This window comes from Camellia sinensis, chromosome 3 (assembly GCF_055761805.1).
Source record: "Camellia sinensis isolate YWXY chromosome 3, ASM5576180v1, whole genome shotgun sequence".
NCBI classification, from domain to species: Eukaryota; Viridiplantae; Streptophyta; class Magnoliopsida; order Ericales; family Theaceae; genus Camellia; species Camellia sinensis.
The window spans coordinates 143,786,968-143,931,146 of record NC_138963.1 but is presented as its reverse complement, the minus strand read 5'-3'; the positions used below and the strand labels follow the sequence as shown (position 1 = coordinate 143,931,146).

Sequence of the window (144,179 nt, the reverse complement as noted above, 5' to 3'; positions counted from 1 at the left end):
AAAAAATCAGAAGTAAACCCTCTCAAGCCATCCTTGTCCACAAAAATTGGTTGTAAAGCAAAGGTACGAGCAAGTCTACAAAAAGATGGGAGATTTATGTTAACCACAATTATACTTGAACATAATCATGACTTGTTTCCTACTGACTTTCGACATTTTAAAAGTAATAAGAGGCTTCATACTTCTATGAAGAGAAGATTGGAAGTAAATGATCAAGCAGGGATTGGGGTGTCTAGCGATTTTCATTCACTAGTTGATGAAGTTGAGGGATATGAACAATTGACATTTGATGAACGAGATTGCGACGATTACATTAAGAGAGCAAAAAGATTGAGGAGGCTTGGGGTAGGGGGTGCCAATTTAATACAAGATTATTTTTTAAGGATGAAAAAAAAATTCAAACTTCTTTTATGTGATGAACTTTGGTGATGATGGGTACATTAGGAATTTCTTTTGGGCGGATGCAAGGAGTAGGGTGACTTATGAAGCGTTTGGGGATGTTGTCACATTTGACACAACCTATCTTACGAACAAATATGATTTGCCGCTTGCTCTATTTGTAGGAGTTAATCACCACGGGCAATCCATTTTGTTTGGGTGTGGGTTGTTATCTAGTGAGGACACTAATACATATGTTTGGTTGTTCAAATCATGGTTAAGTTGCATGTTAGGGCATCCTCCAAAAGCTATAATAACTGACCAGTGTAGCGCTATGCAAAATGCTATATAGATTGTCTTTCCAGAAGCTCGGCATCGATGGTGCTTATGGCATGTAATGAAGAAACTTCTAGAGAAATTGAGAGGGTATTCTCAATATGAACCCATAAAGTTGGCTTTGCAAAGTGTAGTTTACGACTCTTTCACAAAAGATGAATTTGAGCATAAATGGAAAGTATGATTTCAAAATTCAATCTTTATGATAATGAGTGGCTGAGGGTATTATATGATGAGAGGCATCGATGGGTTCTAGTCTATGTCAAAGACATGTTTTGGGCTAGCATGTCAACCATGGAACAAAGTGAGAGCATGAATGTATTTTTTGATGGATATGTCAATTCAAAGACTACTTTAAAGCAATTTGTTGAACAATGTGACAATGCTTTGACAAGTAAGGTTGAGAAAGAAAAGAAAGCAGGCTTTGAATCTCGACACAAATTGTATGATTGCCTAACTATGTATGGTATCGAGAAGCAATTTCAGGAAGCCTACACCAATGCAAAATTCAAAGAAGTTTAAGGGGAATTTAAGAGACTAATTTATTGTCATCCCTCTTTTGTCAAAGATGATAGATCAATTTGTATATATAATGTGAAGGAAGATGTCATGCTTGGTGAGAAGTGGATGCATGTGGACTTTCTTGTTTACTTTAATTCAACTAAATGTGAAGTCCAATGTACTTGTCATTTGTTTGAGTTTAGGGGCATTATGTGTGCTCACTCACTCTCAGTGCTCATTACAAGACAAATGAACAAGGTTCCAGATAACTACATTCTACCACGATGGAGAAAGGATTTGAATCGGGGGTACAATGACCTGGGGGTTGCTTCCAATACACAGTTTATTGATAGGATGCATAACATATTGGATGAAATTTTAGAAATTGCTTCTGACTGTGGAGAAAAAAGGAAAATTATATTACATGAGTTGGATGAAATAAAGGATAGAGTGTTAAAAGATGATTCAGGTTGCAAGAGTAATGTATCACATTCTACTACTTCCTCAAAAAGTGCGAATGACAGCAATTCCATCGAAGCTTTACAGAGGTATTTCTCTATGCATCTCTATATTCATGTTTATGTATTTTGTCTCAGTCTGTATATTAAAAATATCTGCATATATATCATAAATATGAATTACTATCTGTATATTATAGCTGATTATTCATGTTCGTTTCAGTAATGCCAGATGATGCTAGTCTTCTCATGATCTTACTTGACACAAACCCTTTCTTCTGGAGCACATCAAATGCCATTTCCCTCTCATTTCCTAGATTTCTTTTGTACGTAACTCTATTTTTTTTCTCTCTAGAAACACCCTGATATACCAATTCATGGATTGTCATCTTCAGTGTTCTATGCAGGTTCTGTCTTTCTTGAATTCTGTTACCAGCTCAACCAAGTCGTGGTGATCACCATTGGCTTCAACATCTGTGACTACGTCTATGTGCAGTGCTGAATTAGAGGGCAGAGAGTTTGTTGCTGAAATTGGAGGAGTTTGTGGTTAAAGACCAGCAACTGAACAAAGACAACTTGGTTGATGGGATTGGGTCATCACTGCTATCTGGGTCTTTATCAATGATCCTTTGTTTTATCCTTGATAGTGATTAACGTTGATTTATGTAAAATTATTGTTCAATTTAATTTGGTGAAATAGATATACAGTGGGTGTTCTGTTCAGGGCCACTTCATCCACAGCCTCGAGTGAGTGTTTAATACTTTTTGCATGGTTAAACAAGTATGCTGGCTGAAGTTAGTTGCCTGATTGATCCATGATCCATCAATGTCTACTCATGTTTTGTTGGGAATTAACATATTGTGATATGCTTCCATTTGGATCTTGTGGTGATATCCTGGCACTGCATATATTTTCCTGCCTCTTTTTTTCCTTCCCTAACATGGACTCTAATCATGCAATTATCTATAATTTACCTTGTTTGATTGAGTTCTCTAACTGGCCTGTGGCTGTCAAATTCTACCTTGTCCATCAGAATACGGAGTGAATTACTCATATTTTTTTAATATGAAATATAAGCGTGGGGATGGATTTAGTTAGAACATGTTTTATATACCCCTAATGAATAATTGTCAGTCTCAAGTATGTTATTGCTCTCAACAAATTTCTTATGTGGTGAAGAACAACCACTTATTGTGTTTGTGTATATCAAGTAGCAATCTTTTTCAATCCAAGCCTCTATGTTTGAAAGTTTTGATAGGAAAATTTTCGTATATTGATTTCATGACTGTATTGGGGAAATGTAGCATCTTTATATTGGAAGAGAAAATTTAACCATGGCAACAGCAGCCCCAATGCATATAGCTATGTAAGTAAGATTTGATTGATTCATTTCTCTTTGTATGTGTTATTTTTGTAGATGTTACAACATTGTATTCATTATTGGCTCTGTTACCTCAGATATATTCTCTAATGAAGTTTCTGATATGATGGCAGATACTGTGTTTGCATGGATCCATTGATGGACCTGGATAGTATGTTTTATGCTCTTCTTTCTACAATAACTACAGTTTCTTCTTGATGATGTTTTGCTCTTACATGTTTTCTTCCTCACAGATATGTCGCAATCATGAATGCAATATTCTCCGCTCAATGTCAATGGTATAGCGCGATGTGGACTTCTAGTATTTTTATTCCCCATATTATACACTTCAAATTTTATTTTTAGAAAGTGGATTAGAAACTCAATTGTTTTTATTGTTTTGCTTTTAATTAATATTTATGTTAGTGTCGGTACTGTACTTGGTTTTTGATTGTACTTTATGGGGTTTCTCTTGCCAAGTTCTAGGTACAAAAACTCTTTTAGATGAACACGAAAGCATAGAATTGTCTATAGTTTTCTTTTGTTGTTATCATTGCTACTGTCTGCTTCTGTTCCCACAATTATTCCATTGGGCTCATGAAATACACTCCTATTCATCAATAATGTGTGAAAACAAAGATCTCTGTTCTTTAATTCAGTAACACAGCTTTTAGTGTTACCAGGCCTTAATTTTGTATTTTCTAAATTTATGTTACGAACCTTCTGTTTATTGGTGATTTGATTTGGGAATTTTGATAGGAATTGATGTTAGCCACTGCTATTGGTTGGGATACCAATTTAGTTCAGAAGAGTTGATGCTTTTATACCATACTTTATGTTTAATTTTGAAATGACTTTTCAATGTTCTTCATAATTGTAAAATGATAGTGAAGGATAAAGGGGATTTGGTAATTTAAAATATTTAGCATTATGTCGGACATTAAGAACCTGGTATGGTGTTAAACTAATAAGTTTTCCGTTTAATAGGATTAGTTTGTTTGTTGCCTTCAAGTATTAGGTATATTTGGGGTCATTTTTAAAGCAATTTAATGGGAAAAAAAATACAAAATTCTCTACAATAGTGTTCCAGATGTAAAACAATTAACAGTCTTATTATTACTAAACATTTGCAATAGAAATCTGTATGTCTAAATGCTAAGCATTAAGGCGGAACTTCCCTCTATCATATAGTTGCATCTTCCCAAAATCTTGCAATATATAAGTTTCCATCTAATAATAGGCTACAGAATACGAGCAAATTCTATGGTACAAATTTTTTTTGACTAATGCTATATGCACCAATTAGTGCACTAACTAATATACCAATTGATAATGTAGCAGAATTTAAGATGTTTTTGGTATTTGTAATTTGTATAATGAGTAAGGTTAATAATAATGTCATAACTAGTGTTGGTACACTAGTTAGTATATTAATTGATGCATGTCGCACCACTCAATTTTTTTAGTTATTATTATTGCTCCCCTTTGTAGCTTAATATTAACCTTCAAAATGAATTTCAGTAAACTAAAATTAGGTATTGGTGACCATACCATAGTTGTTCTGAATGCCATGCTATAGCAACAAAAGTGTCTAAAAGTTACTGCTTCTCATCTTTGAAACTTGCATTCTGTAATAGAATTATTCTAGAATTATATGTTCAATATGCAACGTAATAGTCTGTTTCATTGGCGTTACGATGCAGCCAATACTCATTTGTTCCGAAAATAATAACCTATGTAGTAGCTTTTTTTGTTTTTGGTTTTTTTGTTTTGAACAAGAACCTATATGTCAAAGAAATAAGGAACACTTGAGAAGGTTTTTGGGTTTAGGGTTGATGCTCTAATTTTTGTTAGTCATGGGATCTTCTTTCCCCGATTATAATTCTTCTAGTCCTCTTAATTTTGTTAGGGCTTTAAAAAAAAAAAATTATATCCGTTACATTTGAATAAAATATAGGGTAAATTGCAATCACCCCCCTCTTGCAGTTCTTGACAATTACACTAGCCTTTCCTCATTTTTTTTAAAATTATATTGACTTCCCTAGTGACTAATGGCATTAATGGAAGGATTAGTTTAATAATTTTAATATTAGAGAATATTATTTTGGTCATATCTTATATGTTATTTGGTCATGACTAAAAAAAAATTAATTTTGACATTTGTGATAATCAATACCATAAATGTTATTACTTGAATATGATATACATAAAATGGTGTGTACTTTAGAATAATCTATTATTATGACAAAAGTGATGATGAAACAAATTAAAAAATTAAGGGAAAATTACAAAAAAAATTCAAGATTTGACCCTTATAACAAAATAAATTATGAATTCTTAATTTTGTCAATTTAAATCATAATTTTTTTTTAATATTTATTTTCATTTTAAATTATTTACCTATTTTCTTAAGTAAAACGATTAAAAATAGGTAATGTAGTCATAAATTCAATGAGAAATGGTATTTTAGACATTTTATGTATATCTATATTGAGTTTAATAATTAAATTATTTTTTCCATTGATTTTACTTAACAAAAATTGGTGATAGTTTAGATTGAAAACAAATCAAAATATTAAGATTTAAATTGATAAAATTAAAAACTTGGAGTTTATTTTGTTAAATAGTTCAAACTTTGTTTGTTTGTTTATTTGTTTGTTGTTGTTGTTGTTGTAATTGTTCCAAAGATTAATTACATAAATATAAAATAAGTTATTTGGTAATTTTTAATAAATACTTGACGTTATACAGTTTAGTTGTTTTCCAAAAAATAAGATAAAATTGACAAGTCACACTATTTAAACTAATAAAAAGAAAATTGTGACACCACATGTATTTATTTGAGCAATATTAAATAATATTTCTAAATACTCTCTCTCTCTCTCTCACTCTCTCTCTCTCTCACACACACACACATATATAATTTATTACTTTACATACATACAAGGTCTTCTATTTTTCATTTAGCTTCAATGCGGGTAGAACATTTCATTGATCCCTCAACTTTTTCGTGGAGGCTGGATTTGTTAAATGTGTTTTTTCCTGCCCATGTTATCCCTCACATCTTATCAATTCACATCCCACATGAGGCGCTTGAGGATAAACTTGTTTGGAGCCCTTTGAAAAATGGCCAATATTCGGTTAAATCAGGCTACAAGCAGGCCTTAATGCGACAGTTCCCGGACTTTTGTTGGCCTGATCCGAATTGGTCACTCTGGAAAAAATTATGGCAGTTAAAGATCCCTCCCAAATGGACCTTGTTTTTGTGGAAATGTCTACACAATATACTCCCGGTTAAGCACGAACTCAAGAAACGAGGGCTCAATGTTGATCCTCTCTGCTCCCGTTGCGCCGAATCTGAGGAAACTATTGAACATCTATTTTTTGACTGTCCCTTTTCTCGCCGGGTTTGGCGTGGGTCTGTATTAGGCTTAGATTTTGGGGTGGGAATCCCATTATCCTTCTCATCCTGGTTCAAGAATTGGGTGGAACAAATTACAAATGTTGAGATTTTAGTTCACTCCATTGCCTTATTATGGGCCATATGGTTGCAACGTAATTCGGTTGAATTTCGATCTGAAGTTGTGTCCATTGCGCATACATTAGCCACAGCTCGGGAATTGTTACTCACCTTTCTGTCACCATACTCTTATGCTCCTCATAATATGTCATCTGCTACTTCTGTTGCTCTAAGGCCTACTGATACACAAATTGTTCTGCACAATGCTGCCTTTTCTATTGCAGATTTTCCGCAACAACGGATTGTTGTCGATGGGTCTTGGATCTCGGCTACGGACAGAACTGGGTTGGCTTGGGTTTGGCTGGATGCCGATAACCACATGTCAAGCATGAAGCCATTTTGGGGCCCCCTATGCTCTCTCCTCAACAAACAGAGGCTGCTTCGGTTCTCCATGCAATGCGTTGGGCATCCCAGCAAGGTATCCAGTGCCTCCTCTTGCAAACTGATTGCTTGGTTTTGGTACAACTCTTGCATACCTTCAAGCAACATAGTGATTGGCAGCTTCACTCTCTTTTGAATGATATTTTGTTATGCTCTAAAAATTTTGTATATGTTGTCCTAGAAAAAGTAGATAGAGCCGAGGTACACTCTGCTCACTCTCTTGCAACTTCTGTAAGAAAGGCTTCTGATAATTAATGCAATTTCTATGCTGCTTTTGTCCTCAAAAAAAAAAAAAAAGTCATACTATTTTTTTAACCTAAAAAATGATTATTTCTTTTATTCTTAATCAACATATAATCATTTCAAATGCTGTACAAGCCAAACAAGAATCCTTTATGTGCTAATCTAACAACTAATCACTAACTTTTATAAAACAAAAATAAAAATAGAACCGTTAATTAAACTAACGGTCAACTAACAGATTGGAAGAATATGGAAATCAAAAGTAAATTTCAAAGGCAGTCAACGTAATTTTAGAAAAAGAAGAAAAGACCATTATAATTATTAGAAATCTCAAAAGAGGTAAGTGTAATTTATCATAAAATATATGACATATATAATAAACACATAAAAATATAAATTTTGAGCTTGTGCTTTGAGTGTTGTCTTCTATTTTTTGAAGGACTTTTCTCATGTGTGCCTTGCATATGGTATGCAAGGCACTTACACCCTTCCATTTTGCATTTACACATTTATATGTATTGGGTTATATCAAAATATTTGGAAACTTACACATTGGTGACCTGCTAAGCAGGTCACTTTCCAGGTAAATTAATAAAATAATATATTATATGACTAAAGGTGTAAATGGTCACAGGAAAAGTATAAGTTTTCAAGAAAGGCGTAAGGAATTTCAGAAAAGGCGTAACTGATTACTGAAAAGTATAAAGAAAGTATAAATCATTTACACCTTTTATGAACACTTACTCCTTTTGTGTAAGAATTTTTGGCATAAGATTTATACTCTTTGCTTCGAACATACACCTTTTGTGGAAGCCCAAGTTAAAGCTTTTCGGAAGTCACTTATACCTTTTGTGAAAAAATAAATTCATCAAATTTACACCTTTTGCTTCAGCTTATACCTTTTCGTGGAACTGCTTATCTTTTTTTTGAAAAGTTACTCCTTTTGTGAAATAATTTTTCTCATAAGATTTATACTTTCTTTTTCTTCAAACTTACTCCTGTTGTGAAAGAGTATATAACCACAAAAGTATAAGTGTTATGCCAAAAATTCTTACACAAAAGGAGTAACTTTTCAAAATATATATAAGCACTTCCACGAAAAGGTATAAGGTTAAGAAAAAGGTGTAAATTTGATGAATTTTTTTTTCCACAAAAGGTATAAGTGACATCCGAAATAGGTTTAAATTGGCCTTTCACAAAAGGTGTAAGTTCGAAGAAAAAGTATAAATCTCATGCCAACAATTCTTACACAAAAGCAGTAACTTTTCAAAAATGGTGTAAATATTTTCACGAAAAGTATGACGGAGTAACATTTCAAAGCGTTGATAACCAGAAAAGGAGTAACAAGGGGTTCATTTCAAAATGTTCGTAAACACATAAGGAGTAACATATGTTCATCTGAAAGTAGTAAACACAGAAGGAGTAACATTTCGAAGTGTTCATAAACCCAATTGAGACAACCACTGAACAAATCAAAGGGTCGTGACCCCCGCTGACCACCCAAGCGTCGGTGGGCTCCGGTGCTCACAGCCTTCTGAGATCGGCACCTCCACCGCAAATCAAAGGTTTTTTGAAAGATTGGCTATCGATCTTGGTCTCTCTGTGTCGATGTCGGTCTCTCTCTGTCGATCCCTGTTTATCTCGGTCTGTCTCCAGCGATCTTGGTATGTCGGTGTCCATGTGGGTCTCTTCTCTGTCGATCTCTGTCGATTTCGGTCCCTCTGTCGATCAGTGTCCATCTAGGTCTCTATGTCTGTGGATCTCAGTCTATCTCTCTCTCTCTCTATCTCTCTGTCCGTTGCTCTATACTAAAAACGGTATCTATATCTGTCGATAACAGTCTGTCGATCAGTTATACCTTTTGTGGAAAAATAAATTCATCCAATTTACACCTTTTCCCTAAGCTTATACCTTTTTGTGGAAGTGCTTATATTTTTTTGAAAAGTTACTCCTTTTGTGTAAGAATTTTGGCATAAGATTATACCTTTTCTTCGAACTTACACCGTTTGTGGAAGGATAACTTAAAGCTTTTTCGCAAGTCAGTTATACCTTTTGTGAAAAGATAAATTCATTAACTTACACCTTTTGCTTAAGCTTATACCTTTTCGTGGAAGTGGTTATATTTTTTTTGAAAAGTTACTCCTTTTGTGTAAGAATTTTTGGCATAAGATTTATACCTTTTCTTCGAACTTACACCGTTTGTGGAAAGCCAACTTAAACCTTTTTCGGAAGTCACTTATACCTTTTGTGAAAAGATAAATTCATCAAATTTACACCTTATGCTTAAGCTTATACCTTTCCTGGAAGTGCTTATATTGTTTTCGAAAAGTTACTCCTTTTGTGTAAGAATTTTTGGCATAAGATTTATACCTTTTCTCCGAACTTACACCTTTTGTGGATGCCCAACTTAAAGCTTTTTCGCAAGTCAGTTATACCTTTTGTGAAAAAATAAATTCATCAAATTTACACCTTTTGCTTCGGCTTATACCTTTTCGTGAAACTGCTTATATTTTTCTTGAAAGTTACTCCTTTTGTGAAATAATTTTTCTCATAAGATTTATACTTTTTCTTCAAACTTACACCTTCTGTGAAAGAGTATATAAGCACAAAAGTATAAATGTTATGCCAAAAATTCTTACACAAAAGGAGTAACTTTTAAAAAATGGTGTAAGTATTTTCAGTAAAAAGTGTAAGCTTAATCAAAAGGTGCAAAATTAATGATTTTTTTTTCCCCAAAAGGTATAAGTGACTTCCGAAATAGGTTTAAGTTGGGCTTTCACAAAAGGTGTCAGTTCGAAGAAAAAGTCCAAAGTATAAATCTTATGCCAACAATTCTTACACAAAAGGAGTAACTTTTCCAAAATGTTGTAAATATTTTAATGAAGGAGTAACATTTGAAAGCGTTGATAACCAGAAAAGGAGTAAGAAAGGGTTCATTTGAAAATGTTCGTAAACACAGGAGTAACATATGCTCATCTCAAAGTAGTAAACACAAAAGGAGTAACATTTCGAAGTGTTCATAAACCAATTGAGACAACCACTGAACAAATCAAAGGGTTCGTGACCCCCGCTGACCACCCAAGCGCGGTGGGCTCCGGTGCTCACAGCCTTCTAAGATCGGCAACTCCACTTGCACCGACGCCGCAAATCAAAGAATTTTTGAAAGATTGGCTATCGATCTTGGACTCTCTGTGTCGATGTCGGTCTGTCTCTGTCGATCCCTGTTTATCTCGGTCTGTCTCCAGCGATCTTGGTCTGTCGGTGTCCATGTGGGTCTCTTCTCTGTCGATCTCTGTCGATCTCGGTCCCTCTATCGATCAGTGGCCATCTAGGTCTCTATGTCTGTCGATCTCAGTCTATCTCTCTCTCTCTCTCTCTCTCTGTCCGTTGCTCTATATTAAAAATGGTTCTCTTTTACATTGACATACTTGGTTGGATTTGGGGTCGGAGTCGCTATTCCAAGCCCTCACAGACTCGTCTTCTCTGAAACGGAGTTCTACTGGGACAAAGGCCAAGCCCTCCGAAACGCCCTTGTCTCTCACATTGCCATTATCCGAACAAGAAAAATACAGTGTGATTGGATTTTAGGAACTTACAAAAAAAACGGAACTTGGACGTTTTGCGAAGTTACTTACATCTCTTTGTGGCATAGATCTATATGTTTTCTCCGAACTTACACCTTTTCTGAAAGTCCAACTTAAAGCTTTTTTGGAAGTCAGTTATACCATTTGTGAAAAAATAAATTCATCAAATTTACACCTTTTGCTTAAGCTTATACCTTTTCGTGGAAGAGCTTATATTTTTTTGGAAAAGTTACTCCTTTTGTGTAAGATTTTTTGGCATAAGATTTATACCTTTTCTTCGAACTTACACCGTTTGTGGAAGGCCAACTTAAACCCTTTTCGGAAGTCACTTATACCTTTTGTGAAAAGATAAATTCATCAAATTTACACCTTTTGCTTAAGCTTACACCTTTCGTGGAAGTGGTTATATATTTTTCGAAAAGTTACTCCTTTTGTGTAAGAATTTTTGGCATAAGATTTATACATTTTCTTCGAACTTACACCTTTTGTGGAAGCCCAACTTAAAGGTTTTTCGGAATTCAGTTATACCCTTTGTGGAAAAATAAATTCATCAAATTTACACCTTTTGCCTAAGCATATACCTTTTCGTGGAAGTGCTTATATTTTTTTTGAAAAGTTACTCCTTTTGTGTAAGAATTTTTGGCATAAGATTTATACCTTTTCTTCGAACTTACACCGTTTGTGGAAGGCCAACTTAAACCTTTTTCGGAAGTCAATTATACCTTTTCTGAAAAGATAAATTCATCAAATTTACACCTTTTGCTTAAGCTTATACCTTTTCGTGGAAGTGCTTATATTTTTTTTGAAAAGTTACTCCTTTTGTGTAACAATTTTTGGCATAACTTTTATACCTTTTCTTCGAACTTACACCGTTTGTGGAAGGCCAACTTAAAGCTTTGTCGGAAGTCACTTATACCTTTTGTGAAAAGATAAATTCATCAAATTTACACATTTTGACCCTCTCGTGGAAGTGCTTATATTTTTTTTGAAAAGTTACTCCTTTTGTGAAATAATTTTTGTCATAAGATTTAAACTTTTTCTTCAAACTTACACCTCTTGTGAAAGAGTATATAACCACAAAAGTATAAACTTGATGCCACAAATTCTTACACAAAAGGAGTAACTTTTAAAAAAAAATATAAGCACTACCACGAAAAGGAATAAGGTTAAGAAAAAGGTGTAAATTTGATGATTTTTTTTTTCCACAAAAGGTATAAGTGACTTCCGAAATAGGTTTAAGTTGGCCTTTCACAAAAGGTGTAAGTTCGAAGAAAAAGTATAAATCTCATGCCAACAATTCTTACACAAAAACAGTAACTTTTCAAAAATGGTGTAAACATTTTCACGAAAAGTATGAAGGAGTACATTTCAAAGCGTTGATAACCAGAAAAGGAGTAACAAAGGGTTCATTTCAAAATGTTCGTAAACACAGAAGGAGTAACATATGTTCATCTCAGAGTAGTAAACACAGAAGGAGTAACATTTCGAAGTGTTCATAAACCCAATTGAGACAACCACTAAACAAATCAAAGGGTCGTGACCACCGCTGACCACCCAAGCGTCGGTGGGCTCCGGTGCTCACAGCCTTCTGAGATCGGCACCTCCACTGGCACCGCCGCCGCAAATCAAAGGTTTTTTGAAAGATTGGCTATCGATCTTGGTCTCTCTGTGTCGACGTCGGTCTCTCTCTGTCGATCCCTGTTTATCTCGGTCTGTCTCCAGCGATCTTGGTCTGTCGGTGTCCATGTGGGTCTCTTCTCTGTCGATCTCTGTCGATCTCGGTCCCTCTGTCGATCAGTGGCCATCTAGGTCTCTATGTCTGTCGATCTCAGTCTATCTCTCTCTCTCTCTCTCTCTGTCCGTTGCTCTATATTAAAAACGGTTCTCTTTTACATTGACATACTTGGTTGGATTTGGGGTCGGAGTAGCTATTCCAAGCCCTCACAGACTCGTCTTCTCTGAAACGGAGTTCTACTGGGACAAAGGCCAAGCCCTCCGAAACGCCCTTGTCTCTCACATTGCCATTATCCGAACAAGAAAAATACAGTGTGATTGGATTTTAGGAACTTACAAAAAAAACGGAACTTGGACGTTTTGCGAAGTTACTTACATCTCTTTGTGGCATAGATCTATATGTTTTCTCCGAACTTACACCTTTTCTGAAAGTCCAACTTAAAGCTTTTTTGGAAGTCAGTTATACCATTTGTGAAAAAATAAATTCATCAAATTTACACCTTTTGCTTAAGCTTATACCTTTTCGTGGAAGTGCTTATATTTTTTTGGAAAAGTTACTCCTTTTGTGTAAGATTTTTTGGCATAAGATTTATACCTTTTCTTCGAACTTACACCGTTTGTGGAAGGCCAACTTAAACCCTTTTCGGAAGTCACTTATACCTTTTGTGAAAAGATAAATTCATCAAATTTACACCTTTTGCTTAAGCTTACACCTTTCGTGGAAGTGCTTATATTTTTTTCGAAAAGTTACTCCTTTCGTGTAAGAATTTTTGGCATAAGATTTATACCTTTTCTTCGAACTTACACCTTTTGTGGAAGCCCAACTTAAAGGTTTTTCGGAATTCAGTTATACCTTTTGTGGAAAAATAAATTCATCAAATTTACACCTTTTGCCTAAGCTTATACCTTTTCGTGGAAGTGCTTATAATTTTTTTTGAAAAGTTACTCCTTTTGTGTAAGAATTTTTGGCATAAGATTTATACCTTTTTTTCGAACTTACACCGTTTGTGGAAGGCCAACTTAAACCTTTTTCGCAAGTCACTTATACCTTTTCGTGGAAGTGCATATATTTATTTTAAAAAGTTACTCCTTTTCTGTAAAAATATTTGGCATAACTTTTATAGCTTTTCTTCGAACTTACACCGTTTGTGGATGCCCAACTTAAAGCTTTTTCGCAAGTCAGTTATACCTTTTGTGAAAAAATAAATTCTTCAAATTTACACCTTTTGCATCGGCTTATACCTTTTCGTGAAACTGCTTATATTTTTCTGAAAAGTTACTCCTTTTATGAAATAATTTTTCTCATAAGATTTATACTTTTTCTTCAAACTTACACCTTCTGTGAAAGAGTATATAAGCCCAAAAGTATAAATGTTATGCCAAAAATTTTTACACAAAAGGAGTAACTTTTCAAAAATTGTGTAAGTATTTTCACGAAAAGTGTAAGCATAAGCAAAAGGTGCAAAATTAATGAATTTTTTTTTTCACAAAAGGTATAAGTGACTTCCGAAATAGGTTTAAGTTCGGTTTCACAAAAACTGTCAGTTCGAAGAAAAAGTATAAATCTTATGCCAACAATTCTTACACAAAAGGAGTAACTTTTCCAAAATGGTGTAAATATATTAACGAAGGAGTAACATTTCAAAGTGTTGATAACCAGAAAAGGAGTAACAAAGGGTTCATTTCAAAATGTTCGTAAACACAGAAGGAGTAACATATGTTCATCTCAAAGTAGTAAACACAAAAGGAGTAACATTTCGAAGTGTTCATAAACCAATTGACACAACCACTGAACAAATCAAAGGGTTCGTGACCCCCGCTGACCACCCAAGCGTCGGTGGGCTCCGGTCCTCACAGCCTTCTGAGATCGGCAACTCCACTTGCACCGCCGCCGCAAAGCAAAGATTTTTTGAAAGATTGCCTATCGATCTTGGACTCTCTGTGTCGATGTCGGTCTGTCTCTGTCGATCCCTGTTTATCTCGGTCTGTCTCCAGCGTGGGTCTCTTCTCTGTCGATCTCTGTCGATTTCGGTCCCTCTGTCGATAAGTGTCCATCTAGGTCTCTATGTCTGTTGACCTCAGTCTATCAACGGTTCTCTTTTACATTGACATACTTGGTTGGATTTGGACTCGGAGTCGCTATTGGAAGCCTTCCCAGACTCGTCTTGTATGAAACGGAGTTCTACTGGGAGAAAGGCCAAGCCCTCCGAAACGCCCTTCTCTCTCACATTGCCATTATCTGAACAAGACAAATACAGTGTGATTGGATTTTAGGAACTTACAGGTTTTCGGGGGAAAAAACCGAACTTAGACGTTTTGCGATGTTACTGACATTTCTTTGTGGCATAAGATTTATACTTTTTCTTCGAACTTACACCGTTTGTGAAAGCCCAACTTAAACCTTTTGTGTAACAATTTTTTTCATAAGATTTATACTTTTGCTCCGAAGTTACACCTTTTGTGGAAAAAAAAATTCATCAAATTTACACATTTTCCTTAAGCTTACACCTTTTCGTGGAAGTGCTTACACCATTTTTCAAAAGTTACTCCTTTGGTGTAAGAACTTTTGGCATAACATTTATACTTTGTCTTCGAACTTACACCATATGGGAAAGCCCAACTTAAAGCTTCGTCGGAAGTCACTTATACCATTTGTGAAAAAAAAAATTCATAAAATTTAGACATTTTGCTTAAGCTTACACCTTTTTGGGAACATATTTACACCATTTTTGAAAAGGTACTCCTTTTGTGTAAGAATTTTTGGCACAACACTTATACTTTTTCTTCCAACTTACACCTTTTGTGAAAGACCAAGTTAAAGCATCTTCGGAAGTCACTTATACCTTTTGTGAAAAACAAAATTAATGAAATTTACACATTTTTCTTAAGCTTACACCTTTTTGGGAACATATTTACACCATTTTTGAAAATGTACTCCTTTTGTGTAAGAATTTTTGTCATAACATTTACTCCTTCTGTTCTTATACACTCTTTCACAGAAGGTGTAAGTTGGAAGAAAAAGTATAAATGTTATGCCAAAAATTCTTACACAAAAGGAGTACGTTTTCAAAAATGGTGTAAGTATTTTCTCGAAAAGGTGTAAGCTTAAGAAAAAGGTGTAAATTTGATGATTTTTTTTTTCCCAAAAGGTGTAAGTGACTTCCGAATAAAGCTTTAAGTTGGGGTTTCACAAAGGTGTAAGTTGGAAGTTAAAGTATAAATGTTATGAAAAAAATTCTTACACAAAAGGAGTAACTTTTCAAAAATGGTGTAAGCCCTGCCACGAAAAGGTGTAAGCTTAAGCTAAATGTGTAAATATTTTGTTTTTTTTATCACAAATGCTATAAGTGACTTCCGACGAAGCTTTAAGTTGCCGCTCACAAACGGTACAATTTCTTGAACAAAAGGAGTAACTTTTCAAAAATGGTGTAAGTATTTTCACGAAAAGTATGAAGGAGTAACATTTCAAAGTGTTCAAAACCACAAATGGAGTAACAAAGCGTTCATTTCAAAATGTTCGTAAACACAGAAGGAGTAACATCAAGTGTTCATTTCAAAGTATTCGTAGTAAACACAAAAGGAGTAACATCAAGTGTTCATTTCGAAGTGTTCATAAACAAATTGGGACAACCACTGAACAAATCAAAGGGTTCGTGACCCCCGCTGACCACCCAAGCGTCGGTGGCCTCCGGTGCTGACAGCCTTCTCAGATCGGCACCTCCATTGGGACCGCCGCCGCAAATCAAAGGTTTTTTTCTCTCTGGCTATCAATCTTGGTCTCTCTGTGTCGATGTCGGCCTATTCTCCGTCGATGTCGGTCTCTCTCTGTCGATCCCTGTTTATCTCGGTCTGTCTCCAGCGATCTTGGTCTGTCTGTGTCCATGTGGGTCTCTTCTCCGTCGATCTCAGTCTATCTCTCTCTCTCTCGCTCTCTCTGTCTGTCCGTTGCTCTATATTAAAAACGGTTCTCTTTTACATTGACATACTTGGTTGGATTTGGACTTGGAGTCGCTATTCGAAGCCCTCCCAGACTCGTCGTCTCTGAAACGGAGTTGTACTCAGAGAAAGGCCAAGCCCTCCGAAACGCCCTTCTCTCTCACATTGCCATTATTTGAACAAGACAAATACAGTGTGATTGGATTTTAGGAACTTCCAGGTTTTGGGGGGAAAAAACGGAACTTACACGTTTTGTGAAGTTACTCACATCCCTTGTGAAAAAACTTACACTATTTGTGAAAGGTTACACATTTGTGAAATAATTTATTTTATAAAATTTAGACCTTTTCGTTGAAATACTTAAACCTTTTGTGAGATGTATTAGTAAAAATCATGTCTATTAAAAAATTTACACGTTTTATTGGAACTTACACTTTTTATGAGAACAGAACTAAACCTTTTTTGAAATAAGTTACATCTTTTGTGAACATGCTTACACCTTTTATGGAAATCTGAATTATATTTCCCTAAATTTTAAACCTTCAATGGGAAGTTACACCATTGTGACATATCTTTCATGTTTTGTGAAAATTACATACATGTTTTTGAAAATATACACCTTGCATGGAAGGAGTATTTGAATAAAATTTATACCTTTTGTTAAAAACATAAACCTTTTCTGAATGATTACACCTTTTGTGGGAATGCTTACACCGTTTCTGAATGGTTACTGTGAATAACTTTTTCATAAAATTTAGACTTTTTATGGGATATTACAACTTTTCTGCCAGCAAAACTTACACCTTTTTAAAAAATTTACACCTTCTATGGAAAATATGTTTTCAGCAAGTTTACACCTTATTTTAAAAGCTTACACCTCTTCTAAAAAGGTACTCCTTCTGTGATGCAAACATGTTTAAAAAATTGTACACCTTTTAAATAGGAGTTACATCTTTGGTGAAGACAGTTAGACCTTTTTTGAAAATTTACACGTTGTATGGAAAATAAGCTTTTGATAAAGTTTGTTACGGCCGTTTGGTAACACTTACGTTTTCAGTTTTCTGTTTATATTTACAAAAATTTAAAAAACTCAAATAAAAACTTGTTTGGCAAAATTTTTGATTTATAAATCAGTGATCTCAGTTTATAAATTTGGCCAAAAAATAAAAACACAAAAAATGTGTTTCCATTTTGAGCTTTCAGTTTTTTTTTTTTTTACCACCCAACACTAGCCACCACCCGCCACCATTTTCCATCACCGTCTTCCGCCTCCGCCACCACCACCCACCCCCACCCCCACCACCACCACTACTGCCCACCACCCACTTGCCATCCAACCACCACCACCCACCACTTGCCATTACCATCCACCGCTCGCCAGCACCACCTACTTGCCACCACCCACCTGCCACCACCACCTGCCACCACTAGCCACCCACCACCACCTGCCACTCACCTGCCACCACCACCACCCACCACCCACCACCACCATCACCTATCACCCACCTGCCACCACCACCCGCCACCCGCCACCACCACCACCCACTCGTTACCACCTATCACCCGCCACCGTCACCCACCTACCCACCCACCCACCACCACCACCACGATCCGTCCCCTACCCGCCACCACCCACCACCATCTGCCATCTGCCATCCGCCACCCACATGCCACCACCACCCGCCGCCACCACCACCACCACCACCCGCCACCGTCACCCACCCACCCACCAACACCACCCGCCACCACTCGCTATCCGCCACCCACCTGCCACCACCACCCACCACCCGCCACCATCACCACCACCACCTATTCGTTACCACCCATCACCCGCCGCTGTCACCCATCCACCCACCCACCCACCATCACCACTCGCTATCCGCCACCCACCTGCCACCACCACCCACCACCCGCCACCATCACCACCACCAACTATTCGTTACCACCCACCACCCGCCGCTGTCACCCATCCACCCACCCACCCACCATCACCACTCGCCACCACCTAGCACCTACAACCACCCGCCATCCGCCACCCACCTGCCACCACCACCCCCCCACTTGCTACCACCCACCACCCGTCACCGTTACCCATCCACTCAGCACCACCACCCGTCACCTACCCGCTACCACCACCCACCACCCGCCACCACCACCCACTCGTTACCACCTACCACCATCACCCACCCACCACCACCACCACCACCCACCACTCACCGTCACCACTTTCCACCACCGTCTTCCGCTGCCACTTGCCACCACTCGCCATTTCTCACTCTTTTTTATATTTTAAATTTTTTTTAAACATTTTGTCAATTACGAAACGCGTTTGTAGTTTATGTTTTTGAAAAAATAAACAACAACTAGTTTATAAATTTTTTGTAAATATAAACTGAAAACGTAAACGTTACCAAACACACCAAGAAATTATTTGACAAAAGGTATAACCTTTTCAAATATGGTGTATGTTTGTCCGTAGAAGGTGTAAATGACCATAGAAAAGATGTAAGTTTTGTTTTTCACTAAAGGTGTAACTTGAAATAATAAGTGTAAATTTTACGAAAAAGGTTTTTCCACAAAATGTGTCATTTTTCAAGAAGTTGTAAATATTTCCGAGAGGAGGTGTAAATTTTTGAGAAATGTTAGGGATCATGAAAAGTCTCTCATGAAAATGATCATGAAAGATTTGTGACCCTTAGATTACCCTGATTAGTGTGTGGTGCTTTATTCTAAGTGTAATCTAAAGGTCACAAATCTTTCATGATCATTTTCATGAAAGATTTTTCATGATACCTAGCATTGCTGTAAATTTTTAGGAAAGGTGTAAACTTTAGGAATAGTTGTAAACTTTGTGATTTTTTACAAAAGGTACAAGTTCCCAAATAAGGACCAATCATCGAAGCTGAATGTTTCGTTTTTACAAAAGATATAAGTTCCCAAAGAAGACCAATCCGAATTAAAGCTGAATGTTTCGTTTTTAGAAAAGATCCAAGGTGTAACTTTTACTAAGAAAATTAATGTAATGTAAAGATATAAAGTTCCAAGGTGTAACTTTTATGAAGAAAATTAATTTATAAATGATGTCAGTTTTCATTAAAAGGTGTAGGTTGTCAGAACAAGTATAAAACTTTAAAAATTGCCGAAGTGTTCAGAAGAGGTGTAAGTTCCGTCGGCCCGTCCGTCTCTCTTCCATCTCGGACCTCTCTCTTTGTTTGTCTTTCTGTCTGCCCGTCTCTCCGTTGTTCCATTTCCCCGTAGCTGTAGGGTTTTACAGAGAACAATATTTGAGTGCTGAGCTTAAGTTCTTGGGAAGGCTAGCCATGGAAGTGGATGCGTAAATACTTTTTTTGAGTTGATTTTTGTCGGTGGAGCACAACCGCAAGGGTTAATCGAGCACCACCGTCGGTTCGTCTGATCCGGTTGGTATTTCCTTTATTTCGTGCTGGTACATTATCTGTCTCCTTGTTTGTCTTCTATCATTCGCATATACCTTCACACCCAACCCGAAATCGACCCAATAGGAACTGTTCTGTACTCCATTTTGGTATTTTGTGCTATTCGAATAGGAACTCTTCCCTCTGCTAACCGAAATGGACCCAATAGGAACTGTTCTGTACTCGATTTTTGTATTTTCTCCCTTCCGAATAGGAAGTCTTCCCTCTGCTATCAGTGCTGCAAGTTGAACATAGGTATGATAGTAGTTAGCAACAAGCATAAAAGGTGTTCTGCATTTACATGGCGAACTTGTTATGTTGGGTTATATATAACGAAAGAAGACTTTAAAAGAAATTTGTGTAATGTTGGCACGGGAAAAACAAATTTTTTTTTTCGAGTAGCCAAAAAAGCAAAAATAAGAAACTCGATAAACAAACAATGACTAATCTTGTTTCCGCAACAGGTAGCACACTCGGTTGAATTGTGCTTTAAATTTTGTTGTACTCGGTGATTTTATATTGCCGGAACTTATGTTTAGAAACAATCTGTGGTACACGGACTCTTCAAAATAGATCAAATACCCGTGTCGGACACCTGAGAGTCGGACAAGGGTATGGGATATGTGTCGGATACTTTTCAACGGACACTTCTTATATAATTGTATAAAACACAATTATTATATGTGCAAATTATTGTGAAATTACTATAAATGTGATTTTGACACCGTGAGTTACATATAGTACCATTTTATGGCACATATTAGATTAAAAATATGATATTTTTTCCCCACACCGTGTACCATTGAATGTAGGGTTAAGATATAATGAGTCGGACCTGTACATGCATACCGCACCTGGGACCCGTACCCGAGTCCGTGTAACACAGTAAACAACTCTTTCTTTCAGTGCTGAAGTTCATGCATAGTTGACGGTATTCAACTTAAAACATAGGAAAGCCAATTGAAAGAGTTGAAATGAGGATGACGATTTCCAAATTTTGTAGAGAGCTATTCGTTCCCACACCCAATTCTGAATCAAGAGTTGAAGCATTCACTTTCATGGCTAGCCTTTCCAACAACTTAAGTGGCCGGAGACGATGGCTGAAAACCAATACCTTCTCCCCACCTGAGTCGGAGAACCCTAACAGATTAAGGAAGAAGTTTGCCTTCAGTCCTTGTCTAATATCCAACTTTTCTAAGATGTGGTCCATCCGGGCATCGTCAATGCCCTCTGTTTCTGTGGTTGACGTGTCTGTAGGTGAAATCTTTAGGAGGGATCTCAACTGTGCGTGCACATACAGTGTGCTCCCATCCCAGGTGATGTTCAACTGCTTAACGAAGTTGTTCAGTTCTTCAACTTCACGAATTGTCGTAAGGGTGAGGTGAAGAAATTCAGAGAAGTCAACAAGCCCAGGCAATTCACGAAGAAAATCTAATTTGTAGAAATGGACAACCTTGCCTGTCATTGCACGCAACTTTTGAATGACGGTTACCTTTCTCTTGAAGTTATCATCTTGCATATATATACAGCAGTTACATTTGAAGAGGAAGGTAGCTGTCATTCATGAGTTGCGGGCTGTTTGAACTTCATTGAGCGTAGAAATGAAATGCGTACTCTCATTTGTCTTTTTTATGACCTTCGTGCAGAATGAGAATGGATGGGTACGTTAGTAATATTTTTTGGCAGGCAGTGGCAGTCTTGCTTGTTTCATTGTCACATACAATTGATGAAACTTGTTTGTACGCCCGGAAAAGTATTCTTCTCTGATCTGCCCACTGTCTGAGCACCTGAAGGTAATGGAGCATGGGCCAGGATTGACCCACTTCGATTCTCTGCAACCAAGTTGCTCAGTAGGAAATTGAAGCCCTCAACTTGATGGCTGGCCTTGCCAACAACTTAAGTGGCCGGAGACGATGGTTGAAAACCAATACCTTCTCTCCACCTGAGTCGGAGAACCCTAACAGATTAAGGAAGAAGTTTGCCTTCAGTCCTTGTCTAATATCCAACTTTTCTAAGATGTGGTCCATCCGGGCATCGTCAATGCCCTCTGTTTCTGTGGTTGACGTGTCTGTAGGTGAAATCTTTAGGAGGGATCTCAACTGTGCGTGCACATACAGTGTGCTCCCATCCCAGGTGATGTTCAACTGCTTAACGAAGTTGTTCAGTTCTTCAACTTCACGAACTGTCGTAAGGGTGAGGTGAAGAAATTCAGAGAAGTCAACAAGCCCAGGCAATTCACGAAGAAAATCTAATTTGTAGAAATGGACAACCTTGCCTGTCATTGCACGCAACTTTTGAATGACGATTACCTTTCTCTTGAAGTTATCATCTTGCATATATATACAGCAGTTACATTTGAAGAGGAAGGTAGCTGTCATTCATGAGTTGCGGGCTGTTTGAACTTCATTGAGCGTAGAAATGAAATGCGTACTCTCATTTGTCTTTTTTATGACCTTCGTGCAGAATGAGAATGGATGGGTACGTTAGTAATATTTTTTGGCAGGCAGTGGCAGTCTTGCTTGTTTCATTGTCACATACAATTGATGAAACTTGTTTGTACGCCCGGAAAAGTATTATTCTCTGATCTGCCCACTGTCTGAGCACCCGAAGGTAATGGAGCATGGGCCAGGATTGACCCACCTCGATTCTCTGCAACCAAGTTTCTTAGTAGGAAATTGAAGCCCTCAACTTGATGGCTGGCCTTGCCAACAACTTAAGTGGCCGGAGACGATGGCTGAAAACCAATACCTTCTCCCCACCTGAGTCGGAGAACCCTAACAGATTAAGGAAGAAGTTTGCCTTCAGTCCTTGTCTAATATCCAACTTTTCTAAGATGTGGTCCATCCAGGCATCGTCAATGCCCTCTGTTTCTGTGGTTGACGTGTCTGTAGGTGAAATCTTTAGGAGGGATCTCAACTGTGCGTGCACATACAGTGTGCTCCCATCCCAGGTGATGTTCAACTGCTTAACGAAGTTGTTCAGTTCTTCAACTTCACGAACTGTCGTAAGGGTGAGGTGAAGAAATTCAGAGAAGTCAACAAGCCCAGGCAATTCACGAAGAAAATCTAATTTGTAGAAATGGACAACCTTGCCTGTCATTGCACGCAACTTTTGAATGACGGTTACCTTTCTCTTGAAGTTATCATCTTGCATATATATACAGCAGTTACATTTGAAGAGGAAGGTAGCTGTCATTCATGAGTTGCGGGCTGTTTGAACTTCATTGAGCGTAGAAATGAAATGCGTACTCTCATTTGTCTTTTTTATGACCTTCGTGCAGAATGAGAATGGATGGGTACGTTAGTAATATTTTTTGGCAGGCAGTGGCAGTCTTGCTTGTTTCATTGTCACATACAATTGATGAAACTTGTTTGTACGCCCGGAAAAGTATTCTTCTCTGATCTGCCCACTGTCTGAGCACCCGAAGGTAATGGATCATGGGCCAGGATGCAGCCACCTCGATTCTCTGCAACCAAGTTGCTCAGTAGGAAATTGAAGCCCTCAACTTGATGGCTGGCCTTGCCAACAACTTAAGCGGCCATCAAGTTGAGGGCTTCAATTTCCTACTGAGCAACTTGGTTGCAGAGAATCGAGGTGGCTGCATCCTGGCCCATACTCCATTACCTTCGGGTGCTCAGACAGTGGGCAGATCAGAGAAGAATACTTTTCCGGGCGTACAAACAAGTTTCATCAATTGTATGTGACAATGAAACAAGCAAGACTGCCACTGCCTGCCAAAAAATATTACTAACGTACCCATCCATTCTCATTCTACACGAAGGTCATAAAAAAGACAAATGAGAGTACGCATTTCATTTCTACGCTCAATGAAGTTCAAACAGCCCGCAACTCATGAATGACAGCTACCTTCCTCTTCAAATGTAACTGCTGTATATATATGCAAGATGATAACTCCAAGAGAAAGGTAACCGTCATTCAAAAGTTGCGTGCAATGGCAGACAAGGTTGTCCATTTCTACGAATGAGATTTTCTTCGTGAATTGCCTGGGCTTCTTGACTTTTATGAATTTCTTCACCTCACCCTTACGACAGTTCGTGAAGTTGAAGAACTGAACAACGTAGTTAAGAAGTTGAACATCACCTCGGATGGGAGCACAGTGTATGTGCACGCACAGTTGAGATCCCTCCTAAAGAGTTCACCTACAGACACGTCAACCACAGAAAAGTATTCTTCTCTGATCTGCCCACTGTCTGACCACCCAAAGGTAATGGAGCATGGGCCACGATGCAGCCACCTCGATTCTCTGCAACCAAGTTGCTCAGTAGGAAATTGAAGCCCTCAACTTCATGGATGGGGTTTCATCTGGTTTTTGTGCCTAGGATGAGCACCAATTTGTGTCACAGAAGAATCGTGTCCTGATTGTTTAACCCCGTCATGAAATAGTTCAGTTGCTTCTTTGTCATTTGTAGGCGGGCCTTCATAAAAGTATGTGCGTGTAGTCCTTCAGCCCTAAATGAAAAACACAATGTAGTCCTTCCTCTTGAATATTTGTGAAATTATGCATTTATCGCTTGTACACATAATTGTTTTAATTGTAAGCTGTGTGAACGAAATGCAAAATTTCCATGTGTGCCCTTTCTTTTGTCTGTTTCAAAATCTGTATATGTGTTGGGAATTTCTGCGTGTTGTTGTCTGTGTTTACGCAAAATTTTAAGGTTAACAGCCACATGTTGCAGCCGTTTGTTTGTGTTCCTGTAAATATTGATTGCAATACTTTGCAGGAGTTGTCATCATTGCATCTGATGGATATTGGTCACCTCGCACCAACAATGTTAGTTTTCTCCTTAAAGACTTGCTACCAGTTGGTTTCGTACATATGTTTGTAAACAAACGAAATCCATCACCAAGGAATACGCTGATTTTTTTCCAGATCAATTCTTACAGCAGCCCTTGTACTTTTGTGTTTGTGTTATTTGTTTTGCACAAATTTTGAATGGCCTCGCTTTGCACCATCAATTTTGAACTTTTGTTTCAATTACGTCCATTTGATTTCAACTCTTCACTGTTTTGTATCAGAAAATATGCATATACGTGGCAACTGTACTTTTTGTTGTAGTCAACTTATAACTTTACTGAACTTACATAATCTGAATCAATTGACATTACAATCTTTGTTTAAAAAATGACAAACGGCATTAGCAATTTGACCGAAAATGTCCACGAAATTTGAAATGGACTGTCACAATTTAGGTAGTTTAAAGTGCATCGATCGAAATTAGACGACGGACAAAATGTGTACACCACTCCTGTAATTTTCCCTTCAATCTAATTTGTATGATTTGCTCTTTCATAAGGGGAAGGAAAAGATTGAAGACAATTGCCGAACAACATATCCAAATGTCTGACACTATCGCTGGCTCTTGTCGAAAGCGGCCAGTTGCACCATTCATTTGTTACAGGTACTAGTTCTTTATTTTGACAATCTGGAATTACATATTTCGTACTGAAATTACGCGCCTCGTCGAAGTTCAGTTTGTGATGTTTCAAATTGGTTTTGTTCCGCATGTCTGAAAATGTTTAACTTGGTGTCGATTCAGTCCCGGATGTACGAAAGCTGTCTTATGCCGATTTCGGGGCCAGCGTGACATAAAAACTTGCATATATATATATATATATATGTATTCATATTTCACATTTAGTGATGATAAGCTTGACGATGCTTGCATGCAGCCAGCAACAATTCAAGGAAATGCAAGGGCCAGACAACACTCGACGAAAAATGGTGAGTGTTGAAATCTGTATTCTCTATAATACAGTATGATGGAAACACATCGCTGGGTTGCTATCCACACGTTGTATTGAATGGTCGTAGTGGGCTTGTGATTGTTTCGCGTTTGTAGGATTGTAGCATGTAATAATGTCACCTTCCTATTGTTTTTGTAAATTTCAATTCGTTGTAAAAGTCCAGCTACGTTTTGTCGCTGACTTTTTGCTGCAACTGTTATTTGTATTTGCAATCTTATTTAATTAGCAACAATGCACGCGGATTGCGTTTCGCATAAAGTTGTAGTTACAGTAATTTCGGACTCATAGTTGTTACTTGTCTTGTACGTCTGTCATTTTCTTGGTTAAAGACTAGAAAGGAGATTGGGGAAAGGTGGAAGGCACTCCCCTCTGATGAGAAAAAGAGGTTTGTCGAAATGGCTAAGGCGAGCACTGAGGAACACGCCAAAGTAGTACCATGTGCACCGAAGTCTGAAAAGGTCATTACGTACTTCATGTTTTCGTAAATGCATTTGGCTAGGTCCTGCTTTGCTGACATTGTTGGTTGTATTTTTGTATTAATTTAAGGGTAAAAAATGTGCAGGGTAAAAGGCAACTCTGCATATCATTGAAGTCAATTGTTGAGCTAGTTAACCGGTTCAACGAAGCACAAAAGCAGGCAGTCATTGACATTGGGTTTGCTGGCCTCCTGGGGATGAAGTGTACACGTATAGATCACGACTTGTGCGCATGGTTGGTACAGAACTTCGATCCTGACAGTAGTTCATTGAATGTTCATGGTTGTCAAGTCAGGCTCACGTGTAAGGCAGTTAATGTTTTATTGGGAATACGGTGTGAAGGCGATGACGTGCAGTTGGCTGGGTCATTGGAAGCATATCCCAATATCTACGATGAGGTTGGAGTTGTTAACGGAGTCATTCCTTTGAACAAGTTGAGACTTTATCTGACCGAGACTGCTGGTGCGGAGGACGAGTTTCGGCAGAAATTTGCGCTGTACGTGTTGGGGGCCATGTTGTGTCCTACCACAATGACCGGGTTGAAGCCATCGTTCATTCATGCCGTGAAGGACGTGAATCGTATGCGAGCTTGTAATTGGGCAAAGTTGACACTGCAATTCCTTCACAACGGTGTTCGCAAGTATAAAGGTCATCGCGGTGCAACTGGATGTGTTTTCCTGCTAATGGTATGCCAATACCTTGAATTTTTTTTCCATTCCACCCTTCATGTGTTTCATGCATTGTTCTGTCATGGTTCAACAAATTGGCCTTGATTGGGACATACAATGGTACCTGCTTTGTGAGTACGACAAACAGCACTCTTCCTGACCAAGTATGGTACTTGCAGAAATAAATTTTGTGTGAGTACCGTCATGAATTTAAGAACAAAGAGTACAGGGCAAAAAGTATGCTGAACCTCAATGGAGGAACCAATTAAAACTACGTTGCGAAGAGGGGAACATGTACATAATTTTTTTTTCTTGGTTTCATCAATAAAGTCCTTGGTGTGCTGTACAATTTTTTCCCCAAAAAACATTGCATGATATGTGCCTATAAAGTTGACAGCATCCTCAACAAAATCGGTATGCTATGTACGTTCCACTGCAAAATTGAGAATAATGAATGTCATTGTTACTGAATATAGTTCATTTCTGTGGGAAGAACAACTTAATTATGGTATGCCCCTTAATGTCCACAGCTGTTGTACCTTGATTGTGTTTGTCTGAGCTCGACTACGACGCGGTCCACACCTCGGCTTCATGATTGGGGTGATACCCAAATACAGGAGACGCTGCGACGTATCAGAAGGAAGCAAAATTTCCCAACAATTGCGGTAAGCACTCCTACCACTGTGCACATTTCACACCATCGACCCACTTGTCTTCAACATACAATGTCAGACTTCATTTATGCGTTTCTATGATTAGGTGGAGTTTGATTACAGTAACGCCGATGATGCTGACATGGATGCATGCCATGTCGAGAACCAACAAACAGGACAGTACAATGAAGTCCGTATGAGCAATTTGGAGTCCGACATTCGTGAACTGAAGGAAATGATGAAGCAAGTTCTCCACAACCAAACAGATTTAATGGAGATGTTGCGACATTTCGAAGGCAAGCAAGTTGTTCGCAATGACAAGGTAATCCATCCAAGCATTACGCAATTTTCACACAGTTGAGCCACATCATTTGAAGATGGTTTGTAAGACTAAGTTCACGAATGTGTATGTATAATTAGGTGGAAGGCAATGATGTGTGTATCATTAACCTCTCCTCCAATGTTGCTCAACTGAAGGACATGCTGAAGCAACTGCTTCAACGTTTCAGTTTGGGCTGCAACGAACCGTTCACTGAACAAACCAATTTACGTGAACTGAAGCAAATGCTACACCACCTCATCGAAGGTATATTCTCTACACCGCAACCGGCAGGCGTGGCCAAACAGGGTGTGGACCCTGCTGTTGGAGTCGAGGCGCATGAGGATGGCGTGGTCAAACCATCGGACAAAGTTAACCCAATGGAGTGTAATATTTCAGATGTACAAGGGGTGGATCACCAACAACATATTTTGAAGGGAACCTTGGCAAGGGACAAAAGTCATTTGCATGATGGGCACAAGCTGAACATCGAAGAAGGTGGCGACAACAACAAGAAGGGAGGCCTTCAGTCAGGGGAAACATATGAAACTGAAGATAAATACAGTCCTGACCTTCAGTCAGTGGGCGTGAAGAACGTGGCGTGCGATGTGCATACTTCTCCTACTAAGCTTGGCAAACCATTGGGAGCAACTGGAATCGTTAGAAGAAGTGCAAAGGGAAGACGAAAAGGAAAAGGAAAAGGAAAAATGTGCGGAAGTGGAGTTCAAGCCACTGAGGTCGGGGATATGCAATTGTGCATCGATAGCAAAACAAATAGTGGAGTTGACGACAGCAGTTCACCTGTGGATGTTGATGGTGTGGACAACGTGAACAAGGTACAAATACTGCCTTTAATGCCCCACAAGTTGTGAATACCCAATTCATGCCCACATCAATAATGTGAATCAGTAATTTTACAATCATCTGTGTTGTATTGTACTAGTTGTCAAAGAATTGCATGTTTGCAGTTATGACTGCTGCCATATGTTAGTACACATTTCTAACAAACTCCGCACCAAACATCACAAGTTGGGAAAACTCTGGGGCTCACAGTTTTTACATCATTTCACGTTTTTTTTTTATGACTGCAGACCTTGTAATATAAGCTTCAATATTTTTATGAAATGTGTACTGTTAGTTGGCTGTTTATTTTTGTAGGACTCGTTGACGATGTTGGACAGCGAAGGGTTGTTATCGGCGGAGGAACAAAAACTTCTTCACTATGTATTTGACGATAGCAAAAATGAAATGTATTGTTTCATTTACTACTTGCAAATTTTCAATGACAGTCCACTGTGAAATAACTATCGTTCTAAGGATCATTTATTGCTTGTAGGGACATTGTTGTTTCCATGAATCTTCATGGACGGGCATGTGAAGTTGGCACCCGGCATGACATGCGCACGCTCAAACCAGGGTCGTGGCTATCCGACACTGTAAGTGTTGGCTGCACAAATATGAATCTGCGTTTTTCAGTACCCCTAACTCAGAAACCTTTCTAATCAACTTGCCTTGTGTCTTGCATACAATGTTCCAGCCAATCAACTTGGTGGTGGTGCAATTGACTAATCGACAGAGGGATTTACACAATGACGGGAGGCACACTGATTGGTTCTTTCCCGTATATCTGTCGGTAAGTAAGTGTTTAAAGCTACGTTGTGTATTGTGTATGACATATTTTGACAAATGTTTCCGTCAATGACCTTTACGCATTACACATGCAGACTATGATTCTAAATAAAGATATGCAACCTCTGGACCATGAACATATCGTCACATCATTTTTCGGACATGACAGATACACTGGTGCGATTGATGCATGCCAGAGGGTAATATCAATGTTCATCCCGTTATATTAAAACGAAAATATGAAAGCCATTACATGTTTGCATGGCCTCTAAACAAGGTCTGCCGTTGTGTTTTCGTGTAGATTTACGTGCCTTTCAATTACAGAGGAGTGCATTGGTTGTGCGTTAAAATTGATATGGTGGACCGTGTAGCCTACCTATTCGACTCAGTCCCATCCAACCGACCGAACAAAAGGAAGCTAAATGCAGCTAAAATTTTGGTATGTCCTTCTGGTGCATTTCTGAACACTACAAAAACTTGAACATCCTTTACGTAAACCAACTTCAACCTTGTGGAACAGGTTGAAACTATGCACGACTTGCTGCAACTACACTTTGGAAATAATTATGTTACAGACGTGCGTACCTTCCACCGCTGCATGTTAGACGAGAGGCCAGTACAACAACTGGACGAGTAATCCACAATCCCTCCCTCACATTAATGTCTAAGCTGCATGACTGACTTAATGAACCTATTACGTATTGACGACAACTTTAATGTGAAATTATTTTTGTAGCACGTTTGACTGTGGGATGTTCGTCATCAAATTCATGCAGCAACCTGATTTAAGCCCCGGTCCACACAAGGTACATTCTACCGCTTAATTTCCATTTGTCAATCAAATCCTTCCTCGTACGTCCTCCAATTTTAACTGATTTGTCTTACGATTTTTGTGGACAAAGTTCGCTCCCTCTGTGCGTCATAAGTTGTTGGTTGACATTGTTATGGATGTCAATAATGCAAAGATCGCAGAATACCGGGACTGCCTTCATATGAGCAATGCCACAAGCTAGGCCAGTGATGGGAATGGCTGCCAGTACGCCACTAATTTGGGTGGCAATAGGACTTTAACTAATTTTTTATTCTTTGATTTCAATATGGATGTTAATTATGGGTCCCCAGTATTGTTTTTGCTGGACGATGTAAATATGGACCAACTGTAAACATGGATCAAACATGTCGATGTAAACATGGATCAAACATGTCGATGTGGCTGCTGACTTAGTACTGTTTTGTTTACGCATGTTTCTTGTTCGGATGAATGCTACTGTAACTGTATATAATTTACGGCTGCTTTTGTTACCGAAGTTAATTTATAATTTAATTACAAAAAAGGGAAAATTAATTTTCAAAAATGAAAGAAACCACATTATGAATGAAAACTCAATACTCTTCGTAGGTAAGTTATATATCAGCCCATTAGCACATATGACTCCAGCCAAACAAAAACTTGCATGGCTTACAGGGAAGGATAAAAAAAAAAAAAATCAAATCTACATATCTGCTGCATCATCAGCAGCGTCTTCTGAAGAGTTGTCCGTACTGTCTGACTGACTGTCCTCATCCATTGTCTTATCAGACTTCGCTTCGTCCGCCGCCAATTTGTCATCGGTCAGCCAATCAACGTTCTGCTTGATAGCGCCGACTTGCCGCTCCAAACTTGACAACCGTGTGTCCACTTCATTCAGCCTTTCGTAGATAGCTTGCAACTGCTGGAATACAGGAGCAACATGAGCTTCAACAATAGCTTCAATCTTGTTCGAATCGAACATTTTGTAGGAATATGTGTATGGTTTATTTTACTGACTACTTTTTTAAAGGAATGTACAGATTCATAATATTACACAACACTATGCTGTAAGTATTTGTAATATATGGTACATGACTTGTATGTTTGCAGAAGACCTCATGCATTGTGACATACATCGTATTAATTTCTCAAACTGGCCGAATTCATCTTGCAAAAATTCGTTCCTTCTTGCATGCACCAAGTCATCCGTTCAGTACCCCTGATCGTCCATTATTTGGCATTTCCAACACACATGCATTGTACCTTCCATCAGTACTATCCCACTGTCATTGATTTCCACACCCACAGTTCATCATACAGTCACATTCGTCATTTGTATTTGTGCCCCAACCCAATTACATGTCTACTCATCCATAAAGGTTAGCAAAATTGCTCTTATCAGATACATATGCCGTTCCAATTGCACCGAACCTTTAAATGCAATACCCGCAGTCATTAAGTTGCTTTTACGCAGTTTGGGTAGTTGTTGCCACCAAACAACAATAAGTGTGTTCACGTCTTTAAACCTACCACCAACGTATTAATGACTATGGGTTGAAGGTAATTTAACATTTACAACCAACCACAAAAAAGGTTGCAACCAGTGTTGTTTCCTTTGCATTTGGGTTTGTTTTTGCGTCCATATATTCTTCGTGAACCTGCGAAAACAAAGTTGGACTCAATCAAGAAGCTTCACACCTATGGATGCACACCACGGTAAACGTGGTCGTGGACAATCACTTGCAACGGCTGGCAGCTCCCGACCGAAGTCACCAGAATTGGATTATGCAGGTGGGTATATTGATTCCTTCGGTGATCGACGTTTCTTTGAAACAGGGTTCCCACTGTGGAGTTTTGAACCTCTATGGGATTACAACTGCACCCCAATACAAGATGCTTGCCTGGGGAAGTATTTTGGAATTCCAGTTTCACTGTTTGCCAAACGAGTTCAGTGTGAACGCCACTGTCGATGTGCTTTTCTGAAGGTCACAAAAGCCCGATCGGTTGAAATGCAGCGGCAATTCCCTCATGTCAGCGACTCCCAACTTAGGCATCGTTTGCAAAGTGAGGTTGATCAAATGACTCGTCGACTCATTAGGAACTCACAGATAGAGGACGCAAAGGCAGAGTCGAAGATACATGGATCGAACCCGGCATCTGCGATAAAGGCTATAATGGAGGATCCTGCACTGGTGTCGGACCCTGACCTTTCAGATTACTCAGACTCCGAAGTTGTTGATTTGAGCGAGGATTAGCAGACCTGGACATGTGTATGACATAGTAAGCGTAGTCTTGTGAGATGGCATCGTCGCGCGAAAATAAACGACTTAGAAACTAACAGACCGTCATACTCTGCTAACCATTGCAACGGTGCATGCATTAACGTCTTCATCAAAATGATTTGTTGAAGGTATTTTTTTGGGTCACCGTCCTCGACTAAAATCTGTCTTATGATTTTTGTTGGTACGATGACAAGGTAATTTTTTTGTAATGTCAATGACCGATATCAGAAACTATCATTAACCTACGTTTTGTTGATTACTTCATGTTTGTGAATCGTTCAATATGGACAACAAGGTTTAAGTGTCGGAATCATTGACTGGAATCACAAGCTGTAATTGCAAACAAAAATTGTGCACAACCAGCCAACGGTCTCATACACTCTTACCATCAATATGGGCACAAAATGTTTTGTTTTTTCAAAGACGACGGTTGTGTGGAAGCATACCCCATGGGGTCAACCTGTGCATTACCAATTTTTCTCCCATTGTGCATTGTTATGAACTAATCAGCTCCTCTTCAAACAAAAAAATATACAATAGACCATGCAGAAACAGAGTATTGATATTCATTAATGAAGAAGTCAGCACGATGGTGAAGAAATGTACCACGCATCCTACATCTGCTTTCAACTTGCTAACAGATAATAGTTGAGGCCACAGATAAGTGACAAACAGATACTAGTTGACAGATAACAGATTTGCCAAATCTGTTAATTACAAACAAACCTGCAACACATTACAGAAGTTGTTCATTACAACCCAGATAAGAGAACCTGCAACAGAAAACAGGCCACAGATAAGTGACAATGCACCGAAAAAATTCAGTCATCCACAAACCATCCACAAAATTCATCCACAGAGCATCCACAAAAATGAATCCACATACCATCCACAAAATTCGTCCACAGATCTGCCAAATAGCATCCACAAAGCTCTTACAATGACACCAATGTTTCCCAAAATTCATTACAGACTAACATTATAAGTCACATCATAATAACTTATAAAATTCATTCCGTACATTCATTCCATAATAAAATTCATTCCACAAAGCTATTAAGTAAGTTACATAAGTTACATCATAATAAAATTCATTCCATAAACATTACTTACATAATGAAGTACAATACAACAAAAACTGGTACAAACTTCCATTCAATTTCCCAAAATACAAACAAGTACGAAAGTTACATGATCAAGTACAAAATGATAGAAGGGCTGTGCTACATCCCCCGAATTTGGGGGCCCCCAATCCCCCGAAAAATCAGAACAAGGCAAAAAAAAAAAACATGCCCAAAACGACGTTGCTTTGGGCATTAGGGGGATTAGGGGGGGCATTTTTAGGGGGACAAATCATTTCTCAATGATAGAAAATAGGAAAATGATTTGTCCCCCTAAAAATGCCCCCCCTAATCCCCCTAATGCCCCAAACGACGTCGTTTTAGGCAATTTTTTTTTTTTTTTTTTTTACCCTTTTTTTTTTCCCTTGGTTTGAAATTTAGGGGGATTAGGGGGCCAAAAATTAGGGGCATGTAGCAAGGCCCTAGAAAAAATAATGAAATACACCATCGCTTTGATTATATTTTCTATCCTTTCAAGCCTTCGACCATGGTCATTTCCCAAGTCATGAAGCCTCGTCCTTACATCGTTGAAGTGTTCTACTGTTAAAGCATCACCAGCTCTAGTGTTGGAAGGGATTGTGGACATAACGCCTTCATCATCTTCAGCCACGAAGTTGAAGTAATTGCAATGGGGAGTGGGAGTGGTACTCTACAATGCATGACAATCAGTTAGTTGAATACGACAAATATTACTGTGACTACTAAAGGATTAAAATTTCCAATACATACTTACATATTTTGATGGGCAAACAAAGCACAAACGCCCTTCATTTCCATTCTTATTGTTCTGACAATACGTATGGCAGCGGTTCTTCCACAATTGCACAGCCTCGTTTGTAATCTTATGTTGCTAATGTTAGAAGAAGAAGCCATTTTTTAAATCCGCATACATGAGAAATTTGTAGTGGTCAGCTATGCTTCTGTTTGATGGGGTTAATAGCAGGTCTAGCTTAATTTGAGGGACAGAGTGTGTCTTTACTGAAAACATCTATTTGTTCAAACTGCCATGTTTAATAGCATTTGCACAGAGGTTACACAGACTAAACTGTTAATAGCATTTGAACAAACATCGCAGCTCAATGTACACACGTAGCATTTTGAAACTGAACAAATACAGCAGTTTCAAACATAGCATTTGTGATTAATTACACACATGTTACACACATAGCATTTTCAATCTGAACAAACATGGCAGTTTTACAAACATATCAGGTCAATGTCAAGTAAATTATCAATCACACATGTTAAACAACTATTATCAACAAATCATGCTGAAGTGAAATGATTAGGGGCAGATTGTTGGAGACTGTGATTCAGTAGTTATCAAACTGAAATAGTTATCAACAAATGACACATGTGATTTTCAACAAAGCACACTGAAATACTTATCAACAAATCAGTAATAGTTATGAACATTTAAGTTCAGTTTGATAATAGTTACCAATGTTGATAATAGTTAATTGAAGTCACGCAGCTAACACATTAGTTGATAGCAGTTCATTACAACAATTCATGCGTGATTGACAACAAATTCAGCAAAATCACATTATCAATCACACATTGAAAATTACACAACTATATGCATTCGTTCAACTAATTATCAATCTGCATAATCATACTATGTTCTGCAAAGATGTGATCCTTTCATTTTATGTTGGATCAGTTTCTGCGTATTCATACTACGTTCTGCAAAATTTATACTTTAACTCTAAAAGGTAAATGCATAAATGTTCGTCACAATATGTGCCGCATTTTTCAAGCATACCATTTATCTATCTGCATAACAGTAATTTTCAAATATGTTTTGTGAATCACAACCCTAACTTTTTTATTTCAGCGTTTGGAGGACGAACCTGGTTCATCTATGGCCTGAAAGCCCACGTTATCGTCAACAAATTCCTTCTCTACAGCCGATGGTGGTCGCGGTCGAGCTATGGTTCGCGAAGCAGAGAAAATGAGGGCTACAGCGGTGGGTTGGGTTTACGAGTGGGTGGCCGTCGGGAGTGGTCGCCGGTGAGGCTGGGTTCGGTGGAGGAGGAGTGATTCGGTGGAGGAGGAGTGAGTGTGACAGTGAGGGGGAGTGAGAATGAGATTGAGGTGTATACTCTGTATAACCTGTATAGCAGAGCGGGAAAACGGAAATTTATGTTTGGTTTGCATTTGGGAGACGAGTTTTAAAGAAAAAATTTTTTAAAAAATTGTTTGGTTTTAGTTTTTGTAAAAAAAATTTCAAAATCACTTTCTCTCACTTACATATCAATCAATCACTTTTTCTCTCTCCTCTCTCCTTTCCAATCACTTTTTCTCTCACACACATCTACTCAAATTCTCCCAAAATATCAAATCATTCCAAACTCCCAAAAAAACAACTCTCCCAAAATACACAACCATTGTTAACATAAATTTCAGAACATAAACCTTACACTTTTGATCATTTACCATGTGTATTATCAAGAAATCAAGACAAAATGACATACCTGAATCCATTGATGAACGGTTAAACGGAAGCGTGATTATCAATGAACTCTTTGTTATTGATTATGTTATTGCCTTCTAATCCTTTCCCCTTTGGTGCCTTATGTTTTTCCTTGAGAGGATTTATAAAATAAAATGGCAGTGTTCTTCTTTTTTCACCTTTTTCACTTGGGAAGGAATAGGGACCATAACATTTTAAAGGTTGTAATTGGTTTTCAAAACTGAAAGGTTGTGGAAGTTAAAAATGAATGAAAACCAACTTTAACCATTATTGGTTTTAATTTCTATTTATTGGTTTTCAAAACTGACCCACCAATGGTCACGTATACTAATACAGCTAAATGATATAGATCAATCATGGATGCGTAGCATGGAAATTACATGTGATGTGATCCATACATGCCTATTTCCAACTGGTCCTACTTAACTTTATTGAGATCAATACTTCACAATACGTAACAGAGCGTAATAAACAGAATATTTCATTTCTGCAGAAATTAATCAAATTACATAGATAAAACTCAAGGCTGACATAAAGCAGTAATATAAATACAAACTCTCACTAAACCAGAATGTTCTCAAATAGAACAACACCCATCTGAGCAGTGTGCTCATGAAAAACCTTGGGTGGTAGTCCCTTCGTAAGTGGATCCGCTATCTTGGAGTTTGTCCCAATGTGCTCTATGGAAATCTGTTCACTCTGCACTCTTTCTTTTACAACTAGGAACTTGATATCAATATGCTTTGATTTTGTCGAGCTCCTGTTGTTATTTAAAAGAACAAACCCAAAAAATTTTTAAACTCTCTCCCCAAATTTTTTTTCAAAAACAACTCTCCCAAAAACAAACCAAACAGTCTTCATTTTAATTTTTAGTCCATAAGCCCCTCCTTGTGCCCGTCCTTGCAGAGCCTTCGGGCCTACTTTTAGGCCCAATTTTGATAATCCAAACCGTTCATATTTTCTGATTTATTCAGTATATCATACCTGTAAAAAATCAAGTTGATTTATTCACTGTAACGCCCTAAAAATTTACCCATTATATATATATCAATGACATGCATTATTTAAAGAAAACACTTCAATAATTCATTATAATATTCATCAGAGTCTTACTAAACAAAAACATTACATGTAACATCAAATTTAATGCCCTAACGGCTTACATCTTTCCAAGCCAACACTTGGACACAAAAGTATGAGTTCTAACTCAAATGTAAATAAAGCCCTAGGCTTGAGTGTTTACATGTACTAACAATAAAATAAAACAAATAACTAGAAATAGTCTTCAAAGTCCAAGTCCTTCAAAGCTAAGTCCTTGGAGGTAGCTTATCACCTGAACCTGAAAATGATGTTCCCATAAAGGGTGAGCCACAGCCCAGTAGAAATATACTAAACCACATATAAGCAATGAATAAAGCAATAGCGTTCAACAGATGGTTAACCAAGATAATCAATTACTTCATTTTACAGTCTCCTGACACTATTGTCTAAGATACGTTTTACTTTCCAACTTTATCAACATGGCTCAGAACCTGGCCAAACTTACAACAGTGAATTATATATATCATATTCACATTCTTCCAATATCAACAAACAAATGAGACTCAAGCTCAAATCAAAACACTTCATACTTCCAGATTGATACACATTTTAGTGTTGTATCAATAAAACACTTCTATATAAATAAGCACACATAAAAGTGATGCTAATGGAGTCCATCCCCTATCTCCTCCCAAACAAAATCCGGTTTAGAGGTCCATCCCCTATCTTCCCCTAAACCGTGGAGTACATCCCCTATCTCCTCCCACACAAAACAATGTATGCAAATGCAATGCTCAATCGATACACGTATTTTCTGTATCAATGCAATAGTCAAAAATTAATGACTTAACCAATGTGATTAGTTTCAGTTATTCCTAATCCACATGCAATGTCTACAACAATCATGACTATCCTCCACTGATAGCCCAAAACAGTTATTTCTAGACTGGAAATAAATATATCAATATCAACAATTCAATAGGTGAGTGATTTAAATTATACAACTACTCCATTTAATCAATGAATTCCTCAATTTCATGAATTTAACAAAATTCCCCAATCTCCTAAAATTAATTATACAAATTAATTCATTATTACAACTAGGGTTTTTCCCAAAATTACCAAAGCATTTCCAACATATCAAAATACCAAAACTTAGAACAAAACTTATAAGATGGAGTAGGAAATCCCTACCCTTGAAGAAAAGAACTCGAATGGAGAAGATGACGAAAACCAAGGTGCTCCAAACCCACGATTGTTCAGATTAAACGGAAGCCCTTGACCCTCTCTATCTTTTTAACAAAGGACTTAGGGTAGAAATACACTCTAAGTAGATCAAACCTAAGAGAGAAGGTGTGTAGGGAGAGGGAGAAGACGGTTCTAGGGTTTTAAAATAAAAAAGGAGATGAAAAACGATCCAAAAAGTTGGATCACGGATTTTTATACCAGTCGCCTCGCTCGAGCGTGGAAACCCCCGCTCGAGCGCCACTCACAGACTCCCGCTCGAGCGGCCAAACTCCCGTTCGAGCGGCGAATGCACACTCGCAGAATTTTTTGCAGACAGGTCCCCGCTCGAGCTCCCAACTCCCTGCTCGAGCGTCATTCACGACTTCCCGCTCGAGCGTCTAATCCCCCACTCGAGTGGCCAACACTACACAGGACGTACTGGATGGGTGTATTCCTCGCTCGAGCGTCCAAACCCCCGCTCAAGCGGACAAGCCAAAATCTGGGCAACTAGACTGGGTTCCTAAGCTCAACCAACCTACTCCAAATCTTCCCAACACAACCCAAGACTGAAAATAAGGATTAAAGGGTGCAAACAACATACTCTCAACAATCAGCTCCACAGAACCTAAGTCTATATATAACAAGTAAAGAAAAGGGAAACCGGGATCGCTATATTCACTCTCTCTGCTTCCAAGTCCCTATGGAGCCTCCCTTTCTCCTCCCTGCCTTGGCGCGCTCGCCCTCCAATTCCCTCTAGAGATCGCCTACTCTGCTATCCACCTCGTCCTTCTGCCTGACCAGCTCCTCATTATTGCTCATAGCCTCTTCATGTCGCTCGACCGCGGCGGCACAGGCTCTTTGGGCCTCGTCGAACTTCTTCTGCTCGCCAGCAAGTTGGAACTCGAGCGACACAACCTGGCGGCGTGTGTCCTCCAGCTCCGCCTGAACCGTTTGCAGCTCAGTGTGGGCGCTCTCCCAACTTGCACTCTTCTCCTTCAACTTTGCAAGCTGGGCCTTGGCCTCATCTGCCTTGAGTAGGGCCCCTGCTAAGGTGGTTACCTCTATTTGAGCGAAGTATAACCCCCTTAGCAGCTCAGCCTCGTTGAATCTGGATGCCGAGCGCAAGGCTGCCTCTTCTACAATCCCTACAAGGCGATCTGCCCCTGCTCTGGCTGGGCCTTCTTCTCCATCCAGCCGCCCTGCGGTCCTACCGACTCCTCCTTCTTGAGGTAGAAGACCCCCTTGAGGCTGTCCCTCCCTTCTTGGCCCAGGGCCAACAGCCTCATCCTCCACTTGCCTTTCGGGGACGACCTTTGCGCCCCCTACGGCGATCGCCGCCACCACTGGCACCACCTCCATGACCTTTGAGGCAAGCATTTATTACGACAACACCTCTCTGTCGGAAGAGGACCCCCTTACCCTGAGCAAGGTAAGGTACAGCATAGGCTTTCGGCAAGGAGAGCAGGTCGGAAGGGACAACGAAATGATGAGAAAAGGATATAAGCAAATGTTGTAGACAAGAAAAAGGTTAAGTTCTCTATTTGGAATCCTCTCCCATATACTCTGCTTCTTTCCAACAACTTGCTCGTCGGAGAGTTCGCTGGGGGACTACTCCGTTCCCCGTTGAACTTGCCTGCAGGTTATCTGGTGGGCTTGATCATTTGGACATGGCCTGGAGGAGCTTAGACCTGTCTGATCCATACACTGGGACAAACAACATTAACACATAATCAGTGCAAATTTCCTGTCACAAACATCATATCCAAGTACAACAAAATCTATTACTTTGAAAACACAAAAAATTAAATTTAAAAAATATGAAAATACTAAAATAACATAAAAATAGCAACTTCCTAACCACCTTTTAGGGCTGGTTTGGCATGTTTACAAAAAGCCAAAAGTCAAAAAGTCAATATTTTTACTTTGATCACATTATTTTAAGTCACATCACCTCTCACACACATCATTTCAACCCCTAACCCAAACGAAACTCATATTTCACAAAAAGTGAAAAAATACATTTATTTATATTTAAAAAGTGAGGAAAAAAATTGGACTAAAAAGGTGCAATTTTTGTCTTTGTGGATGAAAAAAATGTGGATGTTTGGGTTAACTTTTTGACTTTTATAAAAAAATGTGTATTACAAAATTGTATAAATTAATGTGTAAGGCAAAATTAGAATTCGGAATTGTGTAGGCGTAATTTTTGACTTCCTGTGAATAGTAATAACTTTTTGACTTTTTGGTTTTTTTTCCCAACTTGCCAAACTTGGCCTTAATATGTAGTGTCACGTACGTTTCCGTTTCCCTCCCAAATTTGGAACAAAAACCAAAGTCGGCAGACAGCGCTTTTGAAATCCCACAGACGCAGTACTTTTCATGATGACACACATGCCGTAGCCTTTCTAATCTCACCAACTCATTTCCATTTCCCATACAAATTTCGGCTACTTTGCTGTCCCTCATTCTCTCTCCATTTCGGTTTTGCTGTCCACCTCCAGTAACACACTTTCTCTCTGTGTCTCCATTTCGACTACGCCAGGTCGCCGACGGTAACAGTCACCATTTTCTCGGGCATGTGTGAGTCTGTCTATTTTTTATTTCGGAGCACATTATTATTATGACCTACTGTGTTCCACTCGCACGACATTACCATTTATGAACTATGAAACTGTTCCTCCTTAGGTAATTGAAACCATACGTACGATTAGGTATACAAACTACACGGGTGACAAACTGATATTGCCATTGAGGAGTTCCAAACTGACAGACGGTCTTCGTTGAGCAGTGTAGTCGGGTTTTTATTTCTCTGCATGAAGGTAAGTTGCGTATGGGTGCTGTTGGGTTGAATGTCCGATGTGGCCCTGTTTCAAGTGTGCGCATTGGTTGTTGATTCGGGCTTCAAGTCGTAAATACTAGAAAACGAGTACAACATATGGCCAATTAATTTTCGTAAAACAGTGGCATGCCATATCTGCATAAATTAACGACAACATATCGTAGTTGAAAATAAACGAAAAGTACCACTCGTACAATGCACGTACGACTCAATGGTCCGTTGATTGTAAGTTGTTAACAGTCAATTTCGTTTTGTTACAATGTGGGAGTAACGTTCTTTCTGCATCCTTATGAATATTGCATGCAATTCTTTGCAGGAATTATCGTAATTGGATATGGGCGACATGTCAGACAATGCGAAGCAACTGTGAGTTTATGTCGTTCAGTATTTGATACATTTAGGTTTGCAAGGTTATGTTTCCTGTACCTACTAAATACCACGGTCTGTTCGTCTATGGCATATTGTGCCGTTATGTACTGCCTTCAGGAGGTTGTGCGATTTGAGTTTGACACATTTGCGATAGCCTCAAATTGCACCATGAATTTCGTGTAATGGATTAAAACTATGTCGATTTCTTACCAGAATATGTGCACATACGGCACATGTCGCGTATTCTGCGGAGAGCATTTGTGAAATCCATAATTCATTGAGTTATACTAAACCACTTTGGTTCATCATTTTCGGTGACAACGGAAAACGACATTACCAATTTCACGAAAATGGCACAACTTTTGAAATGGGAAGGCAAGATTGACTAACTTGAAAGTTAACCGACGAAGATGATAGGATGCACAAAACGTACATACCACCGATGTAATTTGGCCTTGAACAAAATTTCATTTACGCTGATATTTGTTACAGGCAAAGGAAAACATTGAAGGCAAGTGGCAAAGGTTCAGGAATGGAAAGGGTTGACATTACCGAGCCCCCTCGTCGAAAGCGGCCACTTGGGCCATTTATTTTTTACAGGTTCGATCCGTGTCCTTCAAAGCGGCTCGCAGTACGAATCCCTCTCGTCAGGAACATGTGACAGTATTTTTGCACAATTCTGCATTACATATTTTGAACTCATAGCTTGCGCCTGTGCAGATTTCAGTTTGTACTCACAAGAAATTAAGATTTTAGAGACCAAAAGTAAGGGCCAAAATAATTTGGACCATTTATAATTGTTGTTGCAGAAATGATGTGGTTATTATATTTTTAGCAACCAAAATTGGACATTACGGATGCATTATTATGTAGTTGGGACCAAATTTGTTTGTGTCACAAATTGTGTACGTATATGTATATATATCCATCCATATCTAACATATACTTGCGCCGAAATTGACAATGGTTGCAGCCAAGAACAATTCAAGGAAAGACGAGAAGCAGACAACCCCGGACCGAATATGGTTAGTGTGCAGACATGTAGTAAGTAGAGTACCGTGATGGAAACACGTGACTGCTGTGATAGCAAAGTATGGACTTCTATTCCATGCGCGCACCAGTCATGTGCTTCCATTGTGTCGCATTCAGCGATTTCCAGCAGTCATAGAAGCCATATTGCATGTTCTTATAAACTCCGATTATTTGTAAAATTCCATGTCCGTTTTTATTTCAACTGTGTGCGAAATAGTAATTTGTATGTGCAAACATATGTAAATACCAGAAAATGTGCACACATTGCGAGTGATACAACTTTTGCTGACAATTATTTTGGACTTACAGCTCCTATTTGTCCTGTATGTGCGTCACGTTGGTGTAACACTTACAGAGCCGAAAGGATATTGGGGAAAGGTGGAAGGAACTCCCCTGTGATGAGAAGAAGAGGTTTCAGGACATGGCTAAGGCAAGTGCCAAGGAACTGGGCGAAGAAGTTGCAAAGAAATCTGCAAAGGTACTTACGTGCTTAGTGTTTTCGTAACTACATTTGGGGAGGACCTGCTATCGACACAATGTTGGTTACTTTTTTGTATTAATGTTCACGTTAATCACATTGCAGAGTAAAATGCAAGTCCGCATATCATTGAAGGCAATTTTTGATATCGTGAACCGGTGTAACGAAGCACAAAAGCAGGCAGTCATTGATATTGGGTTCGGTGGCCTCCTGGGGTTAAAGTGTACCCGTATAGATCACAACATGTGCCAATGGTTGGTACAGAACTTCGATCCCGACACGTGTTCGTTGACTGTTCATGGCCGTCACCTGAGGCTCACCTGTGAGGAAGTGCATGTCTTATTGGGTATACGGTCAGAAGGCAATGACGTGCAGTTCACTGGTTCAATAGACGCATATCCCAATATCTACGAAGAGGTTGGAGCTGTTAAAGGAATCATTCCTTTGAACCAGTTGAGAGTTTATCTGACTGAGAGTGATGGTGCGGATGACGAGTTTCGGCAGAAGTTTGCGCTGTACGTGTTGGGGGCCATGTTGTGTCCTACCACAATGACCGCGTTGAGCCTGTCGTTCGTTCATGCCGTGAAGGACGTGACCGGTATGGGGGCATGTAATTGGGCAAAGGTGACACTGCAATTCCTTGTGAAAGGTGTTCGGAAGTATAAGATGAAACTTCAGCGCCAGGCAACTGGATGTGTTTTCCTTCTAATGGTAACGTAATCGACCGTTGTTTGTTTGTACCATGCCGATTACATATTTCATCCATTGCTGTGCATATGGTTCAATAAAATGGCAGTCATTGCGAAATACAAACTTACCTGTTATTGAACAGCATGACAAATATACCTGTACGGGCCACATTTTTTGTAACCACGAAAAGCTTATCTTTTGAACCGGAAAGCTGCATGGGGATTCTGCCATCGAGACACATAAACACATACATATGATTGTGTTGTAAGTTGTATGCATTGTTAGCGAATACGGATTACTTTGCTCGGAAGTGTATAGTAAATATCTTTTCCCCCTTACAATGCAGCTATTTTACTTGGATCGTTTTGCCCCTTCCTGCAAGAGTACGTCGGCTACTACACGCTCCATCCCTCGGCTAAATGATTGGGGTGATGCCAAAATACGGGAGACGAGGCGACTTATGGGAAGGAAGCAAATGTTGCAGCAACATCAGGTAATCAACCCATTCGTTCTGCACATTTGACAGCATTGCCCCACCTGTGTTATGGATAACGGTGACAGACAGAATATGTGTTCCTATGACTAGGTGACAAGCACCGACAAACAGTGACCCATTCCTTAGCGTACGTCATATTTTCAGTTTGTCCCTCCCTATTTACTCTGAAATACTCGAACTTTTGGGGGGAAAACATGAAGTTTCCATGTGGACGATGTTGTAGCCTTACAAATTCAATTTTATGTACTACTTCTGTTACGAAATGAATTTTCGTTAAGCCCTGAAGTCAGATTTTTGGAAAAGCTTGAAGATTTTGGTTTTTTAACCTTGTAAAAAGGTCAAAACATTGTCGTTCAGTTATTGTTAGTTAGTTTGTAATTGAAAGTTTCTCTTTGTTTATGTAATTGGGAAAAGGTAAAGTGGTAAACATGGGATCGACTGTGAAGTTTTTATCCACACCAGATGAGCATCATTTACAACAACATTTTTTTTCCATTTCAGACGAATGGAGTAATTAATTTTTATTAGATATATTTAATATGTAAAGTGTGTACACATATGTTGTGTGCAACTTAAGAAAGCAGACGGAAACTTTACGATTCACAGTTGAGCTCGATTAACGATTCAGTGCATTACCATTTTCATTTATGATTTGAATCCCGATTTGACAACTATGTTAGGTGGAGTTTCATCCAACAAAAGCGGAAAGCAACGACATTGATGATGCAATTGACACACACCATGTCAATAACAAACAGAAACCACAGATTGATGATGTTCGTTTGAGCAAGGTTGAGACCGACATTGGTGAACTGAAGGAAACCATGAAGCAAGTGCTTCACAGCAATGCGGAAATAAGGGAGATGTTGCTCAATTTCCGAGGGAAGGAAGCTGTTCACAATGCAAAGGTAAGCAAAAGCAATCAGTACACATGCTTCACACAGTTCACAGAGGTTACTTGAAGATGAAATATCGTACCAGGTTAATGTATGTGTTTGTGTGATTAGGTGGAGTCCACTGAAAGAAATTGTAACATTAACATATCCTCCAGCATTGGTGAACTGAAAGGAATGCTGAACGAACTGGTTGCAGCTATATTGTCTGGGAAACAACCGTTTACTGAACAGACACACATTGCTGAAATGAAGCAAATGATGCAACAAGTGCTGGCAGGTTTATCGGAAACAGCACAATTGGCTCGCTCAGAGGAAAAGGGTGTTGACCCTACCATGGGAGTCGAGTTGCATGATGGCGGCGTGGTCTTCCCAAATTATTATGGTAGCCCAAATGAGGGTAATGTTCAAGATTTACAGGGGGTGGATTGGGAGGACAATTATGTGAATGGAATGTTGTCCAATGAGATAATTGATATGCACGTTGGACAGTTGCGTACCGTCCAAGAAGTTGGGGACATGCACAACAACCGTCGCCTTGCGTTGGAGGAAACATACGCAAGCGAAGAAAGCAAATCTCTTTTAGTTCAGTTTCTGTCCATGAAGAACGTTGCAAAACAGAGTTTATCTTCGTTTGATGATTTGCAAACCTTGCCACCAATGCGAGGAGAAGCAGACAATGTGCATCCTTCTGCTGGTAAGGTTGCCCAAACATTGGGAGCGGGACAAATTGTAACAGGCACACGAAAGGGAAGAGAAAGAGGAAGAGGAAGAGGAAGAGGAAGAGGTGTTGAAGCGACAGACGTAGGGGATATGCATTCGTGCAACGATAGCAAAATAAGTACTCGACTTACTGCCGAAAAATTCCCAAGTCGCCACATCACTTCACCTTTCGTATGTTTCATTACCAATTGATGCCGACAACATTACTGATCATAATAGAACCATTATTTGTGTTGTATTTTAATATTTGTCATTCTACTGCAAGTTTGCAGTAACAAATGTTGTACAATTGTCTTACAGATTTCGGACAAACTCCTGTCCAAACTGCACAGGTTGGACAAGCGGTTCCGTTCAGAGGTTAGACATCGCTTCACCAATTTTAGATGCATAAGGATGTGTTATGTACTTTGCAAATTACATTTCTGAACAGTGGTGAGTTAGTTAATTGTTTATATTAATAGGAGGAGTTGATGTTACTTGATTGTTTATATTGATAGAAGGACTTGATAACACTGGAGAGCAGAGAGGTTTTATCAGCGGCCCAAGACGAAGTTGTTGACTCTGTACTTGACGACAGAAACAATGAAAGGTACGGATGAGTTTAGTACTCGCAATTAACCTGTTCTGTAGTATTTGTGAAATAAGTTTGAATTCCACAATTTTCATGTGTCGTGCTATGTTTATTTGATTCTTGTAGGTATCAGTTCTTTAATTTTTCATTCTCTATGATTTTGATGGGTTTATGATGGGTTTATGATGGGTTTATCCATGTCGTATGTAGGATTCTCTTTGAATTTAATGCAGTGGGCTACGGAAAGATCAGTGGCTAAATTTCCTGTCTGAAGTTTTCTTCTTTTGGTCTTATCCTGCACACATGTACCTATTGGGAAAATTGCAAACCACTGATATTTTCACAAAAATTTTAACACATTCATGGAAACCTTTATAATTTTAATTATGAAACTTAATAAAGTTTACCAATGATTTGCAAATTTTTTTGAGAACTTATAATGAAGTGCAATTTTCCCTACCTATTTTCTTCTACTCTGCTTACATTTTCCATTTTGATCATTTTGGGATATTGTTGGCTCCAGTTTGTAAAAAACGTGTTTCTTTTTTTTTAACTTGCTGACCTGTAAATGAGCATTTCAATTTTCACATATTATTTTAGCAAATACTATTGGACATGTCATGAGTTGTAATATCTAAAACTTTGTCTTTTCATTTTGTTTTTTAAAAACTAATCTTCATTGGATTGGAGCCTAGTAGAATCAGGAATATCTGCCATAGTTGTACAACAGGAAAAACTAATCTTATGTTGTAGAGTTAAGCCAGATACGTTTAAGTTTTACTAGGCTGTAGGTTGCTTCTTACTGATTGATGTATACGTTTTATGTAGGGACATTGTCGTGTCTATGAATCTGCATGAAATGCCTTGCGAATGTGCTACGCGACGTGACATGCGCACGCTGAAACCAGGGGCATGGCTATCCGACACTGTAAGTCGTGGCATCTGACAATGTTATTTCCACTATATTTGCATGATGGACATATCCATGTAGGGACATTGTTATTTCGTATTACATTTAAACAAATGGCAAACCTTATTTCGCAAGTTGCCTGGTCTGTTACAATGTTCCAGCCAATCAACTTGGTCGCGGTTCAATTGACTAACGGACAGCGGCAAGTACACAAAGACGGTAGGCATACTGCGTGGTTCTTTCCAGTATATTTGTCGGTAAGTAAGTGTTTTAGGTCGGTTGTGTATTGCAGAAGACATATTTTCAGAAAACTTTGGTTGACTGAACTTTACACACTAAACATGCAGACTTTGATACTAAATCAAAAAACTCAACCTCTGAACCATGAAAATATGGTCAAATCATATTTTGGACATGACAGATATACTGGGGTGCTTGATGCATGTGAGAAGGTAATATGAATGTCCATCCCATTGAAGCGAGTAGATTTAATATGGACGTCGGTAATATGAATGTCGATCCCATTTACTTGAATGCTAATGTAAATATGAAAGTGTGTACATGTTCGCATGCCCTCTAAACAATGTCTTCGCTTGTGTTTATGTTTATGTGTAGATTTACATGCCTTTCAATTATCGAGGAGTACATTGGGTGTGCCTAAAAATAGATATGGTAGACCGTGTGGCGTACCTATTTGACTCATTGGCATCCGCCACACTGGACACCAACAAGCTGAACACAGCAAAAATGTTGGTATGTCGTGCTGAATTTCACAAATCTACTTCCACACTGTCACATCCTTCACATAAACTAACCGTCTCATTCTGCAACAGGTTCAAACAATGCATGCCTTACTGCAACTACAGTTTGGAAATGAATATGCTGTAGACATGCGTACCTTTGAGGTGCGCATGTTAGAACAAAGGCCATTACAACAGCTGGACGAGTAATCCACAAACCCTGCGTCACATTGACTTCACTCTTGAATCACTCATTTAACGAACCTGCTTATATTTTACGAGAAACTGAATGTTACATTTCATTTGTAGCACTTTCGACTGTGGGATGTTTGTGATCAAGTACATGCAGCGGCCTGATATACCCAGCGGTCCACACAAGGTACATTGTACCGCTTAATTTCCAATTGCGAAATAAATCCGTTTATTCCCTACCGCTGTAACCGTACCTGATTTGTGTTATTCGCTTTCTGTACATAGTTTCATCCTTCTGTACGCCGGAAGTTGGTGCTTGACTTCGTTATGGATGTGAACAATACAAAGATGGGCGAGTATCGTTCGTGCATGTGATTGATTGCAATTACAACAAATAGTGCAGCGATTTTATCATGGCCTGCCAGTACGAGTGTAATTTCGATGCCCAACCACAACTGGATTACTGCATCAGCTTGTCGTGACAACTTTTTAGGTCGCAGCTGTGATAATACTAATTTCCCACGCGTATTGATTGTACACATAATTCCAATGTTTGGGACTCGAACAAACGAGGGAAAGTAGTCATGTTTGTTTGCTTTTATTGTGGCCTGTACGTAATGTGATACACATAATTCCAATGTTATGGGTACAGTACAGAACAAACAATGCAATGTCATATTTGCCCAAATGACTATACTAATGTTTGTCCAGTGCAATGTGATATTTGTCCAACAAACAATGCAAGTTAAAAGTAGTAATGTTTGTTCGCTTTTACCACATGAATTATGTTTGTTCGATTTTTTTTAATGCCATGATTTTGTCCAAAACAAAGCAAAAAAAAGCCCACAGAACAAACAAATAGCGGTGACTATAATGCACTTTGAAGGGGAATTGATTACTTCATAAAAATGCACAAACGGTGAAAAATTGCACAAAAAATAAAAACAACCATACAACAGACCATTAAAAACACAGAGTATTGATATTCAATTTTTTTTTTTGTTCAGCAAAACAAAAAATTGTATTGATGGAAAAGCACATACAAGGTGTCAATGATACATCAACAAAGAGGAGGTTGGAGACCAACGAAGAGAAACAAAAACAGAAGGAAAACAATAACAATGTAACTCCAAGCCCATCCTCACAAAACCACATAACAGGGCAACCAGATGAAACTCCAAGGTAGCATGAACAAACTTCAGACCATACAGCCACCATTGAGACTTGAGCCTGAACCTTCAACCTCCATTGAGACTTGAGCCTGATCCTTCAACCTCCAAAAAAAAAAAAATTAGTACAGCAGCAGACCAACAATTACAACAAGGCCCGCAGCAGACCTCCAATAACTTTCCCCAATCCAACAGCAAACTTCCAATACAGCACACCAAAACATCATTCAAACAATTGCAAAAAGGCCAATATGCAGCAGCAGACTTAAGCCTATTCGTTGATCCCATATAGCAGCAACAGAGTACATATATAGCAGAGCAGATTTGAAGCACAGCAGAGCAGCAACCAGAAATGAGCATGTTTGACCCCATAAACTAAGCCAGAGCAACAAGCCAAAAATAAGGCAAAGCATAGCAACATTGAAGCACAGCAGAGCAAAAGTAGCCACCAAGAAGATATGGTAATACCACAGACTGACCAAAATCCTGCATACCACAGCTTGACCAAACTCCTGCACCCCAGTTTCAAAAAACACCAAACACCACCCCCTAAATGAGACTTTGATACTATCCAGAATACAATATATGTCGTCCACTGAATACTGTAGGCCTCTATAACGTTGCTTACAGCAAAGTGCAACCCTCACTTTCACCATCTCAGCCAATTCAAGCCCATCAACAATCTTATCATTAAAAAGGCAATCATTCCTACCTTTCCAAATCATTCCTAGGTGTGCAATACAAAAGAATACATATATAAACTAGCCTAGGATTTGGGGAACAGAACGCCTAGAACACCCCACTCTGATTGAGCATCTGCCAGCATGGCTTGGGCTTGGTCCAACTCAGCTTTAGTTGTCTGAATGGATGCAGAACGATGTCTAATTTGGGAGAGCATCATCCTTGCTTCTTGATTAAGCTGGTCGTGTTGCTGCTGCAGATGAGCCTTTCTTTGCCGGACAGAGGCAAGTTCTGCCATGAGTTTGGCTTCCTCAAGTTCAAGTGCTGAGTGTTGCTGAAGAATGGCTGCAGAGGTCTGCTGGCTGAGTTTGAGTGAAGTAGATATGGTGTGGGCTTCGTTTAGGAAATCCTTATTGGTTTGAATATCCTTCGAGCAAGTCTGAACCATCTCTGAAAGGGTTGGCCATTCTGTGATGATCTTGGCCAATTGCTTTAGTTGAATGGGGTTGAAAGGATTAGGGGAGAGGTTTACAATAGCAGAAAGACAGGCCAAGGTTTCATCAGGTTTGTGGAGAATGATTTCTTCAACTGGGATGTTAATGAGGTTGATGAAGGTGGTTAAGGTTTGTTGAGTTTCAGCATCAAACAGATGTAGCCTTTGAGGCAATGGGGATATTTCGTCTAGATCTTGTTGAAGAATAGAAACTTCGGCCCAAATATCCTGGCATGGACCGACGGCCTGTGAACATTAATAGTTTGGTGAGAATATATGCTTGCAAGTAATAAAGAGTAAATAGGATGAGGTTGGAAATGGTAGTACCTGTCCTGATAACGTGCACGCAGACGGTTGGCCTTGTTCAGCTGTGGTTGTCGCATGAGGACAAGTTGTTTCTGGTACTGATGAGATGGCAGCATCAGCATCTTGAGGGTGTTTCTCTGGTTCTGCTAGCAGGGGAAAGTCATGAGGACCTTCAAGTTCTGTCTCGCCCATTGGTCGTGGAGATGAGTCCTGTATTATGTCCATCCCTGTAAATTGGAGAACAATACCAGTTACTTAAAGAGAAGTTTTTTTTTCCCAAACGAACAGTAACATTTGTATTTCTATTTACCTTGGTTGTGGTGAACTTCTGGTTGAGGGGATTTTGTGTTGTCATCTGTTGGAGAGGATTGGCTGTTGATTGAAATGTCAAATTCAATCCTCTGTGATTCTTTGTTTGACGTTTGGGAATTGGAGGGGTTGGATGGTGATGGTTGAGGGCTAGAGACAGAAGGGACAATGTGTTGAGGAGAAGTGGAAGGATGTTGTGATGCAGACTGTGTGGATTGCTGTGGCGAAGACTGTGAAGCAGGTTGTAAGGAAGTTTGTTGCGATGCTTCAGGTGGCGGTGGAGTTGGTTGTACAGTGGGTTCTGTGGGTACATTACTGATTGGACTGGGAATTTGATGAATGTGTTGAGGAGAAGTGAAAGCATCGTCATCATCAGCAGCAGCAAGGAGTAATCTCCTTCTTTTTCTCTGCACAAAAGTAAGTGATCAGTCGGGCGTGAATGCAAATTCAGATGCTGTAAATATGTAAAGTGAAGGCTTACTTGGTAGAGCTGCCCTGAAGGATTTGATGTTGTTTCGCCAACCATTTGGCTGAGAGGGATATCCCACTCACTTAGGTCTGTGCTTAGAGCAGGAGCAGTGGAAGGCTCTTCTCTCTTCTTCGCCGTGACCTCTGTCTCAGCAGGGGTACGGGTGGTAGCTCCTCTCTGTGCTTGTGTCTGCGCGGCTGCGAAAGAGTCTGCCATTAATTTCGGAACTGAGGGGGTGTTTGTCTAAGTAGTTGCATCCATTGGATCCTTGCCTTTACGTTGGTCCCTAACCAATGGTTCAGCAGCAGGCACAATTTTGGCTGTCAAGGGTTAAACAAGTTAGTGTTGTAGAGAAAAAAACAAAACAAATTGCATGACACAGTCAGGGATATGAAGTATATGAAGGAAGGATACCTGTAGCCTTAAGCTTGGAAGGCGAGGATATGCGGCCCTGAATATGAATACAAGTATCGTTAAGGCAGCTTTCAAGTGGCTTGCAGAAAATAATGGCAGTCATAAGTCCCCACCAATGGTCAAAAGCAGCCGAGCAGTCCGAAGCAGGTTTGAAGAAGAAGGGGCCAAAATCTTGGAAACGTTTGGTGTTCTCTGTCAGAATGGATTCAGCTTGTGTAGGATCTTTCAAGTGGATTTTGGACCCAATCTCCTCATGGATGGTTGGGTGGAAATAAGGATAAGGGATAGCCTGGGAAAGACCAAATTGCCTGGACCATTGATTGGGACAGTATGTCTCAAAACTGCAGCTGGATAGCTTGGCGGAGGATATGGAACAGCCAACCAAGACATGTCTACAGGTGAGAATGTGTCTCCAACTCTCATTTTGTTCTTGGACTTGCTCATTGTGTAAATCAGAAGGGTCTGTGAAGAGGAAGCGAAGTCTACTGGAGGAGAATTCAAAGTTTTGAAATGGCATGTACAGGTTGGAAGGTCTCTGCGAAGGAAGGTTGTAAAACATGGTAAGATGATTTGTGAAAGTGAGTTTTGAATGGCTGTTATAAGTGAGCAGTTGCTCAGCATAGGAGTGGCAAACAGATTTCAAGGTGTTAGGTGGTGGGGGTCGTGCCTCAGGGAAATAGGCATACAACCAGGCCTGGAAGAGCCAGAAGGGGCCACCACAGTTGCCAGAAATCTTCTTGTCGACAAAGGAAAATAGGGCCTTGTAAAGGGTGGCAAGAAGATAAGGGGCTAAAGCCATAAGTTGGCCGTCTTGCATACACAAGGCAAGGGGGAGGTATTCTTTCGTGATCTTGTACCCAGGGACACAAAAAAGAAACTCACAAAGCCAAAGTAAGTAAAAAGCAGTTCTTTCTTTGTCATCGACAGGGGAACCACGCTTGCCTTGGTATTTTTTGGCAAAATCTGTATAGCACATGTCAGTGTTTAAAGTAAATGTCACTTTTGGAGGCTCAAGGAGAGCATGAATTGGATTGCCCAAGATTGGCAGACCAGTCAAGTGAGCTACATCTAAGATGGTAGGGGAAATCATACCAAAATTGAGGAGTAGGGAGTTACTAGACTACAACCAAAAGCATGCAGCAGCAGCAATCAGCCCTTTCTCCACGTCATAAATTTTAGTCGACAGTCTAATTGCTTCAGCAATGCCCTGGTGCTTCCATACTTCGGCGTCGTGACCTTCAATTCTCCTGGCCCAGCTTCGCCAATCAGAGTCTGGTGACCTCCACCCTCTGAGTGGGTTTTTGCTGACATTCCAGTTAGTCCACTTGAGTCCAGCTTGGTTGAGAAGAAGGTTTTCACCATTACCAAGGGGATAGTATGGAGCTAGCTCGTCTGGGAAGTAAGACGCGAAGGTAGGGCCTAGAGTAGCCTTAGCGACAGAGCTTGGGCTGGGCAATAGGGTTGCAGCAAATTTTAGAGGAGCGATAAGTGCTCTGATAGGGTCCGGGAAGCGGAGTAGGTCTTCATTGTTCTCCTCAGCTGGAGATGGTTGAGATTTTTTCGGTGCCATGGCTTAGGGTTTTGTGGTGCTCTGGTTTTGAACGGCAATGGTTGAGAAGAAGGAGTACAGTCTGGGGAGTTCGAATCAGAGGGAAATGAAGTGGTTTGAAGTTGAAAGGGTGGGTCTTTTATAGCTTATGATGGGGCCAGTATATTTAAAAGCTCTTATATTGGGCTGTACTTTATGTTTGTTTTGGGCCCAAACAATGGCCCCCTCGTTGAAGTTAAATATCATATGACTTGGACCCCCATGACCCCCTCTCTCTCTGATTGGCCACTTTTTTTTTTTTTTTTCAATTTCTTATTTTTTTTCCTTCTCCAAACAGCAGCCCCCACGTGTGTGTGTGGGGGGGGGGGTGGTGATTGGGGGGGTCTCAATCACTTCCGCAATATTTAACTTGAACATGGGGGCCATTGTTTGCACCAAGTTTTGCCAGTCTCTGTCGACAGATGGTCCACTTAATCGAGGGCATGTGGCCAAGTCTGAAGGAATGTCCACGACCTGAAAGTGGGCTCTCTGCATGTGGGTCACCTAGAAGTGATAGGGGAAGTTTTTACCACCAGTCACGGAGTTAGTGGGCACACTTTCAGGAGGAAGCATGAGACAAAGCAGGAGCCTTGCTCTGTCGACAGAAGTTTAAAACAGTTGGTGGCCATGAAATAAACACAAGAAAAGGGAGCTCGACAGAGAGAAGTGGAGGTTTAGTATTGATATCCGTATACTGTTTTTGTGGCCCATCATTGCATGATCCCACACGTCTACACCATAACTGCCACTGTAACTGCCCCGACTTTGAATCTTCAAGTCCACTCTGCCAAATATTGACTCTTCCCTGTCGACCTTCCTTTTCACCATTGTGGGGCATGTCCCTCATCATTATGAGACAAAAATCGACAGAATATTGTCCACTAAACACAACCACAGTCCTTGCAAACTGGGTCAATGAACCGCAACACTTGGCCACTCACAGTTACTGCCCATGACTATGAATCATCAAACTCTGCCAAATATTGAATTTTCCCTGTAATTTAATCAAAATATATTCAATGTCGGTAAACTTGAAAATACGTTTGAAATAACCTTTTTCTGTATTGTAATGACTTAAACACAATTGTTGTCCTACATTTTACGTAACGAAAATACACAACTTATTTATATCAAAAACAAAATATACATCTCGGGTTTATAATCAAAAAAATGGGAACTACTTTTTTTTTAAAAAAAGTTCACTCATATTTTCACCTACATTCTGATTGGATATTAGATTAAAAATTCCTCTTTGCACCTATTTTTCCCACATCCTCCCAACAGCTGCTCCATTCAACTAACATTGAATCTTGCATGCCACCTGACTTACACGCTGGAGCAGTTACTGGCAGTGCTCATGGATTTAGTGGCCACCCTCCAAGAGGAAACATGAACGAATTGGGAGTCTGTATCTGTCGAGGAAAGGCTAAAAGGACCTGGGCACAGGTGGTAACTTCAATTATATGCACTTCGACAGGTGGCAACTTACTTTCTACATTGTAACTTCTGTGTAGTTTTTTCCCTTCTACTTTCTACTTTGTTACAAACAACACAACAACACAACAACTTACTTTCTACTTTCTACTTTCTACTTCGTTACTTTCTACTTTGTTACCATCACTTCATCGAAAGAAGTCTTCATCCATTTCAGGCATTTGAACCAATACCACAATTGCTTGATTTTCTTCTTGAACTTGTCAACTTTAAATTACTGCTTCGTTGCTGTCCATATAGGCCCACCATAATTTTACTAACAATAAACCCATAGTAAACATTAAATAATTTCACAACTCCTGTTCGTAACTCGTAATTCATATACCGATCGGCATGGAGATAAAGTAACGAGTTCGTTGGGTTACTTTCTCCAAGTAACACCCAAAATTAACTGCCACTTGGATTATATACAAAATGCATGTGCTGGTATGTAATTTTGCAAACCCACTTGGACAAAATTCGTATTTTACTCGAAATATAATACTAATTTACGGACACAAGTCATAACAAATCAATACGAAGCGAAACACATCGTTAGTTGATAAACCACACCGCAAAAAACCCTTCAGTTAGATCCAACCAAATATGGAACAGAAACAAGCAACCCGCAATAGGAATCTTGGAATACAGACATAAGCCAATTCCCCACCCAAAATAACACACAGACAACCCATATATATCTCACCTCACCTTCAGTTAGTTTTGAAAATGACAAGTCACTGCAAACACAAATGACAACATCACTCTAAACAATATGGGAAATTTACAACTCGTGGCCTTGTACATAAGTAACGTTGTGCCATTTCCTGGCATTGTACATAACCAATTATTTACACGTTACGTACAGCAATCCGTGCAAAATGAAAACTACATACATTATTTCCATGTGTTTTCAATAGCTAAGGGAATAAGTAAATCATACAAATTATACAATTACCTGATTCACCTCATCAATTGTGTTCGAATCATTTTTCCACACTGCTGCTTCAACACTACCGTATTGGGCCACAGGCTGCTTGGAATCAGGAGAAACATCAAAAAATAGTCGCCGTTGCTTAATGTGCGGTGTACTTGGATCCACCAACCCAGTTTTGCAGCGAACGGGCAATGACTCCGCATTGTACTCACGGTCAGTTATGTGGGGTGTATCTGCATCTGAGTTATTACCCACTGTTCGGCTAAACCGAACCTTAGGACACGTTCGCTTTGTGTGCCCAATGCATTTGCAATTCCCACATTTTCTTGGTCTTCGACAGTTGGACGAGGCCCGTCCTGGGTTCCCTTTTGTCTTCACAACATCAGGATCTTCTACTCCAAATTGTCGACGGAATGAATGTTTCCCTTTGTCTCCATTCCCACCATTCAAATTCCTCTCATATAACTCCTTCATCCGGCTCGTCATCGGAAGACATGCATCCCTAGCATCCTTGAAACCTTCCGTTGATTGCGAGGCATAGAAACACATTTCGTTGTAGGAAGAACACAATATCCCATACCGGGCCGTCTGTGTTGTAGTGCTATCAATTGAGGGTTGAGGCCATTGCTGGCCATCCTTGCTTGCAGCCCTTGTCCATCTATGCAGCACACAAGTTGGGGGAATTTGCGTTAAATTTTTAGCTTTCATAACACATATCATGTGGCAGCAAGGTAGCCCCAACGACTCAAACTTCATGCAAGAACATCTCATTGCAGCATCCATTGGACTGTGTGTTACTATCCATGATCTGTCCTTCACTCTGTACTTATGAATATAGTAGCATTTCTGACCATCCGGCAAAGGGAACACATCCTTCACATTCAACTTCCCCTCTTCTAAGATTTCATCACGGAACATTCTAAATATATTTCGGGTGAATAGCTCAGCTCCATGTCTCTCTATATCTTGCAATGGAGTAATCAATACCGGAAAAGTGTTATTTGTTTCAACATCATCTCCAGCCTCGTTATACCTTATCCTTGCAAGAGCCCGATCATAGTGCCTAACAAATTCATATAGCTTCAATTTGTGTTGGAGGAAGGGATTGAAATAAGCATTCATACACTCCGAGCGCTGAGTGCTCTTCATCCCAGCAAAGAAATGTCCACGCATATATGTCTCAGCCCACATATGACGCTTCTCATATGTCTCCAACACCCAACTGTTGGTTTGAAGTCCAAATTCTTCGACCATTGTCGTCCAGCCATGCTCAAACTTTGTCTCATCCGTTTCCATGTCCATGCACTGCTTGAAAGCATGTGCAAAGCCACTTATGTGAACATTTGAAACAGCATTTTTCCCAAGATGCCAATTACATAATCGATGTCTTGCATCTGGAAATACTCTTCTGATTGCCTCTCGCATCGACTTATCCCCATCTGTCAGTACGGACACAGGTGCTTTATTGCCCATCGCCTCCATAAATGTTTCCAAAACCCATGTGTATGTCTCAATTGTCTCATTAGCTAGCAAAACACATGCAAATATCGTGGTCCTAAAGTGGCTAGTCACACCAGCCAACATGACAAACGGTTTCTTGTATGCATTGGTTCTGTAAGTTGAGTCAAATATCAACACATCACCAAACTTTGCGTAGTCGGCCCGCGATTTCGAATCTGCCCAGAACAGATTTTGTAACTTGTTATCGTTACACACATCATACTTGTAAAAAAAACGTGCATCAACATCAAGTTTGGCGCATAGGTAAACCAACGCACCCTGCGCATCACCATCCTCAACTTCTGCTCTACGTTCGGCTTGAATATGGTTGTGCAGATCCGTGCGGATGAAACCAACATTCTCATAAGACCCGGACTGATTTACCATATAGTCCATGATTTGGCTAGTCTTCACACCGACATTGCGCATAGCCATTGCTTAAGCTTTGTCACCGCTGTTTAAACTGTGATGTGACCTCAGATACATCACACAGTGTTGTTCCGCCAATTCATGGTTGTGGTCTGCGACGAAGTGAGTCACAACATACTTTCCCCCTTTACCAGCATCCGCATCGTACCGTATGCGAAATTGGGCTTTGCAACCTACTCTTGTTAGTGCCTTGGGAGCTCTACTCTTCTCAGCAACACGGTCCAAGTATTTTGGTAATCTCTGACCTTCCCTTGAACACAACCACAGCCTACTAACGACCTTTCCCTCTTTATTTGTGTTAAATCTGGATTTTCGTATACTAAATCCCTTGGCTTTAGCATACGCATTGTAGAAATCTTCTCCATCTTCGACCGAATCAAATTTCTGTTCCAGAATAGCACGTTCAACATCACCAACCATGTCATTGCGATGAGCATCGTCAACCATTTCTTTTTTCACATCGGCTCCGCCATCTTCAACGTTCATGTTGGTTGCTTCTTCATTGCTCGGACCAGCTTCGCAACCATGATCAGGTTCTGCCCGACTTTCATTCATCAAACGGATGTCATCTGCTTCATTTGGAATGTCATAATCATCACCTTCCCTTTTAACTTCCGCTGGGGCCATACTGCACATGACATTACTACCAACAATTACTTGATGACCGAAAATTGTTAACACAAACACAAACATGACATTTTCACACGGGTTACCTGTTTGTGCAAACACAAACACTCGCTTGAGAAACAGAAAGAGAAAGGTTAGCTTCCAATGGAGGGGTTTCCGTTGGAGCGAAGCGTAGAGCGGTTGAAGTTAGGATGGGGGTTTAGTTGAGGGAAAATAGCTGAAGTGAACGGGCCAGAGAGACAGAGAGGGAGACAGAGAGAGGGACACAGCTCCATACCTCATATCTAGTTCGAGAGAAGGGCTTCACTTCAGCAATGGAACCAACACAGCCTTCTAGTTACGTTGTTGTTGGAAATCGCCCGTTATACTGTTCCCTACAGAGCTTCGTCAATGGAACGAACCCAACAGGGGCTTCTCCCTGTTAATGGAAATCAACGGTTACACTGACTCAACCTTACACAGAGAGGAGAACAGAGAGAGATAGAGACGAAATACAGAGAGTGAGTGGGATACAATCATGCAAATACAAGCATTAACCGGTTGCCCCGGTTTCAACTTTTTCACGATTAAACAATTCAATGGTCTTGATCAATTATTGTAATCTAACGGCTAACAATTGTGTTGCATATGGTGTGCAACCTTAAGGGGGTTGCACACTTAAGCATGACCCTTTTTTGAAACTTTACAAGTTAGATTGTTATTGTTGCGTTGGTATTGTGTGACGAATAACTGTATCAATATTTGTATTTTTTACTTGTCAAGTTATTTAATTTATCTTATTTGAACTTCTGTATTTTAGATTAATCTTGCATATTTTAATTGTCTCAAATTTAATCTTACATATTTTAATTGTCTCAGTTAATCTTTAGATTTGCTACAAGTCAATCATATAACAACTAGTTTTGAAAATTGACAAAAAGAATAAAATGATATTTTAATAAAAATATAAGAGTGTTAAAGGATTATATTAAATGTAATTAATATAAATAAATAATTATTGTTGTTAATTTTTGAAAGGATATTATATAAATGAGTTTATTGTTGCTTTTAACGCAAAAAGTGAAAAATTAACAAAAATAATTAAAAAGTGAGGAGTAAATTGAAATTAGATGTAGACATTTGGGTGTGACTCAATGGTTTAGTAGTTATACTTTAGGATATGGTGAGTAGGAGTAGTGGCAAATCCTTCCGTTATAATCTAATATTTTAGTAACTATACTAAACACTAACTTTGACCCCCCAAAAAAAAAACAAAAAATGAAATTAGATGTAAAATAAAAAAAACAAAAAGGGAAATTTACCATATAAGTGTTTTACAGCGGAAAACATTCACAAGAAGCAACCTATTTATTCGGAGACACACAATTGGAAACTTCAAAATCTAATATAAAATCAAAGTTTGGCTTCAATTCTTTTTACTATAAATTCCTTTCAATGCAAATCAATTTAACTCTACTACTATCTTTGAACACCCGCCCCCCCCCCCCCCAAAAAAAAAAAAAATTGAATCCACCCAAAAAAAAAAAAAGAAAAGGGAAATTTATCATATAAGTGTTTTACAATGGAAAACGTTCACAAGAAGCAACCTATTTATTTGGAGACACACAATTGAAAACTTCAAAATCCAATATAAAATTAAAGTTTGGCTTCAATTCTTTTCACTCTAAATTCCTTCCAATACAAACCAATTTAACTATACTACTATCTTTGAACCCCCCATCCCCCCCCCCCCCAAAAAAAAAAATTGAACCCACCCAAAAAAAAAAAAAGAAAAAAGGAAAATTTACCAAATAAGTGTTTTATAGTGAAAAACGTTCATAAGAAGCAACCTATTTATTCGGAGACACAATTGGAAACTTCAGAATCCAATATAAAATTAAAATTTGACATTAATTCTTTTTACTATAAATTCCTTCCAATACAAACCAATTTAACTACACTACTATCTTTGAACCCCCCACACAAAAAAAAAAAAAAAATTGAACCCATCCAAAAAATAAAAAACAAAAAGAAAAATTTACCATATAAGTGTTTTACAGTGGGAAACCTATTTATTTAGAGACACAATTGAAAACTTCAAAATCCAATATAAAATCAAAGTTTGGCTTCAATTCTTTTCACCATAAATTCCTTCCAATACAAACCAATTTTGTCCGATTCTTCGTCTTCTTCTTCTTCTACAGTAATGGTGATGAAGTTTGCGTTAAAGGTTCGTTCTGGTAGCCACACAGCAACTGGACCCAGAAGATGGAACGAGGATGAACACATCGTAGTCGACAATCTATCTTCCCATCTCGGATCTCTTCATACCTGCCCTCTTCCAACTTCTTTCTACGCTGTTTTCGATGGTCATGGAGGCTCTGAAGCCGCAACGTATCTCAAGAACAACGCCATTAGACTTTTGTTCCAAGATGTTGATTTCTTCAAAACATCCCATAATATTGATGATGGTGATGATAATGGTTTCTTGAATGAGTTAAAGGATTGTCACATCAAAGCTTTTTTGCTCGCTGATCGTGCCTTGGCGGATGAAGAATGCAGTGGTGTTTCATCTGACTGTGGAACCACGGCACTGACTGCTCTAGTACTCGGCAGGCATTTAGTAGTAGCAAACGCTGGGGATTGTCGTGCTGTGATCTGTCGAAAAGGGATTGCAATGCCGATAACTCAAGATCACAGGACTAGTTATTTGCCGGAACGAAGAAGGGTTGAGGAGTTAGGTGGTACCATCAAATTCGGATACCCTAATGGTGAACTTGCCGTGACTCGTGCCCTTGGAGATTGGTATATGAAGAGCCCTTTTGGGTCTGTGTCGTTGTCGCCTCTCACTGCAGAGCCGGATGTTCATCAAATTGTTTTAACTGAGGATGATGAGTTCTTGATCATGGCTTCTGACGGGATCTGGGATGTACTGTCGAATCAAGAAGCAGTCGACATTGTTTGTCATGGGTTAATGCAACACCACCATCCAAAGCAGTGTGCTAGTGAAGTTGTTGATCAGGCATTGGGCCTTCGTAGCAAAGACAACCTGACTGCCATTGTTGTGTGCTTTACTTGGGATGTGGATCGCGAGAGGCCTAGGCGGGGGTGTAAGCGCAAGGCTGCTTTTGTTTAGGACTTACCTAATCAATTTCGCTAATTTTGGGATTTTATATTCTTATTTTCAAATTTTGATTCAGTAAGTAAGCTTGTCAGTACTAGGCTTACGCCAGATACTTTTGATATTGATTTTGAAAATTAAAATTTCAAACCTCCGATTTATCTGTTTCTATTGTCTGGATTAAGCATCATCATCGTTGCTATCTTATTCTCATTCCTGAGCAGTTGAACAAAGCTCTTTTCATTCTTCTTCAGAATTTTAGTTTCTAACTTCAGCCCTGAGTTAGTATTATCCATGTGATTTGCCAATCTTATCCTCGACAATCATATCATTTGACCACCGGGACATCAAATAATGCAGTTATAAATCAAGAAAGATGAGACCATAATTCGATGAATTGTGTGAATTGCCGAGATACAACAATGTAATTTACAATTATTTACACATTAACCCAGACTCTGATTGAAGCGAGTAACAATGAAGGTTTGTTGGTCTGTACAAGCAGAGAGGCAGGAAGTCATAATCATTTATAGGTTTTATCACATTTGTTTGACAGGCTCTTCACCATAGAACTTTTACATTGTATGGAAACAATGACAACCATATTCAGAGAGCCTTCAGAACAAGTTTGCTGGTATGATGAACCCCCGTTGCCGCAAGTCTCAATACCACACGAGTCCTGTACAACCTGCAAACCAAAAAAAAAAAGTGTAAGTGCCCAAATCAAAGCAATTATTTCTTGTCACATGAAACCACTAATTTCTTCCTGTATCACAGCTAGATTATGGGCCTTGTGGCTAATTAGTGTCCGTATGTAAATAGATCATACCCAAAAGGCCCCCACTTACAATAGGGTCTGGGAGAGGCATGTAATATAGTAGACATCTGGTCCCACTTACAATAGGGTCTCTGGCTATTTTAATGGATATTACTATTTTTTAATCAAAAAATAAAATAAAATTGCCTTATGTGGACATTTGGGTAGACATCTGGTCCAATGGTAACCGTTTAAATTTGATAGAAGATCAAACCTCCCTCCATTTGATGAAATATCCGTTTTTCTCGAAGATCAAACCTCCCTCCATTTGATGAAATATCCGTTTTTCTCTCTAGTTTATATCACTTTGATGAAAATGTTGGAGTTCAATTTTTAAGACTTATTTTAATCAAATTTAAATTTGATAACAGATTTAAGTAAATGTTAGAAATGGTCTAAGTACTAACTTATTTGTATATTCTCCTTTGGAAACGTGTTATTTTAGTTACTTTTTGACTTTTTAAGAAAATATGTGCAGAGAAGTAAAGAGAGTAATGTGATAACTTATAGTGACTTTTTGACTAAAACAGAAAGTTGTCAAACAAGACCTTATTTTAAGCAAATAAATACCAAAGGTGTCTGAAATATGTTTATCATTACAAATTATATTAAGGGGTAGTTTGGGATGATTTAAATAAGTACATTTTTTAACTTTTTATGAAATATGGATTGAGCATGAGTTGTATATTTGATTATAAATTTTAAAAAGTGATTTAAATGGTTTACCTTCAAAATCATGATTCCAAAAACAAGCCAAATGGAGCCGTAAAAGTTTCCAAATGTCACAACACTCTTAATATTAATTACAAAATCAAATTGATCGCAATTGACATGAATTCGAAAAGGCACATGTTTGTCTCCGGTTTAAAACCAGATTGAAATTTGTTGTTAGACTTTGTAGACTAATTATGGAGATCACATTAATAATCTGAATCGTTCAATGGGTCCGTTTGGTGTAACTGTTAAAATAGCTTATAAATTATAATTTAATAGATTATAGATTATGACTTTAATCAGAAGTTGTTAATCTGTTTGGTGTAACTGTTGGATTATAGATTTAAGTTGCTGAGTAGTGTTTGTTAAATAAGCTGTGAAATAGTTTTTTCAATTAATTTTTATTTTTTGTTTATCTACATTTCTCATAAAAAAATAATAATAATAATCTATAGTCCATTTGAGTCTTTTTCTATTTTTAAAAAAAATAAAAAATAAAAAAATTTAAGAGTATGACCATAAATTAACATGTCCACAGCAGAAGTTGATAATCAGAAGCAAGGGGTGAGCAGCTTCTCAGAATCAGCTTTTTTGAGTTAAAATAAGCTGTTAAAATCAGAAACTGTTTGAAATAAGTTTAATCAAACAGTCCAAAATAACTTTTTCAAAGCTAAAAGCCATAAGTTGGCTCTGAAAAGCTAAAACAAACACCCCAATATGTAAGACTTATTGAGCAGTTCATTTTTATAAAAAACTATGTTGATTGGATAACAATAACCATTTAATCTAATCAAATTTGTATCAACAGTAATTATAAGTTTAAATATATATTATTGATATAAATATATTATGATCAAATAATTATTAATATCTAATTAATATAATTTTTTATAATAATAAAGTACGTAACAAACTTTGTGTATTAAATAATTTGAACGATTGATATAAACTCCGAAATAGATCCACAAAAATCGAATAATAAGGGGCGTTTTGGCAAGCACCAACTTTTTTAAGTCACATCATCTCTTTATTTTGGATGCCTCTATTTACACACCACATTTCATCTCAAGGCACACCATTACTCAATGCACATCTTTAGTAATTTGATAAATAAAAAATTTGCTCAATACACACCATAATCTTTCATCTTTACCCTTACTCACACACCTCCACTCAGAATCTTCTATTTTTACCCTTACTCACGCACACACCCCACCCACAATCTTCAATCTTCCATTTGCTTAAAAAAAATTATTACATCTTTTTTCTTCTAGTCAATTACATTTTTAACCTTCACACAAATTTCTCAATCCACACAACCCACCTCCACCCGCCTTAACCAGAACCTTAACCGCCACTGCCACTCGCTTGCTACCCATCCCCGTTGCAGCCATTACCAGCTTCGTCCGCACCTTCTCCGCCATCCCTAGCTCCGACGACCCACCATCTGCCATCCCCATCTCCTTTATCACAACTTTAATCCTAAACCCTAACATCTCCTCATTGCCACCACTGCTAAGCCAGCGTTGCCCTTCCAAATCTTCTTCAGTCAGCGCCTCTTCTTTGCAAATCTACACTTCACTGCTATTCTCTCTCTTATTGCAGCTTCTTCCTCCCCTTATTTCCATCCATAGCCCCGTCTTCTTTTTATTCTTTTTCTTTTTCTTCTCTTCAAACCCTAGATCTGGAAACCCAAATCTCTCTCTCTCTCTCTCTCTCTCGCAACTGTAGATCGAATGATGGAGTGGAGGAGCTGAGTCATGCTGTGGAGGGGATCTAGATGATGGGTAGCGGCAGAGGGTGGCCAACGAGGCTGGAGAAAGGTGACGGGGGTGAGGGAGATACGAGTTGCAATGTCAGCAGTGAAGGAAATGGCAATGCGAGTTGCTGCCATGGCAAGGACACAAATGGATTGGGGATGGAAACAGAAAAGGGAATGGTATCGGTCGAAGGGTAGCGCGCGGTAGAAAGAGGTAGGATGGCTGACGGCAACGGTTGATAGCGGTGGTGGCGGCTGCTGCGGGGTAGAGTTAGGATTAGAGTTATGGTTATGGTTAGAAAAGATGAGGATATTTTGGAAATATTTGAAAATTGATAGTATATATTGAGTGAAAAATAAAAAATCAAATTAGGTGTGGTGTGCAATGAGTAATTGGTATGTATTACGTAAGGTATATATCATAACCCTTTGTTTTTTGTTATCATTTTACATTAGGTTAATATTGTAATAAAAAAAAAAAACTAATTAGTGATGTGCCTTGAAATGAAAAGTGGTGTGTAAATAAAGGCACCAATTTATTTTTTACATTAAAAAATTTAAAAAATCACAAATAAATTAAAAAAATAAACCTTTTTACCAACTTTTCAAAACACCACTACGCTCTGAGAGGCTCTATTTACACACCACTTTCTCTCTCAAGGCAAACCACTTATAAAGACACACCGAAAATAATTTACAAAAATAGATATTTTTCTCATCACACACCACAAATTTATATATTTACCCTTACTCACACACCCACCTATAACAATATACACACAAAGTTCCATCTTTGCCCCCACACAGCCACACACCCCACACGTATGATATTCATCTCCCCCTCTATTCTCTATTCACACCGGTGAACACCATTGCTGAAAACACTCATCAAGATGGCGTCGGTGGTGTTTCTCAACACAGTTCTGAAAAATAAATAAATAAATAAATTTATAACTGTTCGGCATTACAGAGTTGAATTAAATGAAAAAGTTCGACCGTAGTAATCTGAACAAATTGCACTTGTTCGATTGTAGAATGTTGGACAGATGTAAGTTGTTCGATTGTAATCTGCTAAACAGATGTAATTTGTTCGATTGTAGTCTGTTGAACAGATATAAGTTGTTCGATTGTAGTCTGTTGAACAGATGTAATTTGTTCGATTGTAGTTTGTTGAACAATGATATATCATTCACCTCTGATTAACCGAACAATGATTTACCACTCATAAACGAAAATGAAGATGAAAACAACAAAAAAAAATAACATTTTCATTGCTCCATTGTTCCGAATGAGAATTGTCAGATACATCCTTCATTGAACCTAATCAAAATCTTCAATAATACTATATTTTTGATTATTTGTTGAAGAGTTTTTGATTTTGGTTTTAGGGTTTTTGGATTCTTGACAGATAAGATACGTAAGAAATAAGTTTAAAATTGATGATTTATATTATATTGATGATTGTCTTTTATGATAAATACACAAATAGAGTGTATCATAATTTATCTTTTATAGTCATTTCACTTTAAAGTTAAAAAATAAATTAATTAATGTTTTGCTTTGAAAGGGAAATTAGTGTGTAAATAGAATGACCCCTACGCTCTAGTTGGAAACGAAAGAAGGTTATCCCATTCCAAAATGACCCATATTTCTTCAGAATCTACGAATGAGGGCAAAAGGCCACATAGTTCCCTCCACTCTCTCTCTCTCTCTCTCTCTCTCTCTCTCAACACTGTAAATTGTGAACCCTTTCTAACAGCGGACGGCGGGGACAGCTGGGGTTAACGGCAAGGGTAGTACGGCGAGTTGAGACGGCGGGTAAAACACTCACTCTCCCTATCTCTCTACGATTACCCCCAATTTTGTTGCACCGAACTGATCAAAATACGGAGGTCTGTGTTTTGTATGATTATGAAACTAACCATAATCATATCTGGTTATATCACATGTTGAGGTTAATGTTGTCCATTACTTGGTCAATGTTAATGGTTTTTCACATTTTAAGATCAATCTGAGTTACTCTTTCAGCCAAGAAGGTCAAAAAATGTAATACATAGGAGTAGAGAATTCACAAAAAAATAAAATAAAAATAATTATAATAATAATAAAATATTGAAGAAGAAGTAAAAAGAGATGCTCATTTATCTGTCTCTAAATAATATACAGGTAAAAAAAACAAGAAAAATCAATGGAATAATTCATAGGTTTGCCATAGAGACATCTGAATCTGGAAAGGAATAGCAAGGGACCAAATTATTTGTCAAGTTTGTGTTTGTGTGTAAGAAATTGCTAGGTATAGAAGAGAAGAGGTAAAAAGAGGAGGTTGAGAATGAACAAGAGAGTTTGAGCTATAGTAATGTAAACAAGCAAAACTCAAGGTTAAAATCTAGATTTATAAAGAAACAACAGAAAATCATGTAAAGATGTTGGCCCCAAAATAATTATACTAGGAAAACCATATTTAGATTGGAGAATAAGTTGAGTTAGTTTGACTATATGAGAAGGCAAGATGGAATCAAGAAGAGGCAAATTCTATTGTTGTTGATTGTGGAGAATACGGTTACTTATTTTTTAAGTTGAAGTTAAGAAAGAAGATAAAAACATTAAGGTTATGTCCATATTCATATTCGACCTCTTTGATAATCAAACTAACCATGATCATGTCTTTAATAGATACTATCTCTTTTGATTGCTGGAATTATTATTTTGTAGAAGATTGCAACAATGGAGATTAACTCAAACAATGACAATCCTTCATTAAATCGTGAAGAAGCTGAAGAACCCAAGAGGGGAATGACTTTTAGCTCAAAAGAAGAAGTTTACACATTTTATGCCAAATATGCTGAACGTGTTGGGTTTCATATAGCTAATAGAACACAAAGTACTGGATATGAAGGGCAATTAAAATACTTTGGAATTGAATGTTCTCGGCAGGGAGGAGGAAAAAAAAAATCAGAAGTAAACCCTCTCAAGCCATCCTTGTCCACAAAAATTGGTTGCAAAGCAAAGGTACGAGCAAGTCTACAAAAAGATGGGAGATTTATGTTAACCACAATTATACTTGAACATAATCATGACTTGTTTCCTACTGACTTTCGACATTTTAAAAGTAATAAGAGGCTTCATACTTCTATGAAGAGAAGCTTGGAAGTAAATGATCAAGCAGGGATTGGGGTGTCTAGCGATTTTCATTCACTAGTTGATGTAGTTGAGGGATATAAACAATTGACATTTGATGAATGAGATTGCGACGATTACATTGAGAGAGCGAAAAGATTGAGGAGGCTTAGGGTAGGGGGTGCTGTAGACGTCCCCGAACGCCCCGGGAGGAACGAGCTCCCGTTCCGTTCATATGGGGTCACTACAGCTCAGGACTCTTCAAATTGTCACGATTCTAAGTCTGAACCAAAGAGTCCAAATCCGGCAAATCGTTTTGAGAAAACAGATTTTTGAAAGAAGTGCCAAACATGGACTGCTCTGCCAGATACAGAGTCGCCACCTAAATATTTTATTTTGGGGAAATTTAGGAAACCCTGACTCGTTTGCCTAAGGCCACATGTCCGTCATCACCAAAGTTGCCTCGGCTCGGGAACTTGGGTACGATTGGGGAAGGTCACTTCGTGAGCACCCCCGCTCGCCCGATCAAAGATCGGCCTCTACTAACCATGATATCTATTTTTGAAAACATTATGCGTTCTTATTCCGGTTATTAGCCTAGATTTACTATATGATGCGCACAGCATACAAGTATAGACTGGATCACCTGAATTGGAACAAAACATTTCATGTTTGTTTGTTTGAAAATGGTTTGATGGTACTATCCGCAAGTAGGCTAAGACGTGGATTTGCCACCCTCAGGTGGGCTTAGAAAACAATGGTTTTGCCACTATCTAGTGGGCTTAAAACAAACATTTGATGAGTTGTTCCAATCCAAATAACCCAACCTTCACCCACGGGCATTCAGGCAGTTATATCACATAAGCATATAGCCTCATGGTAAGCATGCTATTCATGGCAGTCACTCACACGCATGCAAGGATGCTAAAGCATAAAACTTACCGAGTACTCCAAGCCAAAATAGAATTTACATTAGAAATCATGCATGATCCTAAGTATACAGAAATGCCTAATGCAACACATGCAAAATGCAACTATAGCAGGCTCGGCTATTCTAAACATGGCATATGAAATGCTACAGCTAACATGTATTCAATTTGAAATTGAAAATACAATGCAGTTAGTATGGTGCGCCGAGCCCGGTGCATGCAAAACAGATGAATGATGCAAACATGCTGTCATACTGTATGCTAATCGAAATATGCCCTAATCTAACCATCATAAGCGGATAAGTAAAAGGGAGAAAGACGTGGGGTTGGAAGACATACAACACACGCACGCACACTTATTACAATTATGCCCTCGCGCAGAAGGTCCGAATAAATATACAGTCCCGAATAAAAGAATATTACAGTCCAAATATTACAGTCTGAATAATATACAAATTCCTAATTAATTAACAAATTAACTAAGAAAACTATAAAACTGGCGTGCAAGCCAGGGACTGCCTTGCTTCTGATGAATGATGTATGTTTGGGCTGCCTTGCGCGGAAATCCACTGGGATGCCCCAATCAGCCTCCGTTTACACATTTTCTTGAAATGCGCGCCAAACTCCAAAAAGTTGCTGATTCTTCATTTTGCTGCAACAGAGAGCAGGAAAGGGGCATGGCAATGTATTTTCACAGATATATGCATGCCTCGATCCTCGTGCCACCAATCACGCATATCGATGCATGATGGCAGAGGAATCGAAATGTGCAACTCAATATAGAATGAATACACGTATAAACACAACAAGAACCTAACTCCATCATGGGTAATCCGGAGTGTCGGTGACTGGGAATTGAGACGCGTTCCGTCACTCGGAGTACGGAACACACCTCGTTTCCCGTGCCCGGGCTAACTTTTATCCCGAACACGATGCAATATGCATGAATATGCATGAATGCAACTAAGATACAACCTAGTATGCACAATGCTATGAAAATGAGATGTCTCGAAATGCGTGCACACGGGCACGCAAACCGAGAAAATGACAGATTGTGATCTAAGATACAACCTAGTATGCACTATGCTGTAAAAAAGAGATGCCTCGAAATGCGTGCACACGGGTACGCAAACCGAGAAAATGACATACGCAATGCAAATGACATGGAAATATGATATGGGCTTACACTAATATGAGAGAGCCTCAGCCACGCTCATATAAGAGGCCGATGGATGAAAATGAAGTGTCTCGAAATGCGTGCACACGGGCACGCAAACCGAAGCAATGGCATACGCAATGCAATATGGCTAAAATGGCATATAGAATGCAACATGGACTTATACTAACATGAGAGAGCCTCAGCCACACTCACATAAGAGGCCGATGGATGAAAATGAAGTGCCTCGAAATACGTGCACACGGGCACGCAAACCGAGGCAATGGCATATGCAATGCAGTATGACTAAAATGGCATATAGAATGCAACATGGACTTATACTAACATGAGAGAGCCTCAGCCACACTCACATAAGAGGCCGATGGATGAAAATGAAGTGCCTCAAAATGCGTGCACACGGGCACGCAAATCGAGGCAATGGCATATGCAATGCAATGGCATGGAAAATGATATGCAAACATGCTAATGGAATTTCAGCACTGAAATGTGGGGGAAAACAGCCCCGAAATGAGGCGAAAGTACACCCGATGCATGGAATAGTCCCGAAACATGAATTTTGGCACCCGAAATGGCCTATGGCTATACCAAACATGCACAATATGGACATGCAATGAATAGACAGTAGCAAGGCAGCCCCAAAATAAGCATTTTTCCAGTTCAAAGCATGGCCAAACAGCAAACATAAATAGGGCAAAACTAGTATGCAAAAATGGCCCTAAATATGAGGTTATGAAGCAACTCATAGCTGCTGACCCCAAACAGGTTAGGGCCCTTCAACAACATTGAAGAGGGGCCCAAAACATGATCTTTTTCAGAACTGTAAAAACCCCAAAAACAAACATAGGTATGGCTAAGCTCTTATGCAAGAATTGGACCGAAAAAAGGACAAAGAAACAAGTGGTAGATGCAAAACCCAAACATAAAAAGACTCTTCTATAACACTGAAGAGGGGCTAAAAATATGACTATTTACAGTTTATGGCAGCTCCGAAAACAGTATATAAATACACTCAAAATGTCATGCAAGATGAGGCTCAAAAGAGGCCATAACACAAAGTCTACAAAATATTCCACAAACGGCCAAAGACCCTTAATGAAACATGAATAATGGGCCAAAATAAGACTATTTTCAGTACTGTAAAAAGGCCAAAAACAGAAGCACAATGGGCTGCCAAAGCATGCAAGAAAAGGGGACCAAAGAGGGATATAACATGAAGTGGCAGATGGAGGTCCCAAACAGTGATGAGCCCTTCTTCAATGTTGAAGAGGAGCTCAAAATAAGCCTATTTACAGTTTACATCATGCTCCAAAACAGATCACATATAGACTAAAAATATTATGCAAGAAAATGGCATTCAAGGAGGATATTGAAGCAAATGCAATATGGGGGCCTCAAACAGTGTTGAGCCCTTAAGAAAAAGTGAAAAAGAGCTCAAAATAAGGCCACTTTCTGTTAGGGCCGGAGCTCAAAACAACAAGCATGTATAGCTTATAAATGATACAAGAAATAAACCAAAAAGGGGGAAATGAGACTCACCCTTGAAGACAAGTACTTAGCAACTCTTGGCTTGAGTTTGTAGCACCCTTAGGCCTTAAAGAACACCTTCAAACTTCTGGAATGGAAGATGTAAGGGTGGGGGTTGGTGGTGTAGAAGAAATGGTGGTAGAACTTAGGAAGTTTTTTGCTTGAAAGGGATAGATGGAGGGAGATTTTTGCATGCAAGCTTGAAGGTAATTTTTTCTAACCCCTAAAACCAATGTTGGTAGCTGGTTATATGGACCAAGGAGAGGGGGAGCATGGAGGGAAAGGGTAGGGGAAAAGGACCAAGTCCTCTCTCCAAAAGGTGTCCCCCGGATGTAGATATTTCTGAGGGACAACAGCTATACAGCTGTAAAGTGCAAATTGGGAGGAACATGATCGGCCACCTTCTGGAGCTGCAGGTGGCCGGCCGGCCACCTTCCCTAGCCGGCCGGCCAAGGGTCAAAAGGGCCAAGTTGATTTTCTGGCCGAGCACCACATATTAGTGTCCTCCCATGTCTCCTCATCACAACCCTGTGGTTCGAATTTGGAAACTGTAAAACAGGAGAGAGAACAAGCCATTTTTAAGAGGGGTTCAAAAGGGTCAAATGGAATTTCTGGCCGGCCATATCATATTAGGATCCTCCCATGTGTGTACAACACAAATATGTGGTTTGGGGTTGAAGAAAGTGGCTCCAAGGTGTTCAACATTGGCTCGGAAGTGAGAAAAACGGGTGCCGGAGGGCGAAAATGGAATATAACTGGTTGCCAAGATAATTTCTGGCCTCCCACCCTCCAGTGACCTTTTTGGTGATAAAACAGAGGTACCTGCCAAAAATGAACGAAAACCGATGCAAAACGAATGCTCGGGGGCCAAAACACGCAATTCGGGGTCCCGAAAATGGGCTGCTAAGCACCGAAAGTGGCGTTCCGCTACGAAGTGGGTTTCTCAGACCCCAGTGTCCCTTGAAAGGGAGAAAATAAGATGTATGCCAAAATTCAGAGCGAATGGAGATGGTTAAGCGGTCCCGAACCGAGGCACACGGCCTGACGGCTCCGAAAATCGGGAACTGGGCTCCGAAATGGGAAAAATGGCCTACAGCCACAAAATGTAGCCCACAGCCATCGAGAGATGGTCTACGGGACCTCTCCCTCCTCTCAGGAAAAGAAACAGAGAAAACCGAGTCTGGTTCGCAAACCGAGGCAAGGCACAGAAGAGGGTTCGGAAATCCGGAGGCAGGGCTCACGACCAAGACTCTGAAACTTTTGAACGAGCACATTATGCAATATCACCAAGCGCTCAACTGGTGACGCCTGAGTCTTAAGGTCGGTCAAAAATGGGGTGTCTACAGGTGCCAATTTAATTCAAGATTATTTTTTAAGGATGAAAAAACAAAATTCAAACTTCTTTTATGTGATGAACTTTGGTGATGATGGGTACGTTAGGAATTTCTTTTGGGCGGATGCAAGGAGTAGGGTGACTTATGAAGCGTTTGGGGATGTTGTCACATTTGACACAACTTATCTTATGAACAAATATGATTTGCCGCTTGCTCTATTTGTAGGAGTTAATCACCACGGGCAATCCATTTTGTTTGGGTGTGGGTTGTTATCTAGTGAGGACACTAATACATATGTTTGGTTGTTCAAATCATGGTTAAGTTGCATGTTAGGGCATCCTCCAAAAGCTATAATAACTGACCAGTGGAGCGCTGAGAGGGTAATTTTTGGGAAAGAATTGGGCCGAGCTGTGAGTTGGGCCCTGCGGCCCAAAGTGTGAAGGAATCGGTAAGAAGCCGTAATGTTATTTCGGCCCAGTAGAGGTATAGTTATTCCGGCCCAGGAGGGGTGTGGTTACTCCGGTTCAAGATAGTGTAAAGCTACTCCGGTCTGAAGGTAACTTGATGTTAGTCCGGTCTCACAGTTAGTCCGGTTGCGGTGTATTATTGTTAGATCGGTCGGAGCTTGCTACTCAGAAGCTTGGTCTCAGCATACCATGGTTGAACGGGAGAAAACCGAACTAAGGATAGTTCGGCCTACTCTGTGGCTCAGCCAGTGTTATTTCGGTCACATAGAAGTTCGGCCGTGGTAAAAACCATCCCACTTGGTTTAAGCAGTGGGGGAGGGTGTAAAAGGATAAGCATTATCCTTAGGAATATGAATCCTAGGAGGACTCTGCATGGAGAAATAAAAGTCCTACTAGGATTATGCCACTCAAAACCTATAAAAGCTCACAAGCACCACCTTGGAGGAGGTAATTTTTTAACACAATTCTTCCTGAGAACATAGAGCTTTGTCTATTTGTCAAGCTTACTGACTTAGGCATCGGAGAGGTTTCCGGCACACACCCGTTGGCTAGCTCACGTTTGTGTTTTCAGGTGATAAAGCGACGTCGTAACGGAGGAGCGTGGACTTGGTCAACAGGATTATATGAGGAGAATTATTTCCTCCCCGTACAATTGGCGCCGTCTGTGGGAACAAACAGACAAGAACAAAAACCTCTTGACTAAGCTCCTCCTGTTCTCAATCAATGGCACACATTGAAGAACTACCGCAGTCCGCCGTCGACGGGCTAACTCCAGACGGGGGCGCAAGGCGAGAAGGATTACCCTCTGTCCCTCCTATGGCAGATCTGGAGCCCCAACAACATAACTCCAGGAGGAGTGGCAGGGGAAGGCGGAATAGCAGCCCTCGTCACTCTCAAAGTCCTGACAGGCAAAGAGGAGGGTTGATCCTCAAGCCCTGGAAGATCGCGTGAAGGAGCAAGATGAACTAATTCGAAAGATGGCGGCGGACATGGAGGCTTTGAAACGCCAGATGAAGACTAAAGATGTGGCAACAGGAGAGGGGCGCAAGCACAAGACGCCCCCTCGCCACTCAGAGAATCATAGTAGGAATACTACACCCTCCCAAGGAAGGAGCAGAAGCCTCAGGACAGGCGACACTCATTCTTTATCTTCCAGAACTCGTCACTCCAGATCTGAGAGGACGAGATCCGAAAGATCATACACTGAAGGAAGCACGTATTGGCCTTCACATTCACACCAAACCAGATCTAGACAAACAGAGCTGCCCAGGTCATCCGACTTACGAACCGTGCTCGAAGAAAAAGCACGATGCAAGGAGGATGCAAGGGATCCACACCGAGTTTCGGCCTTACAACGATTGGCTCCTCGGACGCATGGAAGCGTCGAGGTTGGAATGCCAATACCGCGACTGGCCTACGAACCAACGGACAAGGCATTGGCAAGACTACAGACTTCGCCGTTTGTCCCGGCGATCGAAAACGCGCCCCTACCATCAGGCTTCCTTCAGCCGAAATTCAATACATATGAAGGGAAGACGGACTCGTATTCACACCTGAGCCACTTTCGCCAAGTCATGGCTGTGTACAGGCGAAACGAGGCCTTAATGTGCATACTCTTCCCGTCAAGTCTTGGCGACCTAGGCTTGACTTGGTTCGAAAAGCTCCCAGAGGGCAGCATAGCCTCCTGGGCCCAATTGGCAGAAGCGTTCGTAACGAGGTTTCGGACAAATACTAAGACACCGGTGGAGATAGACCAGTTACTCTCCATCGACATAGGTGAGAAAGAGACCCTCAGATCTTACAACAGTCGCTACTGGGAAACATTCAACCAGATTGGAGACTGCCCCACCAATCTAGCCATCGCGCAATATAAAAGAGGCCTACCAGTAGGGAACAGACTGAGGGATTCGATTACCATGACGCCACCCCTCACCATGGAGGCCCTGATGAAAAGAGTGCATCAGCACATCAGGGTAGAAGAGGATGGCGCACGTGCAAAAGCAAAATCTAGTACAACCACAGTACCAAAAAAGAAGACCTCAGCAAAGGTCAATACAGTAGATCGACAGAATAGAAACGGGCGTGGCAAACGAGATAACGGAGAAGACCCAGACAAAAGATGGTTGAGAATCCGCACTGCCATAACAACGGTGTTTAAAAAGCCAATATATCGGATTCTGAGCGAAATAAAAGATGAGCCTTTCGTCAAGTGGCCAGCCAAGCTAGGGGAAGCTCAGAAAGATTACGACGACAGATCACGGTGCACCTTCCACAAAGAAAAGGGGCACCGAACTGAGAATTGCACGCCACTGAGACAGCACTTGGAAGAATTGGTGGCAGCAGGCCACTTGGACAAATACATTGAAGGAGGAGCGCAACCGGCCCCCCAAGATCATAATGACCATCCCAACAGAATACCAATCGATGCACCACCTCAAGGCATTATCAATGTAATTCATGGAGTTTTTGAACCTGAGCGCGTATGCGAGCTCAGAGGTTCAATTAAGAAGGCTGAGCACTTTAGGGAAGTATTAAGTGCCCAACCTGCTATCAAGAAGGGGAAAACAGAGGCAACAAACGTCATGTCTTTTTCAGATAAGGACCTGGATCGAATATACTGTCCTCACAATGATGCTCTGGTTGTCACTCTCCGAGTCAAAGATTTTGACGTCAAGCGGATTCTGATTGACCAGGGCAGTTCATGTGAGATCATGTACTATGACACATTTAAACAACTGAAGCTGCAAGACAAAGACTTGGCGCCTGCAGTCTCTCCCCTGATTGGATTCAACTCCATGCCAGAATGGCCTGTCGGCAAAATAATTCTTCCAGTCAGAGCAGGGAGTGTAACAAAACAAGTGGAGTTCTGGGTATTGAAGGTCCCCTCCACATACAACATCATCTTGGGCAGAACATGGCTGCATGCCATGCGTTCGGTAGCGTCATCATACCATTAGGTAATGCGGTTCCCCAATGACACCGGTATAATTGAAGAAGTCTATGGCGATCAGATCATGTCAAAACAATGCTTCGCCACAGCGAATGGAAGCCGAGCTGCCAAAGGATACGTTCATTCGGTGGAAGAACCAGAGAGTAATGAACTATTCGCGGACCTCGGCAAAGAGGCTGATCAGAAAGCGGTGGAGGACTTGGTGGAAGTAAAAATAGATGAGAAGAACCCGGATAAGTTCTTCTTGCTTGGCTCATCGTTGTCCAGCACTGAGAGATTAGAGGTCTTGGAATTCTTGACCTCTAATATCGAAGTGTTTGCCTGGACACCTTACGACATGCCAGGCATTGATCCAAACTTCATCAGTCACCAACTCAATGTCCACCCATCCGCCAGACCTGTCATTCAACGCACACGCAGATTGGCACTCCACCACGCCGAAATAGTGGCAGAAGAGGTAGGCAACCTGCTGGAGGTAGGAGCAATAAGGGAAGTGCACTACCCAAGATGGATCTCCAACACAGTCGTAGTGCCAAAAAAGAATGGTAAATGGCGTGTCTGCGTCAACTACAAAACAGTCAACAAGGCGTGCCCAAAAGATAGCTTTCCTCTACCAAGGATAGATCAACTGGTGGACCTAACGGTAGGGCATAACCGACTTAGCTTTCTGGATGCATACAGAGGCTACCACCAGATCGCCATGCATGAACCAGACCAGGAGGTCACATCCTTCACAACACCAAGGGGGTTATATTGCTACAAGGTCATGCCCTTTGGCCTAAAGAACGCAGGGGCGACATTCTAAAGGATGGTCACCAAGATGTTCGAACCATTGTTAGGCAGAACAATGGAGGCTTACATCGACGACATGGTGGTCAAAAGCAAGGATGAGAATGACCATCTTAACGACCTAGACGAGATGTTCCAGATCCTGAAGAAACATAAGTTGCGCCTCAATGCGTCCAAATGCGCATTCGGAGTTGGATCTGGCAAATTCTTGGGCTTCCTGGTGACCAACCGAGGTATAGAAGCAGACCCCTCTCAGATCAAAGCAATCCAGGAGTTGGAGAGACCAAACTCAGTCAAAGAAGTGCAGCATCTCACTGGTATGGCGGCTGCACTCAACCGGTTCATAAGCAGGTCATCAGACAGACTACGACCATTCTTCCAAGCTTTAAAGGCCAAGTTTGAGTGGGATGAAGAATGCGACCGAGCTCTGGAAAGCTTGAAGGAGTACATGTCTTCCCCACCACTACTTGTTACTCCAGTACCTGGTGAAGAACTCTTTTTGTACCTGGCAGTCTCTCAGCACGCAGTCAGCGCAGTGTTGGTTCGTGCAGAAGGAATACAACACTTGCCCATCTTTTATGTCAGCAAGACATTATTGGGAGCCGAAACAAGGTACTTGCCCCTGGAGAAACTGGCATTAGCATTAATGATGGCATCCAGAAAGTTGGCGCACTACTTTCACGCCCACACCATAGTCGTCCTCACAGCCTTTCCATTAAAAGCTCTGTTTGAAAGGGCGAACTTTAGTGGGCGAATTTTGAAGTAGGCAGTAGAGTTGGGACAATTCGACATCAAGTTCCAACCCAAGACCGCAATAAAAGCCCAATCTTTGGCAGACTTCGTCGCAGAGTTTACTCCTGGAAGCCATCATATCTGCCCAGTCGACCTAACTGACACAACCGAACTAGGGACGGAAGTTGACGCCGGAATAGCGCAACCCCTAGTGGAAGGTAGTCAATCAAGCACCAAGGCAGACCATACTAAGGACAACAAGGGAGAGACAAACAAAGGCTCACCAGCAGTTCAAACAGAGGACAAAGGACAGACAGCCAACATAGACCTTGAAGAAAACACCATTCTTGACCCCACGACATCATCTGATCCTTCCACTTGCTGGAAACTATTCGTTGGAGAGATGTGGAAGCTCTTTGTGGATGGAGCATCCAACCGACATGGTGCAGGGCTTGGTATAGTCCTCATCTCTCCAGACGGCTTGGTTATAGAGCAAGCAATCAACCTTGGCTTCCCAGCATCCAACAATGAAGTGGAGTATGAGGCGCTTCTCGCAGGACTCAAGTCAGCACACTTCATGAAAGCAACCGAACTAATGGTATACAGTGACTCTCTGCTGGTGGTAAACCAAATTTCTGGCGAATACGAAGCAAAGGACGACAGAATGGCCAAGTACCAAGAGTTAGTCAGAACAGAGATCAAGAAGTTTGATGTGGTGAGGATAGAACAAATTGGCAGGGAGGAAAACAGCCGAGCGGACGAGCTAGCAGGCCTTGCCTCAATGGCAGATACATCAATCCCTCATCCATTACTCATCGACTTCTTACCAAGACCAAGCATAGAAGACCCCGAAGCAGAAGAAGTATGTTGCACAGAATTAGGCCCTTCTTGGATGGATCCCATCATCCTATTCCTAAAAGACGGCATCCTACCAGAAGAGAAAAAAGAAGCCAACAGAATAAGGGCAAAGGCGCAGCGTTTTGGCTATCTCCATCTTTGGCATTATACAAGAAGTTGTTCTCTGGGCCTTACCTCAAGTGCGTTCATCCCAGCAAAGTAGAAGCATTCCTGTTCGAAATACACGAAGGGGTGTGTGGAAGTCATCAAGGGGGAAGGTCGCTCGCTTACAGGGCTATTTCGCAAGGATATTGGTGGCCATATATGCAAGCAGACTCAGAGAAATATGTGAAGAAGTGTGAAAAATGCCAAAAATTCGCACACCAAATACATCAACCAGCAAGAGAACTCCTACCCTTAACTAGCCCATGGTCTTTCGCGATGTGGGGCTTGGACATAGTAGGACCACTTCCAACAGCACCCGGCGGCAGAAAATTCTTTCTCGCAGCAACAGACTACTTCACAAAGTGGGTGGAAGCAGAAGCATTGGCGTCAATCAAAGAAAAAGATGTGAAGAAGTTTGTTTGGCAGAATATCATCACTCGGTTTGGCATACCAAAAGCACTAATCTCAGACAATGGTACTCAGTTCGACGGCAGAATCTTCAGAAGCTTTTGTGAAGAGTACAAGATAGAGTTCTACAATTCCACACCGGCATATCCTCAAGCAAATGGGCAAGCTGAAGCATCAAATAAAGTCGTCTTGGATGGACTAAAGAAAAGGCTAGAGAAAGCAAAAGGCAAGTGGGCAGATGAACTTCCTCACGTCTTATGGGCTTACCGCACCACGCCCCGGCGATCAACTGGAGAAACACCATTCTCCTTAGCTTATGGAATGGAAGCGGTGATCCCACTAGAAGTTGGCCTCCCCACAATTCGAAGCGAAAATTTTGATCCAAACTTAAATGGAGAAGCCATAGCCTTAGAACTCAACCTTGCAGAAGAAAGAAGAGAAAGAGCACTAGTCCACATCGCCTCATACCAACGAGAGTTAATCCGAAAATACAGCAAAAAGGTTCATCCAAGACAATTCAAGATTGGGGATTGGGTACTACGCAAAGTAATGGGAAACACCTTGATCCCAGGAGATGGCAAGTTAGGCCCAAACTGAGAAGGTCCTTATAAGGTGGTTGGGTTAGCAGGCAAAGGGGCATACCACCTAGAAGACAAGGATGGCAAAGCAATCCCTAGGCCATGGAACACGGCCAATCTCAAGTTATTTTACTTTTAGTATTTCTCTTTTCAAACGTGTGTAATCTTTTCTTTCTTCAATAAAACAAGCATTCTTTTCAGCATGAGTTGTTCTCTGTAAAAGTTAGAAAAGTCTAGGTATATTGTAAGCACTCTATTCTAAGTTAGCTGGAAAAAATAACTTGGGGGTTGGCTGGATTAAAACCAACACCCTTCCTAAGCCCAGGATAAGGATCCAGGCTGCAGGACGTTTGGTCGGAATAACCAAACATCATTCTAAGTTGGCTGGAATAAACTAACTTAGAGGTTGGCTGGAATAAACCAACTCTTATTACTCTTTAGCCGAAGTAAGGGTAAGGCTAAAGAGTGGTTGGCTGGAATAAACCAACTCTTGTACTCTTCAGCCGAAGTAAGTGTAAGGCTGAAGAGTGGTTGGCTGGAATAAACCAACTCTTGTTACTCTTTAGCCGAAGTAAGGGTAAGGCTAAAGAGTGATTGGCTGGAACAAACCAACTCTTTGTACTCTTCAGCCGAAGTAAGTGTAAGGCTGAAGAGCGGTTGGCTGGAATAAACCAACTCTTTATACTCTTCAGCCGAAGTAAGTGTAAGGCTGAAGAGCGGTTGGCTGGAATAAACCAACTCTTGTACTCTTCAGCCGAAGTAAGTGTAAGGCTAAAGAGTGGTTGGCTGGAATAAACCAACTCTTGTTACTCTTTAGCCGAAGTAAGGGTAAGGCTAAAGAGTGATTGGCTGGAACAAACCAACTCTTTGTACTCTTCAGCCAAAGTAAGTGTAAGGCTGAAGAGCGGTTGGCTGGAATAAACCAACTCCTGTTACTCTTTAGCCGAAGTAAGGGTAAGGCTAAAGAGTGATTGGCTGGAACAAACCAACACTTTGTACTCTTCAGCCGAAGTAAGTGTAAGGCTGAAGAGCGGTTGGCTGGAATAAACCAACTCCTGTTACTCTTCAGCCGAAGTAAAGGGCTTGGCTGAAGAAGTATTGGCTGGATAAACCAACTCTGTGTACTCCTCAGCCGAAGTACTTATATCGACTAAGGAGTGGTTGGCTGGTAAGCATAGTTCAACCACCTTAAACCGAAATAGCAGTGGAAATAATGGAAGGCATTACAAAATACAAGCATACACATCAAAACCGGAGTAAGAATTGCGTAAAATTTTCATTCAATGAAAAGTCATTACAAAGGGGCATAGTTCGGTTACAAAGACCAAAAGTAACAAAAGGAAAAAAAAAAAGAAGTATAAGTCAAGAAAAGAGCTCTTCAATTTTGGCATCAAAAGCTGCATCACCACCAACTTGAAGACCAGTTTCAAGAGGAAGTTCGCTCTCGGTTGCCAGAATGGTTTCGGTTGGAACCACGGTTTCATTTGGCTGTTCAACAGGTAGGTCCTCTACCATGGGCTCCAACCGAAGTGATGGGTCTGCACTAACAACTGGAGTATCTTCGGAAGCAGAGGAGTCGTCGGAATCTGAGTCTTCTAGAAACTGCTGCTGCATAACATTCGCGTACTCTGCAAGGGATTTTGGTATAAAGTAGGCTGGAGGGTCGAAAACCTCGGTCTGAGGATCATGACCGAACTTCTCAACGGCTCCCCTCCAGCCGCACTTAAAAAACAACTCCTTGGCAGCTTCACATTGCTTGACGTATACATCCTCAGCCTTTTTGAAACCTGTCTTCTCAGCCTCTTTTGCGCTCTCCTTCGCCTGGGTTATTTCGGCGTCTTTTTTCCTTTCAAGTTTTACCAGCTCGCGCAGGTACTTGTCCTTCAGAGCGATAGCAGTCTTTTGTTTTTCGGCTTCGGCCGAACTAACCATTCCGGTCAGTCGGCCGACCTCACCCCGTAGTTCGGCCATTTCCTTTCTGGCCTCCTCCAGCTCGGTCGCTTTTGCCTCAGCCTCTGCCGCTGCTTGCCTAGTAACTTTCCTTAGCTCCAGTACTTTCCTATGGGTGATTTGGTTTTTCTGAAGGGCCTGACAATGCAAAGATTTCCCTTTAAACCGAAGTAGAAGTTGAAAAAAGAAAGTAGACAGCAAAATGACCAAAGTTGCTTACCAGGATCATGGATTTTGTCGTTGACCGGATGGCCTTTAGTTCGGTATTCAGTTGTTTTTGGTGGTGCTCCATGTCTTTAGGCAAACACACACTCTTGGCCAGATTGATGGCCAACAGGTGGTCTTTCTCAGCAACAACCGAGTCTGTGTCTCGGATGTCTCGGTCGTTGAAAGTAAGTTTTGGGGCCCAGCTACTGGTAGTTCGGTCAGAAGGCTCCGGTTGGGGGCTCGGTGGCAAGCTCGGTGGAAGAGCAAGTTCTTCTTCGTCAACCAAAATTTGTTCGGTTTCAGCAGGCTGGGCGCGCTTGGTCCGGCGAGAAGAGGACGGCTGTTGAGAAGGGAGGGCCACGACAGCAGGCTGCGGTTGGCTTGGTGGCGTTGCGTCGGGCCTAGTTGTCTCGGTTAAAAGAGCCCTGACTCTGTTCTTTTTTGCCATCTCTTCTTCGGCTGACAGTGGGATCAGTCTGATCTCGGGCAAGGATGGGTCCGGTTCTGGGGCGTCTTCAAGAAGAAAATCAGTTACTCTGGCTTTCCGGCGACCAGTGTATCGGTAGGTCGGTTCGAATTGCAGCAATTTGGCCCAACTGCGTTCAGGACATCGTAGTGCGGCTCGCAAAATTGCAAGGTTCGGATAACTGTATAAAGAACGAAGGTGGGCAAAATCTGCGAGAAAAGACAACTGTTAGTCCGGCTGAAACATTAAAACACCAAAGTAAAAATGCAAGGAAAAGGGCCGAAGTAAGTATACCAGGCTCCCCTTTTTTCCAATTTATAGGTCGGCCAGGAATTTGGGCTTGAAAGTCCTCAAAGTTCCCAGAGACCCAGAAAAAATCATCGTCATTAAGGTCTTTGTCCGGTGTATGTTTAACTATCTTTTCTCGGCGGCGGCGAATCCTAAGGTAATAGACCCACCCATCCTCTTTTGAGCCGATGGAGTATTGATGGAAAATTTCGGCCAGGCCAAGGTTTAGTCCGGTTTGATGGTTTAGTGCGGCTATTCCCATAATGATGTGGTATGAATTGGTGGACAGTTGGGTGGGGCATAATCTGGTCTGCCTAAGAAATTCACAGATCAACGGTTGAACCGGAAACCGTAGCCCGGTTTCTATGATAAATAAAAGGGTGAAGGGGACAAAGCCTTCGTTATCCCAGGGAGTGATGTCTTTTGCGGCCAAAGTTAAGTGGACATCATCAGGTATGTTATAGTCCTTCCTGAATTCGGCTAAACCGCCCGGGGTTTCTACCAAATACCTATACTTACCCATTTATGGTATAAATTAAGAATAAGTTAGATCGGTTCAAGGGTTGTACTCAGTAGCTCGGTCGAGTGTGCAAGAGAGTGCTTGGGCCACCTAAGTCTGCAAAGTGGAAAACATAGGGGTTAAGCACAGATCATCTGACCGTGCTACAAATAAAAGCAATACATGTCCTACTTCGGCTATGAGGGATGCTACAGTTTGTATCTCGGTTCGGACTTCAGGTTTGGTTGATTATTTCGGTTTGAACTGTGGGTTTTGTTACTTCGGTTGAGCCTCTAGGGGCAGCTTTCTGAGTCTGGTTTAGAAACTAAGAAAGCTGGCTTGGCCCCAAAGGCGTAGCTCGATTATAGACCGAAGTACCTAGTTCAATATGTGCAAACTTTGTTCGGTGCTCTTATCTCGGCTAAAGTGGTTCAGAAGAAACTACTGATATTCCTACAAGTTCTAGTTCGGTTATTGTTTGAACCTATCTACATATATGGGACAAACAGTATCCTAGTTCAGTTGCTACATGATTTTGGATCCAAGACTAGTTTTTTACAGGATAATTCATACACACATAAGTTCTACTGAAAGTACAGAAGCGTAGCAAAAATGGAAGAAATGTTTTGCAAAGACACATTAAACATAATGCACTGAACAGATACGAAGGAAAAACATGGAAGGGAGATGGATTTGCTTACCAGATGGAATATAAGAGGACTGGAGTCGGCAACAGTATCAGCAAATGAAGAATGCGAGCTTGATAATGGAAGAAACAAAGGCACAGAGAGAGAAGACGAAAGAATAATGAAGAATGGGAGGTGAATAATCCAAGAAAAAGAAGGGTTGTTTTGTGAAAGAGGAGAGAGAAAAACGCGGCAAAAAGGGGCGGGACTGTTCAAAAAGTTCGAAGTACGAAGGCGGCGTGATGACAGCTCACGGCCTATCAGAGCCCGCCACGTGGCAAGGGAAAGGGAAGCGTTACAGTCGCGATTGAAGATACGTTTTGACCGGATAAAGTAGAGTTCGGAGTAAAACTAGCTCGGCTGGAAAGGCTTGTAGAACTTCAGCTCGGTTGAAGGATTTGTAATCTCAATCATGCTATGCAGATGAAATTAAGGGGCAATTGAGAGGGTAATTTTTGGGAAAGAATTGGGCCGAGCTGTGAGTTGGGCCCTGCGGCCCAAAGTGTGAAGGAATCGGTAAGAAGCCGTAATGTTATTTCGGCCCAGTATAGGTATAGTTATTCCGGCCCAGGAGGGGTGTGGTTACTCCGGTTCAAGATAGTGTAAAGCTACTCCGGTCTGAAGGTAACTTGATGTTAGTCCGGTCTCACAGTTAGTCCGGTTGCGGTGTATTATTGTTAGATCGGTCGGAACTTGCTACTCAGAAGCTTGGTCTCAGCATACCATGGTTGAACGGGAGAAAACCGAACTAAGGATAGTTCGGCCTACTCTGTGGCTCAGCCAGTGTTATTTCGGTCACATAGAAGTTCGGCCGTGGTAAAAACCATCCCACTTGGTTTAAGCAGTGGGGGAGGGTGTAAAAGGATAAGCATTATCCTTAGGAATATGAATCCTAGGAGGACTCTGCATGGAGAAATAAAAGTCCTACTAGGATTATGCCACTCGAAACCTATAAAAGCTCACAAGCACCACCTTGGAGGAGGTAATTTTTTAACACAATTCTTCCTGAGAACATAGAGCTTTGTCTATTTGTCAAGCTTACTGACTTAGGCATCGGAGAGGTTTCCGGCACACACCCGCCGGCTAGCTCACGTTTGTGTTTTCAGGTGATAAAGCGACGTCGTAACGGAGGAGCGTGGACTTGGTCAACAGGATTATACAAGGAGAATTATTTCCTCCCCGTACAAGTGCTATGCAAAATGCTATACAGATTGTCTTTCTAGAAGCTCGGCATTGATGGTGCTTATGGCATGTAATGAAGAAACTTCTAGAGAAATTGAGAGGATATTCTCAATATGAACCCATAAAGGTAGCTTTGCAAAATGTAGTTTACGACTCTTTCACAAAAGATGAATTTGAGCATAAATGGAAAGTAATGATTTCAAACTTCAATCTTTATGATAATGAGTGGCTGAGGGTATTATATAATGAGAGGCATCGGTGGGTTCCAGTCTATGCCAAAGACATGTTTTGGGCTGGCATGTCAACCATGGAACAAAGTGAGAGCATGCATGTATTTTTTGATGGATATGTCAATTCAAAGACTACTTTAAAGCAATTTGTCGAACAATGTGACAATGCTTTGACGAGTAAGGTTGAGAAAGAAAAGAAAGTAGACTTTAAATCTCGACACAAATTGTATGATCGCCTAACTATGTATGGTATCGAGAAGCAATTTTAGGAAGCCTACACCAATGCAAAATTCAAAGAAGTTTAAGGGGAATTTAAGAGACTAATTTACGGTCATCCCTCCTTTGTCAAAGATGATGGATCAATTTGTATATATAATGTGAAGGAAGACGTCATGCTTGGTGAGAAGTGGATGCATGTGGACTTTCTTGTTTACTTTAATTCAACTAAATGTGAAGTCCAATGTACTTGTCGTTTGTTTGAGTTTAGGGGCATTATGTGTGCTCACTCACTCTTAGTGCTCATTACAAGACAAATGAACAAGGTTCCAGATAACTACATTCTACCACGATGGAGAAAGGATTTGAATCGGGGGTACAATGACTTGGGGGTTACTTCCAATACACAGTTTATTGATAGGATGCATAACATATTGGATGAAATTTTAGAAATTGCTTCTGACTGTGGAGAAAAAAGGAAAATTATACTACATGAGTTGGATGAAATAAAGGATAGAGTGTTAAAAGATGATTCAGGTTGCAAGAGTAATGTACCACCTTCTACTACTTCCTCAAAAAGTGCGAATGACAGCAATTCCATCGAAGCTTTACAGAGGTATTTCTCTATGCATCTCTATATTCATGTTTATGTATTTTGTCTCAGTCTGTATATGAAAAATATCTGCATATATATCATATATATGAATTACTATCTGTATATTATAGCTGATTATTCATGTTCGTTTAAGTAATGCCAGATGATGCTAGTCTTCTCATGATCTTACTTGACACAAACCCTTTCTTCTGGAGCACATCAAATGCCATTTCCCTCTCATTCCCCATATTTCTTTTGTACGTAACTCTATTTTTTTTCTCTCTAGAAACACCCTGATATACCAATTCATGGATTGTCATCTTCAGTGTTCTATGCAGGTTCTGTCTTTCTTGAATTCTGTTACCAGCTCAACCAAGTCGTGGTGATCACCATTGGCTTCAACATCTGTGACTGCGTCTATGATTCGTCGGCGGCAGTGCAGTGCTGAATTAGAGGGCAGAGAGTTTGTTGCTGAAATTGGAGGAGTTTGTGGTTAAAGACCAGCAACTGAACAAAGACAACTTGGTTGATGGGATTGGGTCATCACTGCTATCTGGGTCTTTATCAATGATCCTTTGTTTTATCCTTGACAGTGATTAATGTTGATTTATGTAAAATTATTGTTCAATTTAATTTGGTGAAATAGATATATAGTGGGTGTTCTGTTCAGGGCCACTTCATCCACAGCCTCGAGTGAGTGTTTAATACTTTTTGCATGGTTAAACAAGTATGCTGGCTGAAGCTAGTTGCCTGATTGATCCATGATCCATCAATGTCTACTCATGTTTTGTTGGGAATTAACATATTGTGATATGCTTCCATTTGGACCTTGTGGTGATATCCTGGCACTGCATATATTTTCCTGCCTCTTTTTTTCCTTCCCTAACATGGACTCTAATCATGCAATTATCTATAATTTACCTTGTTTGATTGAGTTCTCTGACTAGCCTGTGGCTGTCAAATTCTACCTTGTCCATCAGAATACGGAGTGAATTACTCATATTTTTTTAATATGAAATATAAGCGTGGGGATGGATTTAGTTAGAAAATGTTTTATATACCCCTAATGAATAATTGTCAGTCTCAAGTATGTTATTGCTCTCAACAAATTTCTTATGTAGTGAAGAACAACCACTTATTGTGTTTGTGTATATCAAGTGGCAATCTTTTTCAATCCAAGCCTCTATGTTTGAAAGTTTTGATAGGAAAATTTTCGCATATTGATTTCATGATTGTATTGGGGAAATGTAGCATCTTTATATTGGAAGAGAAAATTTAACCATGGCAACAACAGCCCCAATGCATATAGCTATGTAAGTAAGATTTGATTGATTCATTTTTCTTTGTATGTGTTATTTTTGTAGATGTTGCAACATTGTATTCATTATTGGCTCTGTTACCTCAGATATATTCTCTAATGAAGTTTCTGATATGATGGCAGATACTGTGTTTGCATGGATCCATTAATGGACCTGGACAGTATGTTTTATGCTCTTCTTTCTGCAATAACTACAGTTTCTTCTTGATGATGTTTTGCTCTTACACGTTTTCTTCCTCACAGATATGTTACAATCATGAATGCAATATTCTCAGCTCAACGTCAATGGTATTGTGCAATGTAGACTTCTAGTATTTTTATTCCCCATATTATACACTTCAAATTTTATTTTTAGAAAGTGGATTAGAAACTCAATTGTTTTTATTGTTTTGCTTTTAATTAATATTTATGTTAGTGTCGGTACTGTACTTGGCTTTTGATTGTACTTTATGGGTTTTCTCTTGCCAAGTTCTAGGTACAAAAACTCTTTTAGATGAACACGAAAGCATAGAATTGTCTATAGTTTTCTTTTGTTGTTATCATTGCTACTGTCTGCTTCTGTTCCCACAATTATTCCATTGGGCTCATGAAATACACTCCTATTCATCAATAATGTGTGTAAATAAAGATCTCTGTTCTTTAATTCAGTAACACAGCTTTTAGTGTTACGAAGCCTTAATTTTGTATTTTCTAAATTTATGTTACGAACCTTCTGTTTATTGGTGATTTGATTTGGGAATTTTGATAGGAATTGATGTTAGCCACTGCTATTAGTTGGGATACCAATTTAGTTCATAAGAGTTGATGCTTTTATACCATACTTTGTGTTTAATTTTGAAATGACTTTTCAATGTTCTTCATAATTGTAAAATGATAGTGAAGGATAAAGGGGATTTGGTAATTTAAAATATTTAGCATTATGTCGGACATTAAGAACATGGTATGGTGTTGAACTAATAAGTTTTCCGTTTAATAGGATTAGTTTGTTTGTTGCCTTCAAGTATTAGGTATATTTGGGGTCATTTTTAAAGCAATTTAATGGGGAAAAAAAATACAAAATTCTCTACGATAGTGTTCCAGATGTAAAACAATTAACAGTGTTATTATTACTAAACATTTGCAATAGAAATCTGTATGTCTAAATGCTAAACATTAAGGCGGAACTTCCCTCTATCATATAGTTGCATCTTCCCAAAATCTTGCAATATATAAGTTTCCATCTAATAATAGGCTACAGAATACGAGCAAATTCTATGGTACAAATTTTTTTGACTAATGCTATATGCACCAATTAGTGCACTAACTAATATACTAATTGATAATGTAGCAGAATTTAAGATGTTTTTGGTATTCGTAATTTGTATAATGAGTGGAGTCAATAATAATGTTATAACTAGTGTTGGTACACTAGTTAGTATATTAATTGATGCATGTAGTACTACTCAATTTTTTTAGTTATTACTATTGCTCCCCTTTGTAGCTTAATGTTAACCTTCAAAATGAATTTCAGTAAACCAAAATTAGGTATTGGTAACCATACCATAGTTGTTCTGAATGCCATGCTATAGGAACAAAAGTGTCTAAAAGTTACTGCTTCTCATCTTTGAAACTTGCATTCTGTAATAGAATTATTCTAGAATTATATGTTCAATATGCAATGTAGTAGTCCGTTTCGTTGGAGTTATGATGCAACCAATACTCATTTGTTCCGAAAATAATAACCTATGTAGTAGCTTTTTTTTGTTTTTGGTTTTTTTGTTTTGAACAAGAACCTATATGTCAAAGAAATTAGGAACACTTGAGAAGGTTTTTGGGTTTAGGGTTGATGTTCTAATTTTTGTTAGTCATGGGATCTTCTTTCCCCCATTATAATTCTTCTAGTCCTCTTCATTTTGTTAGGTTTTTTTTTTAAAAAAAATTATATCTGTTACATTTGAATAAAATATAGGGTAAATTGCAATCACCCCCCGCTTGTAGTTCTTGACAATTACACTAGCCTTTCCTCATTTTTTTAAAATTATATTGACTTCCCTAGTGACTAATGGCATTAATGGAAGGATCAGTTTAATAATTTTAATATTAGAGAATATTATTTTGGTCATATCTTATATGTTATTTGGTTATGACCAAAAAAAAATTAATTTTGACATTTGTGATAATCAATACCATAAATTTTATAACTTGTATATGATATGCATAAGATGGTGTGTATTTTAGAATAATCTATTATTATGACAAAAGTGATAATGAAACAAATTAAAAAATTAAGGGAAAATTACAAAAAAATTCAAGATTTGACTCTTATAACAAAATAAATTATGAATTCTTAATTTTGTCAATTTAAATCATAATTTTTTTTATATTTATTTTCTTTTAAATTATTTACCTATTTTCTTAAGTAAAATGATTAAAAATAGGTAATTTAGTCATAAATTCAATGAGAAATGGTATTTTAGACATTTTATGTATATCTATATTGAGTTTAATAATTAAAATATTTTTTCCATCGATTTTACTTAACAAAAATTGGTGATAGTTTAGATTGAAAACAAATCAAAATATTAAGATTTAAATTGATAAAATTAAAAACTTGTAGTTTATTTTGTTAAATAGTTCAAACTTTGTTTGTTTGTTTATTTGTTTGTTTTGTTGTTGTAATTGTTCCAAAAATTAATTACATAAATATAAAATAAGTTTTTGGTAATTTTTAATAAATACTTGGCATTATACAGTTTAGTTGTTTTCCAAAAAATAAGATAAAATTGACAAGTCTCACTATTTAAACTAATAAAAATAAAATTGTGACACCACATGTATTTATTTGAGCAATATTAAATAATATTTCTAAATACTCTCTCTCTCTCTCTCTCTCTCTCACACACACACACACATAATTTATTACTTTACATACATACAAGGTCTTCTATTTTTCATTTGGCTTCAATAAGTCATACTATTTTTTTAACCTAAAAAATGATTATTTCTTTTATTCTTAATCAACATATAATCATTTCAAATGCTGTACAAGCCAAACAAGAATCCTTTATCTGCTTATCTAACAATTAATCACTAACTTTTATAGAAAAAAATAAAAATAGAACCATTAGTCAAACTAACGGTCAACTAACAGATTGGAAGAATATGAAAATCAAAAGTAAATTTCAAAGGAAGTCAATGTAATTTCAGAAAAAGAAGAAAAAACCATTATAATTATCAGAAATCTCAAAGGAGGTAAGTGTAATTTATCATAAAATATATGACATATATAATAAACACATAAAAATATAAATTTTGAGCTTGTGCTTTGAGTGTTGTCTTCTATTTTTTGAAACTTTACAAGTTAGATTGTTATTGTTGGGTTGGTATTGTGTCACGGATAACTGTATCAATATTTGTATTTTTTAGTTGTCAAGTTATTTAATTTATCTTATTTGAATAAAATTCACTTGCACTTCTGTATTTTAGATTAATCTTGCATATTTTAATTGTCTCAAATTTAATCTTACATATTTTAATTGTCTCAGTTAATCTTTAGATTTGCTACAAGTCAATCATATAACAACTCGTTTTGAAAATAGAAAAAAAGAATAAAATGATATTTTAATAAAAATATAAGAGTGTTAAAGGATTATATTAAATGTAATTAATATAAATAAATAATTATTGTTGTTAATTTTTGAAAGGGTATTATATAAATGAGTTTATTGTTGCTTTTAACGCAAAATGTGAAAAATTAACAAAAAAATAATTAAAAAGTGAGGAGTAAATTGAAATTAGATGTAGACATTTGGGTGTGACTCAATGGTTTAGTAGTTATACTTTAGGATATGGTGAGTAGGAGTAGTCGCAAATCCTTCAGTTATGATCTAATTTTAGTAACTATACTAAACACTATCTTTGACCCTCCAAAAAAAAAAAACAAAAAATGAAATTAGATGTAAAATAAAAAAAACAAAAAGGGAAATTTACCATATAAGTGTTTTACAGTGGAAAACATTCACAAGAAGCAGCCTATTTATTCGGAGACACACAATTGGAAACTTCAAAATCTAATATAAAATCAAAGTTTGGCTTCAATTCTTTTTACTATAAATTCCTTCCAATACAAATCAATTTAACTATACTACTATCTTTGAACAACCCCCCCCCCCAAAAAAAAAAAAAATGAACCCACCCAAAAAAAAAAAAAAAAAAACGAAAAGGGAAATTTACCATATAAGTGTTTTACAATGGAAAACGTTCACAAGAAGTAACCTATTTATTCGGAGACACACAATTGGAAACTTCAAAATCCAATATAAAATTAAAGTTTAGCTTCAATTCTTTTCACTCTAAATTCCTTCCAATACAAACCAATTTAACTATACTACTATCTTTGAACGCCCGCCCCAAAAAAAAAATTTGAACCCACCCAAAAAAAAAAGAAAAACGAAAAAGGAAAATTTACCAAATAAGTGTTTTATAGTGGAAAACGTTCATAAGAAGCAACCTATTTATTCGGAGACACAATTGGAAACTTCAAAATCCAATATAAAATTAAAATTTGGCTTCAATTCTTTTCGCTATAAATTTCTTCCAATACAAACCAATTTAACTACACTACTATCTTTGAACACCCCACAAAAAAAAAAAAATTGAACCCATCCAGAAAATAAAAAACAAAAAGAAAAATTTACCATATAAGTGTTTTACAGTGGGGAACCTATTTATTTGGGGACATAATTGGAAACTTCAAAATCCAATATAAAATCAAAGTTTGGCTTCAATTCTTTTCACTATAAATTCCTTCCAATACAAACCAATTTTTTCCGATTCTTCGTCGTCTTCTTCTTCTTCTTCTTCTACAGTGATGGTGATGAAGTTTGCGTTAAAGGTTCGTTCTGGTAGCCACACAGCAACTGGACCCAGAAGATGGAACGAGGATGAACACATCGTAGTCGACAATCTATCTTCCCATCTCGGATCTCTTCATACCTGCCCTCTTCCAACTTCTTTCTACGCTGTTTTCGATGGTCATGGAGGCTCTGAAGCCGCAACGTATCTCAAGAACAACGCCATTAGATTTTTGTTCCAAGATGTTGATTTCTTCAAAACATCCCATAATATTGATGATGGTGATGATAATGGTTTCTTGAATGAGTTGAAGGATTGTCACATCAAAGCTTTTTTGCTCGCTGATCGTGCCTTGGCGGATGAAGAATGCAGTGGTGTTTCATCTGACTGTGGAACCACGGCACTGACTGCTCTAGTACTCGGCAGGCATTTAGTAGTAGCAAACGCTGGGGATTGTCGTGCTGTGATCTGTCGAAAAGGGATTGCAATGCCGATAACTCAAGATCACAGGACTAGTTATTTGCCGGAACGAAGAAGGGTTGAGGAGTTAGGTGGTACCATCAAATTCGGGTACCCTAATGGTGAACTTGCCGTGACTCGTGCCCTTGGAGATTGGTATATGAAGAGCCCTTTTGGGTCTGTGTCGTTGTCGCCTCTCACTGCAGAGCCGGATGTTCATCAAATTGTTTTAACTGAGGATGATGAGTTTTTGATCATGGCTTCTGACGGGATCTGGGATGTACTGTCGAATCAAGAAGCAGTCGACATTGTTTGTCATGGGTTAATGCAACACCACCATCCAAAGCAGTGTGCTAGTGAAGTTGTTGATCAGGCATTGGGCCTTCGTAGCAAAGACAACCTGACTGCCATTGTTGTGTGCTTTACTTGGGATGTGGATCGCGAGAGGCCTAGGCGGGGGTGTAAGCGCAAGGCTGCTTTTGTTTAGGACTTACCTAATCAATTTCGCTAATTTTGGGATTTTATATTTTTATTTTCAAATTTTGATTCAGTTAGTAAGCTTGTCAGTTAGTATCTAGGCTTATGCCAGATACTTTTGATATTGATTTTGAAATTAAAATTTCAAACCTTCGATTTATCCGTTTCTATTGTCTGGATTAAGCATCATCATCGTTGCTATCTTATTCCCATTCCTGAGCAGTTGAACAAAGCTCTTTTCATTTTTCTTCAGAACTGTAGTTTCTAACTTCAGCCCTGAGTTAGTATTATCCATGTGATTTGCCAATCTTATCCTCGACAATCATATCATTTGACCACCGGGACATCAAATAATGCAGTTATAAATCAAGAAAGAGGAGACCATAATTCGATGAATTGTGTGAATTGCCGAGATACAACAATGTAATTTACAATTATTTACACATTAATCCAGACTCTGATTGAAGCGAGTAACAATGAAGGTTTGCTGGTCTGTACAAGCAGAGAGGCAGGAAGTCATAATCATTTATAGGTTTTATCACATTTGTTTGACAGGCTCTTCACCATAGAACTTTTACATTGTACGGAAACAATGACAACCATATTCAGAGAGCCTTCAGAACAAGTTTGCTGGTATGATGAACCCCCGTTGCCACAAGTCTCAATACCACACGAGTCCTGTGCAACCTGCAAACCAAAAAAAAAAATGTGTTAAGTGCCCAAAACAAAGCAATTATTTCTTGTCACATGAAACCACTAATTTCTTCTTGTATCACAGCTAGATTATGGGCCTTGTGGCTAATTAGTGTCCGTATGTAAATAGATCATACCCAAAAGGCTCCCACTTACAATAGGATCTGGGAGAGGCATATAATATAGTAGGTAGGCCTGCCTTTCCCCTACTTTCTTGTAGAGAGGTTGATTTATGTGACTCAAACCCGAGCCATAAAGCTGGGAGAGCAGATCGAAAAAAAAAAATTAAGAACTTGAGAAAAAGGGGGTATGGAACTTGAGACATCTGGTCCCACTTACAATAGGGTCTGGCTATTTTAATGGATATTACTATTTTTTGATCAAAAAAATAAAATAAAATTGCCTTATGTGGACATTTGGGTAGATATCTGGTCCAACGGTAACCATTTAAATTTGATAGAAGATCAAACCTCCCTCCATTTGATGAAATATCTGTTTTTCTCTCTAGTTTATATCACTTTGATGAGAATGTTGGAGTTCAATTTTTAAGACTTATTTTAATCAAATTCAAATTTGATAACAGATTTAAGTAAATGTTAGAGATGGTCTAAGAACTAACTTATTTGTATATTCTCGTTTGGGAACGTGCTATTTTAATTACTTTTTTACTTTTTAAGAAAATATGTGCAGAGAAGTAAAGAGAGTAATGTGATAACTTATAGTGACTTTTTGACTAAAACAGAAAGTTGTTAAACAAGATCTTATTTTAAGCAAATAAATACCAAAGGTGTCTGAAATATCTTTATCATTACAAATTATATTAAGGGGTAGTTTGGGATGATTTAAATAAGTGTATTTTTAAAATTTTTATGAAATATGGATTGAGCATGAGTTGTATTTGAAGTGATGTGACTTAAATAAGATGATGTGATTTAAATAGGATAGTGACTTTTTAATCTTTTGACTTTTTTAAATTATGACAAACAAGAGCTAAATATATTAAAAAAATATTTATATTAACAGCATTGCTCAATTCAAGCACAAAAAATGTGTCTGCAATTTCAAAATGGATTAGGAAAAAAATATTTCACGCCCAATGTGGCATGACCACATCAATGCCTTTAAGACATCGAATAATTATTTTAAATTAGAGCTTTGAAAATCATTGATCAAATCATATGGCTCTATGGATATCCCAATGCATTTAACAAATAAATGGAGGTGCAAGTTTGTTTATGGTATGATGTAAATGAAAGATTATAGAGGTGTAAGTCACTTGTACTTCCCTATGTGATGATGATTTTTTTCTACAATTTTTAGTTTCTTCTTTTACAAAGGGTCTTCTTAACAAGTACGGTTAATAAGTATGAGTCGTGTACAAGAAAATGATAAAAAAATATGTTATTCTCAAGACATTTATTGTTAAATTCAATACAATTTTTTATGAATTTTAAAACACTTTATAATCTTTTTAGGATTATTTATACGAAAACTTCATAAACTATTGATAACTAGCATTTTAACCCTTTAAATTATAAAAGCGTACAAATAAGTCTCATAAAGTATTGAAAAGTATTACTTTAATTCCCTAAACTATAACATTGTATAAATAGACTCCCTAAATTATAAGTTTTTATAATTTAGGGGGTCTATTTATATGTTTTTATAATTTAAGGGGTAAAATGATACTTCTCAAAAGTTTATGAAATTTATTTGTACGTTTTTATAATTTAAAGGATCACAATGATATTTTTCAATAATTTAGAAATGTTGATGTAAATAATCCACATTTGTTCTCTTTTTCAATGCTCTTTTCTCACGGTCTGTTTGGTAATATTTTTGTTTTCAATTTTCTATTTATATTTACAAAAATTTGAAAAATTGTCCTATAAATTTGTTTGGTAACATTTTGAGTTTATAAATAAATTTCTTTAAATTAAAAATTAAAGCAAAATCCACAAACTCAAAAAATGTGTTTATATTTATTTATAAATTGATATAAATGTAGAAAGGTAGCGAAAAAAAAAAAAAAAAAAAAAAAGGAAGAGATGGGTATGAGGTTAGGAGTTCAAAAATAGCGCAGAGAGCAAGTTTTTTATTTTATTTTTTTAAAACCGAATGTGTTTACACGTGTTAATAGTTTTTGTTCTTCTAAAACTGAACAAAACTAGTTTACAATTTTTTTTTAATAAATATAAATGAAAAATGTAGGTAGTGTTTGGTTTAGTTTTGGAATTGTGATTCTCTTTTTAGAGTTGTGAATTGAGTGTGGAATTATGAGTTGAGGTTTGAGTAATTAAAAATTTATTTGGTTATGAGTTTTAAAAAATATTTTGAGAGAAATTTTTGATTTTTGAATTTTGAATTTCGAAAAGAGCAAAAAATATTTATATTTGTTTTAGATCTTTTTTAAATATAGAAATTAATTTTTTTAGATTTTTTATAATAAGAATTTAACAATTTTATCACTAACTATTTTCAACACTATATAATTAAAAGAGTTTTGAAAAAAAATTTAAATTTTAAAATTAATTTTTAAATCGAGTTTTGAGTAAATTTAAATTATATATTTAATTATAAATTTTAAAAAGTGATTTAAATGGTTTACCTTCAAAATCATGAGGCACATGTTTGTCACCGGTTTAAAACCAGATTGAAATTTGTTGTTAGACTTTGTAGACTAATTATGGAGATCACATTAATAATTTGAATCGTTCAATGATCCGTTTAGTGTAACTGTTAAAATAGCTTATAAATTATAACTTAATAGATTATAGATTATGACTTTAGAAGTTGTTAATCTGTTTGGTGTAACTGTTGGATTATAGATTTAAGTTGCTGAGTAGTGTTTGTTAAATAAGCTGAGAAATAGTTTTTTCAATTAATTTTTATTTTTTGTTTGTCTACATTTCTCATAAAAAATAATAATAATAATCTATAGTCCATTTGAGTCTTTTTCTATTTTTAAAAAAATAAAAAATAAAAAAATTTAAGAGTATAACCATAAATTAACATGTCCACAGCAGAAGCTGATAATCAGAAGCAAGGGGTGAGCAGCTTCTCAGAATCAGCTTTTTTGAGTTAAAATAAGCTGTTAAAATCAGAAGCTGTTTGAAATAAGTTTAACCAAACAGTCCAAAATAACTTTTTCAAAGCTAAAAGCCATAAGTTGGCTCTGAAAAGCTAAAACAAACACCTCCAATATGTAAGACTTATTGAGCAGTTCATTTTTATAAAAAACTATGTTGATTGGATAACAATAACCATTTAATCTAATCAAATTTGTATCAACAGTAATTATAATTTTAAAAATATATTATTGATATAAATATATTGTGATCAAATAATTATTAATATCCAATTAATATAATTTTTTATAATAATAAAGTACGTAACAAACTTTATGTATTAAATAATTTGAACGATTGATATAAACTCCGAAATAGATCCACAAAAATCGAATAATAAGGGGCGTTTTGGCAAGCACCAACTTTTTAAAGTCACATCATCTCTTTATTTTGGATGCCTCTATTTACACACCACATTTCATCTCAAGGCACACCATTACTCAATGTACATCTTTAGTAATTTGATAAATAAAAAATTTGCTCAATACACACCATAATCTTTCATCTTTACCCTTACTCACACACCCCCACTCAGAATCTTCTATTTTTACCCTTACTCACGCACACACCCCACCCACAATCTTCAATCTTCCATTTGCTTAAAAAAAATTATTTCATCTTTTTTCTTCTAGTCAATTACATTTTTAACCTTCACACAAATTCTCAATCCACACAACCCACCTCCACCCGCCTTAACCAGAACCTTAACCGCCACTGCCGCTCGCTTGCTACCCATCCCCGTTGCAGCCATTACCAGCTTCGTCCGCACCTTCTCCGCCATCCCTAGCTTCGACGACCCACCATCTGCCATCCCCATCTCCTTTATCACAACTTTAATCCTAAACCCTAACATCTCCTCATTGCCACCACTGCTAAGCCAGCGTTGCCCTTCCAAATCTTCTTCAGTCGGCGCCTCTTCTTTGCAAATCTACGCTTCACTGCTATTCTCTCTCTTATTGCAGCTTCTTCCTCCCCTTATTTCCATCCATAGCCCCGTCTTCTTTTTATTCTTTTTCTTTTTCTTCTCTTCAAACCCTAGATCTAGAAACCCAAATCTCTCTCTCTCTCTCTCTCTCTCTCTCTCTCTCTCGCAACTGTAGATCAAATGATGGAGTGGAGGAGCTGAGTCATGCTGTGGAGGGGATCTAGATGATGGGTAGCGGCAGAGGGTGGCCAACGAGGCTGGAGAAAGGTGACGGGGGTGAGGGAGATACGAGTTGCAATGTCAGCAGTGAAGGAAATGGCAATTCGAGTTGCTGCCATGGCAGGGGCACAAATGGATTGGGGATGGAAACTGAAAAGGGAATGGTATCGGTCGAAGGGTAGCGCGCGGTAGAAAGAGGTAGGATGGCTGACGGCAACGGTTGATAGCGGCGGTGACGGCTGCTGCGGGGTAGAGTTAGGATTAGAGTTATGGTTATGGTTAGAAAAGATGAGGATATTTTGGAAATATTCGAAAATTGATAGTGTGTATTGAGTGAAAAATAAAAATAAAAATTAGGTGTGGTGTGCAATGAGTAATTGGTGTGTATTACGTAAAGTATATATCATAACCCTTTGTTTTTTGTTATCATTTTACATTAAGTTAATATTGTAATAAAAAAAAAAAACTAATTAATGATGTGCCTTGAAATGAAAAGTGGTGTGTAAATAAAGGCACCAATTTATTTTTTACATTAAAAAATTAAAAAATCACAAATAAATTAAAAAAACAAACTTTTTACCAACTTTTTAAAACACCACTACGCTCTGAGAGGCTCTATTTACACACCACTTTCTCTCTCAAGGCAAACCACTTATAAAGACACACAAAAAATAATTTGCAAAAATAAATATTTTTCTCATCACACACCACAAATTTATATATTTACCCTTACTCACACACCCACCCACAACAATATACACACAAAGTTCCATCTTTGCCCCCACACAGCCACACACCCCACACCCATGATATTCATCTCCCCCTCTATTCTCTATTCACATCGGTGAACATCATTGCTGAAAACACTCATCAAAATGTCGTCAATGGTGTTGCTCAACACAGTTCTGAAAAAAAAAAATTATAACTGTTCGGCATTACAGAGTTGAATTAAATCAAAAAGTTCGACCGTAGTAATCTGAACAAATTGCACTTGTTTGATTGTTGTATGTTGGACAGATGTAAGTTGTTCGATTGTAATCTGTTGAGCAAATGTAATTTGTTCGATTGTAGTCTGTTGAACAGATATAAGTTGTTCGATTGTAGTCTGTTAAACAGATGTAATTTGTTCGATTGTAGTTTGTCGAACAATGATATATCATTCACCTCTGATTAACCGAACAACGATTTACCACTCATAAACGAAAACGAAGACGGAAAAAAAAAAAAAAAAACATTTTCATTGCTCCATTTTTTCGAATGAGAATTGTCAGATGCATTCTTCATTGAATCCAATCAAAATCTTCAATAATATTATATTTTTGATTATTTGTTGAAGAGTTTTTGATTTTAGTTTTAGGGTTTTTGAATTTTTGACAGATAAGATACGTAAGAAATAAGTTTAAAATTGATGATTTATATTATATTGATGATTGTCTTTTATGATAAATACACAAATAGAGTGTATCATAATTTATCTTTTATAGTCATTTCACTTTAAAGTTAAAAAATAAATTAATTAATGTTTTGCTTTGAAAGGGAAATTAGTGTGTAAATAGAATGACCCCTACGCTCTAGTTGGAAACGAAAGAAGGTTATCCCATTCCAAAATGACCCATATTTCTTCAGAATCTACGAATGAGGGCAAAAGGCAACATAGTTCCCTCCACTCTCTCTCTCTCTCTCTCTCTCTCTCTCTCTCTCTCTCTCAACACTGTAAATTGTGAACCCTTTCTAACAGCAGACGGCGGGGACAGCTAGGGTTAACGGCAAGGGTAGTACGGCGAGTTGAGACGGCGGGTGAAACACTCTCTCTCTCCCTCTCTCTACGATTACCCCCTATTTTTTTGCACCGAACTGATCAAAATACGGAGGTCTGTGTTTTGTATGATTATGAAACTAACCATAATCATATCTGGTTATATCACATGTTGAGGTTAATGTTGTCCATTACTTGGTCAATGTTAATGGTTTTTCACATTTTAACATCAATCTGAGTTACTCTTTCAGCCAAGAAGGTCAAAAAATGTAATGCATAGGAGTAGAGAATTCACAAAAAAATAAAATAAAAATAATTATAATAATAATAAAATATTGAAGAAGAAGTAAAAAGAAATGCTCATTTGTCTGTCTCTAAATAATATACAGGTAAAAAAAACAAGAAAAATCAATGGAATAATTCATAGGTTTGCCATAGAGACATCTGAATCTGGAAAGGAATAGCAAGGGACCAAATTATTTGTCAAGTTTGTGTTTGTGTGTAAGAAATTGCTAGGTATAGAAGAGAAGAGGTAAAAAGAGGAGGTTGAGAATGAACAAGAGAGTTTGAGCTATAGTAATGAAAACAAGCAAAACTCAAGGTTAAAATCTAGATTTATAAAGAAACAACAGAAAATCATGTAAAGATGTTGGCCCCAAAATAATTATACTAGGAAAACCATATTTAGATTGGAGAATAAGTTGAGTTAGTTTAACTATATGAGAAGGCAAGATGGAATCAAGAAGAGGCAAATTCTATTGTTGTTGATTATGGAGAATACGGTTACTTATTTTTTAAGTTGAAGTTAAGAAAGAAGATAAAAACATTAAGGTTATGTCCATATTCATATTCGACCTCTTTGATAATCAAACTAACCATGATCATGTCTTTAATAGATACTATCTCTTCTGATTGCTAGAATTATTATTTTGTAGAAGATTGCAATAATGGAGATTGACTCAAACAATGACAATCCTTCATTAAATCGTGAAGAAGCTGAAGAACCCAAGAGGGGAATGACTTTTAGCTCAAAAGAAGAAGTTTACACATTTTATGCCAAATATGCTGAACGTGTTGGATTTCATATAGCTAATAGAACACAAAGTACTGGATATGAAGGGGAATTAAAATACTTTGGAATTGAATGTTCTCGGGCAGGGAGGAGGAAAAAAAAATCAGAAGTAAACCCTCTCAAGCCATCATTGTCCACAAAAATTGGTTGCAAAGCAAAGGTACGAGCAAGTCTACAAAAAGATGGGAGATTTATGTTAACCACAATTATACTTGAACATAATCATGACTTGTTTCCTACTGACTTTCGACATTTTAAAAGTAATAAGAGGCTTCATACTTCTAGAAGAGAAGATTGGAAGTAAATGATCAAGCAAGGATTGGGGTGTCTAGCGATTTTCATTCACTAGTTGATGTAGTTGAGGGATATGTACAATTGACATTTGATGAACGAGATTGCGACGATTACATTGAGAGAGCGAAAAGATTGAGGAGGCTTGCGGTAGGGGGTGCCAATTTAATTCAAGATTATTTTTTAAGGATGAAAAAACAAAATTCAAACTTCTTTTATGTGATGAACTTTGGTGATGATGGGTATGTTAGGAATTTCTTTTGGGCGGATGCAAGGAGTAGGGTGACTTATGAAGCGTTTGGGGATGTTGTCACATGTGACACAACCTATCTTATGAACAAATATGATTTGCCACTTGCTCTATTTGTAGGAGTTAATCACCACGGGCAATCCATTTTGTTTGGGTGTGGGTTGTTATCTAGTGAGGACACTAATACATATGTTTGGTTGTTCAAATCATGGTTAAGTTGCATGTTAGGGCATCCTCCAAAAGCTATAATAACTGACCAGTGTAGCGCTATGCAAAATGCTATACATATTGTCTTTCTAGAAGCTCGGCATCGATGGTGCTTATGGCATGTAATGAAGAAACTTCTAGAGAAATTGAGAGGATATTCTCAATATGAACCCATAAAGCTGGCTTTGCAAAATGTAGTTTACGACTCTTTCACAAAAGATGAATTTGAGCATAAATGGAAAGTAATGATTTCAAACTTCAATCTTTATGATAATGAGTGGCTGAGGGGATTATATAATGAGAGGCATCGGTGGGTTCCAGTCTATGCCAAAGACATGTTTTGGGCTGGCATGTCAACCATGGAACAAAGTGAGAGCATGCATGTATTTTTTGATGGATATGTCAATTCAAAGACTACTTTAAAGCAATTTGTTGAACAATGTGACAATGCTTTGACGAGTAAGGTTGAGAAAGAAAAGAAAGCAGACTTTAAATCTCGACACAAATTGTATGATCGCCTAACTATGTATGGTATCGAGAAGCAATTTGAGGAAGCCTACACCAATGCAAAATTCAAAGAAGTTTAAGGGGAATTTAAGAGACTAATTTACTGTCATCCCTCCTTTGTCAAAGATGATGGATCAATTTGTATATATAATGTGAAGGAAGACGTCATGCTTGGTGAGAAATGGATGCATGTGGACTTTCTTGTTTACTTTAATTCAACTAAATGTGAAGTCTAATGTGCTTGTCGTTTGTTTGAGTTTAGGGGCATTATGTGTGCTCACTCACTCTCAGTGCTCATTACAAGACAAATGAACAAGGTTCCAGATAACTACATTCTACCACGATGGAGAAAGGATTTGAATCGGGGGTACAATGACTTGGGGGTTGCTTCCAATACACAATTTATTGATATGATGCATAACATATTGGATGAAATTTTAGAAATTGCTTCTGACTGTGGAGAAAAAAGGAAAATTATACTACATGAGTTGGATGAAATAAAGGATGGAGTGTTAAAAGATGATTCAGGTTGCAAGAGTAATGTACCACCTTCTACTACTTCCTCAAAAAGTGCGAATGACAGCAATTCCATCGAAGCTTTACAGAGGTATTTCTCTATGCATCTCTATATTCATGTTTATGTATTTTGTCTCAGTCTGTATATGGAAAATATCTGCATATATATCATATATATGAATTACTATCTGTATATTATAGCTGATTATTCATGTTCGTTTCAGTAATGCCAGATGATGCTAGTCTTCTCATGATCTTACTTGACACAAACCCTTTCTTCTGGAGCACATCAAATGCCATTTCCCTCTCATTCCCCATATTTCTTTTGTACGTAACTCTATTTTTTCTCTCTCTAGAAACACCCTGATATACCAATTCATGGATTGTCATCTTCAATGTTCTATGCAGGTTCTGTCTTTCTTGAATTCTGTTACCAGCTCAACCAAGTCGTGGTGATCACCATTGGCTTCAACATCTGTGACTGCGTCTATGATTCGTCGGTGGCAGTGCAGTGCTGAATTAGAGGGCAGAGAGTTTGTTGCTAAAATTGGAGGAGTTTGTGGTTAAAGACCAGCAACTGAACAAAGACAACTTGGTTGATGGGATTGGGTCATCACTGCTATCTGGGTCTTTATCAATGATCCTTTGTTTTATCCTTGACAGTGATTAACGTTGATTTATGTAAAATTATTGTTCGATTTAATTTGGTGAAATTGATATACAGTGGGTGTTCTGTTCAGGGCCACTTCATCCACAGCCTCGAGTGAGTGTTTAATACTTTTTGCATGGTTAAACAAGTATGCTGGCTGAAGTTAGATGCCTGATTGATCCATGATCCATCAATGTCTACTCATGTTTTGTTGCGAATTAACATATTGTGATATGCTTCCATTTGGACCTTGTGGTGATATCCTGGCACTGCATATATTTTCCTGCCTCTTTTTTTCCTTCCCTAACATGGATTCTAATCATGCAATTATCTATAATTTACCTTGTTTGATTGAGTTCTCTGACTGGCCTGTGGCTGTCAAATTCTACCTTGTCCATCAGAATACAGAGTGAATTACTCATATTTTTTTAATATGAAATATAAGCGTGGGGATGGATTTAGTTAGAAAATGTTTTATATACCCCTAATGAATAATTGTCAGTCTCAAGTATGTTATTGCTCTCAACAAATTTCTTATGTGGTGAAGAACAACCACTTATTGTGTTTGTGTATATCAAGTGGCAATCTTTTTCAATCCAAGCCTCTATGTTTGAAAGTTTTGATAGGAAAATTTTCGCATATTGATTTCATGACTGTATTGGGGAAATATAGCATCTTTATATTGGAAGAGAAAATTTAACCATGGCAACAGCAGCCCCAATGCATATAGCTATGTAAGTAAGATTTGATTGATTCATTTCTCTTTGTATGTGTTATTTTTGTAGATGTTGCAACATTGTATTCATTATTGGCTCTGTTACCTCAGATATATTCTCTAATGAAGTTTCTGATATGATGGCAGATACTGTGTTTGCATGGATCCACTGATGGACCTGGACAGTATGTTTTATGCTTTTCTTTCTACAATAACTACAGTTTCTTCTTGATGATGTTTTGCTCTTACACGTTTTCTTCCTCATAGATATGTTGCAATCATGAATGCAATATTCTCAGCTCAACGTCAATGGTATTGTGCAATGTAGACTTCTAGTATTTTTATTCCCCATATTATACACTTCAAATTTTACTTTTAGAAAGTGGACTAGAAACTCAATTGTTTTTATTGTTTTGCTTTTAATTAATATTTATGTTAGTGTCGGTACTGTACTTGGTTTTTGATTGTACTTTATGGGGTTTCTCTTGCCAAGTTCTAGGTACAAAAACTCTTTTAGATGAACACGAAAGCATAGAATTGTCTATAGTTTTCTTTTGTTGTTATCATTGCTACTGTCTGCTTCTGTTCCCACAATTATTCCATTGGGCTCATGAAATACACTCCAATTCATCAATAATGTGTGAAAATAAAGATCTCTGTTCTTTAATTCAGTAACACAGCTTTTAGTGTTACCAGGCCTTAATTTTGTATTTTCTAAATTTATGTTACGAACCTTCTGTTTATTGGTGATTTGATTTGGGAATTTTGATAGGAATTGATATTAGCCACTGCTATTGGTTGGGATACCAATTTAGTTCATAAGAGTTGATGCCTTTATACCATACTTTGTGTTTAATTTTGAAATGACTTTTCAGTGTTCTTCATAATTGTAAAATGATAGTGAAGGATAAAGGGGATTTGGTAATTTAAAATATTTAGCATTATGTCGGACATTAAGAACTTGGTATGGTGTTAAACTAATAAGTTTTCCGTTTAATAGGATTAGTTTGTTTGTTGCCTTCAAGTATTAGGTATATTTGGGGTCATTTTTAAAGCAATTTAATGGGAAAAAAAAATACAAAATTCTCTACGATAGTGTTCCAGATGTAAAACAATTAACAGTGTTATTATTACTAAACATTTGCAATAGAAATCTGTATGTCTAAATGCTAAACATTAAGGCGGAACTTCCCTCTATCATATAGTTGCATCTTCCCAAAATCTTGCAATATATAAGTTTCCATCTAATAATAGGCTACAGAACACGAGCAAATTCTATGGTACAAATTTTTTTGACTAATGCTATATGCACCAATTAGTGCACTAACTAATGTACCAATTGATAATGTAGCAGAATTTAAGATGTTTTTGATATTTGTAATTTGTACAATGAGTGGGGTTAATAATAATGTCATAACTAGTGTTGGTACACTATTTAGTATATTAATTGATGCATGTTGCACCACTCAATTTTTTTAGTTATTATTATTGCTCCCCTTTGTAGCTTAAACTAAAATTAGGTATAATAATGTCATAACTAGTGTCTGTAAACTAAAATTAGGTATTGGTGACCATACCATAGTTGTTCTGAATGCCATGCTATAGCAACAAAAGTGTCTAAAAGTTACTGCTTCTCATCTTTGAAACTTGCATTCTGTAATAGAATTATTCCAGAATTATATGTTCAATATGCAATGTAATAGTCCGTTTCGTTGGAGTTATGATGCAGCCAATACTCATTTGTTCCGAAAATAATAACCTATGTAGTAGCTTTTTTTTGTTTTTGGTTTTTTTGTTTTGAACAAGAACCTATATGTCAAAGAAATTAGGAACACTTGAGAAGGTTTTTGGGTTTAGGGTTGATGTTCTAATTTTTGTTAGTCATGGGATCTTCTTTCCCCCATTATAATTCTTCTAGTCCTCTTCATTTTGTTGGGGTTTTTTTTAAAAAAAATTATATCTGTTACATTTGAATAAAATATAGGGTAAATTGCAATCACCCCCCGCTTGCGGTTCTTGACAATTACACTAGCCTTTCCTCATTTTTTTAAAATTATATTGACTTCCCTAGTGACTAATGGCATTAATGGAAGGATCAGTTTAATAATTTTAATATTAGAGAATATTATTTTGGTCATATCTTATATGTTATTTGGTTATGACTAAAAAAAAATTAATTTTGACATTTGTGATAATCAATACCATAAATTTTATAACTTGTATATGATATGCATAAGATGGTGTGTATTTTAGAATAATCTATTATTATGACAAAAGTGATAATGAAACAAATTAAAAAATTAAGGGAAAATTACAAAAAAAATCAAGATTTGACTCTTATAACAAAATAAATTATGAATTCTTAATTTTGTCAATTTAAATCATAATTTTTTTTATATTTATTTTCTTTTTAAATTATTTACCTATTTTCTTAAGTAAAATGATTAAAAATAGGTAATTTAGTCATAAATTCAATGAGAAATGGTATTTTAGACATTTTATGTATATCTATATTGAGTTTACTAATTAAAATATTTTTTTCTATCGATTTTACTTAACAAAAATTGGTGATAGTTTAGATTGAAAACAAATCAAAATATTAAGATTTAAATTGATAAAATTAAAAACTTGTAGTTTATTTTGTTAAATAGTTCAAACGTTGTTTGTTTGTTTATTTGTTTGTTTTGTTGTTGTTGTAATTGTTCCAAAAATTAATTACATAAATATAAAATAAGTTTTTGGTAATTTTTAATAAATACTTGACATTATACAGTTTAGTTGTTTTCCAAAAAATAAGATAAAATTGACAAGTCTCACTATTTAAACTAATAAAAATAAAATTGTGACACCACATGTATTTATTTGAGCAATATTAAATAATATTTCTAAATACTCTCTCTCTCTCTCTCTCTCTCTCTCTCTCTCTCTCTCTCTCTCTCTCTCTCTCTCTCTCTCTCTCTCTCTCTCTCTCTCTCTCACATATATATAATTTATTACTTTACATACATACAAGGTCTTCTATTTTTCATTTGGCTTCAATAAGTCATACTATTTTTTTAACCTAAAAAATGATTATTTCTTTTATTCTTAATCAACATATAATCATTTCAAATGCTGTACAAGCCAAACAAGAATCCTTTATCTGCTTATCTAACAACTAATCACTAACTTTTATAGAAAAAAATAAAAATAGAACCATTAGTCAAACTAACGGTCAACTAACAGATTGGAAGAATATGGAAATCAAAAGTAAATTTCAAAGGAAGTCAATGTAATTTCAGAAAAAGAAGAAAAAACCATTATAATTATCAGAAATCTCAAAGGAGGTAAGTGTAATTTATCATAAAATATATGACATATATAATAAACACATAAAAATATAAATTTTGAGCTTTTGCTTTGAGTGTTGTCTTCTATTTTTTGAAACTTTACAAGTTAGATTGTTATTGTTGGGTTGGTATTGTGTCACGGATAACTGTATCAATATTTGTATTTTTTAGTTGTCAAGTTATTTAATTTATCTTATTTGAATAAAATTCACTTGCACTTCTGTATTTTAGATTAATCTTGCATATTTTAATTGTCTCAAATTTAATCTTACATATTTTAATTGTCTCAGTTAATCTTTAGATTTGCTACAAGTCAATCATATAACAACTCGTTTTGAAAATAGACAAAAAGAATAAAATGATATTTTAATAAAAATATAAGAGTGTTAAAGGATTATATTAAATGTAATTAATATAAATAAATAATTATTGTTGTTAATTTTTGAAAGGGTATTATATAAATGAGTTTACTGTTGCTTTTAACGCAAAATGTGAAAAATTAACAAAAAAATAATTAAAAAGTGAGGAGTAAATTGAGATTAGATGTAGACATTTGGGTGTGACTCAATGGTTTAGTAGTTATACTTTAGGATATGGTGAGTAGGAGTAGTCGCAAATCCTTCAGTTATGATCTAATTTTAGTAACTATACTAAACACTATCTTTGACCCTCCAAAAAAAAAAAACAAAAAATGAAATTAGATGTAAAATAAAAAAAACAAAAAGGGAAATTTACCATATAAGTGTTTTACAGTGGAAAACATTCACAAGAAGTAACCTATTTATTCAGAGACACACAATTGGAAACTTCAAAATCTAATATAAAATCAAAGTTTGGCTTCAATTCTTTTTACTATAAATTCCTTCCAATACAAATCAATTTAACTATACTTCTATCTTTGAACAACCAACCCCCCCCCCCCCAAAAAAAAAAAAATTGAACCCACCCAAAAAAAAAAAAAAAAAAAAACGAAAAGGGAAAGGGAAATTTACCATATAAGTGTTTTACAATGGAAAACGTTCACAAGAAGTAACCTATTTATTCGGAGACACACAATTGGAAACTTCAAAATCCAATATAAAATTAAAGTTTAGCTTCAATTCTTTTCACTCTAAATTCCTTCCAATACAAACCAATTTAACTATACTACTATCTTTGAACGCCCGCCCCAAAAAAAAAATTGAACCCACCCAAAAAAAAAAGAAAAACGAAAAAGGAAAATTTACCAAATAAGTGTTTTATAGTGGAAAACGTTCATAAGAAGCAACCTATTTATTCGGAGACACAATTGGAAACTTCAAAATCCAATATAAAATTAAAATTTGGCTTCAATTCTTTTCGCTATAAATTTCTTCCAATACAAACCAATTTAACTACATTACTATCTTTGAACACCCCACAAAAAAAAAAAAATTGAACCCATCCAAAAAATAAAAAACAAAAAGAAAAATTTACCATATAAGTGTTTTACAGTGGAAACCTATTTATTTGGAGACATAATTGGAAACTTCAAAATCCAATATAAAATCAAAGTTTGGCTTCAATTCTTTTCACTATAAATTCCTTCCAATACAAACCAATTTTTTCCGATTCTTCGTCTTCTTCTTCTTCTTCTTCTACAGTGATGGTGATGAAGTTTGCGTTAAAGGTTCGTTCTGGTAGCCACACAGCAACTGGACCCAGAAGATGGAACGAGGATGAACACATCGTAGTCGACAATCTATCTTCCCATCTCGGATCTCTTCATACCTGCCCTCTTCCAACTTCTTTCTACGCTGTTTTCGATGGTCATGGAGGCTCTGAAGCCGCAACGTATCTCAAGAACAACGCCATTAGATTTTTGTTCCAAGATGTTGATTTCTTCAAAACATCCCATAATATTGATGATGGTGATGATAATGGTTTCTTGAATGAGTTGAAGGATTGTCACATCAAAGCTTTTTTGCTCGCTGATCGTGCCTTGGCGGATGAAGAATGCAGTGGTGTTTCATCTGACTGTGGAACCACGGCACTGACTGCTCTAGTACTCGGCAGGCATTTAGTAGTAGCAAACGCTGGGGATTGTCGTGCTGTGATCTGTCGAAAAGGGATTGCAATGCCGATAACTCAAGATCACAGGACTAGTTATTTGCCGGAACGAAGAAGGGTTGAGGAGTTAGGTGGTACCATCAAATTCGGGTACCCTAATGGTGAACTTGCCGTGACTCGTGCCCTTGGAGATTGGTATATGAAGAGCCCTTTTGGGTCTGTGTCGTTGTCGCCTCTCACTGCAGAGCCGGATGTTCATCAAATTGTTTTAACTGAGGATGATGAGTTTTTGATCATGGCTTCTGACGGGATCTGGGATGTACTGTCGAATCAAGAAGCAGTCGACATTGTTTGTCATGGGTTAATGCAACACCACCATCCAAAGCAGTGTGCTAGTGAAGTTGTTGATCAGGCATTGGGCCTTCGTAGCAAAGACAACCTGACTGCCATTGTTGTGTGCTTTACTTGGGATGTGGATCGCGAGAGGCCTAGGCGGGGGTGTAAGCGCAAGGCTGCTTTTGTTTAGGACTTACCTAATCAATTTCGCTAATTTTGGGATTTTATATTTTTATTTTCAAATTTTGATTCAGTTAGTAAGCTTGTCAGTTAGTATCTAGGCTTATGCCAGATACTTTTGATATTGATTTTGAAAATTAAAATTTCAAACCTTCGATTTATCTGTTTCTATTGTCTCGATTAAGCATCATCATCGTTGCTATCTTATTCCCATTCCTGAGCAGTTGAACAAAGCTCTTTTCATTTTTCTTCAGAACTGTAGTTTCTAACTTCAGCCCTGAGTTAGTATTATCCATGTGATTTGCCAATCTTATCCTCGACAATCATATCATTTGACCACCGGGACATCAAATAATGCAGTTATAAATCAAGAAAGATGAGACCATAATTCGATGAATTGTGTGAATTGCCAAGATACAACAATGTAATTTACAATTATTTACACATTAATCCAGACTCTGATTGAAGCGAGTAACAATGAAGGTTTGCTGGTCTGTACAAGCAGAGAGGCAGGAAGTCATAATCATTTATAGGTTTTATCACATTTGTTTGACAGGCTCTTCACCATAGAACTTTTACATTGTACGGAAACAATGACAACCATATTCAGAGAGCCTTCAGAACAAGTTTGCTGGTATGATGAACTCCCGTTGCCGCAAGTCTCAATACCACACGAGTCCTGTACAACCTGCAAACCCAAAAAAAAAAATGTGTAATTGCCCAAAACAAAGCAATTATTTCTTGTCACATGAAACCACTAATTTCTTCCTGTATCACAGCTAGATTATGGGCCTTGTGGCTAATTAGTGTCCGTATGTAAATAGATCGTACCCAAAAGGCTCCCACTTACAATAGGGTCTGGGAGAGGCATATAATATAGTAGGTAGGCCTGCCTTTCTCCTACTTTCTTGTGGAGAGGTTGATTTATGTGACTCAAACCCGAGCCATAAAGCTGGGAGAGCAGATCGATAAAAAAAAATTAAGAACTTGAGAAAAAGGGGGGTATGGAGCTTTTCATTTTAACCATGATTCTTCCAATGCTGTTTAGCCTTAGTAGCAAGAACCTCCTCCTCGGGTGATGCTTCTTATTTAGAAACACGATTCCGTGATCCCAAATAAAAAACTTGTAAGAAACTCGCTCCCAACTGAGATAGAACCTCTCAAACATACAAATCTCATAAAAACAAAAAAATAAAAAAATAAACTTGCTCTAATAGTTTCTATTTACATAATATTTATTTATACTTAATGAAGACAGCTGGTAGCTGACATCAACCTATAATATTTATTTATATTTTAATATATATATTACAATTAAGCATACAAAATAATTATTAATATATCAACATTTACATGCTCCCAACTTAGACTCAATGTTCTCTTCTCTTTCAGCTCCACTCCCATCCCCACCCCCGCTTCGTGCAACTATGTGTCTAGCCTTTGATTCAATGTTCTCTTACTCTTTATTTATTTATAGTTATTTTGATAAATAAACCTTCTACATATCATTCTTTTCCTTCTATGTATCTTTTTTTGAAATATTTTTATCTGAAAGGTGTGGACGAGCTACGACCCGGATGCAGGCCATGAGCTTCCATAATTTGTAGGGGCCAGTCATCTGGACAGATAACATTATAGAAAACACGGGTGCCAATCAAAAAAATAAATAAAATAACACCCTCATTAGTCTAGCTGCCTCTTGTTTTCCCCCTTTCTTGTATTTGGAAGGTATGCCTTGATTCTTGTATTCTTTGTTCTTTTTTAATGAAATTGTCACTTGACAAAAAAGAAAACACACAACCATTAAATCAAAGATGATAAAAAAATGATTTCCAGAAATTGATGTTATATCTTTGGGGTCTTTATTGGAATTCATTTGGCGTTGATGGCCACATGAAATTGAAGGTAAGAGATCCAAGAGCACACAAGGATTAATAACAAGCTAGCAAATAACTCACCCTGCCAGAGCAAGTCCCCAGGTAGAAAGTGTATAAAACAACTTCCCAGCATGCCAAACATTTAGCATCTTCTCCAACTTGTTCATGCCACCCAATGCTTTATTCAGAGCTGCATGAACAAATTCATCTTATGAAATCACTACTACCTTCAAATAACACAATTATGTATTCCTCAGCCTACTGAGGCAAAATCATACGAGCAACATCCAAATCCAGATAAGTAATTAACCATCAAATCAACAAAAGAAAATGATTAATAAAAGCAAAAGCCAAGAAGATCAAGAAAAGTTGTTATTCCCATCAGAATCGAGGAAAAAAGAGCCTTCCTAAGGCCTCGTTTGGCAAGAGGCTATTTTAGTCAATTAGCCAAAAAGTTACTAAATTAGCCAAAAAGCCAACAACCCATACTAAAAAGTCAAAAATTCTCTTTTCTCTCTACTTTTTGCACATCTTTTCGTAATTAGCCAAAAAGTCATTCCAAATATACAAGTTTTTTTTACCTATATTTTTAGCCAAATAGCCAAAAAGTTACTAAATTAGCCTGTTCCCAAACGAGGCCTAAGGATCAAAATAAAAAATAAAAAATTGAAAAGCTAGCTTACTTTTCTGCAACTCCTCAGGTGTCAAAGTCTGCAAGTACAGGGAAACAAAATCATGTTAGATGCATGATATTTCATTCCATAAATGAATAAATAAATAAGTAAAACATTCTGTCCATCACATACCTGAGCTTTTGGATTTGAGAGAACACATCTAGCCATAAAGTTGGCAACTCCATCCACCACTTGTTCCTCACAAACAACTAAATACTTTTCATTATCAATTCCACTCTGTTCTTCAACATCACTTGGAACCATTTCATCAGTGACCCAAACCCACCAACTAGGTTCTTCATGGTCAACATTGATTAGTACTTCAGCTGACTGCAAATCAGCTCCTAACAAAGAAACCAGACCAAGTAACCAGCAATGAACAAATTGAGCAATTACAAAGATAATTTCAAGTATGGCATTAATACTATAAGCAGATCATTAATTGAAGAGAGATAAAAAAAAAAAAATTGAAAAATAAAAACCTGAGGCCTCCTTAAAAGGAAATTTGGAGCCAATTCCATCAACAGATTCATCATGCAGGGATTTAAGCTGAGTTAAGAACTTTTCAGATTCCACAGTGGCCACAAGACGATCATACAGCTGCAAGTGGAAAACAAACATGATTAACAAAATTTGGCTCCATTTAAAATAAAAAATCAGTAACACGTCAAGAGTCAAAACCATAATTCAATGAATCATTCATCAGGGAACAAAAAATATTTCATCAATTAGTGCCAAAGGGTAGTGAGAAAGAACAAATATACAATGGGGGTGTTTGGCAAGTTGGGTTTGGGCTTTTTTTGGGTTAAAATCTTACAAAAAAAAAAAAAAAAAAAAACAAAAAACAAAACAAAACAAAAAGAAAAGAACAAAAAAGGCTAAAATAGCCAATAGTACAAAACGTCATATCAAACCCATAATCATTTCACTTTTTCTCTCACAAAGACAAAAAAATCCAACCCTCTTCCCAAATACAACTATTTTAGCCTATTAAAATAGCCAACTTCCCAAACAAGGCCAATGTACACATTTTAAGAAATTCAAAAAGTGGTCCAACAAAAAAAAATAATAATAATAATTTGGACCCAAAATAGTATAAATATCAAAATTCAAAACATTCTTCTCTATCCATCTTTCCCAACCATTACAACTGTAATAGTTTTCTATTCACCTATAATGTCTTAGGATGAATTCCAATACCAGATCAACATTCAGAAACTGGTTGAATTATTCAGCAATTTGAAGTGCAAGACATTGAAGTTCATATGCATATGCATCATCATTAACTCTTACCATTGAAATTCATCTGGGTCCAGTTGTACATAAATGTCAAGTTTACCACCAGTAAGCAATCCGCCAAGCAAAATGAAAACCCAGAAGACACAGTTCAATTGCTTGTGCTTAGTGTTTCAATTAACAGTGTGACGATTTTGTCCTGTCCACATATCAAATTTCTAAACAAAATTCTTACTCTTCCCAAGGGGTTATAGGACTTTGGTCTAACATGTTGGACTCTCCTATTGGTTAGGTTCATAAAACAACAAACAAAAAAAATGTAGATACATACACACAGAATTAAACCAGACGTCTATTATATATAGATGTAGGGGCAAATGCAATGCTGTATATAACATAGTGCATAGACCTACTTTCCTACATTATAATTAATGGTCATTTTCCTCGGCCCCCTTGATTTTAGAAAGGTTTTTATATGGTGTAGTGGAAAGGCCTTACAATTGGTTTGATATAAGGGCCTCGTATATTATTACAAATGACACTTCACCATTCATGCTTTGGTATATATAGTTTTCAAGGATGTGTTTTCTAAACTTACTTGTTTTGACATAGTAAATTTGGTGTCTTTATATTTTAAGGAGTATAGTTGTGGGTGATTATTTGACGACTAGATATCCATCATGTTAAAAAAATGCTCCACTCTATAAATAGAACAAAAAGACGGAGGGAATGAGACTGAGATAAATTTACGATGACCATAGCCCTAGAGCTCTTACATATGGTATTTCAATTAAAAAAAAAAAATTTCTCACTAGAGATTTCTCTACATTTGCAATCATGCATTTTTATTCTCACCTCATGATCTCAACTTCTTCTAACAATATTTTGGGTTTTCGTTTTAAATATTTATTACTGTGGGTTTATTTATTGTCCTGTTACATTAAAAGTATTATTGTAGGTTTAGAAGAATGGAGTAGGATTGCCTCCCGTCCATAATTTGGACCAGAGGTTGTTGTTCTGAACCATGGGACCTACCACAGGTACTATTTCGATTATCCGAACCATTCATTTTGTTGGACACTTTTGGGCATGTTTGATTGGGTGGATTAGAGCATGAGATTGAGATTATTAATCCGTGGGCCCAATTATCCTATGTTTGTTTTAACATTTTGGTTTAAGATTATTAATCCAATGGATAATTAATCAAACAAATTTGTAGGATTATTAATAATGGGGTAGGGGTGGGATTATTAATCCAATGGATATTAATCCAATTGGATAGTGAATACTACACTAATTTAATAGGATTATTAATACTTCACTATTAGTCATGTGAATCAAATATATGTGTATATCATCCACACAAAAATTAGGCTAATCCAATAATTGTAGCCTATTCAATTTATTGCGTTTATGACCCAAAAAAAAAAAAAAAAAAACAAACAAACAAACAAACTAACTAACTATAATTGTGTTTCTAAAAATAGACCATTTATATTTTGTGACAAACATGATAAATTAAATAGGCTAGGATTATGGATCGATCTAATTTTTGTGTGGATGATATATATGAAGGGCCTTGATAAAGTGAATGATTCGGATTCTCAAAACAGGACTTCGGGGGTGATTCCGGGAATCCACCTCCTAGAAGAATACCTAGAGACATTATCATGAATTTACCCAGGATATGAATCTAAAAAAAAAATTGGGTATCCTATCGTTTTCAAAATTTAATTTATATACTAATGTTTATTTTCGTTTATTAATTATGATTTTTGTATGAGATTTTTCAATTAAATTAAAGCTTAGCTTCACCCTTTTATAAAGAAAAACATCATATTGCAGAAGATAGCAGAAAATTCAATTATGGGAACAAAAGTAGAGGAATTACGTACATCGGGAGGGCAATCTTGCAATAAACAAGGAGATTCGGAGAGATTCTGAAGGAGTTTGAGGTTCTGTTCAAGCAAGTTCCTCAGACGGCGATTCTCAGATCTCATACATTCCAATTCTTCCTCCGACGGGGTCTCTTCGGAATCCTCGTGCTCGTGTTCGTGTTGGTGGCGGCGCCGACATTCCACGGCGGTCCAAGCCACGTCCGCCACCTCCAACACAGTCTTCGCCACCTCTATTGGACCGCGACCCACCATCTCTCTCTCTCTCTCTCTCTCTCTCTCTCTATATATATATATATATACACAAATTGCAGAGAAGAGAAGAGAAGGGAAGAGAAGAAGAAACTCTACCAAACGGTCGCGTGCAATGAGATGAGTAGCTTCGGAATTTTCTTTCTAACTTTTTGGTTTGCTTTGGTTTTAAAAATTAATTTCGTGAAAAAAAATAAAGAAAAATTAATTATTATTTTACATATTTTTATTTTTTCAGTGGAAGAAATAATTTTTATTTACAAAAAAAAAAACTAGAAAATAGTTTCTGAAACACAAAACAAATAAGGGTGCAATATCTAATCTATCTAGTATTAAAAGTAGCGTTTTGTTAAGAAGGGAATTCTTGTTAACCAATGGTAAGAAGTGAAAAGAATTGCAATTTGATGAATGAAAACAAAGTGATAAGAGTAGAAATGAGAAGCCAAAAAATAATTGGGAAGAGGTGGGAATTTTTGTCAAATTACATTTCCCTTTTTTCTTTTCTCCTCCTTTCGTCCCTTCCTACAATGCTAGCCAACCCAACACCGATGTTGGCGCTAGCATCCTTCGAAGTTCCAACCCTACACATCCTTCGAGGTAGAGGTAGGATAAGGATGATGAAGAAATATGAGAAATTAGGTAAAGTGGATGAAGGATGGCTAGAGGGTGAGAGAAGAGGCTAAAGATTGCAACAATAGCAGTAGGAAATATAATGTCGGCGACATGGTAGTTACTGGAGTTACTGGGAAAGAGGAAGATAGAGAAAGAGAAATTAGGATAATAAGGGGTATTGTTGTCTTTTTGGGTAAAGATTCCATCTCATTTTTATTAATTTCAAAAATTTCATCTGTATTGCGATTTGAAAAAAACACTCTATAAAAAATTGCAATATTTTGGCTTTCTTTTCATTTTATTGCAATTTTCTCAATTGAAAATACTATAAATGTATTTTGTTAGATAGCAAACTATCATTTTCTTCAATCCCCCTTTTAAAATTTTTAAATACTTTTCATAATGAAATTTTTTAAAAATATTTTTTTAATGATAAAAGTTAAGCCTACCTTTTGTGGATTTTTTAATTATTTTTAAATGCCCTTTATTTTATATATTTATTATAATTTTTAAATTCATTTTTTTTACATCATATAGTTTAATTATGATTGAAAATAAAGGGCATTTAAAAATAAAAAATAGAAAAGCCACAAAGTGTCATTTAAAAATAAAATTCATTTTTTGATTAATCTTATATAATTTTCTATATTTGTTATTTTTTAAGATTTATTTTCCCTGCACCATATAGTTTATTTACGATTGAAAATAAATGACATTTAAATTATTATTTTTTAAAAAAGCCACAAAATGTCATTTAAAAATAAAAGGTATTCATTTTTATAATAATTTAAAAAAAAATCATTATGAAAAGTATATATAAAAATGTTAAAATTGATGGAATTGAGAAAAATAGTAATTCGGTATCTAGTAAGATATATTTATAATATTTTTAATTTTTTATTATAATAGAGTTGGTTAGATACCTCCTTAACAAAGTGCTCTGAGTTTATGCCTAACCCACTGTGATATGTGAAGATAAAAATGTCATTTGGATATGTATATATATAAAGCCTTCTTAGCTAGTATACTCCATATAAAATTGTCGTCTATCTATCTCTACTATTATATAAATATACTATTACATAAAAGAAAGGCTGCGGGTGGTGTTGATACTTTCTGTCTTATATTTTTTATTTTTCTAAAATATTCTTATATTTGGAATTTTTATAAAAATTATGCAAAGAAGATGGCAAGCCGCTAGTATAAATTCCATGACCTTAGGTTACCTTAGGTTTAATAATGAAGGCTCTTATCACTTGACGAACATACATTACATGGATATTTTTCTTTGTCACCGCTAGTATAAATTCCATGACCGTAGGTTTAATAATGAAGGCTCTTACCATTTGACAAACATAAGTTACATGGAATTTTTCTTTGTCACCGCTAGTATAAATTACAAAGTGAAGGCTACTAATGGTATTGACACAAATGTGTCTCATTATTTTGAATTTTTTACCACTTGATCAACATACATTATTTATATGCTCATTTTTCTTTGTCACCACTGGTATAAATTATAAAGTGAAGGTTGCTAGTGCTATTGATACAAATGTGTCACTTGAGTAACACTAACACATACTATATGTTTATTTTTCTCTGTCATTATTTTTATAATGTTGTTTTTTTTTTTTAAATTGCACATGTATCGTGTGTGTGTGTGTGCATGGTTTTAAAAATCGGACCGGACTGGCCGGTTCGACCGGTGACCGGATGGGGTTCCGGTCCGGTCAGCCCCCTTAAACCGGCCAATTGTAAAAACCGGCCTATTTTTCGAAAACCGGTGAACCCACCAGTTAAACCGGTGAACCGGTCGACCCGGTTACGGGTTGATCGAACCGGACCGGTTTCAAATTTATTTTTTTTTAAAATTTTTTCTTTCTTTCTTTTCTTTCTTTCTTATTTTATATATATATATAGATATATATAAAATATAAGAATATAAGAAAATTTTAATTTGAAACTCTTTTTCAAGGGTCTCCTCTTGTGAGGAATCCCATTAAGAGTTTGATGAAATTATTGTGAAAGTCTTCACCTATTTATAAGAAAAAAACTCTTTCAAAAAAACTCAAGAAATCCATGTGGGATTCAATCAAATGTATTGGAGGGAATATTGAAATTTTGATATCCCTCCAAAATTTTTGTTTTCCTTTCAATCAAATTATTTGAATTAAAATCATATGGAGGGAATATTAAATATTTGATTTCATCTTCCAAAATTGAAATTAACAATATTTTAAAATATATTATTATATTTTTCAGTAAAAAAAATATTAGGACAAATATTTAAGATAATTTAATATTTTTAATATTTTTAATTTATAATTTTATTACTTATATTTTTATTTAAATATAATTTTAATATATTTATTACGTCACGGTTCGATTCCGGTTCAACCCGACGGTTGAACCGGTGACCCGTCCACCGGATGCCTTTTCCGATTCGTTCACCGGTCCGATTTTTAAAACATTGTGTGTGTGTACACTACTAGTGTATATATATATGGGCCACATATGCCCATTCTAATTTTCCCAAACCTCCCACTGTCATATGTAAAGATAAATAATCTGGTGATATGTTGAAGCCATATGGTGCTCTGAAGGAAGCAAGTTCCAACCATTCATGAAACCAATAAAAAAAAAAGGAAAAAAAGGTTCTATAAAACTCAACTCGTCCATAATGAAAATGTTCATTTAATAAGAAAGGGGATTTCATATAGATTCCCAAAATTTGAATCATAATAAATTAATATATCTCCAAGCATTAGCTGTGAGTATCCTTCAATGTAGGTTCTAAAGAATGATTGAGTAGGGATCCTCATGTCTAGGGTTTCATGGGCTCATGAACGAGCAAGCTCACTCTCTAAAAGGGTGCGCCGCACTTCATTTGCAAGATCCGAAACATGTTTGTCTTCACATCCTACATAAAATTGAAAATTTCAAAATAAAATAAAATAAATAAATATCGCAAAGATAATCGGAACAAGCACTGTTTTAAAGACAAGGTCCTACACTATGAAAAAAGAAAAAGAAAATAAAAGGTCCTCCAGATTTACCAGATTGAATAAGGGCCTTTTCAAGTTGGAAAAGGTAGTCTCTGTTGGGTCCTGAGGGGCCTTCTGCATGAATAATTTGTCTGCAGAATGGAGAAAGAAAGATGGAAATGACATGCATCCATATATATATATATATATAACAAAATAGAGAAGAGAAGAAACTAGCAAAAAGAAAAGTGCATTTAAATGGGAACAATTTGAAATAATTTCATTTTCATGGAAGTGCCAAGTAAGCTTGTGTCCGGTGCAAGTGAAAACTGTGGCATGAGCATAGCTCTCACTTGTTCCGAGTTGCACCAAAATGAAAGTGCAATTATTTTGAATTACTCCCACTATAATACAATTTTTTCAAGAAACTATTGTTGTGTTGTCTTATATCAAATCATAGTGATTTAGAATCATCACATTGACCCAGCTGCTCGACTAGCGGACGACTAAATCTTTTTATGGTAAAATGTAAAATTAAAGAACATGGGAAGAAAATGCTTACTTGGCAATTTCTTCGAGTGATGCAGGGCCCAAGTAGTTCGGGTTGAGCTTCTTGTCAGGAGATGCTACATATCTAAACATCGGAAGTGTCAGTGTTGAGTTTTGATAATTTACATGTATGTATAGATCATGCAAAAATACTTGTCTCATCCGCCACTTACACCATTACACCAGAAATAGCTGGTTTTGATGCCACAGGATCCTGATACAAAATTAAATTGGTACATAGTTATGTAACTGCAAATGTAAAGTTGATTTCAAGAATGAATTGTTTCTTAACATCTAATTTTTTATTTTTGGAAAGGAAAAAAAAATAAAAATAATGAAGACATCAAGAAATGCTTACAAAATTAAATTGGTACATAGTTATGTAACTGCAAATGTAAATTTTATTTCAAGAATGAATTTTTCTTAACTTTTAATTTTTGAAAAATAAAATAAAATAATGAAGACATCAAGAAATGCTATATTGAACACAGCATTGGGAACTTACAGTGAAGAAATCAACATAAGCCTTCTGGTCGTATTGCTTTTCCCTCACTTCTAAATACTGAGGAAACATCACGAGGAATTTGTTAACAAATACTGAAAGACAAAAGGAGCATATGTACACACACACGCACGCGTGATTCAGCAAAATCATATTTTTTTAAGTTCCATCAGTATTAAATAAAGTAGCATCAGGACAAAACAAAGAGGAATGACAGAAACCGCAAATCAGGATCCACCAGCACGCAGATCAAAGCCCTACAGAGAGAGAGAGAGAGAGAGCCCTCTCATCATCGTATATTGTCTCATTTTTAGTTGGGGTGATTGTTCAACACCTCAACACTTGCAGCAATATCTTGTGAAGACGAGTCTATATCATCTAAAGCATCCTTCCTTAAAATTAGGGAAAATTTTCAATAAGCTGGCCTTGAGTAATTTAATACACCTTTTTTTAATCTTTTATTATTCTTTTGGTCTCTGGCTACCTCACTAATTTCCCCAAGTGTATGCCAAACTAGTTTTAAAAAATAAAAAATTAACAAAAACAAAAATATTTTAAACATAGCATTCAAATTTTAGATATGATAAATTCTGAAAACATTATAGAAAATCTGAACTATCAACCCACCTGCAAGCGAGAGAGAACTACTTACACAAGATGAAACTTGAGTATTGACAGAATCAAGACAATTTTAGAGTATTGTGTATTTTAAGTAGATTAGGGCTTTAACTCAGAGTGAGACTCCTCTTGTTCCATATAAGTACGCAAAACAAAAATAAAAATATGGACATGATTGTAGGTATAGACTGGAGAGGGGTCTCCTGGGTGAAAGCCAACCTAACAACTGGAAAACAATAAATGACAAAAAAGAAAGTTCACAGAAGGATAAGAATTAAAAGCAACTACTAGAGGCATAACACAAATACGGTAGGAACTCCACTTATATATTTCTATAGGCATCAATATTCAGGCCCTGTTTGGGGTGTGGCTTTTTGGTTAAAAGAGCCAAACCAAACCAAACCAAACCAAACCTTAAGTTCCATTAAATGAGGTCGGCTGCATGAATCATTCTTCTCCAGTCGACTCTATCTAAGGCCATTTCATTAGTCAAATTAAGGAGATTCATATATCCATTTACCACACTAGTCCACACCAATATAAGTCCACCCCTTCCCTAACACAACCATCTATCTACCGTCACTGTATCACATCTCTTCACTACTGCCTTTGTTGGTCTCCGTTGTATATGACCAAACCATCTCAGTATATTCTTTCTCAACTTATTTTCTATCGATACCACAGCTACCCATTCTCGAATATACTCATTTATTCCTAACTCTATCTTTTCTACTCTTTCCACACATCCACCTTAACATCCTCATCTCAGCAACACTCATCCTCTCTACATGTTGTTTCTTAGTTGGCTAACATTTCGTCCTATACAACATCGCTGGTCTAATAGTCGTTCTATAGAACTTCCCTTCTAGTCTAATGGGTACTCGTTTATCGCACAATACTCCAGACGCACTCCTTCACTTAAGCCACTTTGCCTTAATTCTGTGAATCACATCTACCCTAAAAAGCCACAGTGCCAAAAAACAGAAAGACCAAAAGCCAAAATATTCAACCCCATTAGCAAAGTAGTTTTCAACAATCTGGGAGTCAATTAACAAATTGAGTAATGCTATGATGACCATATTTGGGTACCATCTGATGTGGCACTTTACGTGACACTAACCACATCTCGTGATGGATCCCATAGAATATTAGTGTTGGTGTTTTCTAGATAAAAGGTGGGGTCTTTCACATTATGTGGTTAGGTGCGACGTAAGGTACTACATCACATGGTACCCAAGTATGATATCCAAAGGTGGCCACCCTAGCATTACTTTACTCTTGCAAATTAACTCTCTTACCATTTCAACGAAAACTTGACGTCCCATTTCTTCATACAAAAAAGCAGGTGCAAAAAATACATTTGTGATTAAGAATATGGTCACATTTTAAAGCTATAACCCCTATTTTGTTTTTTGTTTTTTGTTTTTTTATGATTCCCACTCAACTACTGATCTTTCAGACCACATACCAAAATCATACTTTGAAAAACATGACAAGTAGGTGGTTATCCAACAAGATTTCCAAAGGTTACATATATAGAGATGTATTCCCTCATTTCTAGCAAATCAAAGAACTAAACAACCAACACACCACCATATTAGAATGTCCTTTGAGGCAATTCCCCACACTTAAACCAAATTAGAGATTTACTTTCCTGCATTTTTGTTTCTAGTAAAACATTGAGAACTAAGTAATATAACCACACTAGCTACATGGTGCTTTGGGGCAATGTCTAACATATTGAACACATTAATCAGTAACATCCATTACAACAGAAAGAAAACTAACTACAAATTATTAAGGCCTCGTTTGGGAACAGGCTAATTTAGTAACTTTTTGGCTATTTGGCTAAAAAGGTAGGTAAAAAAAACTTGTATGTTTGGGATGACTTTTTGGCTAATTATGAAAAGATGTGCAAAAAGTAGAGAGAAAAGAGAATCTTTGACTTTTTGGTATAGGTTGTTGGCTTTTTGGCTAATTTAGTAACTTTTTGGCTAATTGGCTAAAATAGCCTCTTGCCAAACGAGGCCTTAGTGTCACTCGTTGGTTGAGAACTGTCAAATACTTGAATTGAGCAAGCCAGGTTAAGTAATAACCTTACCGTCAATGCAGTCTCTTTGTCTTCCTTCCCGGAGATCTTGTAGGCAGCTCCCCACTATGACCTCGCACAAAATAGCTCTATTAACTTCATATATTTTTGAGATTTTGACAATTCAAAAGCAAAACACATAAATTACTCTGTTTGGTAGTATCATTAAGCTAAAAGAACAACAAGAGCACGGTGCCAAGGCTGACAAATATCATAGCATCAAGGTTGACAAATACATCAGCATTTGTTACTAGCATATAAATTAACTAGATGGAAAATCGTCTGTAGGAATCAAGCATTTAAATTTCTCTAGTCATGCATTTAAATTCCTCTAATCATGCAATTCCGCTCCGCCAATTTCATTGACCTACTAAACTTCTCCAGCCCACTACATAATACTTTCGTGCAACCACAAAATTGTAGTAAATTGCCTAACTTTTTCTACATTAAAGTTCGATTTCCATTTATGCATGGCAAAACTCAAAATGATGGATGGGGAGAGATTAGAGATCCGATGATAGATATAACTTGTTTATTTTCACCGACAAAGTAATTATGAGTTCCTTTCCATCTTTTGCATGTAAATGTACCCAAAATGCATCAGAAAACCAGTAAATTTGAAGGTTTTAGGCATGTTTAGCCCTGAAACAACACTTGATTGCTAACATTGTCCTTGAGTATTCAATTCAAGAAACAGACACCAGCAAATCACATGATTTTTTTCCCTTGAGCTATAACAAATTAGGGAAAAATTAAAAAAAGTGGCGAGTAAGAAATATAATTGGAAAGTGATGAAGGTACAAGTCTTATTTGCACAATCCAATGCATGAATTACTTGTACATTGATTACTTTGCAATTATTTTTCCTACTCCATTTTTTTTGACATTCTCCCAATAAATATCCCATTTAACCATCACAGTAAGAAAGATTAATCCACAGAATAACAAGGAAAGACAAAGAGCCAAGCTAAGGAAATGGGCAAATGGGTTTGTGAGATGACAGGTAACTTACACAAATCTCTCCCTCTGCAGGCTCCAATGTGACTGTTCTTCCCGGGTACTCTGGAGTTCCTCTGTGGTCAGTACTACCTGTGAAGCAAAACCCAACAAAGCATTCATGAATCAACCCAACAAAAGTGCATTACAATGAGAGAGAATGAGAGAGAGAGACCCTGGTAGAAGACACGGCGGTAGTTTTTGATGAAACCGAAGAGGCGATCATCATAGTTAAAGCCTGCTTTCCAAATTAGAGAACCATACCCAAATACCCACATCACCATCTTCCAACTCCCACTTCTTTTGGCTTCTTTCTCTTGAAATCTCTCTCACCAACAAGATGATAGAGAATTACCAGAGTTTCTCTCTCCCTCTTTGAACCCAAACCCAGGAGAGAGATTTTGCGATTGACAGATTCAATTTGAGAACGATAACATAAATCGTAGTCCTTGATTGGCTCAATAACGTGGGACATACCTTTTTTTTGTTTTTTATAAAGCGGACCCTATTTTCGACGAAAATATTGGTTTCCGTTTTTTTTTCTTTATATTTAGCAAAAATTGCAAATAAATAAATAAATAATAAAAATCTCACACCAAAATAAATCTTCACTTTCTAATTTTATTAATTTATACTCTGAATTTTAATTTGTTTTCACTTAAATCATTTATCTATTTTCGTTGAGGAAAATAATCAAAAAATGAATATTTTAGTCATTAAATTTATATATATTGAGTTTAATAATTAAAATAATATTTTTTTTTATCGATTTTACTTAATAAAAATATGCGAATGATTTAGATTAAAAATAAATCAAAATAATAGGTTTTAAATAGACAAAATTAAAAACTCAGAATTTATTTTATTAAAAGAAGACTCAAACTTTGGTTTTTTAATTTTTTTTTGTAATTGTTTGTTTTATTTATTATTATTATTTTTAATTGAACCCACCATTTGTTCATATTTTAAAAAATAAAAAATAAAATCAAGCCTTATTTGTTGTATTTGTTAAGGGTGGGCACGGGTCGGTTGCGGCTACGAAACCTCCAATCCGTCATCCGTTCGCTAGATTGGCGGACTGGAGAAAATCAATCCGTATTCGTCCGTCAATTCGGCGGATGTGAATTAAGCGGATTGGCGGTTTGACGGATGAATGCGAATTAGTTTGGCGGTTTAAAATTTTAAAAATTTTCAACATAATTCAACTTGTGCACTTTCTCAACAAAAAAAAAAGAAGAAAATATTGCAGTCAATGGCTTAAAAAAATATTACAATCACTGCATGTCTCATCCAAATTAAGAAAGTTTGGAACTTTAGAATATCACAATCACTGCATGACTCATCCACATAAAGTATTACAGTCTGTGGTTCTTAAAATATAAAAACAATTCAAACCACCAAACCCATAAACAGAGCAGTAATAGAGATTGTATGTTTCTGTATTGTTATATCTATATCTGTTTTTGAAAACAAAAACCAACCAGCATATATCATATTTTCTATTTATTATTTTTAGAGATGGATTTAAAAACCAAAAAATATAGATAAATAATACGTTTATTTTATTCAATTCAAAAAAGATATTCAAGTTGAAAACTTTTTTTCAACAGAATATTTAAACTTTTTTTTACTTGAAACACAAACAGAATATTTAAACAAACTGAAAACACAAAGTCTTATAGATTAGTAGGAGTGTTCGCGGTTTGGCGGTTCGGTTGCGGCCAAAGGAATCTCAAATCCGCCATCCGTCCGCCAAATTGGCGGATTGAAGAAAATCAATCCGCAATCATCCGCTCGTTATCACGCATCCGTCCAAAAGGTAGCGAATCAGATCGGATTGGATCGGTTTTGACGGATCGGTATATCCGCTGCTCACCCCTAGTATTTATCACAATAATTATGAGTAAAAATTAATTTTTACTTAAATCAAGTTAAAGTCTTGTTATATTTATGACAAAAATTATCTCCAAAAAATAATTTTTCCTGAAAGGAAACTAAAATTTTAACGTAGGACACAAACATTATAGGGATACTAAACAAACTTACATATATATATATATATATATATATTATTTGCTTTGTATAAGAACATAAATTTATGGCATAAAAATATAAGAGACTTCAATGTATATGTGGAGGAATAAAATATTGGCTCAAGCCTGAAGCAATTAGGCAAAGCAGCCCAAAGGAAAGGGAAGACCCAGATGAATTTCTAAGAAGTCCATTAGAGATAGCTGGCAGTACAATGGCGCATTGTTAAGATTGTAAGGAGCAATGAAAAGTAAATATCTTCTTCTAGAAAGAGATCCGCAGAATATAAGAGGAATATATATCAGATTCATCTTCATCTAATGGTAGAAATATCAAGACAACAAATGTAAGAGTATAGGTTAGGCCTACTAGACGGTAAGTTTGTTCGATTAACTTGATCCGATGAACATAGCGATTGGCAACTTGGCCAGTAACATCTGACATAATCTAAATCATTTATAAGAGAATGATCCAATGATTAAAGGCAAAGGTAACTTGACTACTTGCCACACCAAAGTCAGGAACTGGCAGAACTCTCGGATCAAACATTGATTCAACGAATGAGATTCAAGTCAGAAAAACTATAAAATACGAAGCAGGTGAAACAAAGAGGACATGCCAGAGGTAATCAAAGAATCCTCTTTTAATACAAATTCTCATGGCCAAACAGTATTCTAACTTGACCGTCAGAGGGTCCTCCGTACCAATCCTATTCGAGAGGTATCATTGACGTTTTGGTTTCTCTTGACAGAGTAAAGGAAGAGACACGTCATCTCGCTTTTCCTGTGGAGAAAAATTCTACCTTCCACAGTAGATATGAGTATATATATATATATATATATATTTTCCCCCACTTTTCCCATCTTTATTTCTGTATTTTGAGCCCAAATCAACTTTCTAAAATTATATATGTAACTCACAAAGGTGTTTTGAGACATGTCCAAACCTATGAAGCACGGGTACGGGTACGGGTACGAGTACGAGTATTGGTATTAGTACGATACAGGTACGTCGATATAGTAAAATTTTAAAAAATAGGGTACGGGTATGCCTACGCTTGTAAAAAAATATTTATTTTTAATTTAGAGTAATGTAAAAATTAATTAAATAGTTTAATTTGTTAAGGTCTAGCCTACAATTAACATTTAATGTCAAAAGTAAAAATATAAATCAAAATTAAATGTTAATATATTAAATAACTTACAAGCCATAGTTTAATTTTAAAATCATGTTAAGTATAAAACAAAAAAATAGAAAAGAAATCTAGTGAAAGGAGTTTTGTCTCTATAATATAAGAAAATATTGTTTATGTTGGAAAAAATATGGTTTTATGGTGACTTTAATGTGAAATTAAAGTAGGTCCCAACTATTGGTTGATGTGAGATTAAGTGGGTTTAGATTCTTTGTAATAAGGTCTTTACACCACAAAAAGAATGACAAAAAATCATTAAGGATTGAATGAGAAATTGTCTCATAAAGTTGGCCTCATGAATGAGGTATTGAGAATTGTGTATAACTGCCAATCCCATATTGATTATGAAAGCTTTGATGAGTATTTAAACCTCAAGATTTTGATAAGGGTATGAGCCCTTTGGGGCATCCAAATTTTTCAAAGGAAGGGAGTTATGGATGCTTCAAGGATGGGCTTGGGCCAAGACTATAGTCCAAGTTGGTTATGGCAAAATTACCATACGCGTGTGCGCCGCCCGTCCTTTCTCCTGAATCGGGCCGGGTCCGTGATCCGTGGGTCGTGGATCTTGGATCTTGAGGTTTGGGCTGGGTTGGATTGGTGGTCCACCAACCTAATCTTTTTGGGCCAAGTCTGCTGCGGAAAATAAATCTCCCATCGGTTTTGGTCCATTACTCCAGTAGTTTTGCAGGAGTAATGTCCATTAGTTGCCAGCCTTCATGGGCATTAATTGCTAGCCTTCATGACTGGAGGCTCCTCCTCTCTCCCCCATGGTGTACAAAAGGAGACCCATCTTCCTTGGTTTTTGCACAGAATTTTTGCCTTCCAATTATATAGTCAGTTTGCTTGTTCCTATAATATTCTTCCTGTGTGAGAGGGTGCTGCTATTGTTAGTTCGTCAAAGCTAACAGAAAGTGCTTTTGCGTTAGCCGGTCTAAACCATCTTATCTTAGGAGAGAGAAGTCGACATGCCTTCAGCACTCACGGTAAGGCGGCTAATCTGTTTTAAGGAAACTGTGGTATCATATAGAATTTGGTTTGATTCCTTGTTTTCAATATTTCGGTTCCATATGTATTTTTGTTAATCATGTTTCATGTTATGTAATTTAACTGATTAAATATGAATCTATTTGTTTTATGTTATTCCACAATTTATACAACAAACTTAAAAGAGATTATATATAGTTTCCCTAAAGTGGCTATATAGATTCATATAATATTGTAGAATAACACAGTTTATATGTTTGCCCAGAATTTTTTTGCCTGTTTGAATTCCGTGACCACTAGGTTTTATATGAGATAATAAACAAATACTTATGCATGCTACTGATTGCCATACCACCGAAACCAATTTTTTTTATGGATATGCAAACTGCATGTTTCTGGATTCAATTGGTTTATTTGAATATGCTACTGTTTCAATTTATTTAAATTAATATATTTGGTGTGCCATCAAAACATATTCTTGATTGTACATACTGCCATGACATTCACGCCTTGAAAGTCAAATTTAGTCTACTACATAATTTGAATTTATGTTTGGTTTTCATGTTTAGAATATTAAATAAATGTTTGGTTCTAATTTTGGAAGCACTGCTATGGTTTATTCTTGCACAACCAAGTTTGTTTTTCTAGTATTCTAGTTTTCGGAAATAGCAGTTTAATTAGAATGCTTATAATTTGCATACTTAATTATTTTAGAATGATTTTATTTTATGGGTATAATTCATAATTCCCTTCCATGATGTGCATGACTTTTAATTTTATAATCTAATTTGCATGCTTATAGGTGTTGCAATTTTTTTTGACATGTTAAATATATTCTAGTTTTGATTTGTTACATGCTTATTATGTTAGAATTATTTACATGAGTTGTTCACATGTGTACATGGTTGGTGATTTGTTAAAAAGTTTTATATAACTCTAGACTTGTCTATAATACTTTACACGTTTATTATGTAAATAAAACTGTAAATTCATTTTATTGGTGTTATAATGTCATGTAGAATTACCTCATAATTTGAATTTAATTATGTTGCAACGCCCCCAAAATATGCAATAAATACATCCCATAATGTTTATAAATAACAGTATAAATCAGAATAAATAATCCTTTCATTACATAGATTTGGTATTACAAAAGAGTTCATGTAAATAAATGCCCTATTGGCTTACACCTTTCCAAGCCTTGACTTGGGTACAACAAAAAGAGACTAGCTCATACACGTATAGCCTTGGCTTTACAAAAATATACAATTCAGATAAAGAAGCTCTTGCTCCCAAAATGACCCTCCAAGCTATTACCTTGGTGGAGGCAAGTCACCAACACTTAAAAATGTTATTCCCAAATAGGGTGAGCCACAGCCCAGTTGGCATCATCTAACACAGTATATGAAACTTAGCAAAGGTATAAGTACACTATGCATATACAACATCAGTGATAGAACAACCACACTTTATACAGTTATAAGATACCATATTTAATTCTTAATCCATTTCCATTCTATTCATTTCATTACATGAGCCAACTTCGTCATTTCTCAATAACCCTAATGAGACTACAACTCATTAGTTCTATAATTACATTGTGGACTCTGTAGCTCGACTTTCTTCACACCCCCTTTCGAAGAGCTCGAATTGGTCCTACAGTTCGGACTCCTGTCACGGTTCTGAATCTAATCTCACAAAGTGCAATGTGAGACTGATAAACACCAAAGAGTCCAATCTGACAAATCATTTTGGAAAATCAGATTTTGAATCAAATAATACCAAAACTGGACTGCTTTGCTAGATTATAGAGTCGCCACATAAATATTTTATTTTGAAAAATTTAGGAAATCCTGACTTGTGCCAAAGGCCACGTGTCCGTCATCACCAAAGTAGCCTCGGCTTGGGAACTTAGGTACGAGAGGGGAAGGTCCTGAAATGAGCACCCTCGCTCGCCCGATCAAAGGATCGGCCTCTACTAAGCATGATATGTTGTTTTATAAACACATGTGTTCTTTTTCTAATTATTTAACTAACTTTACTATGTGACGCATACATAATCAAATATAGACTAAGTCTCAAGAAGTGGAACAAATCAACTCATGTTTGTTTTCAAAAATGGTTTGAATTTTTCACCCTCAAGTGGGCTTAAAACATGATTTGCCATTTCGCAAAATGGGCTTAAAACTCACATTTATCGAATTGTTCCAATTCAAGCAACAAAGCCTTCATCCACAGGCATTCATGTAGTTAATCATTTAAGCACATAGCGTCATGGCAAGCATGCGAAACATGAAAACACTCACACTCATGCAAGCATGTTGAAGTGTAAAACTTGCAGTGTACTCCAAGCCAAAACAAAAGCTAGTTAGAAATAATGCATGATCCTAACTATGTTAAGATGCCTAATGCAACACATGCAACATGAAATTAATAGGCTCGGCTACTAAGATAGCATATGAATGTAACAATTTGATAACATGCTTTGAAACACGTATTCAAAAAAGTATTGAAATTGCAATGCAGTTTGAATGATGCGCCGAGTCTCGGTGCATGCAAGACACATGAATGATGCAAACATGTGAGCATAAGGTATGCTAATTGAAAATACCCCTAAACTAACCATCGAAAGCGGTTAAATAAAAAGGAGAAAGACGTGGGGTTGGAAGACATACACACACGCACGCACACTTATTACAACATTATGCCCTCAGGAAGGAGGGTCCGAATAAATAAGTTAAGCTAGCTATGCTAATTAAGCTAACTATTACAAAACAAACTAGTTAACTATTCTAGTTAACTAATTATTACAAAATGAATTAATTAACTATACTAGTTAACTAATTATTACAACACAATTGAATAACTAGCTATGCTAAGCTAATTAAAATACAACACTTGAATTGAATAGTTAGCTATGCTAACTAACTAGTAAAGCGATTTGAATGGCCTCGAGGGACGAGGGATGCATGCATGCTCGGTTGCTCCAAGCGAAAACGCCACTGCCCTGCCATCGGATGCCTCTGTTTCCACTCGTTTGATATCTAAAAACTGTACCAACTTCCAGATTGCCTCTGCTCCAACACAGGAACACAATTGCACAAAAATTTACTGGTAGCCGGTCGGCCACAAAAAGTGGCTGTCGGCCACCTTAAGTGGCTGGTCGGCTAGTTTAAGTGGCCGGTCGGCCGCCTCCTTTTCTGGACTTCTACTTTTGCTGCAACAGAGAGCAAACAGAGGCAAAGCAATGCATTTCCAAGAAATGTGTGTACTGCTACCCTCATCATTTTTCTAGCTCAGAGGAGTGTAGTTCTTGGCTCTCAAGCCACCAATCAAGCATTTTCAATGCATGATGGCTAGAAAACCAACCTTGTACAAGCTTAATGAATGCACGAACAAGACCAAAACAACCACCACCCTATCATGTATGATCAAGGGTGACGGTGACCAAGACAAATGGCACATTTCATCACTTTGAGTATGAAACGTCCAATTTTCTTTGTGTTTGGATTAACGTCCGATCCAAACACATGCAATGCAACACAACATGCTTAACTTGCTCAAGTTTTACTTGTTTAATTTTGTTTACACATATTGCATTACCAAATCATTTTTTAACCGGTTCAGTCCAAGGTGAGTGTCCTCTAATGAGAAATGGGTCAACCAAAGAATGACTTAAGATATGAGAGAGATCATGCCGTTGGTTAGTAGAAACCCTGAAAAGAGGATTAAAACCATTAAGTACAAGTCTCAATCTCAAGCTTAAACACAACCTTAAGGCTAACCAACCTCAAAGAAAATGGAAAAGTGAAGAAATGAGGGAGGTTACAGATATTTCAGTGCTGAAATGAGATGCAAAATGACACTAAATCATGCAAGCAACACATGTAAGACATGCTTAAGAGCCTAAAGCATTAAGCTAGTGAAGATCACAACACCATAGGCATGCAATACAAGCCTCCAAGGACCAAACCAACTCTGGACAGAGTTAAAATATGCCAAAACAGTGGCTAAAACTTGCTGAGATTGAGGCATAAAAGGCTAAAAAAATATGCTCACATGTTAGCTTTCAAACAAGACTCAAGGCACAACTCTCAAAAGCAATGAAAGAGTGAAATAAATAAGCATGCGATAGAGCTATGATGCACTGAAATTACATGCAAAATGATACTACAACGTGCAAAAAACTTAAACACTTCATGCTTAAAGCCCTAAAACAATGAGCTAGTGAAGACCGTTACACTATAGCCATGCAATACAAGCCTCGAAAGACTTAACCAGCCTAAAACAGAGTTAAAGTAGGCCAAAATGGTAGCTCAAACATGCTGAAGTTAAGCTAACACAAGCTAGAATAATAGGCTAAATCATGAAGCATGTTGGACTAGTAAGCACAATTGCACTACAAGTACAAAAAGCAACCCAAAACAGAGCTGAACATGCCAAAATAGAGCCTAAAACATGCTTGAACTAAGCTAACATAAGCTACAAAATCAAGCTAATATGTGAAGCAACTTAGGCATAGAAGTAAGACACAAGGAGGGGAGGCTAACCCCTCCTATTTTGGACTTCAAGAGTTGATTTTTACCACTGAAATAACTCTGGATTTCGATGTTTAAAAGGGCCAAAAAGTTTGATTTAAAGGTGGTAAGAAAAGGCACAAAAGGCTTCATAAGCCAAAGAGCAAAAAAGGGAAGACAACCCCCTAACCCACCAAGGCCTAAACTACCATTTTTAAACCTTAAAAACAGAGTTTTTTATAGTTGAAAAACCAGGTCAAAACAGTGTAAAAAGATTGCCAAGCAATTGATTAAAACAAAGTCTACCTGGCAAGTCTTTTATCTCTTGAAGCACAGCACAAAATCAGTCACAATTCTGAGCTAAAACCAGCCTTAGGAGCTCAAACTAAGCCTCAAAGAACCTCAGCTCCAAAATGAAGATGTTTGGTTAAGGGTCTTAGCGCAAAAGTGTAGAGAATTCTAACTATTAAGCACAAAATAAGAAGAGAGAGAGAGAGAGAGAGAGAATTCTAGAGAGAGAGGGAGAAATTTGCTCAAAATTGTCTAACCTCTCCAAATGGGGGAGAGACCCACTATTATACAGAAAATCAAGCCAAAGGCTTGTATTCATCCCTCCATACACGTGCATGGAGATGGCCTTCAGTGAACAACAGCTGGCACAACTGGCAAAGAAAATATCTAAAAAAGGAAAAAAATGGCCGTCGGCCACCTCACCTAGCCGACTGAACACTTAAGCGGTTGACAAAGAGGAAAAGTGGCTGACAAGGCCCCTCCTCCTTCCAGGCAAAAGACACCAAGGTTTGGCCCAAAAACAAGCACAAAACAAAAAAGGATTTAGAGGCTCAAAGACAAGGCATTCTGCCAAGAACTTCGGGCGCTCAAAACAAGCACAAATAAGCATAATCATCGAGTGCACAAACGATGACGTCTAAGTCTTGAGGTCGGTCAAAAATGGGGTGTCTACAGAATCACCTTTTTCCGCGCCCTCGCCTTTTGGAAAGGGTTTGAAAAGAAGGCATTATAGTTTGGACTCCCGCGGTTCTGAATCTAGTCTCACAAGTACAATGTGAAACTGATAAACACCAAAGAGTCCAAATCTGACAAACCTTTTTGGAAAATCGATTTTAAATCAAATAATGCCAAAATTGGACTTCTTTGCCAGATACAGAGTCGCCACCTAAATATTTTATTTTTAGAGAAATTTAAGAAACACTGACTCGTGCCAAAAGGCCACATGTTTGTCATCACCAAAGTTGCCTCGGCTCGGGAACTTAGATACGAGAGGGGAAGGTCCTGAAATGAGCACCCCCGCTCGTCCGATCAAAGATCGGCCTTTACTAATCATGATATGTCATTTTATAAACATTATGTGCTCTTATTCTGGTTATTAAACTAGCTTTACTATGTAACGCGCACAAGCAAGTATAGACTAGTCATAAGACTTGGAACAATTCAACTCATGTTTGTTTGTGAAAATGGTTTGAATTTGTCACCCTCAAGTGGGCTTAAAGATATGGATTTTGCCACCAAACACAGTGGGTTTGAAACATGATTTTGCCACAACAAAGTGAGCTTAAAACTCACATTCGTTGAATTGTTCCAATTCAAACAACAAGCCTTCATCCACAGGCATTCATGTAGTTTAGCATTTAAGCACATAGCCTCATGGAAAGCATGCGAATCATGGCATCATGGCAATCACACTTGTGCAAGCATGCTAAAGCATAAAAACTCACCGAGTACTCCAAGCCAAAACAAACACTAGTTAGAAAGATGCATGATCCTAACTATGTTAAGATGTCTAATGCAACACATGCAATGATGTAACTAAATAGGCTCGGCTACTTAATCATGGTATTTGCAACACTTTGATAGCATGCTTTGAAACACATATTCAAAGAAGTATTGAATTGACAATGCAGTTTGAATGATGCGCCAAGACTCGGTGCATGCAAGATGAATGAATGGATACAAACATGCGAGCATAAGGCATGCTAATCAAAATATGTCCCTAATCTAACCATCGAAAGTGATTAAATAAAAGGGAGAAAGACGTGGGGTTAGAAGACATACACATACGCACGCACACTTATTACAACATTATGCCCTCGCGAAGGAGGGTCCGAATGAATAAACTAACTAGCTATGCAAATTAAGCTAACTATTACAAAACGAATTACTATTCTAGCTAATCAATATTACAAACATGATATTTAACTAACTATACTAAATTAATTAAATATTACAAAATGAATTAATTAGCTAAACACTTCAACTAACTAATTACAAAACAAGTAAATGAATTAATTAGCTACCACTAACTAATAAAGTAATTAAATGGCCTCAGGGGGCGAGGGATGTATGCATGCTCGGATTCTCCTCCTGAAAATGCCACTGCCTTGCCATTGCAGCCTCTGTTTGCACATATTTGACCATTGAAAATTGTGCCAACTCCCAAAACACTTCTGATCCCCTTCAGGAGCACACAGAGCAACCTTCTTCATTGATGGCTGGTCGGCTACCAATGGTGGCCGTCAGCTACCATTGGTGGCCCGTCGACTACCCCTTCCCTGAACTTCTATTTTTTGCTGCAACAGAGAGCAAACAGGGGCAAAGTAGTGTATTCTCAAGGAGTGTGTGTATTGTTACCCTCCTTATTATCAAACAAACTCAAAGGAGTGTAACTCTCGGCTCTCAAACCATCAACCAAGTATTTTCCATGCATGATGGCTACGGAACCAAGCTAGTACAAGTTTAATGAGTGTAAAACAAGACTCAAAAGGACCACCACCCTATCATGCATGATTAAGGGTAATGGTGATCGAGGAAAGTGACATATTTCATTACTTTTGAGTATGAAATGTCCCATTTTTCTTGTGTTTGAATTAACGTCCGATTCGAACACATGCAATGCAACACGAAAGATGCTTATCTTGCCTCTTTTACTTGTTCATTTTGTTTACTCATTTTACATTACCGATTCATTTTTTAATCGATTAAGTCCTTTGGTGAGTGTCTTTTAAAGCGAAAGAAGTGTCAACCAAGGGGTAGTTCAAGGCATAAGGGAAGCTTCAAGCTGTTGGTAATGAACCCTCAAAAGAGGATTAAACCATTAAACATGAGCCTCAACCGCAAGCTTAAATAACCCTAAGGTTGAAACAACCCTCAAACAAATGAAAAAGTGAAGCAAAGAAGGAGGTTGCAGAGATGTTAAGTGCTGAAATTACGCATGAAAAAGCATTAAAACATGCAACCAAGACACACAAATGATGCACATTTCTTAGAAACACTAAACTAGTGAAGGAAATTACACCACAGCTATGCAATACAAAGCTTAAAAGCAACAACCAGCCCAAAAAAGATGCAAAATAGCCCAAAATATAGCTTAAAACATTCTGAAATTAAGCTAACACAAGCTAGAATAATAGGCTAAAACATGACGCATGCTAGACTAGTAAGCAAGACACAAGGAGGGGAGGCTACCTCCTTCATTTTTGGATTTCAAAACATGTTTTTATCCACTAAAATAGCTCTGAAAAATAGTGTTTAAAAGCTTGGAAAAAGATAGCAAAAGGGTGGGAAACACAAGGGCAATGGCTTCCAAAACAAGGTACAAAGAAGGGCTATCAACCCCTCAACCTTTAATGGCCTCAGGACCCAAGCTTTAGCCAAAAAACACAGAGTTTTTATAGCCCAAAATTAGTTGGAAAACATGCTGGAATGAAGACAAGAGTAGCTAAAACAATAAGCTAAAACATGGGGTTACACTACAACCATGCAAAAAACTACTCATACAACACAAACAGCCCAAAACAGAGCTAAAGCAGCCCAAATCAGAGGCAAAAATATGTTGGAAATAAGCTAAGTTAAGCTACAAAAACATGCTTACATATGAAGCTAACTAGGCATGCAAACAAGACACAATGAGGGGAGGCTAACCCCTCCAATTTTGGACTTCAAAATAAGTTTTTTGCCATTGAAAATCCTCTGAATTTTAGTGGTTAAAAGGCCAAATTTTTTTGATTTAAATGTGAGGAAAGATGGCACAAAAAGCTATACAAGCTAAGGAGTAAAAAGGCGGGACAACCTCCTAACTCACAAAGACTCAAACTACCATTTTTATGCCTCAAAAACGTAGTTTTTTACACTTCAAAAACAACCTTAAAACAGTACAAAAAGATGGCAAAACAAATATAAAAAATAAGCTTAAAAGGTAAAGGTTATACCTCTTGAAGGGAAGAGGGATTCTAGGCCACAATTCAAGCCAAAACCTACTTAAGGAGTTCCAAGAGAGCTTCAAGCAACCTCAACCCAAAGATGAACTGGTTAAAGTTTGAAGCATGCAAGCTTCTAAGCACAAAAGCTTAAGAGAGAGAGAAGTCTAGAGAGAGAGACATCTAGAGAGAGAGAATTTTAGAGAGAGGCTCCCAAAATCTTTCCAACCTTGCAATATGAGAGATATGCCATCTATATATAGAAAAATGAGAGCCTTGGTCGAAAATATCAAGGTAGAAATATCTAGAGTAGTGTGGAACAGCTGGAGGGGAAATATCTGCAAAATATCTGAGTTTTGGACACCTGTGGCCAACCGGCCATCACTGGTGGCCCACCAATGATGGCTGACAAACCTCATCCCTAGTCGACCGGCCACCACTGGTGGCTGACCACAAAAATCTGCTTTTTGAGCCCGACTTCAAATGGGAATATCTCCTTCATCCAGACTCCTTTGTAGGTCATTCTTGTGTCTAAATTGAAGCCCCGAAAGTATTTTTTCCAATGGTGAAAGCCTCACATCAAAATTCCAAGTGTGAAAAAAGATATGTCTCTTTAAGTGAAGACTGCTCAGTTTTGGCTTAACCGAATTCATGCCTAACTTCTCCTCAGCTAGTTTTCTTCCCTTCTCTCCCCTTTTCTTCAACCCCAAACCCCTAAATAAGGTGTTTTGAAAGATTTTTCAAAGAGTTCACATCTCTTTCATTCATTTCCACTTTGTCCTTGCTCGGTTTACCGAAAAATACAACATTTAATGAAATTAGAGCCTTAGAACATCGTAGAAACTTTTTTTCAAAAATGTTTTGAAAGAGAGGGTTTTAAGGTCTAAAAATCATTTTGGTCAAAATAGTTTTGGTCTAAAAGGGGGTTGTGAGGTTGGGATTTGGCGCTCCTCTTGCCGAAGAAATCGAACCTTTGCACTGCACAACTTTCACCATCAAGTAAGCAATCAATGGCGCCCAAGTCTTAAGGGTGGTCAAAAATGGGATGTCTACGCACATCACTAACGAATAAAAACTTCAAACTTTCCTTTTACGGATATTTCGTCCGCAGGAAACCATCAAACGGGACCCATGTAAACGTAGGCTATACAAGTACTATAATTGCCATTTTACGGATATTTCGTCCGCGAGATTGGCACCCATGTATAATTTCGGGACTTTCACCCAGGATATTCCGGCTAACTTAATTATAATAGAGTCCATTCCTTTTCTCCTCCCAAACAATCATTTATACATATGCAATGTATTTAAACACATAATCATACGTTGAGCACATCCTCTATCCACTCCCAAATAACCATACATATACAATGTATATAAACATAGTCATATTTAATAACAACCATCAAAAGATTAGTTTCAATTCACCTAATCCACATGCAATTTCTATAACAATTAAAGCTATCCTCCATCGATAGCCCAATACAGTTATATCTAAACAGATATTCAATCTCAAACAGATAGTTTATTCCAAACTTCCATTGGTATGAAGTAATACATATTCAATTCCACCATGTATATCGAAGATCATCCAATTTTGCATTTTCAATGCCAATTTCAATTATTTAGACAAAACAATAATTTGATTCGATTAGCGCTAAAACCCCCTTTTTCCAAACACCAACCCAAGTACCAAACTCACTATTGTTACACAATAACAAATAACTAAGCTAAAAGCCATATGAGAGTGTAGAAAGATCCCTACCTCAAAGAGAGAAGACGAGCCAAGCAAGAGTGAAACACTAAGGACACTGAAACCCACTTTTATTCGGATCAAAACGTAGATCTTGAGATGCTCTATCTTTTTCTCAAAGGCATTAGGGTGAAGAGATCGACGGATCTAGATGAAATCTAAGAGAGAATGTGAGATTTAGAAAGAAAAACTCAAGATTTGGGTTTTTGGAAAGTTTTAGAGAGAGAGAAGGATGAAAAAGTGATTCAGAACATCGTCTTCACGGACTGTTATACACGCAGTCCGCTCGAGCGTAGAAAGTGACGCTCGAGCGTCAGACACAAAGTTCTGCTCGAGCGTGGGACTGGATGCTCGAGCATCCAATGCACTCTTCCAGTATTTGCAGGTCTGCAAAAAAATACTGAGAGTTGACAAGTCCCGCTCAAGCGGAGGAGCAAAATTTGCGAAGCCCGCTCGAGTGTAAGAATGCCCGCTCGAACGGAAGAGTCAAAATTTGGGCATCATAGGTTTGGAAATACAAGCAACCAACCTGTTCCAAACGCATAATTGCAACCCAATAACCAAAATAAAAGGGGAGACAAGGGAAACAAGATATGAATAACCATTCTAAACCACACTAACCCGAGTCCGGAATACAATAGACGACGAGTCAAAACCAGAATCACTATAACCTCCCCCCTTAAGGAATTTCGTCCCCGAAATTACAAATTAAGCTCAAAAACATAATTAAACCATTCACAACTATGTTATTCCCACAAATTCATCACCATGACCCATTCTCCGATCATCCATTTCCATCGACTCGATACACAAGTCCCACATTGAAAGTTCATTTTATAATTTCCCAAACATTTGCAATGTTTACATCAAAATCCAAATTTTCAAAATTTTACATAGCATATATAATGCTCCCAAAAGTGAGACAATACACATGATTTTCATACTCTTAAACGTATATAATGTTTATGATAACTCATATTTCCAAAAGTAAACAACATATACAATGCTTCTACATTTTCAAACATATACAATGTTCTTATATTCTATCAACCATGATCACAAAACAATAAATGTTTAAATATCAATAAATAAGTCCGGATATTTCTCTCAGACTTCCAGTTCGCGCTTCCAAGTTGCTTCCTTAACCCCGTGGTGTCTCCACAATACCTTTACTAAGGGGATTGTCTTGCCTCGCAAGACTTGGTCCTATCTATCCAAGACCCTAATCGGTCTCTCCTTATACGAAGCATCCTCATCCACCTCTAAGTCGGTCCAATCCAACAAGTGTGATGGATTCGGCTCATATTTCTGAAGCATACTAATATGAAACATGTCATGAATCCCAGAAAGCAGTGGCAGTAACGCCAAATGGTAAGCAACCTCCCCAATCCGCTCAAGGATCTCAAAAGGGCTAATAAACTGAGAGGAAAACTTCCCACTCTTCTTGAATCTCATTAAACCCTGTCTAGGTGATATCTTCAGAAAGACATGATCTCCCACTTCAAAAGACAAAGGTCTCATCCTACGGTCGGCATAACTCTTCTGGCGACTCTAAGCCGTAACTAACCTCTTACGAATAAGTGTCACTTTCTCCGTCATTTCTCGAACTAACTCTGGGCCTAACAAAGGTGTAGTACCCACCTCGGCCCAACACATTGGGGATCTACACAGTTAGCCATACAAGGCCTCAAACAGTGCCATGCTAATACTCGATTGAAAACTATTGTTATAGGCAAACTCCACTAAGGGAAAGTGCCTCTCCCACGGCCCTTTAAAATCAAGCACACAACCTCAAAGCATATCCTTAAGGATCTGAATAGTACGCTTGGACTGCTCGTCAGTCTGAGGATGATATGCAGTACTAAAGGTCAATCTAGTGCCCAAGGCACTCTGCAAGCTCTGCCACAACCTATCTGTGAAACATGGATCTCTATCCGAAACGATCATCACGAGGACCCTATGCAACCTCACTACGTCCCTGATATACAAGTCGACAAGATAATCTACCGAATCACTTACGCGCATAGGTATGAAATGCGCAGATTTGGTCAACCGGTCAACTACCATCCAAATAGCATCGCCACCCCGTTGATTCCTCAGAAGGCCCACAACAAAATCCATCGTGACATTCTCCCACTTCCACTCAGCTATAGGCAAGGGTTGCAACAAACCCACTGGTCTTTGATGCTTGGCCTTCACTTGCTGACAAGTAAGGCATTTCGATACAAACACTTCTACATCCTTCTTCATACCTCTCCACCAAAACTGGCGACTAAGGTCGTGATATATCTTTGTGCCTCCTGAATCCACCGTAAGGCACGAGTGGTGAAACTCTCAGAGTACTTCCTCTCAGCAAGACTCCGGTATAAACAAATGATCCCGGTATCTCACACTTTGGTTGGGATATACAATCAAGCCTCTTTCTACCTTCCCACTGGAAATCTTCTCTCGGAGGGATTCTACCTCAAGGTCACCCCTCACTCGGTTCACAAGTGTAGGTTGGGCAACTACTGTAAACAAGGCCGCAGATTCAGCGGATTCCCCAAGATACAGGTTAAACTCCCCAAGAGCACCCAACATCTCCTATTCTCAGATGGCGATACAAGATACACTGCTAATAGACTTCCTACTCAAAGTATCGGCCACTACGTTGGCCTTCCTGGGATGATAATGCAACTCAAAATCATAATCCTCCATGAATTCTATCCACCTTCTCTGCCTCAAATTTAAGTACTTCTGTGTAAACAGATACTTCAGACTCTTGTGATTGGAAAATACCTCGAATTTCTCACCAAACAGATAATGCCTCTAAATCTTGAAGGAAAATATCACTGCTGCTAATTCTAAATCATGAGTAGGGTAGTTCCTCTTGCGTATTTTCAACTGCCGCGAGCCATAGGCTATTACATTTCCCTCTTGCATCAACACACAACCCAAACCTTCCCGTGAGGCATCATAATAAACTAAATAACCTAAATCCCTCTCCGGAATAATCAAGATTGGAGCAGTGGTAAGTCTAATCTTGAGCTCTTGGAACGATTTCTTACAAGCCTCACTCCACACAAATTTGATTCATTTCCTTGTCAGCCTAGGCAATGGTGAAGCTAATCTAGAGAAATCCTTCACAAATCTTCGGTAATACCCAGCTAATCCCAAGAAACTATGGATCTCGAAGGCATTCTTAGGTTGTGCCCAATCCTGTACTGTCTCTATCTTGGATAAATCTATAGTTACCCCTTCCTCGGACACCACATGACTTAGGAACTTAACTTCTTTTAGCCAAAACTCACATTTTCAAATTTAGCATACAGCTTATGGGCTCTAAGCAATTCAAGCACTACTCGTAAGTGTTCCTCCTCGGAGGGTGAATAAATCAAAATGTTGTCCACAAACAAGACCAAGAAACGATCTAGGTACTCACGAAAGATCCGGTTCATCAAATCCATAAATATAGCTGGAGCATTGGTTAGCCGAAAAGGCATCACTAGGAACTCATAATGGCCATACTACGTACGAAATGTCGTCTTCGGGATATCCTCCTCCCTTACCCTCAAGTAATGGTAACCCGATCTCAGGTATATCTTAGAAAAACAACAAGACCCTTTCAACTGATCGAAGAGATCATCTATATGAGGCATTGGGTACTTATTCTTAACGGTAACTCGGTTCAACTTTCGGTAATTGATACAAAGTCTCAAGGCTCCATCTTTCTTTTTAGCAAAGAGAGCCGGTGCTCCCCAAGGTGAAGTACTAGGGTGAATAAAACCCTTATCTAATAATTCCTGAAGTTGAACCTTCAACTCACTCAACTCAACAGATGCAAACTGATATGGTGCTATAGAAATCAGTGGCGTGCCAGGCACTAAATCAATAAAGAATTCGATCTCTCGGTGAGGTGGTAAACTAGTAAGATCCTCAGGAAAGACATCTGGGTATTCACAAACCACCCTTAGCAACTCAACCCGGCCTTCATCACACTCACTATTTAGAAATCTAGCAAGCAGACAGCTAAGTTCACTCTGCCCACGCAGATCATATATCAGTGATAAGACTCTATCCACCCAGTCTCCCAAGAAATAAAAGCAATCACCACTCGAGGTACATACAGTAACCCTCTGAAGGTAGCAATCTATAACAGGTCGGTATGACGATAGCCAGTCCATACCCAAAATAACATCAAAACTAGTCATATCAAGCAAAACAAATGCAAATGGAAGTCGACAACCGATGACCTCTATATCACAGCCCCGACACCCATGTTTCAAGATAACCTCACCACCAATAGGTGACTCTACACAAATATGAGATGCTAACTGTGCCAACTCCAACCCCAAAATCGATGCAAATGCAGACAAAATAAATGAATGGGATGCACCCGTATCAATCAACACATTAGCAACTGAATTACAAAACAAGAAAGTACCTCTCACTACCGAAGGAGCGGGTACAAGGTCTAGCGCTGTGACAACATACACACGCCTCGTTGGCCTCTGATCTACCTGCTCACCCCTCGATGCATAAGCCTGCTGCACTAACTGAGCCGAGGAAGCTCCTTGATTGGCCCTCGAGGCCTGTGCTGACTGTTCTGGCTGGTGACTCTCTGTCTGTCTCGAACCAGACGCACCAGATGTGCCACCCAACTGTGGGCAAAACCTCTTCAGGTGCCCCGCTTGACCACACTGATAACAAGTGGGTGGCTGTCCTCTACCCTGACTCTGGCCCTGAGAACAAGCCAAAAATGAAGCTGCTCGCTGCCCTCCTCCTTTCTACGGGAAAACTGGAGATTTGTGGCCTAACTGACCACACTTGAAACAAGTTACATCTCCTTGACCACCTCTCCCAGAACCCGAACTCAGTACTGGAAATGTGGACCTTGACTGAACTCCCTGGGACTGCTGATGGTTAGAACCCCTCTACCTCTTACGGTCCCCCTAACTATCCTGACTCTTCTTGGAGCC

The 144,179-nt window shown here is 37.8% G+C and overlaps 6 protein-coding genes and 3 pseudogenes across 8 annotated transcripts in view; 6 read left to right on the top strand and 3 right to left on the bottom strand.

Moving 5' to 3' along the window:
* Window positions 1-1,236, top strand: part of LOC145821887 (protein FAR1-RELATED SEQUENCE 1-like) — a 4,148-nt gene extending 2,912 nt beyond the window's left edge. Inside the window, exons 2-3 of the mRNA XM_082918463.1 lie at window positions 1-345; window positions 928-1,236. The exon at window positions 1-345 is cut by the window's left edge and continues 234 nt beyond it. Of these exons, the coding sequence (XP_082774589.1) occupies window positions 1-345; window positions 928-1,236 (654 nt within the window). The remainder of the gene's footprint in view (window positions 346-927) is intronic.
* Window positions 1,237-27,398: 26,162 nt separating this feature from the next.
* LOC145821148 (uncharacterized) lies at window positions 27,399-29,128 on the top strand. The gene is made up of 2 exons (XM_082917703.1): window positions 27,399-28,584; window positions 28,907-29,128. The coding sequence occupies exons 1-2, from the start codon at window positions 27,910-27,912 to the stop codon at window positions 29,045-29,047; spliced, it is 816 nt and encodes a 271-aa protein (XP_082773829.1). The 5' UTR covers window positions 27,399-27,909; the 3' UTR covers window positions 29,048-29,128.
* Window positions 29,129-58,024: 28,896 nt separating this feature from the next.
* LOC114272430 (protein FAR1-RELATED SEQUENCE 5-like) lies at window positions 58,025-59,105 on the bottom strand. Its single transcript, XM_082918462.1, has 2 exons — window positions 58,920-59,105; window positions 58,025-58,643 (listed from the first exon to the last, which is right to left on the bottom strand). Exons 1-2 carry the CDS (start codon window positions 58,922-58,924, stop codon window positions 58,025-58,027), a joined length of 624 nt encoding a protein of 207 aa, XP_082774588.1. The 5' UTR covers window positions 58,925-59,105.
* Window positions 59,106-60,688: 1,583 nt separating this feature from the next.
* Window positions 60,689-61,887, top strand: LOC145822817 (putative protein phosphatase 2C 13 pseudogene; annotated as a pseudogene).
* A 220-nt stretch (window positions 61,888-62,107) lies between these two features.
* On the bottom strand, window positions 62,108-117,223 carry LOC114286210 (elongation factor). 2 transcript variants are annotated; one of them, XM_082921075.1, is made up of 6 exons: window positions 115,929-116,912; window positions 113,280-113,397; window positions 112,930-113,141; window positions 112,807-112,834; window positions 112,205-112,313; window positions 62,108-62,430 (listed from the first exon to the last, which is right to left on the bottom strand). In XM_082921075.1, exons 1-6 carry the CDS (start codon window positions 116,181-116,183, stop codon window positions 62,349-62,351), a joined length of 804 nt encoding a protein of 267 aa, XP_082777201.1. In that variant the 5' UTR covers window positions 116,184-116,912; the 3' UTR covers window positions 62,108-62,348. The 2 variants fall into 2 exon arrangements, with proteins under 2 accessions (XP_082777201.1, XP_028085112.2); XM_028229311.2 differs by lacking the exon at window positions 62,108-62,430 and adding an exon at window positions 110,635-110,934 and having other exon boundaries at window positions 115,929-117,223.
* On the top strand, window positions 92,421-93,613 carry LOC114286194 (putative protein phosphatase 2C 47 pseudogene; annotated as a pseudogene). The gene has a single exon (XR_014364548.1). The product of XR_014364548.1 is annotated as a putative protein phosphatase 2C 47 pseudogene (transcript).
* On the top strand, window positions 103,070-104,701 carry LOC145820822 (general transcription and DNA repair factor IIH subunit TFB4-like; annotated as a pseudogene).
* On the top strand, window positions 109,022-110,935 carry LOC114286209 (putative protein phosphatase 2C 47). The gene has a single exon (XM_082921073.1). The coding sequence runs from the start codon at window positions 109,327-109,329 to the stop codon at window positions 110,254-110,256; it is 930 nt and encodes a 309-aa protein (XP_082777199.1). The 5' UTR covers window positions 109,022-109,326; the 3' UTR covers window positions 110,257-110,935.
* A 2,243-nt stretch (window positions 117,224-119,466) lies between the features above and the next one.
* On the bottom strand, window positions 119,467-125,046 carry LOC114286208 (ChaC-like family protein). Its single transcript, XM_028229309.2, has 8 exons — window positions 124,706-125,046; window positions 124,547-124,623; window positions 123,547-123,600; window positions 120,831-120,887; window positions 120,499-120,539; window positions 120,339-120,410; window positions 119,849-119,928; window positions 119,467-119,712 (listed from the first exon to the last, which is right to left on the bottom strand). Exons 1-8 carry the CDS (start codon window positions 124,812-124,814, stop codon window positions 119,633-119,635), a joined length of 570 nt encoding a protein of 189 aa, XP_028085110.1. The 5' UTR covers window positions 124,815-125,046; the 3' UTR covers window positions 119,467-119,632.
* Between the last annotated feature and the right edge of the window lie 19,133 nt (window positions 125,047-144,179).

Coding starts and splice junctions, on each gene's coding strand:
- LOC145821148 (XM_082917703.1), top strand. CDS start 27,910: ATGCTGAAGCAACTGCTTCAACGTTTCAGTTTGGGCTGCAACGAACCG. Junction 28,585..28,906: donor GTGTGGACAACGTGAACAAG/GTACAAATACTG, acceptor TTATTTTTGTAG/GACTCGTTGACGATGTTGGA.
- LOC114286209 (XM_082921073.1), top strand. CDS start 109,327: ATGGTGATGAAGTTTGCGTTAAAGGTTCGTTCTGGTAGCCACACAGCA.
- LOC114286208 (XM_028229309.2), bottom strand. CDS start 124,814: ATGGTGATGTGGGTATTTGGGTATGGTTCTCTAATTTGGAAAGCAGGC. Junction 124,624..124,705: donor CCGCCGTGTCTTCTACCAGG/GTCTCTCTCTCT, acceptor TTTGCTTCACAG/GTAGTACTGACCACAGAGGA. Junction 120,888..123,546: donor ACAAAGAGACTGCATTGACG/GTAAGGTTATTA, acceptor ATGTTTCCTCAG/TATTTAGAAGTGAGGGAAAA.
- LOC114286210 (XM_028229311.2), bottom strand. CDS start 116,183: ATGGTGGGTCGCGGTCCAATAGAGGTGGCGAAGACTGTGTTGGAGGTG. Junction 112,314..112,806: donor ACCTGAGGAGTTGCAGAAAA/GTAAGCTAGCTT, acceptor TTGTTCATGCAG/CTCTGAATAAAGCATTGGGT. Junction 110,935..112,204: donor TGGGGACTTGCTCTGGCAGG/GTGAGTTATTTG, acceptor TTGGGTTTGCAG/GTTGTACAGGACTCGTGTGG.